Source organism: Bubalus bubalis, chromosome 24 (genome assembly GCF_019923935.1).
Source record: "Bubalus bubalis isolate 160015118507 breed Murrah chromosome 24, NDDB_SH_1, whole genome shotgun sequence".
Classification (NCBI taxonomy): domain Eukaryota; kingdom Metazoa; phylum Chordata; class Mammalia; order Artiodactyla; family Bovidae; genus Bubalus; species Bubalus bubalis.
The window spans coordinates 6,070,010-6,208,452 of record NC_059180.1 but is presented as its reverse complement, the minus strand read 5'-3'; the positions used below and the strand labels follow the sequence as shown (position 1 = coordinate 6,208,452).

The following is a 138,443-nucleotide window of genomic DNA, read 5'->3' as shown; positions in this document are numbered from 1 at the left end:
TAAAGGCATATTCATTAATTCCAGGTTCAGATGCAAGTGACAGAAACCCAAAACAGTAGTTACAATTTTCTTTCTCACATAAAAGTCCAGGTCACTAGAGTGGCTCTGTTCCATGAAACGCTCAGCATCTCAGGTTCATTCCAGTCCTCACTCGGCCATGGCCAGATGTGGGCTTCATCCTCATGGTTCAGGATGGTAGCATCTGCCTCCCAGCCACCTGACAGATGGAGGAAGGGATGATGAAGAAGGAGCAAAGGGCATTTGACAGCTATTTCTTTAGGAATTTCTCAGAAGCTGCCAAGTAACACTTTTGCTTACATCGCACCGGTCAGAATTTGTTCACCTGGAAAATGTAGAAATAAAGACTTGATTTTGGATGATCTTGTGCCCAGCTAAACACTTTATTACTATGGAAAAACAGAAGACAGGTGTGTGGAATAAGTAGCAGTCCGGGTTACACAGTCTTGAACATTATTTGAGCATTCTTTTCCTGAAGCTCCTGGCAGAGGGTACAGCTGTCCTTCAGTGTCTGCAGGGGATTCATTCCAGAACCCTTCCTACCAAAAATCAATGATGCTCAAGTTCCTTATATAAAATGGCACAATATAGTTGGCCATATGTATCCATGTGTTCTGTTGCAGGTCTGTACTACTTAAAGTGAAGGCATAAGGCAAGAAAGAGGAGAAAAAAAAAGAAAGAGGAAGACTGGAGATCCACAAAAAGGATATCTAATACCAGGGACTCCCTGGTGTTGCTTAAAGGATGACAGCTGAGTTACAGTCCTAGATGGTAGCCAGCCCAGAGTAGAGAAGGTCAGAAGGTTCCAGGAGGGATTTCTTTAAGAAGATGACACTGACAGAAGACTTCATAATTTACTTTCACCTGACAGGCACAGCAATATACCTTTACTTCTATGACAGTCTACTCCATACGTTTGAATATAATGAGAAGACATTTATATATCAGAGGTTCAGTTAGGAATAAATACCTAGAAAACTAGGCAAATGAAAAGACAAAGGAATTATTAACTCAAAGGTAATTATTAACTCCAAGGAAAACATGTGGAAAAGTAATAATGTCATAACATAGGGTTCAATCGTGAATAGCATTTACATAGTTATAAAATTATAATCCTAGTCTTCCCTGATGGCTCAGTGGTAAACAATCTGCCTGTCAGTGCAGGAGACACAGGTTTGATCCCTAGGCTGGGAAGGTCCCACATGCTTCAGAGCAACTAAGCCTGTGTGCCACAAGTGCTGAGCCAGTGCTCCAGAGCCCGGAGCTGCAACTGCTGAAGCCTGCATGCCCCAGAGCTTGTGCTCCACAATAAGAGAAGTAAGAGGAGCCCACACACCTCAACTCGAGAGTAGCCCCACTTGCCACAACCGAAGAAAACCCTCGAAGCAATGAAGATCCAACACAGCCAAAGATGAGAAATAAAATTAAAAATAAATATAATCTCAAATATCTTTCTGACTAAAATCACAAATGTGTATTTGGAGGATGGTGACATAGTGTGTGTGTATGAGTGTGTGTGAGAGAGAGAGAGAGAGACTGGATAATGGAAGAGAGCTAGCTCTCATTGTCTAACGCTGGTAAGTCAAGAAATAATGGTTAAAACTAGAAAAATCAAAAATTTAAAATATATCCATATTATTTGAAAATGGAGATAAATATCAAATGCCAAAATAATCAGCTATAAGAACTGAAAAAGGAGCTTACTTCTGAAAGAGCTGGAGATGAAGAAGGGTTGAAAGGGATCTTCCATTTTTTACTAACAAGCCTTTGGAAGTATCTAACTATTTACATGCCAAACTTCATTAAACATTAAAACATGAATTTTTTAAAGAATAGGTAGTTAGATTCTCTTTCCTGGGCTCTTCAGGTGAGAAACGTGGCATCAGACAGTAGGAGACAAACACTGACAGGAATGGTAGACAGTGGCTGAGCCACACTCAGAACCTGGGATAGAACATCCACGGATGCCTCTTCCCAGAGTTCTCCTGGACTCCCGACTTCCTTAGGCTCCCATTTACATGAAGCCTGATCCCATTAGAGCCTCAGATCTGGGAGAGTTCGTCTCTCTCATCAATCTGTTTCCCTTATTTGAGCTTTGTTGAGTAAACTTCTATTTCTTGCAGTGAAAAAGTCCTGCTAAAATAGAGCTATGAGGGACTTCCCTGGCAGTCCAGTGGTTAAGACTCAGTGCTTCCAGTGCAGGGGGCGTGGGTTTGATCCCTGTTGGAGAAACTATGATCCCACATGCTGTGGGGCATATGGAAACATTAAAAAAAAAGAAAATAGAGATACGTGTTGCTTCCAAAACTCCTGCTCTTGCTCCACTTCATTTTGAAGGAGCAATTCCATTATACTTTATGACCTCCTAAGAACTTCACTGATGTGGCAGGTCCTTTTATTTCTGCAAAATTCCCCTCACACCCCATTACAGTCATGTCTCAGCAAGAGGACGAAGATACTTCCTATTTGGGAATTCCTTGGTGGTCCAGTGGTTAGGACTCTGCACTTTCACTGCATGAGGTTGCAGGTTCAATCCCTGGTGGAGGAACTAAAATACCTACAAGCTGTGAACCGCAGCCCCACTAAAAAAGGATACTTGCTACTCCCTAATGTCCAATGCAAATCAGGATGATACTGTATCATCAATGCAGCAGATTAAGGTGACATTCATGAAGGAATAAATTAGAGTAACCAAGCATCCCTGTTGGCCAGGGACCCAGGGGTTTCCTGGGATGCAGAACTTTCAGACAGTCCTGGACATATTTTGGTAAAGTGGACGAGGTGTCTGTGAAGATACCCTGCTATACCTGACACCAGAAGATAAATACCTTCTGCTGGTATGAATAAAGAGATAAAATATTTTTTTAATCATATACCAAGTACATACATAATTAAGCTTGAGATAACCCTCCATTATTTTTCAAGTCCTGTCAACCTTTGGTACCAGCCAGCCTGGAGAATGGAATGATGCCTTCCTTCAAGGTTCCCAAGGAAGCAGCCTTCCTCCAAGGTTCCCAAGCTCTAGGTCAATAACTGACTCAGGGCTGGTTACTGCCAGAGGGCATGTGACTGTGTACTGTGCTGGCTTGACTTACGTCTTTGTTCATTAAACTAAGGATTTATTTTGCTGTGCAAATCAAGCAGAACCGGGACCTGCCCATCTGTCCTGTTCCTGCCAACACCTCATGCAGAAGCCAAAACCTCAGCTCATGTCTTAGGCCATTTCTTGCACCAAAAGGACCACACCTACTTGGCTTTTGCTTTTCTGTGGCCACAGCTAGGGGTGATATTCAAAATATTTAGCAGCTGGTTACCACATGGCCACCAGCCAATTAGAATAGACACTGACTGTAGCAAGGAGACAGATTCCAGGAGGCCAACAGCTGTGCTAGGGGTTAACCATTTAGTTGCGGGATCAGAAGGAGGTCCAGGGCCTGGAGACAGGTAAATGGGGGCGGGGCACTAGGGGGCTCGAGGCAGCAATTTACAAACTGATGGAAAGCATTTCAGTCCTTTAACAACCAGTGTGGCCACAGCAGAAAGTCAGCCTGGCCTCAGCAAAGAATAGACAGGACAGTCCGTTCACTTTGCTTTTAATACCTGCCTCTCTTTGAGTCTGAGCGTCTAGGCTCCACCTTTCCCAGTGTTTATTAGTTGTCTCATTTTGGTTAACCACCCTCGCTCCAGGTTCCTGGCTGGGACAGCTCTCCCGGTGCCCCGCCCTGCCCATCCCCCCAGCGAAGAGGCTGTCCTAAGTAGTGTTTCATCAGTGGTGAATTTTTCTGATGATGAAGACGTCCTCTGATGAAGTGTGTGTGTTGGTGAGGCGGTGGATGTAGCCGTCAGCAGGTCATTGGTGACATACTGGCATTCCTTCTCCTTCGGTCTTGGTATTTTTTCACCTAGGATGATGTGCCAAGAGTCCTCAGGCTCTTCAGTGTCAGCTCAACAAAGTATAATCAGCCAATCCGTGAGCAGGAAGAGAAAGGAAAGGGGGGTAGGGGTGGAGATGAGGGAACAGAGATGGAGACAGAGAGGAAAAAAGGGAGGCAGGAGGGAGGAAGGGAGTGAAGTCAGAGTCTAGCCTTCTTTATTTGTTCCATCTTCCTTGATTGTGAACCCATGGAATCCAAGTCCACATAGACACTCCTACAACAACTCCCTAGAAAATATCTGCAATCCATTTTGCCTACGATTCCTCTTTTTCTCTGCTTGGATTTTGCACACCATCCTTGGTTTCACAGTATTTCCAAACTCCTGTGACCAGATGTTCCTCGTTATGAAGTGACTCATCACACTTGCTTGGCAATCGTGGTGAATGCAGCAGAAATTATTTGGAGGGGCCCAGGAGACTGGGGAGTTCCATCCCCTCATGATATGGCTATTCCAACCGCCAGGATTTCAGCCTTTGATAATCAAGACCTCAATTTTAACCATAGAAACCCAGCACAGTTGTGAACTTAGCAAACACTGTAATTTGGCAATTTACAGTGTCTTTTTTTCAATGTAAAATATTTCACAGGAAAATTTTGTTGATAACATATTTGAAAATATACAAAGAATACACATATGCATGATGCATAAAAATAAATGAGCACTGGTAAACCTGCTACTCAAGTGAAAAAATAAAATATGACCAATATTTGCTTTAGGGAGAATACAATAAAAATTTACCAAAATTTCCTTTTCAATGGTTTCTAATCACTGGCTAGTAGTAAAATGGTTCCTTGTTAACAGGGCCACTGAGTAGCCTTGAGTATTGTTACAGATTCTATCCAGGTACCCTGGGACTAAAATCTGTTCCTTCCTGATTCAAATCACCTAATGCTATGAAAAATGTCCCTACAGTCTTTATACTCCTTATTCCCTGAGAATGTCTCTCAGGCAGTGGTTCTCAAACTTCAGTGTACTTTAGGATCACTTGGGGAGATTTGAAAAAACCTGATGCCCTGGTCCTGCCCCCAGAGCAATGAAATCAGAAAATCTATGGATGCAACCCAGGTATCCATACTTTTTATTTCTTAGTTTTTGGTTGCACTGGGTCTTCGTTAGTGCCAGCAGGCTTTCTCTAGTTTTGTGGAGTGGGGATTACTCTTTTTGCAGTGCGGGCGCTTCTCATTGCTGTGGCCTCTCTTATTTTGGAGCACAGGTTCTAGGCACACCGGCTTCAGCAGTTTTGGCTCATGGGCCCTAGAACGTGGGCTTAGTAGTTGTAGCGTATGGGCTCACTTGCTCCATGGCATTTGAAATCTCCCAAGACCAGGGATCAAATGCATGTCACCAGCATTGGCAGGCGGATTCTTATCCATTGTACCACCAGGGATGTCCCACCCACAATTTTAAAAATACTTTAGGTGATTTAAAGTGCTCTAAAGGTATGGCAATAAAGTCCACCAAAGCTTTACTATCTTAAAAAAAAATTTTTTTAATTTGCACTGAGTCTTTGCGGCACTCAGGATCTTCAGTCTTTGTTGTGGCACGCAGAACCTTTTGGTTGTGGCATGTGAGATCTAGTTCCCTGACCAGAGATGGAACCTGGGCCCCCTGCATTAGGAGCTCAGAGTCTTCACTACTGGACCACAAGAGAAGTCATTAATGCTTTACTTTTAATGGATATAATATTAGAATACCAAGACTTCATGAACTGTTTTATTAATCCATGGACTTTGAACTTCCCAAATAGGGACGTAGAAATCATCTCCGTCTCTCTCTCCACTGTATTGCTACAGAAGAGCCCATACCTCTTCTGAGATTATGTTGCTTATAACTCTACTCCTAGAAATAAACTGTGTTTGTTAGGGTAGTTTGGTATTTTGTTTGCAAGAAATAGGGCTAACTTTGAAATTTTTAGGAAGAAAAGAGTGTGTGGGTATACTCTCGGGATATAGATGGTCTTGAACTGGAAGTCTACTCAGAATCTGAGGTTGGACTGGGGACAGTAAAACTACACACAGAGGAAACCCAGGTCAGTATGTCCTCACTGGTGAATTCTACCAATACAGAAAAGAAGATCAATACCAGTTATTCACAGGCTCTTCAAAAAAATAGAATAGGAGGGAATACTTTCATTCCATGAGACCAGTATTACCCTGATACTAAAGCCAGGAAAGGGACTTCCCTGGTAGTCCAATGGTTAAAAATCCACCTTTCAATGCAGGGGACTTGGGTTCAATCCCTGGCTGGGGAACTAAGATCCCACATGTCAGGACACAACTAAGCCTGCGTGCAACAACTACTGAGGTCGAACACCTCGACTAGAGAGCAGCCTATGTGCAACAACGAGCTATCTGCCGCACTTGAGACCTGGTACAGTCATAAATAAATAGATATTTAAAATAAATAAAACCAGGCAAAGACATCAAAGAAAACTATAGACCAATATGAACACGGACACAAAAATCATCAACAAAGTAGGAGCAAACTGAATCCAGAAACATATAAAAAGGATTATACAGCATGGCAAAGTGGGATTTATCTGTGGAAGGCTGGATCAGTTTAACATCCAAAAACCAATTAGTATAATACACTGTATCAGTAGGATAAAACCCCCAAACCATATGATCATCTCAATAGATGAAGAGAAAGCATTTGATAAAATCCAACACTCTTTCATGATAAAAACTCTAAACAAACTAGGAATGAAGGGACCTTCCCCAATCTGATAAAGGAAATCTGCAAAAACCTTACAGCTAGGATCATGCCTAATAGTGACAGACTGAATGCTTTCCCGTTAATGTTGGGAACAAGACAAAGATGGCCTGTCTTACCCCCTTTTGTTAAACATTATACTGGAGGTCTATCCAGAGCTATCGGGCAAGAAAGTGAAATACAAGTCATCTAGATTAGAAAGGAAGAAGTAAAACTATCTCTTTTCATAGATGGCATGATCTTGCATATCAACAGTCCTTAAGAATCCACTAAAAACCTATTAGAACTAATAAATGAGTTTGACAAGGTTGCAAGACACAAGACCAATAAACAGAAATCAATTGTATTGCTATACATTAGCAATGAACAATCTGAAAGCGAAATTAAGAAAATAACTCAATTTGCAACAGCATCAAAAATAACAAAATACTTCAGAATAAATTTTTAAAAAACAAATGTAAAATATATACTCTGAAACTTACAAAACATTGCTGAAAGAAATTTTAAAAAGAATGAAATAAGTAGAAAGGCATGGAAGACTTAATATTAGGATGGCAGTACTACCCAAATTGATCTTCAGATTCAATACAATCCCTATCAAAATTCCAGGTGACTTCTTTGCAGAATTTGACAACCTGATTCTAAAAATTCATATGGAAGCACTTTCCTGGTGGTCTAGTGATTAAGATTCCGAGCTTCCAATGCAGGGGTTTCAAGTTCTATCCCTGGTCAGGAAACTAAGATCTTGAGTGCCATGTGACACGGGCATAAATAAATAAATAAGTAAAATAAAATAAAATTCGTATGGAAATTCAAGGAACTCAGAAGAGCCAAAACAATGCAATATAGTACTAACATAAGAATTAGACATATAGTTCAATGAAATAGAATCAAAAGTCCAGCTATTTTTATGGTAAATTGATCTTGACAAGAAAATCATTTGGAGCCAAGAAAACTATATGGGGAAAGAATAGCCTTTTCAACAAACACTAATGGGACAACTGAATAACTACATGCAAAAGAATGAAGTTGGACTCCTAATTCATACCAAACACAAAAATTAATTTGAAATGATCCAAAGACCAAAATGTAAAAGCTAAAGCTATAAAACTCTTAGAAGAAAATATAGGCATAAATCTTTGTGACCTTATATTTGGCAAAGGTTTCTTAGATATGACACCACAAGCATAAATAACCAAAGAAAAAATAAACGAATTAGACTTCATCAAAATTAAAAACGTCTGTGTTTCAAAGAACATCATCAACAAGCAAAAAGACAACACACAGATTAGAAGGAAGGAATATTATTACAAATCATATATTTTACAAAGGATAAAAGAGCTGTATCTAGAACATATAAAGAACTATTACAATGCAATGTTAATAAGACAGATAACCTAATTAAAAATGGGCAAAGGGGGACTTCCCTGGTGGTCCAGTGGCTAAGACTCTGCAGTCCCAATGCAGAGGTTCAATCCCTGGTCAGGGAACTAGATCCCACATTCCGAAGCTAAGAGTTTGCATTTCGAAACCAATGATCCTGCGTGTCAAAACAAAGATCGAAGATCCCATGTGCCACAGTCAAATAAGTAAATAAATATTTCTTAAATGGGCAAAGGATCTGAAGATAGCTCTCCAGAGAAGATATAAAAATGGCCAATAAGCATATGAAAAGATGCTCAACATCATTAGTCATTCAGTTCAGTTCAGTCGCTCAGTCATGTCCGACTCTTTGCAACCCCATGAATCGCAGCACGCCAGGCCTCCCTGTCCATCACCAACTCCCGGAGTTCACTCAAACTCACATCCATCAAGTCGGTGATGCCATCCAGCCATCTCATCCTCTGTCGTCCCCTTCTCCTCCTGCCCCCAATCCCTCCCAGCATCAGAGTCTTTTCCAATGAGTCAACTCTTCGCATCAGGTGGCCAAAGTACTGGAGTTTCAGCTTTAGCATCATTCCTTCCAAAGAAATCCCAGGGCTGATCTCCTTCACAATGGACTGGTTGGATCTCCTTGCAGTCCAAGGGACTCTCAAAAGTCTTCTCCAACACCACAGTTCAAAAGCATCAATTCTTTGGCGCTCAGCCTTCTTCACAGTCCAACTCTCACATCCATACATGACCACAGGAAAAACCATAGCCTTGACTAGACGAACCTTTGTTGGCAAAGTAATGTCTCTGCTTTTCAATATGCTATCTAGGTTGGTCATAACTTTCCTTCCAAGGAGTAAGCGTCTTTTAATTTCATGGCTGCAGTCACCATCTGCAGTGATTTTCGAGCCCCAAAAATAAAGTCTGACACTGTTTCCACTGTTTCCCCATCTATTTCCCATGAAGTGATGGGACCAGATGCCATGATCTTCGTTTTCTGAATGTTGAGCTTTAAGCTAACTTTTTCACTCTCCACTTTCACTTTCATCAAGAGGCTTTTGAGTTCCTCTTCACTTTCTGCCATAAGGGTGGTGTCATCTGCATATCTGAGGTTATTGATATTTCTCCCGGCAATCTTGATTCCAGCTTGTGTTTCTTCCAGTCCAGCATTTCTCATGATGTACTCTGCATATAAATTAAATAAGCAGGGTGACAATATACAGCCTTGACGAACTCCTTTTCCTATTTGGAACCAGTCTGTTGTTCCATGTCCAGTTCTAACTGTTGCTTCCTGACCTGCATATAGGTTTCTCAAGAGGCAGGTCAGGTGGTCTGGTATTCCCATCTCTTTCAGAATTTTCCACAGTTTATTGTGATCCACACAGTCAAAGGCTTTGGTATAGTCAATAAAGCAGAAATAGGTGTTTTTCTGGAACTCTCTTGCTTTTTCCATGATCCAGCAGATGTTGGCAATTTGATCTCTGGTTCCTCTGCCTTTTCTAAAACCAGCTTGAACATCAGGAAGTTCACGGTTCACGTATTGCTGAACCCTGGCTTGGAGAATTTTGAGCATTACTTTACTAGCATGTGAGATGAGTGCAATTGTGCAGTAGTTTGAGCATTCTTTGGCATTGCCTTTCTTTGGGATTGGAATGAAAACTGACCTTTTCCAGTCCTGTAGGGAAATGCAATTTAAAACTGCAAACCAATGAGATACTATTTTATACCCAATAGGATGGCTATAGTAAAAAAAAAAAAAAAAAAGAAGAAGAAGAAGAAGCATTGGTGAGGATGTAGAGAAATTGGGACTCTCATGCACTGCTGATGGTAATGTAAAATGCTTTGTGAGAGTCTGGAGGTTAATCAAAGAGTTAGGACTCAACAATTCCACTTTTAGGTGTATACGAGTGATAATTGAAAATACATGTTCACACAAAAACTTGTACATGAATGTTTGTAGCAGATTTATGCATTAATAATCAAAAAGTGGAAACAATCCAGATGTCCATTAGCTGATGAATGGATAACAAAACATGGGACAGCCATACAATGAAATATTATTTGACAGTAAAAAGGAATGAAGTACTGATATATGGAAACCCTTGAAAACATTATTCTAAGTGAAAAAATCCAGACACAAAAAAGACTGATCTCATTTATACAATGTGTCAGAATAGACAAGTCAACAGAGAGAGAAAGTAAATTAGTGGCTGTGCAGGACTGGGAGGGGATGAGGGCATTGAGGAATGACAGATAAAGGATATGGGTCTCTTTGGGGGATTATAAAAATGTTCTAAAACAGGCTGTGGTGATGGTTGGTGAATACACTAAAAACCACTGAAATGTATACCTACAAAAATAAATAGAGCAAGGCTGCTTTCCTTTAGCAGTTGGAAACAATGTAACTGGAAGGCATCATGAAGATTTACAACCTGCCCTAGACAAGAGGCTGAGATGGGAAAGGCTGAGCTCTTTGTTGCTGTTCAGTTAACTAACTTGTGTAAGACTCTTTGTGACCCCATGGACTGCAGCACGCTGGGCTCCTTTGTCCTTCACTATCTCAGAGTTTGCTCAAATTCATGTCCATTGAGTCAGTGATGCTATCTAACCATCTCATCCTCTGCCCCTGCCTTCTCCTTTGGCCTTCAATCTTTCCCAGCATCAGTCTTTTCCAGTGAGCTGGGTCTTCATATCAGGTGGCCAAAGTACTGGAGCTTCAGCTTCAGCATCAGTCCTTCCAGTGAATAGTCAGGGTTGATTTCCTTTAGGATTGACTGGTTTGATCTTCTTGCAGTCCAAGGGACTCTCAAGAATCTTCTCCAACACCAGAATTTGAAAGCATCAGTTCTTTGGCACTCAGCCTTCTTTCTGATCCAACTCTCACAGATGTATATGACTACTGAAAAAAACCATAGCTTTCACTATACAGTTGAGGCAGTGGCAAGGGACATGCTACAGTCACGTGGTGATTTGATGAATTGGGGACTAAGAAAAAGGAAAGGTCCAACATGAATCTCCTCACACTTCCGCATTCGATTAGTTACCATGTCCTGTTGGCTCCTAACAGAGCTATCTCCCTGTTGTCTCTCTCTCCCCTGCAACAGACTGAATGTTGTGTCCCCACAATATTCACACATTGAAATCCTAAACCCCAGTGTGATGGGACTTGGAGACGGCCCTTGGGAAGTGAGCCCTTTAGGCAGAGCCCTCATGAATGTGATAGTTGCCTTATAAGGCAGACCCCAGGGACTTCCCAGGGTCCAGTGGCTAAGACTGCACTCCCAATGCAGGGGGCCCAAGTTTGATCCCTGGTCAGGGAACTAGATCCCACATGCCACAACTAAGAGTTTGCACGCTGCAGTTAAGACCCAGCACAGCCAAATAAATAAATAAAAATATTTTTAAGAGGCACAACCTAAAAGTTGAGAATTATGTATATGTATAAAGAGAAGGCTTCCCTGGTGGTTCAGGGGTGAAGAATCCGCCCTACAATGCAACAGACACTGGTTCGATCCCTGGCCTAGGAAGATCCCACATGCCTTGGTGCAACCAGGTCCATGCACCGTAACTACCGAGCCCATGTGCCTAGAGCCTGTGCTCCGCCACCAGTGAAGCCACCACAGTGAGAAGCCCGCACGCCACAAGGAGTAGCTCCCGCTCACCACAACTCGAGAAAGCCCGAGTGCAGCAACGAAGACCCACTACAGCCAGAAAATAAATAAATAAATCTTTTAAGAAAAGAGAGAGAGAGAGTGCGCGACCCCGGAGAGCTCCCTGCCCCTTCGGTGAGGATGCAGTGAGAAGACAGCAGTCTGCGAGTCGGGAAGCAGACCCTCACCTGACGCTGAATCTGCCAGCCCTTGACCTTGGGTTTCCAGTCTCCTGAAATGTGGTGGATAAACGTCTGTAGGCTATAAGCTCCCCTCGTCTATGGGATTCTGCTAAAAGAGACAGACTAAGACATCCCCCCCAGTACATCTTCTAAACCAGAGTTTCTTTCCTAAAACTCAGCTCTAATTGTATCACTTTCTCAAAATCTTTCAAGTAATCTGCACCCAGTTTATCTCACACAGCTCTCCCACAACCTCCCCTCCCCCACTGTGCACAAGTGCACACACACACACACACACACACACACGTCTTTCATTAGAACCACAGGGAACCACGTGACTTCTCTGATGTTGCTCCACTTCCCTCCTTCACTCACCGTGTTCCCTCAAGTAGGAATGTTCTTCTGCCTCCACATCTACAACAAGGGTTGAATTTTTTTCTGTTTCTCAAGGCCTGATTATAATTCCACCACCTTCTTGTCACCTTTCTTTTAAAAATTTTTTCATTTTACTCTCTTCTCTTGGAGCACACCATCTGGTAGAGGAGATAAATGAGACAATTGAGCTCTCTATTACCAGGTGATAAGACTCTGGCTGTGTACACCATGTCCTGGGAGGACAGGGAAGGAGGGCAGAAACCGTTCAGTTGGTTGAAAGACTGAAAATTCCACACTCGAGTTGACTTCCCAGTCCAAGGACTGAGGAGGCACTGATGTAATCCTAATGGATACCTTGTCACTGATTTACTGTTTTCTTAAGAGTAAGGGCTATGTTTTGTTCTTTTGAAGAATAGTTGATTTACAGTGCTGTGCCGCTTTCTGCTGTACAGCAAAGTGACTCAGTTACACACCTATATGCATTTTTTTTTTCCACGATGGTTTATCCCAAGATTGGACATAGTTCCCTGTGCTATACAGTAGGACCTTGTTTACCCCTTCTAAACGTAGTCGTTTGTATCCACCCCGGCCATCCCTCGCCCTCCCTCTTGGCAGCCACAAGTCTGTTCTTTATGTGAGTCTGTTTCTGTTTTATAGGTAGGTTCATTGGTGCCACATTTTAGATTCCACATGTAAGTGATATCATATGATACTGGTCTTTCTCTTTCTGACTTACTTCACTTGGAAGGATAATCTCTGTAAGGGCTGTGTTTTTAACTTCTGTACCGATAGCGTCTGGTAGGGGTCCTAGTCTACTGGGGACAGTAAGTCTTTACCGAAGGCTGAAAGAAGGAGAAGAGTTGTCTAACTCACCTCAGAGAGGGGGCAGGAAGTACTTCCTAGGAGAGGTAACACATGGGTTGGATCCTGGAATGTGGGTGGAGATGAGCCACTGAGGTTAGGGGAGGAAGGGGGCTCCCCAGAAGCATGACAACAGCTGCAGGTATGAGAAACCCATACCGTCGGGGAGTTGGAAGGAGCCCAGCAGCCCTGAACCAGAGCTAAACTGGCTTCAGATTTTCTGCAAGATTTTGAGAAAGAAAATGACACAATTAGATCTGAGTTTCGAGATGGAAACCATTGTGACTGTTTAGAAGATGGATTGAATGGGAGGTGGCCTGGTCTGTTCGTGTGGTTATTAATATAACAGAATATCTGGGACTGGGGAGGCTTATGAACAACAGACATTTATTTCTCACAGTTCTAGACCGGAGGTTTTGGGAGAGAAGTCAGAGAGAGCGCGCTGAGAGCTGAAAAGGGCCAGGTCACAAGGGCTGTGAGTGCCATGTCTTGTTGATGAATTTGATGCAAAAAACAGTGAGGAGCTGCTCAAGAGTTTTATGAGAGAAGTTTGGATGCCTGTGATGTTAAGGAGATAGAATCTAAAATCATCGATGCCAACTATTTGGATGACTCTCCCTTCTTAAAATTTAAATTCAATTTGGTTTTGAAAAATAGGCAGTGCAATCACACCACTTAAAATACAAAAGGTGCTGAGGCTATATTGCAAAAAGCATCTCATTTTCAGACTCTGGTCTCCAGCTTCGTCTCCACCTTTCTGCTCTGGGGGAAACCAAGCGCTCCAGTGTTCCCAGTGCCTTTGCAGGCCTAGGTCTGACTTGTAGCCCACTGCTTTCGCAACTGGCCTTTTGCAGTTAACAGTATATCTTGGAAATCATTCTATCTAGTATTCCATTGTATGGCTATTTCATAATTTGTTTACATTTTTCACAGGTGCAAATGTATTTGGGGAGCTGATTTTAGGGATCTCTCTTTAACACCAAAAGTTTTCACAGGTCCCCATGAAGAAGACTCGATATTACCAAAGACGTCCTGAATTCAGGAATACTTTAGGTGAATTTGTACTTTAGCATGTTATTAACTTGTTATTTAAATTTGAAACTGTGTAAATGATACATATCATTTATCCAGTCCATAGACAGTACTCAGTGTTCATATGGATCCAAATACCCACCCTATACTAATTGGGTGCTTCCCCCTGGGTCCCTGCCCCTCATTATAAGATTTAGTGTCTGAGTGGTCTGAGGAGGGCGGGAAGCAGAGGTGGGAATGCTGGATGGTGCCTGGGTTTCTGATGTCCTTCACTGGAATGATGATTCCAGGGGAGCAGCAGGTTTAGGAAAGAGACAGGCACATGGCTTGGGTGTGTTGAGTTTACCGTGTCTCTGGAACACGTGTGCTGTACTTTAAGCTCTATAGCATTGTACTGCTGTGTGTGTGTGCGTGCATGCACGCTCAGCTGCTCAGTTATGTTCAACTCTTTGTGACCCCCATGGACTGTAGGCCACCAGGCTTCTCTGTCCATGGAATTCTCCAGGCAGGAATACTGGAGTGGATAGCTATTCCCTTCTCTGGAGGATCTTCCAGACCAAGGGACTGGACCTGCGTCTCCTGTGTCTCCTGCATTGGTAAGTGGATTCTTCACTGCTGCGCCACCTGGGAAGCCCTATTGTACTACTATCCCACCCTAAGCCTTGAAATGTCCTAACCAAGCCTGAGGGATTTGCTAGGAGAGTGTTGAGGCCTTTGCAGGAGATCAGACAGCCTGGACCATTGCATCCAAGTTTGTTGAGCCCATTCTCAGAAGCCAGAGAAGGTCCAACTGCTCTGTCGTCCAGGGGATTAAATTATCTGATATCCAAGCAATTGCTAAATATCTTTTGAATGCTCCGTTGGTGCCAGGCCCTGTGTCAGAGCCTGTTATGGGGGTGTCCACAGCAAAATGTGTAATTATTATGTAACGCACAGTGGTTGTGGTGGTCCTAAAATATGTCCACATATTCTATGATTCTCCTTCCTCCAAAAAACAAAATCTAATTCCCCTCGCCTTTAACGTCTGCTAGGCTTAGGGACTTACTTCTGACAAACAGAATGTGATGGAGCGCTACTGTGTGACCTCTGAGGCTGGGTCATAAAGGACTCTGCGTTTCCACCTTGCTGTCTTTTGGATCACCTATGCTGGGGGAAGCCAGCTGCCCTATCCCGGCGCCACCCAAACAGCCTGCCGAGAGGCCCACACGGGGAGGATATGAGACCTCTGCCAAGAGCCAGCACCAACTCGTCTGCCATGGGCATGACCCACCTGGAAAAGGAATCCTCCACCCTCAGTCCAGCCAGCAAGTGGCTTCAGCCCTCCAAGCTTCCAGTCTTCCAGCTGAGGCCCCAAACATCGTGGGGCAGAGACAATCCATGTCCTCAGTTCCTGACCCGTAGACCTGGGAGATAAGAAGTTATCATTGTTGTTTCAAACCACTGTGTTTTGAGGTAATTTGTTAGAGCTCGTGCCGTGATGGCCGATGAACATAGAGCATTAAGAGAACACAGAGAATGGGGCATCAGCTCAGTGAGAGAGCTCAAAGAGGCTTTCTGAAGGAAAGGAGATTTACTGGGTCTTGGAGGGTGCATAAGAATTGTCTAGGATGATTGGAAGAGTATTCCAGGCATGGCAGACAGGACAGGTAAAGGCCACTGAGGCTTTAAAGAGCATGGAGTGTGGGAATGAGCTGCAGATATAACTTCCCCTTTCAAATAGGGTGCCAGACAGATGGACTTGATACCAGCTGTGCTCTAGAATAACTATATTTGTTACACGTTTCTTATTGGCAAATATACTTAGCATTCAATTGGGGGGTCTGACTTTTTAATCCATTGACCTTTCATAAAAAGAATTTCTGAAGTTCAATCTCAGAATACACACAGTTTGATATGATTTTTTATCTTCTTTTTTAAAATTGATTTTACTTTTTGGTTGCACCACGGGGAATATGGGATGTTAGTTCTCTGACTAGAGGTCGAACCTGTGTCCCCTGCATTGGAAACTCAGAGTCTTAACCATTGAATTGCCAGGGAAGTTCTGACATAATTTTTTTTTTTTAACCATTGGAATACTCCTTTTTCTCAAAAGTGGTTTCTGAACATAGATAGGCATCAGAAACATGTGGGAACTTAAAAAAAAAAAAATCAGATTTCTGGGCCTCAACCCAGAGCTGCTAAATCTTATCTGAGAAGGGTTCAAGATTTAATCCAAACTTCTCACTTTACAGATAAGAATAAAAGACACAAGGGACAGAGTTGAGACTCGAATGCTGGCTTTCTCATTTGGTTGTGATTTTTTTTTTAAATCTATTTATTTATGACCATAGTGGGTCTTCGTTGCTGTGCGGGCTCTTTTCTCTAGTTGTGGCGAGTGGGGGCTGCTCTTCTTGTTGCGGTGTGGCGGCCTCTCATTGCAGTGGCCCCTCTTGTTGCAGAGCACAGGCCCTAGGGCATGTGGTCTGTAATAGTTGGGGAACGTGGGCTCAGCAGGTTTGGCTCCCGGGAGCACTGGCTCAGTAGTTGTCATGCACAGGCTCACTTGCTCCACAGCATGTGGGATCTTCCCGGGGACTTTTTTCAGGCAAGATCACTGGAGTGGGTTTCCATTTCCTCCTCCAGGGGATATTCCTGACCCAGGGATCGAACCTGTATCTCCTGCGTTGGCAGGCAGATTCTTTACCGCTGGGCCAGCGGAGAAGCCTGGTTGTGATCTTGCTGCTATGGTCCTCTGCTGCCACCAGAGTTTTTTCTTTCTCAGCATCATGGCCAATCCCAGCTGTTTGATGATTAAATATTATGTGAACGTCAGAGGTTTAGCCCACGAGGTAGATCTTGATCTTCACATTCCACCTCTCCATGGTCCATGACAAAAAAAAAGAAATTAATATACTATCGCATTTTTATGTCTCTTACTTAAAAAATTTTTTTCCCCCGGTAAGCGGTTAGGACTCTGTGCTTCTACCCCATGGGTTTGACCACTGGCTGGGGGACTAAGATCCCACATGCTGTGTGGCACAGGCAAAAAAAAGAAAAAAAAGATTTTTATTTTTGTCCTAGTTTTTGCTCTTCCTTTCACCCACATACATTTTTTAAAAATGAGGGAGTTTCCTGGTGGTCCAGTGGTTAAGACTCCGAGCTCTCACGGTGGCGGACCCAGGTTCAATCCCTGATCTGGGCACTAAGATCCCACCAGCCTTGCATCATGGCCAAAAAAGAAATTGAGGTGTAATTCTTATGCCACAAAATTCACCATCTTGAAGTGTACAGTTGGGGGGTTTCTAGTATAACCGCATCAGTGGATTCGTACAACATGTGACCTTTTGGTGTCTGGTTCCTTTCACTTGGCACCATGGTTTCAAGGTTCGTCCCTGTTGTATGTGTCGGCAGTTCATTCTTATGGCTGAATACCATTTCACTGTACAGATAAATCACATTTTGTGTATCCACTCGTCTGCTAGTGAACATCTGAATAGTTGCCACTTTTTAACTATTATGAATAATGCTGCGATGAACATTCATATTATATTCATTTTGGTGTGGACATATGTTTATTTATTTTTATGTTTTATTGGCTTGGGGGAACCTTGTTCCCCAACCAGGGATCAAACCCTGGCCCTCCGCAGTGAAAGCACAGAGTCTTAACCACTGAACCATCAGGGAATTCCCTGGACATACGTCTATAATTCTCTTTGGCACATGCCTGTGAGTGGAATTGCTAGGTGATTTGGTAACTCAGTTGAACTTTTTGAGGAACTGTTACTGTTTTTCATAATCATGTATATTTTTACACTGAGGAAATAACACTTCTTTTTAAAAAAAATTGAAAGTCACTTACCCACAAGGGGGAAAATAATCAGAAATAATATCAGTCAGAAGGACCACAATTTAGAGACTAAGTATGAAGCTACATTGACATTTACCTCTTCTCCTTCCTGAAACACCACTGAAATGATAGTTTAAGTTTTTCTTTTAAGATATAAACCTTCGTGGATAAAGAGGACGAAAAGGAGAAAATGATAACAAGATGTTTTGAAGTTGAAAAGCTGATGGACCGTGGCAAGTGCCTCATAGCAGACCAAAGACAGCTAAGACCTAAGCTAGCAGTGGGGGATCTCAGTAGAAAGCTGGCTGGTGCCACAGATCCCAGAAAGGCTCAGATGTTAGAGAGACCAGGTATCCCTGAAAATGGTAGGCAGTGAAATGGGGTTGAACAAAGAGATCAGGCAACAGTTTATGAAAAATTTTGTACACCCATGTTCATAGCAGTGTTATTCACAAGTATTAGCAGTATTATTCCACCAAAAGGTGGAAGCAACCCAAATATCCATTGGCAGATAATACATAAACAAAATGTGGCACTTATAGCCAATGGAATATTTTCAGCCTTAAAAAGGAAGGAAATTATGACACCTGCTACAACATGGACATATCTTGAGGGCATTATGTTAAGGGAAATATACCAGCCACAAAAGGGCAGATACTGTGTGATTCCACTTCGCTGAGGTACTTCAAAGTCTCAAATGGAGATGGGAAGTAGGATGGTGGTTGGCGGGGGCTGGGGGAGGAGGAATCGGGAGTTTAACAGGGACAGAGTGTGAGTTTTGCAAGATGAAGGGTTCTGGAGATGGGTTGCACAATAGTGTGAATGGGTCTGACACTAGTGAACTGTATGCTGGTTAAGATGATGCATTTTATGTTAAGGGTATTTTACCACAGTTAAAATAAAGTTGATAAAGAAACAGATTCTTAGTTCCCCTTCCTCATCCTGAGCAAGAGGACTGTCCCTCACCAATCCAGGCTGAAGATGTGATGCTGACTGTCTGGAGAGGTATAGCAAGAGGAAGTCTGGGCCAGAGGGTGTAACACAGCTGAGGGTAGGGGGTTTACCAGGGCAAGGGAGACCTCCAGGAGGCCCTCTCCCTTCATGTGCCTGTTTTAGTGCTGGAAGCTAAGACCATGACTCCCACACCCCCACTGATGACTGGTGGAGTCCTCTCTGGATTCCGGGCTTTCCTGGGGGCTCAGATGGTTAAACAAAAATTTGCCTGCAATGGAGAAGACCTGAGTTCGCTCCCTGGGTCAGGAAGATCCCCTGGGGAAGGGAATGGCTACCCACTCTAATATTCTTAGTTGGAGAATTCCATGGACAGAGGAGCCTCTGACATGACTGAGTGACTAACACTTTCACTTTCTTTTTTTTCCTGGATTAACTGACTGGCTTAAGAGAAAGGTCTTTGGATACTGACATATAAACGGAGACCTAAGAGGTCATACCAACCTTTGACCATAAAAGACAGGATCCAAAGCAACAAAGAGAAAAAAAAAAATGACTTTGGGAGAGCATAGAAGCAGAAGAAAATCTTAGAGAAAAAAATTAATATTGTTAGTTGTTGGATAAATAAGATTGATATTTCATTCTTGAAATAAATACAAAAGACCATGTAAAAAGGACATTCAGAGAACCCCCTTTTTGGGGCTCTTAAAAATTAAAACTATGGTATTGAAAATGAATTGAAAATTCAGCAGAAATGTTGGAAAGTAAGTGAAAAAATATCTGTAGAACAAATGACAAGCGAAGTGAAAGTTGCTCAGCCATGTCCGACCCTTTGTAACCCCATGGACTATACAGTCCATGGAATTATCCAGGCCAGAAAACTGGAGTGGGTAGCCTTTCCCTTCTCCAGGGGATCTTCCCAACCCAGGGATCTAATCCAGGTCTCCCACATTGCAGGTAGATTCTTTACCAGCTGACCCACAAGGGAAGCCCTATGAATAACAAAGACACACACACAAAATAAGAAAATTCAAGGATCCATTTAGGAGACTGATCCAACATCAAAAAATTAGACAGGAAGAAAGTATCAAAATAAAACAAGCCTCTAGAAAAATTGACAGGATTGAAGAAACTAAATTTCTAAGTAGGAAGGCCCCAAGTGTGATTTGATACACTGAATTAAAATTAACTCATATGAAGACAAACAGTCTTGAAATTTCAAAATGCAGAAGCCACAGCTAAGATCCTGCCAGTTTATAGAAAGAAAACGAAATCAGGATGACTTCAGACTTTTCAACAACTTTATTGAAAACTAGAAGACAATAATAAAGCAATGACTTCAAAATTTGGAGGAGATATGCTTACATCAAATCATTATGTTGTACACCTAAAACTAACGCAATGTTGTATATCAGTTACAACACAATTTTTAAAAAAGAAGTCTTTCCATGGAAAAGCATGATATTAATATATCTTATTGAAAAGCTATTATTAAAAAAGACTGATTATGAAATTTTTAAAAATTCTGAGAAAAGATGGTTGCAAACCTAGAATTCTGTACTTCGCCAAACTATCAGTCCTGTTAGGGTAAAAGACGTTTTCAGGTATGCAGAGTTGTTGAAGTGCATGTGCTCAGTCATGTCTGATTCTGTGACCCCATGGACTATATCCACCAGGCTCTTCTGTCCATGGAATTCTCCAGGCCAGAATACTGGAGTGGGTTGTCATTTCCTTCTCCAGGGAATCTTCCCAACTCAGGGATCGAACCCACTGTGCCACCTGGGAAGCCTTCAGGTTTGTGAAGCTGCAGAAAACTTATCTTCCTGGCACACTTTCCCAGGAAGCTGTGGAGGAGAGGCTCCAATAAAAGGAGGAAATAATCCAGGGGAGAGGAAACACAGGGCTCAGGGACAGAAGGAGGGGAGGGAGGTGAAAGGTGTCCCAGCAGAAGCTGTGTCCCAGCCTACAGCAAGCCGCCTAGAGTGTGACTGACAGGCTACAGGACAGATGGCCCCAGTTGGATTAGGTGGATCCATTACCTTTGGGGATTGATTTTGTCATTGGTAGCTGGAAAACTAGACAAACAAAACCTTGTTAATTTGACAATTAACTCCAAGAAAGAAAATATAATCATAATCTTATCAATGGGCTCAGCCGTAAATAATATTTGTATAATAATAATGTTATAAACGGGGCTTCCCAAGTGGCTCAGACAGTAAAGAATCCGCCTGCAATGCAGAAAACCTGGGCTTGATCCCTGGATCAGGAAGATCCCCTGCAGAAGGGAATGGCAACCCCCTCCAGTATTCTTGCCTGGAGCCTGAGGGGCTATAGTCCATGGGGTCGCAAAGAGTCGGACATAACTGAGCCATTTACATAATGTTATAAACACTGAATTCTGCTCTGACCAAACATTAGGATATAATTTTTTTTAGGGAGAATAGGGGAAGGGGAAGAGTTGTGTGCGTGTGTGAATTGAGGCTTAAAGAATTAAATTCTCATTTTCTGTTTTAAGTACCTAAAACTGAACAAAATCAAGAAAAAGAGGCACAAGCATGCTGTTTAGGAACAGGAGGTACGTACCAGAAGGATCGACCAAAAGACTTGAAAATGACTGAATCTGAGATGCGGATTGAGAGTATAATGAGGTGGGATTGCTTTTCTTTCAGGATTAGTCTTCAAGTATTTGATTTTTAAAATGATGTCTATGTCTAACTTGATAAAAATAAAACATTAATTAAATTGAAGGCCAGGGGCAGGAGCAATGAAAGAGATTTAGATGAGGCCATAGAACATTTTGTCCCTTTGCATTTTAAATTAGGGACCGGGCATGTCAAACTATATAATGTGTGCAACTCATAATAAAAGATACAAAAAAAAAAAAGATACAGTTAGGATTTATATGGGACCAATTATAGAGCAAAGACGAGGAGAGACAGATGATGAGAGAGAGAGGGAGTGATAGAGAAATAAAGAAAGAATGGGAGGGAGAAAGAGAAATGAATGCTAAGACATGGAAAGACAGGGACACAGAAAGATACACCCTGATGCACATACACAAGCGAGACACGTGAAATGATACAACAGGAGGAAATCCACAAGTGCACTGCTGGAGTGTACACCCGACATGTGCACACACCCAAGTAAGGACAGAAACCCAAGTCTTCATAGTAACATCTCAAATTTGGACTAAATGGCACAGAACTGGATTATTTGGAGAAGGCAATGGCAACCCACTCCAGTACTCTTGCCTGGAAAAATCCTATGGATGGAGGAGCCTGGTGGACTGCCGTCTATGGAGTCACACAGAGTCCAACACAACTGAATCACCTTAGCAGCAGCAATTGGATTATTACCACTAAATATCACTTCCACCACCACCATGAAACTGACCCTCCTCTGCTTTCAAGACTCAGCTGAAGACTCTTCCTCTTAGGAGCCTTCCTGGCGACACCATTCTGGAGCCATTGTTCTGTCTCCTCAATTTCTAGAGAAAGAAAGTCTTGTCTTACCACTTATTTGGGGGGAAAAATTACAAATGGCCTGGTGACATTCTAACATATCTGTATTGAGCAATTGCTGCTTCACTTTTGAGGCTGTTTAGCTTTCCAGTGTTCATGTGTTGCTCTTCAACTTGGTTATAAGCATGTGGTGGACAGAGGAACCAAACCCCACTCACTGAGGAAACTGCCACCAGTCCAGCTCCCAGGAAGGCTTTGGATCTGAATTCCTTCTCTGCCATTTACTTGCTGTGTGACTTTGGGCAGGTTGCTTATCTCTGTGTCAGGGTCCTAAAGTAAAGTAGAAAGTAGTAAAGTCTGTAAAGTAAAACTGGTATAAGGTTGAATTATATGAAATTCCCAATTGTACCATATTTAACCAATAAAAATGGCAGTTGTACATGGTTCAACCCAATAAAACCACAGCTTCTTAGGTGGCATGCAGATTAAACATGGTGTTGACTTGCAAGCAAGCACCATCCTGCTGCAAGAAAAGTGGCCCTGGTAGTAAGCCACTCAGACCTCGGGGAGCAAAAGCAACAGCCTTGCTGTTGAGCCTTGGAATGCAGAGCAACCAAGTAGAAAGAGCAAGAGCCTGGCCCCTGATACCCTGGAGCCTCCAGATATGCTCTGGATTGCTTATGTCTAGATGCTTGTATGAGCAAGAAATAACCTCCCATTTCAGTAAAACCACTGTTGTTTGGGTTTGTTTTGAAGTAGTTAAAAAGACATCTTTATAAATAAAGGGCACGTGTGAGAGAGAAAGGATGCAGGTATTTCTGCCTCCTCAGACTGGATGTGATGCCGTGGAGCCAGGCAGCCTAAGACATGGCAGGTGGTTTGCGGGGAGGATAACAAGTGCAGGAAACTGACCTGTTCTCCTGGAGCCAGGAGAGAGGTTGGAAATACTAGTCTGGGAACCACATGTGCGTATATGATTATTATAACCTTCAAAAAGGTAAGATCATTCTGGAAGGACACATAAATGCAGAAAGAAAAGGAGTCTATTAGCCAAGTATATCATGAAATGCTGAGAATGCAAATGATCATGATAGTTAATGACCACTGCTGAAGCACTTCACTATGAGCCAGACAGGCTCTGAGCTAAATGCTTCAAGTGTGTCAGTTTAATCCTCAGCATAACCCCTTTGGTGGATATCATTAATCCAATTTTACTGAAGAGAAAACAGGCTTAGTGGATGACAGAGCTGGGATTTGAACCAAGGTCTGATCAACTTCAAAGTCTACATTTCTAATCTTTACTCCATAAATCTAAGCATAGTTTTTTTGGGGTTTTTTAAACTTATTTTTAATTGGAGGATAGTTTCTTTACAATGTTGTTTTGCTTTCTGCTGTACAACAACATGAATCAGCTATGAGAATACATATATCTCCTCCCTTTTGTGTCTCCCTCCCACCCCCATCCCCTAGTTTTTTTCCCCTTAACTTTTGGATGCAAAAAGTTATCCAAACTTGTCAAACTGTAGACTTGAAATGGGTATGTTTTGTTATATGTAAATTACACATCCATAAAACTGGTCTAAGGGCTTCCCTGGTGGCTCAGTGGTAAGGAATCCACCTGCCAATGCAGGAGACGCAGGTTCAGTCCCTGGTCCGGGAAGATCCCCTGCAGAAGGAAATGGCAACCTACTCCAGTATTCTTGCCTGGAAAATCCCATGGACAGAGGAGCCTGGTGGGCTATAGTCCATGGGGTTGCAAAGAGTTGGACACGACTTAGTGACTGAACAACAACAACAACAACTAAAAGATCTAAAAAAATAGAAATGTAATTTCAGAGCTTTCATTGTGCATGCATCAGGAGTCAATAACTAGTTGTTAACAGGACAGAATATAAACTTAAAATGTTAGCAAGTGATAAAGGTTAGAACTGAAGGAAGATTTTTTTAATTCCCCACCCCCACCCAGTCTACGTTAGAAATAAGGAGTCTTACTGTCACACTCAAAAAAATACAAAAACTGGTGGATGAAATAAAGCTGTTAGGTTTTACTATAGGAATCTCAAGGTACCATATTCTAAAGGTTAAGATACTCTAACTCAGGGCTGCTCAACTGCAAGACTCAAGACTTTGGAGTGCTATTGACATTTCAGACCAGAGGCTTCTTGCAGACCAGGTACTGGTGGGGGAGCTGTCCTGTGCCTTGTAGAATCCTTAGGCAGCCACTCTGGCCTCTACCTGCCAGATGCCAGGAGCAATTCCATTCTCAGTTGTGACAGCCAGTCACAGATATCCCCTCGGGGGGCAAAATCGCCCAGTTGAGAGCCATGCAGTTGGCACATCACTTGGTGGTGGAGTCTCCCCATGGGCCACAACATCACCAGGGGCAGGGACTCTTGTCCACTGGGCCCATCCCGGGTGCGGGCATCCCTAGCTCACTTTCTGGCCCCTTGAGCTCTTCACACTTACTCTCCTGGGAGGGATAGCAGTTTCCTCCTTGGCAGGATGCAGCTACTGCTGCACCCTGTCCATCCTCTCCCGGCATTGATCTGGTGGTTTGATGCCATTTCTTCATCTGCACCTCCAGGAGCGATGGCTGTCCCCTCTGCTGTCCCCTTGAACCCTCCCCCACTACACACACTGCAGAGCACATGTGGTCGCCCCTTCCAGGGTGAAAAGAGCCATGGTCTGCTGGTGGACGGGGCAATGCCCCTTCTCCCAAAGAGCCCCCTGTCCCCCACTTCAGAATAGCAATGGAAGGGAATTCTTCCATCCATCACTGGAAGGGTGGGCTTGGGGCAGGCCTCTTTCGAAGCAGTGATTGAGGGCGGCAAGGTTGGGTGGGCAGCCTCCTACTCTTTTCTTGGGAAGGAGGTAGATAATCCCCACCCTGACCCCAGAAGGGAATTCTAGAAATTGACTCTCCTTCCTACTCCGGGTGTATGGCTTTGCCTCGGTACAAAGTTCCTACTAGGAGCTGTCTTGTTTCTCTTGTCTTGGGACCTGCTAGGTGGGAAAAGTGAAAGTCGGTCAGTCATGTCCAACTCTTTGCAACTCCATGGACTATACAGTCTATGGAATTCTCTAGGCCAGAATACTGGAGTGAGTAGCCTTTCCCTTCTCCAGGGGATCTTCCCAACCCAGGGATCGAACCCAAGTCTTCCACATCACAGGCGGATTCTTTACCAACTGAGCTAGGTGGAAAAAGAAGAAAAATGAAGGAGAGGAGAACTTTTCCCCACAGACCTTGCCACTCACCCAGACCCCACCTCAAAATAAAGCAGGGCGGCATCCTCCAGTTTTCAGATTTCCTTATCTCTAAGAAGACCAACCATGACAATTTTATGACCCAAATGCAAGGATGCATTTTTTGGTTATTAAATGAGCTAAGTGATTTCAGATCTGAATGGGCAGTGAAATAAGTAATATATGTATATTTAAAATTTTCCCTCTGTTTCTAATTTTCCCGGACAGTCTCCCTCATGACTCTGAAATCTCTGGAATGTGTACATCTCGCCATTCCACCCATCCCTGGGCTTTAAGGCAGGAATGTCAAACACAATCAGCATAAGGTCACCACTTGGTCAGTGGAAATTTTTTGAAATGGTGGTGACACCATCTCTGGTGCCTCCAGCCTGCTATTTCTGGCTGCCAGCCATTTTTGGTGGCAAAAGACTGCCCTGGAATGGTGGCAGAGGCCAGTGGGTGGCCTGGATGAGTCCCCAGGCAACAGGTTCCTCACTTCATCCTGAGGGCAATTCAGAGATGGCAGAGGAGCAATGGAAGGTGGACCCTCCGGATGGGCTGCCCCTCTGAAGGTGCATCTATTGGGGCACCTGAGTAAGACTAGCAAGAGGCTCTAACTCTTTGTGCCTAAAACGATAGACGCGCCTCAAGGGAAAAACCCGGCATTAGGGAGTGTGAGTTATTGTGAGAGTCTCTTGGACTGCAAGGAGATCCAAGCAGTCCGTCCTAAAGGAAATCAGTCCTGAATATTCATTGGAAGGACTGATGCTGAAGCTGAAACTCCAATACTTTGGCCACCTGATGCAAACTGACTCCTTAGAAAAGACCCTGATGCTGGAAAAGATTGAAGGCAGGAGGAGAAGGGGACAACAGAGGATGAGATGGTTGGATGGTATCACTGACTCAATGGACATGAGTTTGAGTAAACTCCGGAAGCTGGTGATGGGCAGGGAGGCCTGGTGTGTGTGCTGCAGTCCATGGGGTCGCAAAGAGTCACACACGACTGAGCAACTGAACTGAACTGAACTGAAAAAAAAGACCAGAACCGCTCGCTCTCTATCATGTGAAGACAGAGTAGGAAGATGACTAGCTGGCTGCAAGTCAGTAAGAGGCCTCTCACCAGGAATGGACTCGGCCAGCACCTTCATCTTGGACTTCCCAGCCTCCACGCACGTCTGTTGTCTAAGCTATCCAGTCTATGGTGTTTTGTTATGGCAGCCCATGCTGACTAAGACACCAGAACACTTTGGGGCACAATTAGGGAAATGTACATATAGCCTGGATATTAGATAAGATAAAACCTATTGACATGAGGAAGTAGAGACCATTAACAGAGAATGGCAGCTTTCAAAACATCAAGTGCAAGATAATCTCGTTTTGTTAAAAAACATATATGCATAGGAAAAGTTCTGTAATGTTACACAGGAAGCTGTGAAATGGTAACCTCTGGGTGTTGGAAATACGGTGTTTATTTTTTCTTTTCAGTATTTGGGAACTTTCTACAATGCATATATATTGCTTTGTAAAAATAAAAGGTTATTTTTAATTAGACAGGGAGTGTGATCTGGGAGGGACTTCCTAGACTGTGTACTCAAAACACTCATTTTTTTTCAAAGGAGGAAAATTTTTGACTCATCACACTGACTTTTAAAAACACAACACTTTTTATTGTGGAAAATTTCAAAGAGACTCAAGCATAGACAAAACATTCTACCAGCCTCAACAATGATCAACTCATGCCCATGCTTGTTTCATCTACCGCCCCTCCCCCATACTTTCTCTTTTCCTTTTTATTTTGAAGCCAATTCCAGACCTCACATAATTTATCTCATTAATATTGCTGTATTGTCTCTTTAAGGACTCAAAAATACACAACCACAATACATTATCACACCTAAAAAAAAAAAAATCCTTAATATGATCAAATATCCAGCCAGTGGTCATAATCCCGATTGTCTCATAAATCCAAAAAATCAATTTTTAAAAGTTTATTTGATTGAATCAGATCCAAATAAGGTCCGTAAATTGCAATGGACATCTTTGTCTTTGAATCTCTGGGTTCTTTCTCCATCTCTGTATTTTTCCTGGAGGAAGATTTGTGGAAGAATCCAGGTGGTTTGCCCTGAGGTTTTTCCCACAGTCCAGATTTTGTTGATGGTATCCCCTGATATTCAATGCGTTCCCCTCTCCTCTGTATTTCCTGTAACTGGTAGTGGCATCTAGAGGCTTGATCATAGTCCTAGGTTCGATTTTGGAGGGGCAGAACACTTCATCGGTGGTGGTGCCTTCTTCCAACAGGACATAGAGAATGTCTGGTTGTCCCTTGTAATGTGATGTATGGTGTTAGTTGTTAAAACTCAATGCCTGGATCCATTCCTTCATGGTGATATTCCAATTCTACAATTCTATCTTCATTTATTAGCTGGAATAGTCCCCAAAAGAAAAACTCCTCTTCAGTGGCATCATGGAGGCAGACAGATGCTTGACTTTTCCCTTTACTAACAAGTTTTCAAAATAACCAAGTGACGCTCTGGCATCATCCACAGGTGAGCAATTTCTTGGTCATAACTCATGAATGAACTCATGAATTTAACCATATTCATCTTTCAATCTTTTGCAGTTCTTACCCTTCTTGCTGCTCAAATTATTCCATCCTTTGGCCACTGGGAATCTCTTCAGGTTTGCTCCTGAGTCTTTTTGACATGATCCTCATAATCTTTGATAGAAATCTCCCTTCAGAGCTGAAATATGATCTCAGTGGGCAAAACGGGTCATGAAAAATAAGGCAGGGTATTATTTGAGGCCTTATTTTTCCTCTCCCCTTTGGTTTGAAAGCACTGAAGGTCTCCCCCACTCAGCTCCTGTCTCCTTGACTCCAATGTTCCAGAGCCCTCTCACCTTTGACTGTGCTGCCCAAGAGTTCCCTGCTTTGCTGGCATTTCAAAAGTGGGAAGTCAGCATTGGAAGTGCCTTAGTAACCCCAGAAAGGGATGTAGAGTCCCAGGTGAGTTTGTTAACAGGTGTCATGTAGGCAGGTGGAGAAGGAAATGGCAACCCACTCCAACATTCTTGCCTGGAGAATTCCATGAATAGAAGAGCCTGGCAGTCCGTGGGGTCTCAAAGAGTTGGACACGCCGAATGACTAACACACACATGCAGGCAGGGTTGGGTCCAGGCTGACCTCGCAGGGGATAATCATTCCTCCAGCTGTTTTGTGAGGTTTATAATTCCAGTACACCCTGTTCTTTCAACTTCTAACCCTTTGCAGGTCTCTGATCTTGCAGAAGGGCTGTGTGCATGCTCAGTCATAGTGGACTTCACTCTTTGTGACCCCATGGACTATAGCCCACCAGGCCCCTCTGTCCATGGGATTCTCTGGGCAAGAATGCTGGAGTGGGTTGCCATTTCCTCCTCTAGAGAATCTTCCCAACCCAGGGATGGAACCCCGTCTTCCGCATCTTCTACATTGGCAGGCGGATTCTAGTAGCTGAGCCACCTGGGAAGCCCAGAGAGGCTGTGTAGCCCTGGCTCCAGTCAGCCTCAGCAGCCTGCCTTTGGCTGAGCCCCTCATACCCCGACTCTGTCCAGTCCTGCCTCTGACTCCAGGTTCTAGCCTCTTTATCATCTCCCTCATCTCCATCTCTATGTGTCTCTCTTCATCCTCAAAGGAGACCCTGTGCTCTCTTATTCAATCTCAACAGCCCTCTCTAATTGTTCCCATTCTATAGATGAGGAAAGTGGGAAACTTAGATGTTTGTGCTGACCTGGGGTTTGAGCCATATGTGCCAGCTCCACAGCCACTGACACCTCATGCCTGCTCTGCCTCTTGGCACTGAGCACTACTTACTTTTCTTTTTAAAAAATAGTATCTCTGATTTTGGAGTGAAGACATACACATAAAAATACAAGCAGTATAATGTTATTATTTTTTTGAAAGTAAAATTAAGATCCTTCTCTTCTCAGACCTCAAAATTATCACATCAACCATTTGGTATATTTCCTTCCAGACTTACATAAACATTTACAAATAAATGGTTTTTTAAAAATGTGCTTTCTTTGTACTTTTCTGCACATTGCTTTATTCACTTATTAATGTATTGGGAATGGCTTCTTGTGTTTAGAACATCTATATTTCCTGCAATCTATTTAACAGCATCAGTTTTCCATTGTTAGCAAAAATCATTTAGTCAGTGCCATACCGGTGAACTTTGGGGTTGTTTCCCATTTTTCATTATTTCAAACAATGCTGCAATTAGCACCTTTGTGCATTTAGCTTTGCACACTTGTGTAAGTATTTCCGTAGGATAAATTCCTGGAAATGGAATTTCTGAGTCAAAACCATGAACATTTAAAATTTTCACAAATATATTTAAACTGACCTTCAGAGTCTATATTAGTTTACATTTACACAATGAATGCCTGTTTTCTGCATACTTGCCAGACTGATGTTGTGAATCTTTTTCAGTTTTATCTGATAGGTGAACAGTGTTTTATTATTGTTTTATCTTGCATTACTTATTGTTAAGGTTGAACACATTTGTTGGTCATTCCTCTTTCTTGGGTGAATTGTCTGTTCACGTCCTTTGTTCACCTTTGTTGGTTTTTTTTTTTCTTTCTCTTATCAGCTCACAAATGTTTCTTATATATCATATCAATCTTTTTCATATGTGTTAGAAATAGTTTCCTAGTTTATGTTTGTAGTTTGACTGCCATATGAAAGTTTTAGCTGTAAATGAAATCAAACATACAAGCCTTTTGATTTATTTGTTACTTTTTTAAAAAAATTTTTATTGGAGTATAGTTAATTTACATGTTACTGGTCTTCATATCATTTTAGAAGGGCCTCCTCCCTCCCAAGGTTGTAAGAATGTTCACCCGCTTTTCCCTTTTAATAATTTGTTTTTACATTTAAGTCTTTTGATGTAATGAATGGAATAGAAATCCAGCTTCCCACACTCTCCCTGGACTAGTTAGTTGTTTTAAGAAACAATTCTCAAATAATCTTTTTCCCACCATTCAAGTGCTACCTTTACCAGATACATGCTAAATTCCGGTGTGCATTTCCTGCTCTTTCTGGCGTCTTCTGATAGATCGTGCCAGTCCTGTGCCAATCCCAGCTCACATGCTTTCAATATATGGTAGCCAGGTCCCTCCATTACTCATCTATTTCAGAAAGTTCACTGAACATTTTCATTTTTCTCATTATCATTCTGGATGAACTTTTGAACTGTTTTGTCAGGTTTCCCAAATTATCCTTTGGGGATTTAGAGACTGCATCAAATTTACTGACTTAGGGAAAACTTACATCTTTTACATTATGGTTTGGTAATAACTAGTAATAAGAACTAGTTATTACTCTGTAGAAATAGTTATTACTCTGTTTATTCAAGTCTTCCTTGGTTGAGTAACTCAAAAGACTTTAGTTTTATTGATTAATCGAATAGAGGTCCTATACTCTTATTAAAATTACTCTTAATATTTTATGATTCTAGTTGCTCTTATAAATGAGATAATTTCCTAACTAATTATTAAAAAACTATTGGAAATCCTGCCATTTTCGATAACATGGATGGATCTCGAAGGCCTGATGCTAAGTTAAATAAGAAAGACAGAGAAAGGCAAATACTGTATGCTCTCACTTATATGTAGAATCTGAAAAAAAAAAAAAAAAAAAAAAGAAAACCAAACTCATAGATACAGAGAATAGCTTGAGGGTTGCCAGAGGTGGGAGGGGGCAGTGGAGTAAAATGGGTGGAGGTAGTCAAAAGATACAAACTTCCAGTTATAAGATAATTGAGTCCTGGGGAGGGCATGCACCGCATGGTGACTATAGCTAACAAAACTATATTCTATGTTTGAAAGTTGTTAAGAGAGTAGATCTTAAGAGTTCTCATCACAAGGAAAAAAATTCTAACTGTGGTGATGGATGTCAACTAAACTTATCGGCAATGACCATTTCACAAAATACACATATATCAAATCATTATGTTGTACACCTACATTGTTATATGTCCATTATACAATTTTAAAAAATGTAAATAATTTAAAAGCTATTCCTTGCTCTTAACTCTATCTCTTGTCCACAATATCTCTTATAGAGCTCAGTCTTGGCCCTGAGTACCATCTTTATGTTGATGACTCCTAACATCCACACGTTTGTCGGCCCTCTCAAACCATTATTTTATCCCTAATTTGGTGTTTCCTAAATTTCAAATATTCTCACACCACTGTTATAATTTTTCATAATCTGAGTATCACCTGTACTATTATTTCTTTGCTTACTATTTTCTTTAAACCAACTCATTAAAAATATATTTAGCCTCATCTTGTGCATGCAGTAATCGACATGAATAACAAATAGTCTGATGTGCTGATTGTCATTTCTCTCAATATGCATGAAAAGAAATACAAAACTATTAAAGTTTTTCAAAATGTTCTTCATATCACTTAAAAGATATCTCTGGTATCATCCATTATATTTTTGAATCTCTGGTCTAGCTGGTAACAAACCTGAATATTTGCCGTTGTTTCAGAATCAACATTCTTCCCTCAAAGTACCTCTCATCACCTCTTTCCATGGGTCGTCAAGCTGACCATTTCCTCAGTCATCTGAGCGCCAACCTAGGGCTTCATGGATTCCCCCTGCAGCTCCTTCATCTCTAACCAGAGGATGTTTTCTTTCAGCTGCATCTTGCCATCTGTCCCTTGCCCTCCATTCTCTGAGACTCTCTTTGTAATCATCCTCCCTGGATTCCTTCTTGAGGACCAGCCTCTGGGGCTTTGAGGCCCCTCTTTCTGCACCAGCTTCATCAAGGTTGACTCACTGCCATCTGCATATTTAAACACAATTGCTGCCCCCACCCCAGCCCCGCAGACAGTCATGTTGTAAGCTTGGGACTTTCTCCCTGCTCATCCAAACCTTACCTGTACTTTTAGGTGCACTGTGCAGGAAGCCTTGTCAGAAGAGTCCAGCCCTCTCCCTCTCTTAGTCCTGGAGCATTGTCAGGAATCTCATACCCCTGAACAGACTACAAGCTGCTGGAGGGCAGACTTCAGTCAGAATGTTCCTGCTGCCTTGGCGCAGGGCCAGCACACATCAGATGCTCAGTGAATGTCTGCGGAGTCAGTGCACGGTGGCATTCCCAAAGACTTACCTCCAGCTGCACCTCTCCCGCTCACTTGCCATAACCCTCCCTGCACAACCTCCAGCTCCCACCAACCAGGGGCAAGAGGGAAAACAAAACAGGTGCAAAAAAAAAAAAAAAAAAAAAAAGGCGGAGCGCACTGAAATATAAGAAGCCACTTCTAGGATCGTTAGTCTTTTAATATATTATTTCTGAAAAGAAAGGAATTAAAAAAAAGTTCCTGACATCTCTTCTGGGTTTTTTTTTTTTTTTAATTTAAATAAATACCCTGCCCACCCCCACCCCCGCGAAAATTCCCCTCCTTCCCCATCATCCCGCCCATCCCTGGTGCTAGACTCTCACCCTGGAGCTAAATAAGATGCCCGGTTCAGAGCAGGCCAAGCTCACTACCCAATACTGACGACCGGTAAACACTGAATGAGCCCTCTGGCCCTCCCGACTCGACTCTCCACTCTTAGAGCCCCTCCCATCTGCGGCTCCACTGCTCTCCAGACCTATCTGTCCCTGGCTTGACAGGGAGTGGACGGGGCGGGGAGGGCACAGCGTGGATGGCGGGGCCTCTGGGCACTGGGGAGAACACCAACTTGGTTCCCTTCTTGCCCGTGATTCCCCACTCCTTGTTCAGGAGTGGATCAGACGGGCCCAGAACTGCCCACCAGACCGAAATAAACAACAAAATAATTACCACCTCCCCCACTCTCTAAGAGAGCCCCTTCTACCTCTCACTCTCTGTCCCTCGCTGACCCGCCCCCCCTTCCTCCCTGACCCTTCCCTCCTCCCCCATGCTGGCCTGGGGTGGGGAGGTCTACTTTGCTCAGAGGGGAGAGCAGCAGGAGGACCTCACTCCCAACTTCAAGCAACCCCTCCCTCACTTTTCTGGGGTTTGCGGCTTGGCACCCCAAGCCCGACGGGCCGGCCGACTCCTCGTCTCTGGGGGGCGGGGGTTAGGGTGGAGGGCAGCGGGGGCTTCTCCCCGGCTGCTCTCTCTCACCTGGTCCTTCAAGCGTCCCTCTTTCGAGGCCAGTCTCCGGGAGAGCCGGGCGCCCCGCCCGCCCCTGGGCCCCGGCCCCCCGCCCCTCTCAGATGGCCGTGTCCCAGAGGACCGTGTGCTGCCGGCGGCAGGGCGGCGTGCCGGACTTGCGGGGCTCGGGCCCGCGCCGCCAGCTGGGGAGGATAGGCATGCTCTCCTGCTTGCAGAGGCCCCGGTCGGGCCGGTGGCGCGCCTTGATCTCCTTGCACACGCAGCGCTTGCGCTCGATCACCTCCAGCAGCTTGCCGTCGCGCTCGCGGGCGGGCTGGGGCGGCAGGGGCAGCGGCAGCGGCAGCGGCAGCGGCAGCGCAGGCTGGGTCTGCACCCCCTCCTCCCGCCGCCGGCCCCCGACGGGGTGGGGTGGGGGAGGATGGAATGAGGGGGGTCAAGGACCTCAGAGTCACCAGGCCCCGACCCCGCCGCCGAGAACCAACCAAGATCAACGCGTCGCCCAGAAACGAGTCTTTTCTTGCCCCCAAGGCCTCTTGTCCTCTCCCCCTGTGCCCTGGTGCCAGGCAAGGCCTGTCCCTGCCAGGAAGGGCTTGCCTCTTAAAAACTGTCTTCCCAGTAGAACGAATCCTTCCACCGTGGGAACGTCTTTTTCCAAAGGCACCAAGGCCCACTGAGGCCAGTGGTGCCCAGCCTGGCTACGCAGGTTCACCCCCACCCCCTCGCTCTCCATCCATCCGTTCCTGTCGCCAGTGAGTCTGTGCCAAGGCCCCAGCCTGACCTCTCGCCTTTCTTCCCACACCAGGGTCTTCTTCCCTACCTGCTTCTTCACAAAGAAAAAGCCCAAACTGGTCTCCCTCCTCACCTGGCTCGGGGCATCCCTGGGCTGGCTGCAGGGCCGGGGGGTGTGGAGCGCGGCCTGCCGGACTCCGGAGGTGGAGGCGGAACGCCCCAGGCGGTAGCCTCCAGTGAAGTCTGAGGCAGAAGATTGAGGGGTGAGAAAGGAAGGGGGCGCCAGGTTCCCCTCCCCCAATGCCCTGAGGACAGGAGAGGCCCCTTCAGACTGACCCAAGCCTCATCTGAGGAGGGGATGGAGACCTGGTATTAGGAGGTAGGGCCCAGGACCGGGGCTCTGGGAGATTCCCCCAGCCCACCCCATCTGCGTTCGGGGGCAGACAGTGTCACCTCCGTTGCGGTGGCAGGCAGGGAAGGTCTGGCAGGGTATGGGCAGCGCTGTGCGGCCTCCTCCTCGGTCCCCTCCGTGGTGGATCCTGGCCAGCAGGCCCTCTGCCCCCTGGCTCCTCACCGGGATCCCTGATGCCAGAGGGCCTCTGTCCTCACGCTCCACCTTGCCTAGACCCTCAGCACTGCCATTCCAGGCCCGGGCACCATCCTCGATCTCTGCTGGGTAACAAGGAGAGCTCAGAAGCTGTACAATGGGAAGGGTCTTGCTGTCCCCCCAGCTACACGCACCACGGCCTGGCTGGACCAGGACAAAGAATTGCCCCGTTGCAGGTCACAGCTGGGAAGGGAGGGCCCCGACATCACACTTCACACACACACACAGGAGGGATGCCAACCCTGGCATCACCCCTGAGCTGAGAATTGTAGATATTTACTGCTGCCAAACCCTTTTCCCTGTTCAGAGGGGTCTCCCCTACCCCAGCTTTAACTTCAGAACCCCTCCAGCCCCCTACAGGGTCAGAATGATCTCTGAAGTGGAGAGCAGTGGGGGCTCTTCCCTAGGAGAGGGGAGAATCCCAAATTCTGAGCTGGGGGAATGTCAAGGGGGGCCTTGGGGGAAGGGCTGCATGTGAACTAAGCTCATCTGAGTAGGCCTGGCAGAGCATTGCGTTGCCAGGCAACGGTAGGGGCCTCCCTCTCCTCTCCCTCTTGTCTGGATGGGTTGCCATGGTAACAGCTGGGAGGCAGCTGTGTTTAGCTCCTCGTGTGCGCACACTCACAAACACACACACCCCTGCAGCCCAGTGGAGGGAGGGGTGGGGAGTAGAGCAGAGCAGGACAGGACTGGAGGAGACCAGATCCTGCCCCCTCCCCACTCCAGGTCTTCCTGCCCTGCCAGCGCACACACGGGGACCTCACCCCTTCAGTCTGCTGCATGCCCCCATCCCTCTGATCTCCCAGAAAAGTTCCCAGTTCAGGACAATGGGCTGTGGCTTCCAAGTAACCCCTTCAACACCTCCACCAGATCATCACAGACATCCCCCGGGCCTCCCTGTTCCCCCTCCTCACTCACTGTCCAGCTCTTTTGCCTTCCTCCCTCCATACAGGACCTTCCGCTGCAGAGCCCAGCCTGCCCCAAACGTCGAGGCGCCCATCTCTTCTTCCTCCTCTGGCGTCCCTGCACTAGCGATGACGTGGGCACAGGAGATGCTGGCGAAGGCCCCCCCGTCGGTCCCTTGCTCTTGCAGCTGGATCTTGACCATGGGGGACGGAGCTCCCATCCCACAGCCCTTATTCAGCACCCCCCCAGCCTTGAGGCTCTCATAGGCAGGGGGTCTCTTGAGCCCAGCTGCTGCAGCTGGGTAGGTCCAGAGAGGGGTCAGGGGGCCTGTGGTTGGATCCGGAAGGCTGTGTGGGGAGGCCAGGCAGGCGCGGTGGTGGAGAACCCCAGCTGCTGCACCCAGAGCCCCGCTGTGGGGGCTGGACTTCCCGGGCACAGGGGGCCTCGAGCTGGTGCACAGCATCCCATGGAGGACTGCGATTTCCTTCTCCGTCTTTGGCTCCCCAGCACCCAGGGGCGGGCCAGCTGGCAGGACGGAGTGCGTGGTCACCTTGACTGCTGAATACACCATGGTGTAAGACACGGCCTTGTCCTTGGGGGCGCCGGGGAGCAAGGCAGCTGGGGCAGGAGGGGCTGCTGGTGCCCCTGCCGCCTTGGGGCAGATCATGCTGTGGGAATTGGGGAGCTCCCGCTCCCCCCGGGGCTGGCCAGAGCCCTGGGGCGGCAATGGTGTTGAGTGGCTCCGGGCTCGGCCCGAGGGTCCCAGCAGCAGCAGGTTGGCAGCGGGAGGCGGAGGCGGTAGGGGAGGCGTCTCCCGCTCCCGGGCAGGCACTTGGGGAGCTGGGGTGGAGCCAGCTGGCTCCTTGGAGTGGCAGAGGACCGGTAGCCTCGAGACCCCGTCGCCGGGGGTTCGGGAAGCAGACTTGGCTTGGGGGAAGGCCAGGAGCGGAGGCCGGTGCTGGAGGAGGTTGGGGAAGGGCGGGGGAATTTCACATGGAGTGGTCTTGGTGGGCGTGCCATCCCTTCGGCTCGGGAGGGCTGAAGCTGGCCGGCGGTGGGTGTGGGGCTGAAGGGCGTGAGGCTGGTGTGGCGCGGAGGCTGCGGTCAGTGCAGGGGCCCCATTGGCCCGGCCTTCCCCGGCCTCCTCGGGCAGCGGGTACTTCATCTCCTCATAGATGGCCTCACTCTCGTCCGAGTCCGAGTCAGCGCCAACGGGAGGGGTCGGGCCCCCACCCCCCAGAGGGGGCCCCGTCAGGCCTCCTCCACTCCGCCCTCCTCCCTTGAAGACATCGCCCACCATCTCAATGTACACGGGCTCTTCTTCCTGGGCGCCTGCATCAGGGTCCCCGGCCACACAGGAGCCCCTGCTGAGGCGCTGAAGGGGCAGGTTCCCCCCTCGAGGGGAGGGGGCTGGGGGACAGGATTCATCGAAGGAGACCGACAGCTGGGTGTTGGGGCTTCGCCTGGGCTTCTGCGGAGGGACCTTCCGGCCGGACTCGCGGCCCTCGGGGGTTGGCTTCTGAGAGCCTGGGCAGGATGGGAAAGAGAATGAGACACCAGGTTCTCAGTCGGGAAAGGAAACGGGGAGACCCACTGTGGCCTCTTGACTCATCTGCAAGGACATTTCTGCCTCTTCATTTCCCCCAGCTTTCCTCAACTCACAGCGCCAGTGGGTTCCTTTCCTACCAGTTGGCCTTGGCACCTTCTAAAGAACTTTCCAGAGTCTGCAGCTCGCACCCTCAATTCTGCCCCCCACCCTCAAGGCCCTTCAAGACCACCCCTTTCCCATGAATGAACTTTTCAAGGAGCTTTTCCTGCCCTTGAATGGTTCATCTCAGGCCTTTCCAAAAAAGAACCCCCCACATTCCCTGTGAGAATGGAACCTTCCACTTCCTAGGTTCTTCCCTGAATGAACCCCGCCCGAAATGGATCTTCCCGGTTCCCCCTGGCGGGGATGGCACGCGGGGCGGGGCGGGGGTGGGGTGGGGTGGGGTCTCACCTGCTTTCTTGCTGGGGGGCGTCTCTGCCCCCGACCCCGCCATGCTAAGCTTGGTGCTGGGGTGCCTCCGGGGCTTGGCCGGGGGTCTTCGGGTGCCGCCGTCCTCAGTGAGGCCCCCGCTGCCCCCCCCAGGCCCGCCCCCCACACTGTCCATGCTGCCCACTGAGTGGCAGGACAGGGAGCGCGGGGCCATGGCGCTGCGGCAGGGGTGGGGGGTGTGCTCCTGGGAGGCGGGCATCGTCATGAAGCCCATCCTGAGGGAGCGGCGCAGCGAAGCGATGTCCCGCACGCGGACTCCCGGCCCTGGGCCAGCCCCGGGCCCCGCCGCGGGGCCTGCGGGAGCCACCTCCTTACTGGAGCTGGGGAGAGAAGACCCAGGGGGAGCAGGGGTCGGGCCTCAGGCCTGGGCCTTCCGCTCCTCTCCCACCTCAAGAGCGAGGAGGAGCAGTGGGCAACCCTGGGGCCTCCCAGGGAGGAAGGCAGGGGCCGGGGTGGGGATGGGGAGAGGTCTAATCCCGAGGCCTTGAGAGAGGGAAGGAGACTGGACAGGGATGAGAGAAGGGGTGAGCCCTGTGCAGGGGGGCGTCCCTGGAGCTGGCGGGCCCCAGCGTGGGCACCGCACATGTGGACGGCTCGCAGTCGGAGAGAAATGCCGGCTGGGGCAGCACAGCCCTGCATGGCACATGCACCTGCCCCCGACCTCTGCTCCTTCTCCCTCTGACACGGGCCCACGCCCAGCCTCTGGCCTCCCCTCATGTCCGGCTGCTGCTGCGGCCTCCACTCCCACACCACACGGGTGCCTCCTTTCCCAGGCCCAGACTGTACTGCCCGCTGCATCATCGGAGAGCCTCCCCCGGCTGATCTCTTTTTCCTCCCTGCCTCTCTCTCTCTCTCTTTCTTTCCCTCTCCCTCCGTTGTCATCCTCTGTTACCCTCCCAGGCTCACCCCAGTTCCCTTTCACTGTCCCTGAGCTTCTGTGTGAGTGAAAGAGGGGGCGGCTGGCGGGGAAGAGGGGCGAGCGGCTGTGGGGTGGGCTCTCATTAGAGCCCTGTCTACTAACCCTTCATTAGGGAGAGATCACTGCAGTGATAGCTCTGATTAATCTAATTAACAACAAGAATTAAACTCCACAGTTTCGAGGGGAGAGAAGGGAGCAAGGAGGTGGCTCTGACTCAGGCTCCAAGAGGCTGTGCCATCAATGGGAGTGAAGAAGAGAAGGGAGCAAGACAGGAGAGGCCGGCGCCAGGTCCCTGGGGGGACAAGGGGAGGGGGCGAGCAGTGTGTGTGGGGGGTGTCAGTTCCAAGCCCTGGCTCTTCTGCAGGGCCCAGCCTGCATGTCCCCCACCACACACACACACACACACACACACACACACACAATCCTGTCACTGGGAAGGGGCCAAGTGGATTGTCTCTGGTGCCCCTCAAATGACTCCATCCTGGACCATGAGGGCAGCAGGGCCTGCCCCTTCCAAGGTCAGGTGACAGGGGAACCAAGAGCCAGCCCCACACTGTCAGAGAGGAGATTACAGGCCAGAGGTGATCAGGAGGGAGTGACCTGGGCCTCTGGGGATTGGGAAGAGCCAACAGGGGGCCCCTGAGCCAGAAGCCCCCTCAGAGGCCAGGGCAGGGGCTGGAGCCAGGAGCCATGAGCAGGACAGAGACAGGGCGTGTGCAATTCCAGCAATTCTGTACTGAGCACAGACTCTGAGATCAGACTGATGACCAGGCTGCTGGGCTCAGGAAGGGCAGAGAGGGATGTGGCCCGGCTGGGTTGGGGTGGGAGAGAGCGGACGTGGGACAGAAGAGGGGGCACTCTGGGGCTGCAGCCTTACCTCCTCTTGGCCTCCTCTTCCTTGTGCTGCCTCCACTCCAGCTTGGTTTTTCGGTAGAGGAGGTTCATGTCGTGGGGCAGGAGGTGGGGGCTGGGGGGCCCTGCTCAGTGCCACCAGGCCCGGGGGGCGACCCTCCCTGGGTCCCGGATCCACTTGGTGGAGAGGGGAAAGGAAAAAAAGAAATATGTGGGGTGGGTCAGGGCCAAGAATGAATGAGAGAGAGAGAAAGGAGCAGAGATGTGACTCGGGTCCTCAGAGAGAGGAAAACAGATGCAGGCACAGAAAACCCAACTCCGCCTCCAGGACCCACAGACAGACAGACATGTATACAGTCACACACCCTGACAAAGGTGTCAGAGCCACAAAAACACACTCCGGAGTGATCAGACTGATACAGCTCCCTATCCTGTAAATCCAGCCTGATCCACCACACAGGCAGGCCCCACAGACCTACAGCAGCCCTGCAGGCACACACACACATTCAGACACGCAAACCACCGGGTCACGGCCCCATCTCTACGAACAGAAGACCAGACACACAAACTGACATAGGTAAACACAACTTAGAACAGCCAGACACAGAGACATAAACACCCCGACACACCCACAGCACACACAGACCTCCAGACACACACAGATCGGCTACACCGAACTGGACGTACCTATAGACAAGGAGTTATGCCGGGGCCTACTTGGCTACACTGCACCCGGCTGGGGAAGGGGGAGACAGTCAGACTCCCTACCCCTTCTTGGGACCTGAGTCTGGGGGGTGGGGGGTTGTCATGGGGGTAGGGCGGGGACGCTGGAGAAAGGGTGGGGGCACTCTGAGTTGGGCACCTACAAGACCACCCATCCATGTCTCTCCATTCCCTGCCGACCCCCTCGCCAGACCTGTGCCTGGGCCCGGGCTTCTATCCACCCCTATTCCTGTACCGTGGCCCCTCAGCGGCCGTCCCCGCCTCCCTCGCTAATGGCCCAAATCATCTTCCTCCTCCAGGATCTGGGAGGCTCCCGGCTTCCTTCTCCCAGTCTCCGCCCCTCCCTCTCACCCGGGGGTCTCCAGTCTGGCCCCGTAGCTGCCTTCGGAGCGGCGGCCTCCATACCTGCTCCGGTTTCCCTTCCCCCAAACACACTCTCCTCTGCGCCTTCAGCCTCGCCTCTCCTCCTGGGCGCCCCTCCTCACTGCTGTCCTCTCCCTCCCCTGTCTGTTCCAAACCTGGTCAGCTTCATCCCCCTCTCCATCCGAAGGCCCCAGGTTCCCGGGCACCCCTCCCCTTCCCCTTGTCCTGCTACCCTGGGTTTCTCCGTCTCTCGCCCCGCCACTCCTCCCTTGTCCCCCCATCCCACCTCCCTGCACCAAGCCTCCCCAATTTCTACATCACCGTACCTGGCCTGCCGGGCGCCGGCCCCCCCATGCCGGGCTCCGCCCGGAGCTGGAGGAGGGAGGAGGAGAGACAGAGACCGGGGGGAGCCGAACAGGGCCCTGCCGCAGAGACAGCCCCGCCTCCGGGTCCGCCCCCAGACCCGCCCCCGGCCCCAAACCCACCCTTCCACACCCTCCAAGGACAGAGTGGGAGCGGCGGGGCCGCGCTGTGCCGCTAGGCTGGGGTGGGGGGCATGGAGCCAGCAGAACCCGCGGGGGGCACTTGGAGATTTGGGGGACCCGGAGCCAGCGCGCCCCCGCTTTGGGGCGTCCGCTCCTCGCCGCCCCTCGCCCCTGCCCAGCCGGGCCGCGCTGGGTTCGGTGTCCAAGGCCCCGGCGGAGCAATCGGGGGTGCGGGGTGCCGCGCGCAGCGGCGCCCCCCAGCGGCGGCCCGGGGCCTGCACACACGCGCGTATCCCGTGCGCCTGGCGCTCTCCGGGTGCGCACCCCGCGTCCGGCCGGGGCGAGGCTGCGGCTGCGGGGCCCGGAGTGCAGTGAGGCGGCGAGGCCGGCAGGTGGGGCCGGTTTCCGGGCGGAGGGGCTCTGAGAGTCGGCAGCCGGGCCATCCGCGTCTTTGTCCAGCAGGGGGCGTGCTCCCTTGTCCGCGCCGCGTCTTCCAGCCGCCCCGCCAGGTACAGGGAGGGCAGCGAGGCTGTTTCGCTGGGTGCTCATCGCCTTATCCCTGCAGCTTCCCAGGAGTCCAGACCTTGTTTCACCGCCTGGGCTAACGTCTTCTGCCCATCCGCCCCCATGGCCCAAGTCATCCTCCCAGTAACCTTTGATTCCACCAAATCATGAATACAACTTTGTAAGTCGTAAATTGCCCCCACATTTAATAGAAGGCATTATAAATGCCCCTGGGAGAGTTAACACATCAAAATACGTAACTATGGTTTCATATTTACACACTTTGGTGTGAATAAACTTTTATCTATTCACTCAACAAACATTTCCACAAAGACCATCAATGTCCCTGGGACTGTAGACACGGAGGAGCCTAAGTTGATGCCAAGTGTCTGAGTTGGTGGGAAGGGGAGGATTCAAAGATAAGTTTGAATAGTTTGTAGCTAGTCATCGCAGAAGGAAGGAGGCTCTGGGGGCGGAGCCGCGGGGCTGTGTTGTGAATTTTGCCAGAGGGGAGAGAGTGGGGTGAGGGGTTGTGTGGGAGGCTGTTTCCTGGACCTCACCACTTGGGAGGCCTCGGGATCTGGCTGTGGTAGCCGTTGTTGCCATGAAGAGAGAGAGAGAGGAGTGCAGATGCATGTTAACAAAGAGATGAAGAAGAAATACATAAACTGGGGGGAAGGGGTTTTGTTTTGTTTTTGCTTAAAGGGTGGTTAAAATTTTCCATGAGCTAACCTGAGGAAGGAAGGACGGGTCAGCTAGTCTCAATGGCGTCAAATGCTAGGCCTTGGGCAAGTAACCCAAGCCTCAGTTTCCTCAGCTTAGACACTGGAGCTCAAAACCCACCCCATGTCTGCCCTGGGCTGTTTTGAGAATCCATGAGCTAATTATGTGAAATGGACAAATATGAAGAATTTTAATATGCTTGGAAAGAGTTCCATATGACCAACCTGGGAGTGGCAGCAGATGTGGTCATTAAACCCTGCTTTTGCTGAAACAGTTCCCTTCAGAATGTTGCCAAGCAGATGAAAGTGAAAGTGTTGGTGGCTCAGTCTCGTCAAGCCCACAGTAGGCACTTAATGAGTGTGTGTGGATTCTCCATGGTGAGCAGGGGATGGGAAGGGTGAGAGGAGGGGGTGGGAAAGGGTCAGGGTTTGTGGCCAGCCAGGTTCCTCCTCCAGGCGGGCACATCTGTATGGGTGCTCATGTGTGAACAGCGGTTGGTAGAGAAAATGCAAGTCAGCACCTTCCTTAGCGCGTCTTCGTGGTTTCTCCCTATCTAGGGAGCCAGACAAGGACACACCGGAGTGAGAAGTGACCCTGCGCCATCACTGACAGCCTTTTTGAACCTCCTGGGTCTCCATTTCCACATCTCACAAGAGGAAGAGTGCGATGTTTGGGGTTTGATTCAAATACTCCAGCACAATATCACGAAAGATTTTGAGGGTATAGATGAAACAAGTTCGGCTGTGAGCTGAGAATTGTCGAAACTGCATCTCGGGTCCTTTAGGAGTTCCTTTTATCGTTCTCTCTACGTAGGGGCATGTTTGAAAATTGCCACAAAGATCCACTTGAAAAAATAAGAGCAGGGGAGAAAAACGGTATCTCCCTCGTTCGGTTACTGTGAAAGCCAGCGAAGATATGACAATAGCAGCACCAGAACCATTTACTGGGCGCTGATGGGGTGGCAGGCACCCGGCGGAACCCTGGTTGAGTTCCTCCCCACGCCTCCGCGCGTCCGTAGGCCAATGGCAGCAAGTGCCTACGAGTAAGGGAATCCCTAGCCTCCCCGCAGACTCCTCCCCCTTTCTCTCCGCCCTCCGCGGCCCCTCCCTCCGAGGAAGCGCTGGGCTGCGGCCCAGCAGGTGTGGGGTTAAGGCAGCCTGTCCCGGGGCCCCCGCAGCAGCAGCGGCGGCAGCGGCAGCCGCACCAGCAGTGGCGGTGGCAGACCTGGCCCCGGGCCAGCTGGCCGGGAGCCCCAGGAGCGAGAGAGGGCGGAGGAAGGGGAGGAAGAGGGGAAGGAGGAGGAGGAGAGGAGCAGTCAGCAGGCCCGAGGAGGCAGGACTTCCTGGTGTGGGGGTTGTCAACAGCCCAGAAAGAAAAAGACCGAGAGGAGCGGAGAGGGACCCATCGGTGCCACGCGGGAGGAGACTTGGGAGGGCCCGTCGCCGCGACGACCACCGAGGCGGCAGCACCTGCGGGATCGGGGGGAGGGGGCTGAGCCGCCCCCCTCTCGCTTCAGTCCGCCGAGCCTGGGGACCTCAGAGGCCGCGCCTGAGCTCCGCCAAGGAGGCGGGAGTTCCTTCTTTTCTGGACAGCAAACTTTCCGCGGAGATGCCTTGCGGGGCGAGGTGCGGCCCCCGAAGAGAACCCGACAGCCTCTGATCGCTGCCTGCGCGCCCCCCCCACCCCCACCCCGCGCTGCTGGGGCCAAGGAGGCCCTGGGGAAGGGACAGTCCCACACGTTAGGCGGCCGGGACCCCCGGCCCAGCTCGGTGGCCGCCGTCGAGAGGTAGGGCTCTAGGCTGGGAGGGGCACCGGGGCAGAGCCTGCCCGGGGGATAGGGGAGCTGGGGTGCGGGGGGTTGGGGTGTGGTGCTGGGGGAGCGCTCGGAGGCCCAGCACAGGCCCCCCCGAGGCCTGGCTGTGCTGAGGAGCAGCTTCACCCCTGTTCACCCAGACCTGGGAGCCCTTGCTCTTGCAACAACTTGGGTTCGCACGAGTTTGAATCCCAGGGAGAAATGCCCAACTTTGGGTCTGAGCTACCTCTTCCTGCTCTCTGCTCCCGCCAGGATCTGCTCGGGTTCTCTGTCATTTCTGTTCCCTCTGCTCGGGTCTCTGTCATTTCTGTCTTTGTCTTTGGGTGTCTGGCGGTTTCCCCTTCCTCCCCCATTCTGCTCCCCAGAGAGGAAGCCCCAGAGGTGGCCTGCCCACTGCTTTCTCACACACACACACACTCTCTCTCTCTCTCTCTCTCTCCCTCTCCTTCTCTTTCTAGTTTGCAAACTCAGCTCTGGAGTTCAGCAACGACAGCAGCAGGAAAAACCTGCCCCTGCCCCCCCACTCCCGCAGCCTCCCCTGCCCTGTTCTCCCTTCACCAGCCAGGCACCCCCCAGTTCCCAGAAGGCCCTCCTGCCATGTCGGACCCAGACATCCGCAGGGGCCCTGATGTCCCCGCCATGTGGCCCCCCTGCTCCAGGGGTGCCTGAGCCCCTTGAAGAGCCACCACCAACCCCCTGCCCACCTTGGCCCAGTCCTGAGCCCCAGAGACCATGAGTGGGGGCAAGAAGAAGAGTAGTTTCCAAATCACCAGCGTCACCTTGGACTACGAGGGCCCGGGGAGCCCAGGGGGTTCAGATGCCCCTGCCCTGCCGGCCCCCCCTGGGCCACCGGCCCCAACCGGGCCATCAGCCCCAGCCCCCACTGGGCTACCAGCCCCAGCCCCCACCGGGCCCCCACCCCGCCTGCCCAATGGGGAGCCCAACCCCGAGCCAGGGGGCAAGAGCACCCCCCGGAACGGCTCCCCGCCGCCTGGGGCCCCCGCCTCCCGTTTCCGGGTGGTGAAGCTGCCCCAAGGCCTGGGAGAGCCTTATCGCCGAGGCCGTTGGACATGTGTGGATGTTTACGAGAGAGACCTGGAGCCCCCTAGCTTCAGCCGGCTCCTGGAGGGTATTCGAGGGGCCTCAGGGGGCAACGGGGGCAGATCTTTGGATTCCAGGTTGGAGCTGGCCAGCTTGGGCCTGGGCACCCCTACCCCACAGCCAGGCCTGTCTCAGGTCCCCACCTCCTGGCTCCGCCCGCCCCCCACCTCCCCTGGACCTCAGGCCCGCTCCTTCACTGGGGGACTGGGCCAGCTGGCAGTGCCCGGCAAGGCCAAGGTGGAGACACCCCCACTGTCGGCCTCCCCACCCCAGCAGCGCCCCCCAGAGCCCGGGACTGGGGATAGCGCGGGCCCTTCCCGGGCTGCCACACCCCTGCCCACCTTGAGGGTAGAAGCAGAGGCAGGAGGTTCCGCAGTGTCGGCAGCGACGGGGACCCCTCCACTGTCCCGTGTGAAGGATGGAGCCCTGCGGCTGAGAATGGAGTTGGTTGCTCCAGAGGAGATGGGACAGGTAAGAGCTGGGTTCCAGGGTTTGGGCAGACACCCAAGGGGCGGTGCTTGGCCCCCACTTCTATACTGACCTTCTATACTGACCTCTGCCTGCTCCCCAGTCACCAGTCTGTCAGATCAGACTGCCCGTCTTTTTTCTTCCTGCCATCTCACTTGGAAGCCCATTCCTGCTCCTTACGTGGCCCTGTTTTCTCTCTTAGGCTCCCTCTTCCCCACTTTCTGTCCTTTCTTTCTCTTTGGCCTTCCGTGTGTTGCCTTTGACCTGAGTGTCCATCTCCATGTAGCCCAGTTCCGTCTGTCGTGGAGATGTGGCCTCCTCACTTTGGCCTTCACCTTCTGTCTTGGTCTCACTTCTTCAGGCTTTGAGGGTGGAGACCCCAGGCAGTGCTGGGGTAGTTGGGCCTCTGGAAGCTGCTGAGGTTGGGGGACAAGAGAAAAAGTAGGCACTCTGCTGTAAATCTCTCCTCTGCAGTCCCCTCTCCAGTTGAGGAAGGGGATCTTCTTTCTTTTCACTAGCCACCCTCCCAGCCCCATCTCTAGCTTCATCCCAAGACATTGAAGAATTGGGTGGGGGTGAGGGAACCTGTTACAAGGATGGGACTTGGGCTGGTTTATCCTTTCTACCCCCAGTTGTCTGAGCCTCTCCAAGATCAATCACTGGGGGTGGCCACCGTGGAGCAGGAGAGAGGTGGGAGACGGCCAAGAAAGGGCTCAATCCTTTGCTCCAGAAGAGGAACAAGTCTGGGCTGGGAGGCAGGATGCCTGGGTCCTTGTGGGTGGAGGGGGTGGGCAGCCGGGGGCGGGAGGGGGGGGGGGCTGTTGGATGCATCTGTCCTGAAGGAGAAAATAACACCTTGGACGCAAGGCAGGGAGTGTGAGGATGAGAACTTTTCCCCTTCCTGGCCTTGGGCACAAACCACAGTGTAAAAATAACCTGCGACTGTGTGTCTGGGCCTTGTCAGGACCAGTCAGGACCGGCTCCCCCACCCCCTCCTGGCCTCAAATGCACATCTCTCATGCCGCCCCCCCACTTTTCTTGAGTTCTTTCATTCAGTTCCTACCCCAGGGGAGAAGATGTGTGTCCTTTACTGGTCCCTCTCCCCACACGCTTCCAAAGCAAGCCCCCTTTGCCCCTAGCCTCGGCTCTCTCTAACCTTGAGCCCTGCCTGAGCGTCCCCTGGGCCTGCCCCTCTCCCCTCTGTGCCCCCAGCTCCCTTTCCTTCCCCCACGCCCTGATCTCTTCCTGCGTGCAGATATCCATGCTGTTGTTTCCCTGCCCCCAAGTCTGTCTCCATCTCCACTCCCCCAGGCCTCTTCTCCCTGGGTTGCTTCTAACAGGGGCCTGAAGGAGGGCTGGGGGCACCACCTGGGTCCCCTTCCTCGTGTTTAGTGCCGCCAACCACCTTGGACTCTCTGTTCTTGACTTTTCCGAGAAGCCGGGGCCTCCTGGGGCCTCACAGAGGCGTCTTGTTCCTGTGGCCCCCGCCCTTTTGCAGCCACCTCTAGCGCCTGTTGGGCTGTGTGGGTCCACGCCCAGGCTCCACCTCCATCCGTCTCCGCAATTTCTCCCCCCACCAGCCCCCGAGCGCCAAGCTTAGGAGCAGAACTTCACCTGAGTCCCTAGAAGTTTGAGAGGAGAGACTAAAATGGGCAGAGGGGGGGTGAGCGGGGAGAAGGCGGAGGACCAGTTTCTGAGGATTCATTCATTCTACAAATAGCTATTGAACAAACTATAAGCTCTGCCCTCTGGAGCTTACCTTCCAGCAGCAGAGAGGCAAAAATAATTTTATTTCAGATAACAGTAGGGACTATAAAAAAAAAAATAGAACAGTTTAGTGGAACTCACAAGTCAAAGGATGCAGAAATGCCCCTCTGAGGAACTGACATTTGAGTCGCCTTAAGAAGTCAGGTGACAGAAGGCACACTCTCTGACTAGCCTCTGATTAGGGGTCCTGGCTTAGGTGGGCGAAGGGTACTGGTGGGCAGACCAGAGCCCCTCTGTGATACCCCATGAGCCACTTTTTGGAAGCCAGTCAACCCAGTCCTCAGGATAGTCCCTGTTTCCCTTGCCTCTAGTACCTGCCCAGTGCCTTCCCCAGAGCCAGGGGAAAGGAGGTCTATGGGGGAAGGACTCCTGTGTCCTCAGAAGACAGAGGGGGTGTGTGGGGAGAGCTGGGGCGGGAGGAAGACCACTAGGCAAGTTGTAACGTGGCTGGATCCTTTCTCTTGCTCAATGTGACGGTTCCTACCTGTCTGTCTCCAGGTGCCCCCAGTCGACTCTCGCCCCAGCTCCCCAGCCCTCTACTTCTTCCCCGATGCCAGTCTGGTTCACAAGTCTCCAGACCCCTTTGGAACAGTGGCTGCCCAGAGCCTCAACTTCGCCCGCTCCATGCTGGCCATCAGTGGCCACCTGGACAGCGATGATGATAGGTAGGTGGGCTCCGGCTCCCCCCACACCCAGCACCTGGGATAACCGCAGGGAAACTGCCTGGTAGGTGTCCTTCCCCCCAGCTTGAACTTGGAAAGGACTTCTTAAACAGAGAAGCCCGGCCTGGGCATGAAACTGGGCAAAGCTGATTTGAGACCTACTCCCCTCTCTGTGGAGAGAGCTGGGTGGGACTCTCTGGCTTAAGACTGTCAAATTGTAGACTTTTTTTTTGAGTTTGAAGGGAGTCATTGTTGTCAAATTCCAGAGCTCTTGCAGATTTAGCGATCATCTGGCCAACCCTAAGAATTTACTGGCAACTGTGCAGGAGACCAGAATGGGGAGTTGGTCTCCTCCCCATTCCCCCGCTCCCTCCCAAGGGCAGTGGGACTCCTGACTGTAGAGGTGACATCCTCGGACTCCATGCAGACTACTTTAGGGTCCCAGGACCTCTGGTACCAAGAAAGCAGGTCCCTAAGTTTCTCTTCTCTGCACTAGGGTCACCCTGGGCTCTGAGCCCTTCCCAGAGGCCAAGGCCAAGCCCGAGCCATGGAGAGGCTGGCTGTCGGTCACAGGGAAGGCACAGAAGAGCAGGATCTGCTGGGGTTTACCCTTCAGGAGAGAGTGTCCTGTTCATGGCACGGTGGGCAGAACTTCCTGTTCTGAGGGCCAGGTTTCAACATAGGAATGTCAGCAAACCAAAAGGGGAGGGACAAAATGGCGAGTCAGATGGTCAAGCGACTGCCTTCTGGCTGTGGACTGACAGGAGCCCAGGAAAGGGGCCAGGGAGTCGCCACTTTCATTTTGGAGGAGGAGTGGGACTTCCTGTTTGAAGCCCTTGCGGGGAGGGACTTCCTGTTTGGAGGCCACCAAGGGGCAGGGCATTGTGGGTGCCAGGGGACTTGTTCCAGAGGGGAGTCTGTCCTTCCTGTCTTGCACTCAAGTGGTGCCCCCCTCCCCTCGAATCAGGGACTGAGTGTTTGAGGTGGGGCAGAGAGGAAAGAGAAGGGGTGATAGCCAATGGGACGGAGGGGTGAGGGGCCTGCTGGGGGCACTGGAGAATGAGGGACAGAGCAGGGGTGGGTCGGGCCACCTCTGGGTTCCCTCCTCTAGGGAATGAGTGAGGTGCGAGGTCGGCCAGGAGAGTCACCTGCCCTCATGGCTGCTATTCTCAGCGATTCCCACCCGCTCCCACTCCCACTCCCACTTGGGAGGCTTGCTGGCATGGAGGGCTCCCTTCCCTCCTCCACCTCTGTTGATTTCAGAGGCCAGCCTCCTACTTTCTCTTAGCAAGTTCTGCTTCCAGAAGCCTCCTGAGCTCTATTCTTTTGGGCTGTTCCTCCCTCCCTTCCTCCCACTGTCCCACCCCCTCAAACACCCCAGTCTGACCGGTCTGCCTCCCAGCCTCCACTTTACCCTGCTGAGCTCCAAGCCTCTGGGGCTCAGGCCCAGCCCAGCCCCTCCTGCTCCACCCTGCTGGGCCAGCGGGTTTGGGTTGGGCTACCTCCTTGGCCCCCTGGAATGGGGTGTGTAGCCCCCACCTCATTTCTCTGGTGTGCCTGGAGCTGGCAGAACAGGGTATATGAGTGGCATGGGGCCTCCCTTTTGATTAGGGAGAGTGGGCTGGCATATTAAGTGTCTGAATCCCAGGTGGGGAGTTGGGGGTGCCTGACCATTCTAGAAATCTGGGGATGGGAGAACAGAGGGTGCATGGTGAAATCAAACTGTTCACATGCTCCTGGGTTGCAAGAACCTTTCTGCCCCAACAGGGCCTGGAGGCTGAAAAGTACTTGAATAAATGGATGGATGGATGGATGAGGGGATAGGTGGATGGTTGGGTAGATGGCCAGCATGGGGGATCCAAGTATTACAAGGAATAAATTCTAGGAACTCAGGAAATAAATGGTGCGTTTGTTTATCTAGTGCTTCCTTGGGGTCAGATGCTACTTCTTATCTCACATAATTCTAAGAGCAACTCCATGATCCCTCTTTCTAGATGAAGAAAACTGAGACTCCAAGGACGGAGGTTTTAGAAACTTGTCCAAAGTCACCCCGCTAGTAAGTGGCAGGCCTGCTGTTGGAGCCTGGGTCGGCCCCCAAAGCCACTTTCTCTCCACTCTCCTACTGAAATGCCTGTGTCCCAAGAGGAGAGGCGGAGACAGCCATCTCTGGGATGCCCTTTCTCTCCAGGATAGAGGCAGAGACAGCTCTCCCAATCCAGGCGAGGAGCCATCCTCCGCTCCCTGGCCTGGCCCCACCCCAGGGGCACCACAGATCTGGGAGGGAGTATAGACAGGGCAGCCGGATGCCACTTGGTTGACCTCTGGCCCAGCCCCTCGGGGCTCCTCAAAACGCGGTGAGGAAGCAGGGCTGGCCCTTGTCTTCAGCATCGGAAACCCCCCCACTCTCCTAGGTGTCCAGTTGCTTCCTCCGATCCTCATTTTGAGGCTGTTTCGTTTGACCTTCAAAAAGAAGGACTAGCCTCTACTGCTATCCTTGTCCCAGGACCTGAGTCCTGCAGGGCCAGAGTCCCCTGTTATGTACTGCACAACTCCAGGGGGCACCACTCACACTTGAAGTCATGACCGTTTTCGAGAAGATGGCGATAAGTGTTTTGAAGGATTTTATTCTGACTCACACAAAGTTGCTTTGGGGGCTTGTGGTGAAGGCTGATCCCATTCAGTCAACTTCAAGCTTCCCACTCCAGACCCTGATCAGGAATTCCAGCACAGTGCCAGCGGTCCCTCACTCGGGGGTTCTCAAAGGGAGGACTTGGGTTGCCAGAGTCCTGGTCCCTTGAAATGCTAATGTTAGAAAGTGCCAGTGGAAAGTGCTGTCAAAACCTCTCCAGCGCTAGACAAACAAACAGGAGATAATCATCTATCAGCCAACAAATGTTTATTGTTGTATTTTTCCTTTATTTCTGGCAAGAAGGAACAACTTACTTGGCATCTTTACTGAGCCTCCGCCAGGCAAGGCCAGTTTTCCTACTCCTGCGGATCTGCCCCTCTTTGGTCTCTGTGTACTGCTGAGGGTGGGGGTTCTTTGGTGGCTCCGTCTCCACCCAGGTGTCTTGGTTTGAAACACCTTGAAAACTGCTTAGATGCTCCAGCCGGCTGGCCCTTCCTCTGCTCTTAATCTTGTCCTCTCCCCGCCAACCCCGAGTGTCCCAGATGTCCTTCCCCTACCTCACCCTATCCTGCCCTCGCAGGCCTGGTCACCCTGTTGGTTACTCCACCTGTCAGCGGCTTCCGCACCCAGACCTTGGATGGGAAATGGAAAATTCCCAGTGCCCTCGTGCTCTCTTCCTGGCTGCAGGGCCCCATGCAAGGGTCACCTTGGGTTGAGTGCTAATTCCCCCCATGGGGAAGCAAGTTGGAACTGACAACCAGGAGAGAGGGCTTGACAAGGGAGCACAAGGGCGAGGCATTCAGCATGTGGGGGTATTGGGGCCACCTTTCCCTGAGAGGGGCGAAGCTGGGGGCCAGAGGTCAGGATCGGGGCTCCTGCGGTACTGGGGTGGGAGGTGGGTATGGGTGGAGGGCTGAGGCGGCTGAGGCAGAAGCTGACAGGGTGGGTGGTGAGCCACGGGGTAAGGAGAGGGAGCCTTTGAGGAGAGGACAGGGCGCAAAGGACAGTGCAGGCCCTGGGCCATGGAGAGACCAGCTTGGGGGAGAGCCAGATTCTGGGACCCAGAGCCTGGCCCTGGGGACCATTGAGCCAGGCTTGAGTCGACCTCTGGTGGCCACTTAGTAAACTGCAGCCAGACCTGCTCTCCCCTCCCCGCCATCAGCTCCCAGGAATCTTCAAAGCACCTGCACCTCTTCCCCAGGATCCCACCTCCAGCCTCCCCTTCCCACCTCTTCTTAAGTTCTCGCTCCCTCTGAGATCCCAGATACCAGACCCGGGTTCCGGGTTCCATAGGCTGGTACTTGTCTTTCAGGCTTTTTCTGTTGCTGTGGTAACCTTTCCCATTCCTCCTCACCCTCACTGTAGGAGGTGTGGGGCACCCTCTGGCTGGGCCCCAGGGGCCACCCCTGATGCGGCCTTCGTGCTTCAGGGAGATGCTTCTAGTCCAAGGGAGACCACATGCACATCGGAGACGCCCCCCCACCCCATCACCTCCACTCTCTTTCTCACCTCCCAGCCGAGAGCAGCTGAGGCCTTGAGGGAGGCCAGTGTTCACCCGGAGGGGGCAGGATGGGGTCAGAGGTGGGAAGAGGCCTCCCAGGGCCAGGCTCCCCCTTCACAGCTCTCCCTGACCCAGGCTTCTGGCCCCGCAGCCCCTCCCCCGACTCGGCCCACCAGCTGACTGTCCTCAGTCGGCCCCCTCCCCTCTGTGCTGGGATTGGTGCCAGGGTAAGAAGGGGACACTGGCGCTGACCGTGTCTGGGAATTCCCGCCCACCATGGAGCGGGCGGGAGGGGGTCCCCGTGTCCCTGAGGAGCCAATAGCAGCCAGGCTTTGCCCTGGGGGATGGTGTATATCTATCACGCCAGCACCCCCTAGGCACTGTCTCCCTTCTGCCTGCCTGGCACCAGCCAGACTCTGCTCTGCCCGGGGGGCTTTGAGCCCCCCAGGCGGTCCTTCTGCTGCAGCCCTCTCCCTCTGGGGAGGCCTGAGGACCCTTTCTCCTTGGGCATGGCCCAGCCAGGGGTGTCTGTCAAGTCCCTGGTATCCTCCTATGAGACCCGAGTGGTGGGGATGGCTCCAGCACCTCCCCGGAAAAGGGGCTGTGTCTCTTCTCCTTGCTCGCCTCGGGGAGCATCCCCCATCCGAGGGGCATCTGGACCCCCACCCCACCGGGGCCTAGGGGGGCCCGGGCAGCGGCCCTCACCCCGCCGGGGGATGGACAAAACCCTCCTGTCCCTGATTCTCTACTGTCACAGGTACAGGCAGGGGTCTGGGTGGGAGGCTGCGGCGAATAGGGCTCATGGAGGAGGCCAGAGCCCATGCCGAGGAAGCACCTGGAAGGCAGTGGGCTGGGCTGTCCAGACACCTGGCCTGGCACCCCTTCCTTCTCCTCACCTCTCATCTCCCTGTGTCTCTCCAGTGGCTCCGGAAGCCTGGTTGGCATTGACAACAAGATCGAACAAGCCATGGTAAGAGAAGCCATCTTGATCCCAGCAGGTCCCGGTCCGCGTGCTGATGCCCAGGCCCCAGCCCCGAAGCTCCATCCCCTCCGTTATTAGGGATATACTGACTCCCAGCTGCTCAACCTGCTCCCAGCTGGGTTCCCTTGGATCCGCCACCCGCTCTTGTCTCCACCTGAACCCTCAACATACACTGGTTCCTAGCCTGCTTCAGGCCCCCATCTCTGTCTTTGAGCCCTGACCTTGCCTCTGTCCAGCGTCCTTACCCACCCCCGTCCCTCACACCCTGCTCCTTCCCTGGCTGACTTCTTCTTCCCCAGCCCTCCCCCGTCATCTGGGAGCAGGGGCATCTCTTAACACCCACCTCCTCAAGGCACCGGGCAGGGGCTGAGGGTGGGGTGGTGGCCTGGGACCCCTGACACTTCTTTGCCTGTCCCTGGACCCCCCAGGACTTGGTGAAGTCCCACCTCATGTTTGCGGTCCGGGAGGAGGTGGAGGTGCTGAAGGAGCAGATCCGGGACCTGGCGGAGCGGAACGCGGCGCTGGAGCAGGAGAACGGGCTGCTGCGTGCCCTGGCCAGCCCCGAGCAGCTGGCGCAGCTGCCTTCCTCGGGGGCCCCCCGGCTTGGACCCCCAGCGCCCAATGGGCCCTCAGTCTGAGCCTCCCTTCCCTCACAATGTGCCTTTGGGGGGCCACCACAGCTGCTAGGCCTTGTGCCAGCTGCCTGCCCCCTCTTCCTATGCAGCTTTAATGCCCCCTGATCCCCGGGGATGGGAGTCGAAGGCTGAGAAGGGGCCTGGCCCCACCCTTCCTTGATGTCCCTGCAATGCCCGGGGACTGGGCTGGGGCATCCCTGCACATTGACGGAGGAAGGGGGGCATCGGGATGGGACATTGGACAGAGCCCCCCTCCTCCCTTCCCAGCCGTCAGTGTTCTGGGACCCCCTGCGATAGATGGCTCGGGGGAGTTGGAGGCTCCCTGGCAGCCGCCCCCACCTTGTTCCCTGGAGCGCGCCCCCTGTTCTTCTGCCAGGAGAGGGAGGACGGACAGTGTATCTGGAAGTTCTGGGATTCAGGTTGTTATTGAAATAATAATGATAATTAAAAAATCCGAAGAAACTTGAATCTGGAGGTTGGCATCTTGTTGCTTGGCGCCCAGATAGGGGACCAGCACCACCAGTTTCCACTTGTGGGAGAAAAACTGAGGCTGTGGGCTCCTCTAAAGCTCTTGCCCGGGCCGGGGGGGGTGTGGGGGGGGAGGTGGCTCAGCGTGGGAGATGTGGGAGGAAAAGGGAGCCCACGGCCTGGGTCCTGGGAAGGGGCAGGCCAGGCAAGGCAGAGGGAGTGGGGAAGGGGGGGGCATCGGCCCACGTGCTGGTGGGGGACAGGGGAACAATGGGGCCTTTGGTGATTGTGCAGGATCCCCCCCCCCCCCCACCCAGCTTCCCAGCGTGTCCCCTCTGCGGGCTGGATCCGGGTGGCTGCTTGGGGGCGGGGCGGGGGGCCCTGAATGGGCCCCTTGTCTCAACGCTGGGTGTGGGCCAGGCTCCCCGGGCACACTATGCCCTCGCCAGGCCTGGCCAGCCTCCGTGGCCTCCACCCCCAGCTGGCTGACGCTAGGCCCCTGCGGGTGAGCAGGCCCCTCCCTGACAGCCTCAGCTCCCGTCCCAGGCGGAAGAGGCAGGTGGGGAGAAGGACCCCATCTAGTGGAGAGGCAGGGAAGCAGCAGCCGCCACTCGGGAGGGCCCCGGCCTGAACTCGCGGGGACCTACTGAGCGCGGGATCCTGGAGGCTGACTTGGGGTTTGGACTCCCTGCCCTGTGGCTCCCTAGATTTATGACTTCGGCAGACTCTCCTGGTTTCCCCGAATCTCAGCTTCCTCCTGGGTGAAATGGCCCTGACAAGAATGCCTACCTGAAGGGCAGCTGGGAGGGGTTACATGGCTCATACATGGGAAATGCCCTAGGAGCACCAGGGATGTGTTCACTAACTGTGAGTTTCCCTTCCTTGGATTTGGGGGAAAGAAGGTCGAGGGCACAGGGATTGGCTCTGGGGGTCCTGGAAGGGCCTCGGGGGTTGGGGTCAGGGCCAGGCAGACTCTCACAATGGTCTAGAACTCTCTCGCCCTCTGGGTTCTCATCCACTTTTGTCTCCTCTCCCTGTCTCAGGGAGGGGAGGAAGGACCTAGGATTACTCACTGTAGGGATCTTTCCTCCTGGATTCCTATTTCTTTCTTCACTGCTGTGCCTGAAGTTCCCCAGAGACCCCTTAGGTGGCGGCCACTGGCCTGCAGCCTCTCCCCTCCCCGTCCCCACTGAATTAAATGCTATTTCTGCCCCCTTCTTGGGGCTCGTGTAAGCGGGAGAAATGGCAGTGGTTATTAAGTTCTTCCGATGGATTTGGCAAAAGATTAGCCGCTGGGTAAGTTTCAGAGCCCCTTTCTCCCGACATGCTGGGGTGGGGGATGCTGGTCAGTGACCTCCAGGTCACAGAAACCCCCCACTCCCTCACTTGGCCTCCTGCCCCTCCTGGCCTCCGGTGGCCAGACAAGCCGGGGAGGGAGGAGGTGAGGGATGGGACAGCTGGCGGGGAGGCCAGGACACAGCTGCCCCTTCTCTGGGCCTTCCCTTCACCTGACAGTTTTCTCTTGCTCTGCCTCCTCTCTTCTGTCCCTCCTCTCCCTGTCTCGGTTCGTAGGTTTTCTTCTGGAAACACAAAGCTAAGTCAGTCATCATGGATCATACTGACTCCAAGAAAAATGAGTTGAAGGTGGAGAAGGCTTTCAAGGTGTCTGAGACTTTCAAGTTGGTTGAACCCCCCAAGGAGGCTAAGGTCTCCAAGATGGATGTGTCCCCTAAGGTGGTTGACCCCTGCCTGTTAGCCAAGACCACCATGGATGGGGCTGCGGTGGAGGCGGGTCGCCGTCGGAGATCACTGTTGCAGCTGCCCCAGGCGGCCGTCAAGTCCGTCTCCACGCTCATGGCCTCCGCCCTGCAGTCTGGCTGGCAGATGTGCAGCTGGAAGGTCAGCACTATGTCCCCTTTGTCCCCAGCAGCCCCTCCTTCCCCTCCCAGATTCCCCTTGCTCATTCATGCCGGTGGGAATGTAAAATGGTGTGGCCACACCGGAAAAACAGTTTGGTCACTTCTTATCAGACTAAACATGCAATTATCATATGGCCTGGTGATTGTACTCTTGGGCATTTATCCCAGATAAATGAAAATTTATGTTCACACAAAAATCTGTACATGATGTTCATAGCAGCTTGATTCATAATAGCCCCAAACAACCCACATGTCCTTCAAAGAATGAGTGGTTAAACTTCGCTATATCCATACTCTGGAATGCTGCTCAGCCATGAAAAGGAACAATATTGATACATACAACAACTTGGATGGCTCTCAAGGGAATTATGCTGAGTGAAAACAGCAAATCCAAAAGTTTATATATATATATATATATATATTATGATCCCACTTACATTATATACCATTCCAGAAATAACAGAATTAGACAAATGGTGACCCGATTAGTGGTTTAGTGGTTTCCAGGGGCTGTGCTACAGAGAGAGAGTTGGGGGAGGTGGATTGGTTATAAAAGGGCAACATGAGGAATCCTTGTGCGGATGGAAATCTCCTGTATCTTCAGTATGGTCATTGGATACCTGAGCCTGCACAGAGGATATAAAATTGGGTAGAATCCAACACACAAATGAGTGCCAGTAGAACCAGGGAAATATGAGAAAAATGCAGATCGGTGGATTGTATTGATGTCAATATCCTATGAACTAAAGATCTGAAAGATTTTACTACTGAGGGAAAATAAAGGGAAAATCTTTACAAAAGATTTTACTATTGTAAACAGAATAAGGAATTCATTTCTCACAAGTGCATGGGAGTCTACAATTATCTCAAAGTCAAAATTTTAGTTTAAAAAGGGAAATGTCTAGCTCACTACCAAGTCAGTTTATTTTGGTTTTGAATAATGTATTACTACATTAATAATAATTTTTAAAAGTTCACCTTGGGAATTCACTGGCATCCCAGTGGTTAGGACTCGGAGCTCTCACTGCTGAAAACTGGGTTCAGTCCCTGATTGGGGAACTAAGATCCCATAGGCTGCTCAGCGCAGTCAAAAAATAAAATAAAAGTTCACCCAGCGCCCTGTGGAGGGAAGTCAGAAGGGGCCAGGAGCAGAGAGGCAGGAAGACCCACTGGAGGTGCTGCAGTTCAGGTCAGCAGGGAAGAATGTTCTGGATGGGGAGGGAGGCATCAGGTAGAACAAACTAATGGGTTGGAGGGATATTTAAGAGGTAGAACTGTTGTGCCAGGTGCTTGATTGGGTGGTGGTGAGGGGAGAGGGACAGACAGAGGTCAAAGCAGGCTGGAGCCATTCACTGGGAGCAGAGCCGACTGAGGGAAGAGAGTGGCGAGTTTAGGGCGTTGGGACAGGATAAGTTGAGGTGTCAAAGTACATCTTCAGGGACATGTCTAGGGGGCAGTGGGAAATACAGGCCTGAGTTCAGGAGAGAGCTTTGGGTTGGAGACTGTCCTTCATTTCTCCCTGGAACTCTAGTGGGGACTCAAAGGTAGGTCAGACATGGTCCCTGGCTTCCAAGAATTTGCATGCTGGTATTGAAAACAGATGAGTCCACAGAACAAATCGTGTATAATACGTGGTGTAACAGGGCAAACCCGAGAGTAGAGACAGCCCCAGAAGGCTTTCTGGAGGAGGCGGTACCCAAGCTGTTGCCGGACAGAAGAGATGGTATTAAACAAGCCTTGCTGTTTATCTGCAGGTGTTTTCACCAGCAGGTTCTCCCTAGACCACGCTGTTCACCTGTGCTCATCTTCTCTCTTTCACAGTCATCTGTGAGTTCTACCTCAGTTGCCTCCCAGATGAAGACCTGGTCCCCCCTGGAGTCGCGAGAGGCTGCGATGCTGCGGGAAGTGTACCTGGTGCTTTGGGCCATCCGGAAGCAGCTGCGGCAGCTGGCCCGCCGGCAGGAGAGACGGCGCCGGCGCCACCTCCGGGCCCACATGGGCCCCCAGCCCGACCCAGCTCAGGGTCTGAAACAGGATGCCCGGAGTCCCCTCTAGGGGGAACCCCACATCCTCAGAAAGCCCCCACCTCACTCTTAGGTAAGGTTGATGGGAGAGGTTAGAGCAGCAGGCCAGGAATTGTGAGTGAGGAGAAGTTGTCACACTGTCACCTCCCATCAAGACCTGAAGGCCTGGCTGGGGGGGGTCCCACATACGCTCCCCTTCATTCCTTTTATTCAATTTGTAAAAAGAATTATCAAAATGTTGGGAAATAATATCAGATATTTCCGAGTAGATGTAGTGTGTTTGTGGGTGGCCAGAGGCCACGAGGGGAACCTGGGTGGGATATGAGAGGGCGGCCTGAGGCTCCAACCTGGACACGTGTGGGAGTCATCTCTGGACCTGCTGGGGGGTTGCGGTGTGGCGGTGGAGGGGGGTCTGGCCCTGGGTCCACACGCTTCTCAGGGCCGAAGGCCTTTGGGGACTCTGTCCCGCCTGTCACGGTACCAGGTATCGGCACCGGTTCATTGAGGATACGCTGGGAACCGGGTGCTGAGCCCGCGCTCTCCCTGGAAATCCTGCAAGACTGACTGTTGCAGATGCTACGGGGCTTGTCCAAGGCCCCTCGCTGAACGAGACCGCGCTGGAATCTCCGCCTCCGCAGCCAGCCCACTGCTCTGCCTCTCCGGCCCTCCTGGGCCGGGCCCCAGCGAGGGTCAGGGTCCCGCACTTGACAGCCGCGGACACGCATCAGGGCCGGCGGCCACCCCCTGACCCCGCTCCCGCCAAGAGCTACCGAAAACTACATCTCCCAGGGTTCCCGGGGGCGAGGTGGGGCCGCCGCTGGGAGAGGGCCCGGCCCGGGCCCGCGGGGTCGCGGGCGGAGGGCTAAGCTGGATGTCCACCTGGCTCCTCGGGACCAGCGGCGGGAGGAGTCCGCGGCGATCTGACGCGAGGTTGAGGCGCGGGAGGCCACGCGAGCGAGGGGAGGCCGTGGAGGCCCAAGTCCCCTCTCCCTCCTTAGCTTGCCCTCTTGCCCGGCCACGCGAGGGCGCAGAGGTGGCTCCCCTAGTTAAAGCAGCGCATTTTGCAAGGCGGCAAAATTCAGGGATGCTTCCTTGGTGGCTCAGACGGTAAAGAATCCGCCTGCAATGCGGGAGACCCGGGTTCGATCCCTGGGTTGGGAAGATTCCCCCTGGAGGAGGGCATGGCAACCCACTCCAGTGCTCTTGCCTGGAGAATCCCCATGGACAGAGGAGCCTGGTGGGCTGAACTCCATGGGGTCGCAGAGAGTCGGATGCGACTGAGCCACTAAGCACAGAGTCCCCAGGCCTTGGAGGTCGAGGAAGGAGCAAGGGTTGGCGACCGCGACCAAGCCTAGGGGGCAGCAGAGGCCCGAGGAGCGGGGGAGGGACGGCTGTGAGGCAGCGTCTGGCTCAGCCGGAGGTTAGCTGTGAGTAGGAGGCGGCGGGCGTGAGCAAAGCTGGGAGCCGGAGAGGAGTCCCAGGAACGGTCTTCTGGAAGCACCGAATTCAGTAAAAAAGTCAGCAAACTCCTCTTGCCCGCTCCCCACCCCCGGCAGCTCTGGCAAAGTTGGGCTCCTTGGCGGGGGACTGGGTGGCCTTTCCCCAAAGTCGGGAGCAACCCCGGGCTGCCCTGCCCTGTGTCCTGCAGCGCTGCTACCCTGAGCCTGTTAGCTGTGCACCACACCCCAACGTTTACAGCCCTGATAATGCCAGCCACCCCTTATTAAACACCCACTGTGACTATTTTTATGTCTTGTTCTAAGTAATTCTCACAAATGGCTGTTATGATGACATATTATCACTTCTATTTTTTAGAGAGGGAAACTGAGGGACAGAAAGGTCATGTTTAAGGTCGTGTCGCTTTCCTTCATCAAACGAATGAGTCTAGCTCACAGAGGACATGTTACATGCAAGTTACACACAGGTACATGTTACACAGCAGGTGTTGCATGTGTGACTGCCGTCACCTCTCCAGGAATGAGTCCTGAGTTTAGCCTGAAGCCAGGCAGGGACTCAAAACACTAATACATAGTGGCTCAGTTCTGGGGCTCTCATCACATCTCCACTATGTGCCAGGAACTGTTCTGGGGTGGAGCAAGGCATGGTGGGTCTGGGTCCCAGGAAGCCTGGAGGTTTAATGGGTCCCGGGGCTCTGGAGTAGTCCCTCACTGTCTGAGGTCCAAAATTTGCCCTCCCCCCCCCACCAAATCCTTAGAAATGAGCTCCTCCTCCTATTGAGGATCTAAGGTTTCAGGGATGGGAGGGGAGGATGAAGGACTGTTGCTCCTGAGGATCACTGGTAAATAGCCTTGCAAGTACCTACAGGCCCCGGAGCCAACGGGCTTGTGGCTGTCGGAAGGAATGCTGCTCCCATTCTTCTGTCTTTAGAATGGGAGGGGAGGGAAGGAAGAAGGTGAGTTCAGCCAGCAGCCAAGGGAACTGCTGGCACCTCCCACCGTCTCTCCCTCTCCAGACTTGATGGAGTCCTGTCTGGACTTGGCCAAATGGAGGCAGGAGACTTAAGGGAGAGAAGGAGGTGGGATGGAGGGGGAAAGTCCATGGAACTGACTTTTCCTTGATGTCTCAGTGCACTCAGGCGGCCTCCTTCCTCCCCACTCCAAGTAATCCAGTCCAGAACCATGGGGAAGGCCCATGTTGGGATGTGAGGAAGAAGTCCTCAACTCGAGGGAAGGCATACAGGATCTCCTGGGGTGGAGATTTGTCTTGGGGGTGGGGGGTGGGATTCCTACCCACTCAGCCCTTTCCTGTGGAGAACAGTGGGTAGCAGTGTGACCCCTGGAGAAATCTACCTCTTGGTGAGAGTCTTGAGCAAAAATCTCACGTTGGTCAAAGAAAAGAAAGAAGAAAATGGGACTTCCCTGTGGTCCAGTGGTTAAGACTCCGAGCTTCTGTTGCAAGGGGTGTGGGTTCAGTCCCTGGTTGGGGAGCTAAGATCCTGCGTGCTGTGTGGCATGGCCACAAAAAGAAAAATCCCACCTTGGACACCTTGCCTTCTTGTCCCCATCAGACCCCAGGCATTTCACCTTCCCCCAGGCTGTTAGACTCCATGAGGCAGCAGTGGTAGGGCTATGGATGGCCCCAGTGGGGACCATCTATATGGACCACCCCATATAGATGGGGACCATCTATATTCAAAACCCTATAAGATTGATTTGATGGCATCATTGACTCCATGGACACGAGTTTGAGCAAATTCCGGGAGACAGTGAAGGGCAGGGTAGCCTGGCATGCTGCAGTCAATGGGGTCGCAAAGAGTCAGCCACGTCTGAGTGAGTGAACTACAACCCATCCTATTAGAGAGGGGGCTCCTAGAAGTGTGGGGAGCAAAGGAGAGTGCTGGTCCCAGATACCCCTGCTCTATTCCCACTTCTGCCCCATCTCCCCTCCTCCCTTCACCCTCAGACTTCCTGAAAATGTTGGATCTTTTCTTTCCTGGGATCCCCCTATAATCTACTCATTACACAGCAAAACATGTCACTCCCCTACTTAAATTCTCCAATGGCTTCCCATCACCCTTGGGAAGAAGCCCAAACTGTCCCCTTTGTTTACAATGCCCTTCTCTCAAATCCTGGCCTGGTGGGTTCCTTACACCTCTGGACTTGGTACAGATGTGGCTATATCTTCGTGGACTCTTTCCCTGACCACACCCAATCTAGAAATCAGGAGAGAGCCGCTGTCAAGGTCGTCTTCTAACTCTCACCATGATTTTGTTTTTTCACGGTACTTATCAGTATCTGAAATTATCGTATTGATTTGTTTACCAGGGTACTAGGGTGGCAGCGGGGGAATGCGGTAGTTCAGAGCATGGGAAGTGGTTTACATGAACACTTCCCGGATGTGCAACCTTGAGTAAGTTGGTTAACTTCCCTGAGCCTCACTTTCCTCATTTGTGAAGTGGGCATGGCAATAGCGCTGTTGTTGTAGGTCTGTCACAGGGTCAGGGAGATGACCGGCACGCCACAAGGGCTCAATAAATGTCACCTGCTATTATGATGCATTGGCTACGATCTACAGTTTATGATTATTGTCTCCGTGGCCTAAAACAGGGATGGATGAACCCGAAAGTAGATCTTCACCTAGAGCGAGGGAAGCACTTTGCAAACAGCCCTCTGGTGGAGGGAGCACCACTTTTGGAAGTGACAAAGAATGCCCTGTGCAGTGAGTAGCAGGAAGAGCACTTGAGCAAGAGTCAAGAGACCTTGGTCCTGGGACCTCCCTGATGGTCCAGCAGTTAAGACGTCATACTCTCAATGCAGGAGGCCCAGTTCTATTCCTGGTTAGGGAACTAGATCCTGCATGCCCCAACTAAGAGTTCGCAGGCCCCAGTGAAGAACCTGCTTTCCGCAGCCAAGACCTTTGCTGTTCAGTTGCTCAGTCGTGTCTGACTCTCTGGGACCCCATGGACTGCAGCATGCCAGGCTTCCCTGTGCTTCACTATCTCCCAGAGTTTGCTCAAACTCATGTCCATTGAGTTGATGATGCTATCCAACCATCTCATCCCCTGTTGCCCCATGGTGCAGCCAAATAAATTAATTTAGAAAAAAAGAGAGAGACCTTGGTCCTGGTCTCAGTATTGCTGCCACTTTGCTATGGGACTCTACTGAGTCCCTCTACCTTCTTGGGCCTCAGGCTCTTGAAATAGAATGATGGGTTGAACTGAGTCATTGTTCAGCTCCCTGCCAGCTTCCAGGGGGTCCCTTTATCCACTGTAAACTCTTCAGAGTTGGCGACACGTGGTGCCTTCAACTCCCTCAGCTGTGCTTCCTAACAGTTCAAAGTTCAACGGGGAGAGTTGACAGTAAAATATTCTCGGCTTAAGCCTTTGAACCCAGAGACAGAGCCTCAGCCCTGGACCTCAGATCTTCTTTCCACCCCTGTCCTTCCCTCCCCTTCAGCCTCGCTCATTTATGTATTCGAGCCCCAAGGCAGGGAGGAAAGCCAGCCCTGCCTGAGCCACACCATGGGCTGGGAACAGGCATGAAGGCCTTGGCCTGAGACGGGCAGGCAGGCTGTGTGTGCAGCTGTAGGTACACACGAGCATGTGCCCGTGCATACTGTGGGTCTCTGTAGTTATATTTTAACTTGTTCTCGTTCTCCTCTCATGAGTGGCAGGACTTCGATTCACTAGAGGAGAAGGTAATAGGATGGCAGGGCTGGCATTCTCTAACCTCTACCCGAGGGAAGAAGTCACCAGTCAAATGAGATGTTAGTCTCTAGGACTGTCGTGGGGCTAGCTTCTTTGGTCTGCCCGCCCCCCAACTATGCCCATGATCCACCAGGACTTGAGGGGGGAGGGGGAGGGGAGGGGTCACCTCTGGGACCCAGAGGGCTGGAGCTTTTGCACGGGGCCAGGAGGGCAGCAGGCCTGGGAGCAGGTGTTCCTGGTGATGGCTTCATGCTGAATCACTTTGCCAGTGCTCTCCACTCCTTCCTGGAGCTGCCTTTCTGCTTACTGGGTCAGTCCAGGGGACTGGGTAGGCGGCTGGGACGATCTCCAAGTTGGGGGCTGTCCCCTTCCTGCCTCCATCTTCTTTGTTTCAGAAGTTGAGCCCCCACACCCCACACCTGTCTCACCTGGGATGCTGTGTCTATCTCCCCGTTAAAGTTCAGGCTTGGCCTTCTGCCTGTCTCCCTTTCCCTCAGTGCCTCCTGGAGCAGGTGGCTGTAAAGGGGAAGGTTTCGGAAGGCGGGGCTTGGTCTTTTCCTGTTGAGGGAGGAGTCTGTGCCTTGTGTAACGACGTGTGGCCTGAGCGGGGCTTGCCCTAGCTGGGCAAGGTTGGTTCCCTGGGTGCAGGGAAGTCTACACCTCTCTTCTCTGATTTCTCTCCTCTAAGTTGAAGACCCACTTGCTTTTCCTTTACTGTTTATATGCCCTGACAATTGTTCCACTGGGTTGTGGGTCTTTGCTAGAGACCTGCAGAGTTTGAGTCTGTATTCTGGAACCAGACTGCTGGGTTTTGAATCCTGGCTCTGCCACTTACTAGCTCTATGGCCTTGGGCAAGTTGCTTAACCTGTTTGTGCCTTAGTTGCCTCACCTATAAAATTAAGATGATATGGGAAGAATTTTTTTTTTTTAGAATGAGAATTTTTAAAAATATTTATTTATTTGGCCGTGCTGGGTCTTAGTTGCAGCATGTGGGATCTTTTAGTTTTCTTCTGATCTGTATGCCTTTTATTTCCTTATCTTGCCATTTTACGCTAAGACTTTCAGTATAACATTGAAGCAGGGTGGTGAGAGCAGACATCTTGCCTTTTCCTTTCGTAGGGGCCAGGTGCTCAGTTTGTCATCATTAAATATGATGTTGCTGCTGCTGCTGCTGCTAAGTCGCTTCAGTCGTGTCCGACTCTGTGTGACCCCATAGATGGCAGCCCACCAGGCTCCCCCGTCCCTGAGATTCTCAAGGCAAGAACACTGGAGTGGGTTGCCATTTCCTTCTCCAATGCATGAAAGTGAAAAGTGAAAGTGAAGTTGCTCAGCCGTGTCCGACTCTTAGCGACCCCATGGACTATAGCTTTTTTGCAGATGTCTTTGATCAGCTTGAAGGAGTTGATTTTTACTCCTAGGTGGCTGGAAGTTTTGTCATGGTAGATGTTTTGTCAAGGTTTTTCTGCATCTATTTATATCATTAAGTGATTTTCTTTCTTCAGCCTTTTAGTGTGGCAAATTACATTAATTGATTTTTGAACCACTCTTGCTTTCACAGAATAAACCCCACTTGATTGAGGGGCATTATGTTTATTGCTGGATTTGACTTGCTAATATTTAGTTGAGGATTTTTTTTAATAAGTAATGGTCTGGGTCCTTTTTTTTTTTAATAATTTTATTTGTTTACTTTATTTTTGGCTGTGATGGGTCTTTGTTGCTGAGGGAGCTTTTCTCTAGTTGCGCACAGCAGGGGCTACTCTCTAGTTGCGAGGGCCAGCTTCTCATTGCGGTGGCTTTTCTTGTTGCAGAGCAGGGGCTCTAGGGTATGCGGGCTTCAGTAGTTGGGGTGTGCGTGCGTGCTAAGTCATTTCAGTTGTGTCTGACTCTGTGTGACCCTGTGGACTGCAACCTGCCAGACTCCTCTGTCCATGGGATTCTCCAGGCAAGAATACTGGACTGGGTTGCCATTCCCTTCTCCAGGAGATCTTCCTGACCCAGGGATTGAATCCGCGTCTCTTACGTCTTCTGCATGGGCAGGCGGGTTCTTTACCGCTTAGCCACCAGGAAAGCCATAGTTAGGGCACGTGGGCTCATTAGTTGTGGCTCGCAGGCTCCAGAGCACAGGCTTGGGATCTTTTTTTTTCTTTTTAGTTGCAGCATGCCAACTCTTAGTTGTGGAGTGCAGGATCTAGCACCCAGACTAGGAATCAAACCTGGGCCCCTGCCTTGGGAGTGCAGAGTCTTAGCCACTGGACCACCAGGGAAATCCGTAATGTGAGAATTTAATGAATTAATGCACCAAAAATAAAACAGAACAGTCTTTGCTACATATTATATGTTGTATACATGTTTGGTTTTATTATTATTTATCTGGAAACTTTATATGTGAGGGACATCAGCCCTTTATGATATGAGTTGCACATATTTTAACACAGTCCTCCATTTTTGTTTTTACTTTTTATTTTGAAATAATCTGGACTGATATGCAATCGTCAAAAATAATGGAACTCTTGTATACCCTTCATCCAGTTCCCCCCAGTGGTAACATCTTGCACGACTATAGTACAGTATCACCACCAAGAAACTGACATTAATGCAATCCGCTGACTTTTTTTTCAGGTCCCATCTTTTTAAGAATTTTTCACAGTTTGTTGTGATCCACACAGTCAAAGGCTTTAGTGCAGTCAATGAAACAGAAGTATATGTTTTTCTGGAATTTCCTTGCTTTCTTTATGATCTCTGTGATCTATGCCATCTCCTGCAATATATATATATACATACATATATATCTGTAATACTTTATATGTAATATATATATATATAATACTTTGTTGGAGATGTCATTTGCAAATATAATCTCCCAGTCTGTAGCTGTCATTTCATGGGCAATATTTGTTATTTCTTGCTTTTTGATTATAGCCATTCCAACAGGGGTGAGGTTATTTTTTTTTTTTTAACAATGCAGATATATATTTTTTTAAGTTTATGGGGTTAGAGATTTTAGTGTAACTCAGAGCATATCATCACTCCATTTAAGATCTTCTCAAGGCATCCTGTAGCATTTAGGATGAAATCCAAACTTCAGTGTCTGGCCAAGGCGCCTGCCCTCCTGCCTGGCCTCAACTCTCCAGGTGTCCCTTGCGGTCATTTCCGCTGTGCTTGGCTAGTCTCAGTTTATTTCCTCTTGCAAATGCTGACTGTTCTGCTTTGAAAGTGGTTCCGCCACATTCTTCACTCGCTTGCTCTCATTTCTTCTTCAGATTTCCTGTCTACCTCAGAGAGAGGTAGCTTCCCTGAATCCCCGCCATCCCCCCCACCCCCATCCCCTGGGCTTTGTTCAGGGCCATGTACCAGGGCTCATCTGGGTGCGCGAGGCAATAATGTTTGGGGGAGGGAAGGAAGACTCAGGCGGGAAGGACATCCCCACTGCGTCCTAGCCTGCCCACCCAGTGAATTCAGACTCCCACCCTCCCGGGTCCTGTCTCTGGCTTCTCAACTGTACTCCCTTTCCAGGCTGTGCTCCCCTCCCCAAGGGAATGGTTATGACCCAGGAGCCAGTGAGGAGAAGCAGAAAGCTGGGGGCTTCGAGGAAGAGACAGAGGAGAATGAGCAGTGTCCTGAGCGAGCTGCTGACCCCCGATCTCTGACCCACTCCATAGAAGTGGGGGTTAGGGTGTGACAAGGGAGAAACCCAGGTCTGATGTAGACGGGAGTAGGAAGTCTGGAAGGGACTCCTCATCCCTAACAGCCCACCTAGATTTGTTATTTTCCTCACCACCCCACCTTTCACCTGAGGCCCCACTGAGATGTGCTGCTCACCTCTCTACCCTGTCAGCAGCTGTGACTTGACCTCTGTGTCCTTGCCCCCAAGGACAGGCTTCCTCAGGGGGCTTGCCTGGGCAAAATCTTCAGGCAGCACTGACCAGGTGCCCGAGCACCTGTGTGGCACCACCTCTCCTTTCTCCTCTGCGGACCCAGTGGCCCTGCCTCTCTCCTGCCCTTCCTGCAGCACCCAAATGTCCTTCCTTTTCCTAGACCCTGAAGGTCATCCAGGAGACCCTGGAGCCAATCAGAGAGAAGTCAGGGGAACTTCCTCTCCAAAGTGAGGGGCAGTGTAGGAAGGAGGGGTCAGGTGAAAGTTGCTCAGTCATGTCTGACTCTTTTCGACTACATGGACTATAGCCCGCCAGGCTCCTCTGTCCATGAATTTCTCAGGCAAGAATACTGGAGTGGGTTGCCATTCCGTTCTCCAGGAAATCCTCCCAACTGAGGGATCAAACCCATGTCTCCTGCATTGCAGGCGGATTCTTTACCGTCTGAGGTCAGGACCGCATGAGGAATGGGCTTCTCTAGTCTCTCTTTATGAACTCTCTGGGAAGAAAAGCTGGTACCCAGCAGAGTACTGGTTCCCAGAAAAGCCAGTACCCTGAACTCAAGCCAGTGTGGGAGGGGGGCTACAAACCGCCTCCCACACCCCACATCCTGCACCTCTCAGGCTCCAGAGAGTGCCTGGTTGACGTCTAGAGACAGAACAAGCCCCTGAGAAGGGATAACTAGCAGTGCACGGGAGGCCTGGCTAGTCGAGACTTTGGATTCAGAAAGACCTGGTTCTGAACCTGCCCTTCCTATCTATGTGACCTTGAGCAACTGAGTTAACTTGTCTCAGTCTCACTTTCCTTATCCTGAGAATATGGTAAATATTTATTTCACACAGCTGCATGAATGTGAAGTGCCTTGCACAAGGGCTTGGTACCCAGTGAATCAACAACAGGTGGAAACTCTTCTCCAGAATGTATCATTAAAGAAGTGGTACTCGAGTGTGGTCCTAGACCAGCAACCTCAGCATCCCCAGGGAAAGGTAGAAATGCAAACTCTCAGACCCTACACTCCAGACCTCTGGAAATCAGAAACCCTGAGGGTAGGGCCCAGCAACCTGTTTTAACAAGCCTGCTGAAGTTTGAGAACTCCTGCCATTTGAATGGGAATGTCAACATTCAGATTCTGAAGCCTAGGAGACATCAGAACCACCTGGAAGCTTGTTAAAAGTTCACATTCCTGGCCTCAAAGCCAAGGGTTAAGGTGGGACCTGGGAATCTATATTTTAACCTGAGATGAGTTTGATGGGGGACCTTGCACCAGAGGCCACCCTGAGGGAATATCACGGAAAGCGGTTCGGGACATAGCTGGCTCCAGCCTGCGGAGCTGAGGGCTCCCCACGGGTAGAGAAGGGGGATTTCTAGCTGGAGAAGGGAGGAATCTGGACTTTACCCCGAAGTCACTGTGGAATGGGGAGGAGGAGTGTCCAATGAGGGAAGGTCGTGCCCTATGTGGACACCTGCCCAACTCTGACGTCACCCTAAGAGAGGGCGACGCTCCGTCCGAAAGGGGCGTGGCTCTGGGAGGCGGGGTCTCTCCCGCCTCCGCCCAGGGTCTGGTCGGACGTGCCTCCTCGTTCGGTGGGTGTGGGTGGGAAGAGGCCTGGCCAGAGGGAACCCAGCGCTGGGTGGGGGCCTTGCGGGGGTGGGGGAAGAAGGGGGCGACAGAGCGGCGGCGGTGGAGGCGGAGCGCACTGGACGGCTGGCCACCCCGCGGTCCTGAGCTCCAGGAGGCGCTGCGGTGCGCGGACGCCGTTATCCCCGCGGCGCCACCATCGCCCTCTGGCCGCGCCTTCCTGGGCCTCTGGATTGAGTTCCCTGCCTCCTGGCAGGGATGGCGGCGGGGGTGGGGTTTCATGGCGGTGTCCGCGAACAGGAAGGCCTACCTTCGTGAACCCCTGAGCCTGGACCGAGGGCCTGTCTGCCCCCCAACCCCAACCGCCAGCCCCGACGGCCTTAGCCGATGGAGGATTATGGAGGAGCCCCTACCCCGTACCCTTAAATACTCAGGCTCAGCCATGGTGACACGGGCCACTGGCGACACAGGTTTTACAGGACAGTTAATTTCTACTTAAAACAGTTCCTCAACAAGCTAGTGAAACCATGTCCGTGGATCCAGGAACAGTCGGCCTCTCTCCTGCCTCTTGTCAGCTCTCCGTGTCCGGTTACTATTGCCAGGTTCACCACCATTGAGGCACTTGTCAAGCGAGCTTTGCGTCGCTTTATTTAATCCTAAGGGAACGTCAACTCGCCCTAGAAGCATCCTCCCCATTTTCCAAATCAGTAAGTGGTGGCTTAGAGGGGTTCAGTAGCTCCTGCATGTTTCCAGTTAGTGACACTGGAGGGGAAGCAGGTCTGCCAGGCGAGTGCCCTTATCACAGACCACTGCTTTCACCACCTCTCTGAGCTTCCTCCTCCATCCCTCACGGTCACCCCTTGCCACTGTGCAGGTTGTATGCTGCACAACTCCACAGTCCACCAATATGTAGAACCTTTAGAGCAGTAAAGAGCTTTGAGGAAGGGACACGGTTTTCTCATTTGCACAAAGCAGGCTTCGGGGCTGGCCTGCTGTCCCTGCAGCCATCACCCCACGTTTCTTCTTCCTCTCCCTGGCACAGAACTTGTTGCTGGCGGAGGATCGGACCTCTTCCACTCCTTAAGCTCTCATTGCACCCAATTTATGCTGCTAGGGCTTTCATTCCTGCCAAGGAGCAGCGGATCTTCAACATCCAGTGTGCCCAAGACCTGCCACTTCTGAGCTGTATCAGGACACCTGCTGCTTCCTGCTGTGTCTGATAGACCTGGCTGGTGTGGGCATGCGCTCTCTACCCGGTTAGCCTGAGCTGCTGCTGCTGGGAGTGAGGTTGGAGGGGGCTGGATGGGGAGGCCACCATGGGGGAAGAGGGTGCATGCTGGAGTCCTGGGGAGAGTGGGAATCCTGGGTAGGAGAGAGGAAGGGGCTGGCTGCAAGAGATGCCAAGGAGAGGGGACTAGCCCCAGAGTGGTGGCAAAGGACTGAAATCAGGGGTGTGTGTATGATATTGGGGGATATTGTCTGAAACAGAAGCTGCCCAGAGATAAACTAGTATAGTCTTCACCATCCCCCCACCCCCCATTTTACAGATGAGACTTAAGCCCAGAGAGGAGAAAGGGGGTGTTGCTGGGCTGGGGGGTGGTGGGATTCTCTGACCTCTGGCCCCAGGCCCAGTCCTTTATGGGATGTGAGTCCTTCCTACTCCTCTCCCTGTCCCCCAGGAGCAGACTTTGGACCTGGGACTGTGGAGGTGGTCTGAGTGCTGTGGTCACAGCACACTGGTCACTGGCGTCAAAGGCCTCTTTCTTCACAAGTTCACTTCCTGCTGGACTACCCAGTCCCTGCCTGCAGCCCCCTCTATGCCTTCAGCCAGGAACCAACCCAGCCTCAACCCTTTGTTGCCAAAGTAAACAGTGTTTCTTCAGTCTGGGGTGCCAGCAGGAAATGTACTGGGCGTTGAGGGGTTTTCTCAGGTTGAAGGACTGGCACTGTGTGTGTGGGGGGGGAATAACCTGTGGGGAGGGGGCTGGGTCCTGATTCCTAGGGCTGTCTAGCAGTTTAGGTTTTAGGAAACCTAAATGCTAAGGCCTCTGTTTCTTGAGTACCCTTCTGGGTTGCATGACAACGTGACATTTGTTGAGTATGATTGGTGACCAGCTAGGTGGTCATACTCAAAACGTTAAGATCTTGGGGGCCTCTGGATGGGCATGGCTAGACATAACCTTCCCTATCAACCTCTGCACACAGCATGCCTACCCATGGCCACCTCTCCATCTGTACTGTCATGGCTCCTGCTTCCTTCTCCCCACAGAGGCACCCACAGTTATTCCTCTGTGATCCCAGTACCAGGCTTCCCTCCCCAGTGCCTCCAAAGATCCTCCTGTCTCCCACCACCTAGGCTTTCTCCTGCCTTGGGCCTGGTTTTCCTTGGCAATGCTCTGGGGCCTGGAGAAGCCCTCAAAGGAAGGATGATCCTTCATGGCCAAATCTTTCCCACCATAGAGCCTCCAATCCTAGCCCCCTAGGAATGGAGATGCTCTAAGGTGTGGATGAGATCCTGGCGGATGGTGGTCTGAGCCTGAGGTGCAGCCCAGACCTTTTCTTCAGCTGTATTAGTTTTCCAGGGCTGTAGTAACAAATTGCCACCAACTTGGTGACCTGCAACAACAGAAATTCATCCTGTCAATGTTCTGAGCACATTTAAGGTAGGCTAGGCTAAGCTATGATGGTCAGTAGCTTAGGTTTAATATATGCATTTTTGACATATTTATCTCAACATAACCCCCTTATAAGTGGAGGAAGATCTGCAGTAGAGGGAATGGGCATAATTTCTTTTTCCTGACTTTAGCTGGAAATCCTTTTAGTTTCCCCCTATTGAGATCCTTGAAAACTTTTGTAAAATACGGGTAACTATCCATTCTATCTGATCTTCCACAGCATTTCTTGGGAAGACAATGAATGGGAAAACAAATGAAAAAATGGTACACAAACATTTCTGTTGACCGTTAACCCATTTTGGGAGAGCCTCAAAAGTCTTGAACGCAAACTACTTTTACCCAAGAAGAAACAGAGGCTCAGAGAACTGAAAGGGTCTGCCTCAGAGAACATGAGGGAAGGAGGTGAGAGCTCCCATCTTCTGCCCCGCAGTCCAGAGGTCCAGGGTAAATCCCCCGAGCCTTTTTTTAAAAAATGGTACTCAACATAGATCTTTATTTTTTATATAGGTGAATATTTTTTAAAATTATTTATTTTAATTGGAGGCTAATTACTTTACAATATTGTAGTGGTTTTTGCCATACATTGACATGAATCATGAGTGTACATGTGTTCCCCATCCTGAACCCTCCTCCCACCTCCCTCCCCATCCCATCCCTCAGGGTCATCTCAGTGCACCAGCCCTAAGCGCCCTGTCTCATGCACCGAACCTGAACTGACAATCTATTTCACATATGGTAATATACATGTTTCAATGCTATTCTCTCAAATCACCCCACCCTCGCCTTCTCCCACAGAGTCCAAAAGTCTGTTTTTATATCTGTCTCTTTCGCTTTCTCGCATATAGGGTCATCGTTATCATCTGTCTAAATTCCATGCTGCTAAGTTGCTTCAGTCGTGTCTGACTCTGTGCGACCCCATCGACGGAAGCCCACCAGGCTCCCCCGGCCCTGGAATTCTCCAGGCAAGAACACTGGAGTGGGTTGCCATTTTCTTCTCCAATGCATGAAAGTGAAAAGTGAAAAAGAAGTCGCTCAGTCATGTCCGACTCTTAGCGACCCCATGGACTACAGCCTACCAGGCTCCTCCATCCATGTGATTTTCCAGGCAAGAGTACTGGAGTGGGGTGCCATTGCCTTCTCCGCTAACTTCCATATATATGTGTTAATATACTGTACTGGTGTTTTTCTTTCTGACTTACTTCGCTCTGTATAATAAGCTCCAGTTTCATCCACTTCATTAGAACTGATTCAAATGCATTCTTTTTAATAGCTGAGTAATATTCCATTGTGTTTATGTACCACTGCTTGCTTATCCATTCGTCTGCTGATGGACATCTAGGTTGCTTCCATGTTCTGGCTATTGTAAACAGTGCTGCGATGAACATTGGGGTATACGTGTTCTTTCAATTTATAGATGAATATTTTAGCGGACTTTCGAAAAGGAAAAAGTCACAAAGGGCCATTCACCCAGGCCACCACCTAGGAAGGACCCTGGCTGGAGTCAGCGAGCCACGACCTCACTCACACTGGGTCTGGTCAGAGTAGGGAGGCGATGGAACACCCGGAGATGCCGTGGAGGCACGGAGTAGGAAGGTCCAGTGCAAGGGCGCTTGGCCATTAATTAAAGATGTCCCACTTAGTGCTCTGAGAAGGAGGACTGACACAGTCCGGATTCGAGCAGAAGTCAGGTGGTGACGACTGGACAGGGGGAGGAGGTTGTAGCGCGTTTCAAAATGGAAATGGTCCTAAAGAGGACCCGTAGGGCTTCCGCGGGTTTGCGCTCTAAAACCCTGGCCTGGGGGGCGGGGTGAGGTGGTGTAGGCGGAAGCCCTTCGAGAGGCGAGGGAGGAGACAACGGAAATGACGCTTAGGCGCACCAATAGGGCGGGCCAGGAGTTGGTCTCCCCGCCCCCTTAGGTGGGGGCTGACGGTTTCCGGTAGCGGCGTCTGAGAGGGTGGGGGAGAAGAGGTGGCGGTTCCGTGACCCTTAGCCCCCAGCGACCCCGCACCCCTACAGACGCCGGAAGATGATGGTCTATAACGGGTCACAGCTGGAGTCGGTGGAAGGGGGAGAGGCCGTGGCGGTCCCAGGGCCACCCCCAGAACCCCGCGCTCCCGAGCCTGGAGCCCCGGTGCCGGAGCCCGGCCTGGACCTGAGCCTGAGCCTGAGCCCACGGACCGAGAGTCCCGGACGCGGACGGCCCAACTGCAGCCCGGGACGGCGGAAGGGGCGGGCGGACCGGCGGGGCGGGGCCCGCAAGGGGCGGCAGGTGAGCTGGGGAAAGCTTGGCCGCCAGGTCGCTGACGACCCCCCGGCTCACCCCTTCACCGCCCCGTTCTCTGCTCCCAGGTCCGCTTCCTCCTGGCGCCGCCTTCCCCGGTCCGGTCCGAGCCGCCGCCGGCCGCCGCCTCATCGAGCGAGAAGCCCGAGGCGCCACAGGACTTGGGGGCGCCGGTGCAGCAGAGTAGCCTGGCCCTGAGCCTCGAGCTGCAGGCCGCGAGGGCCGCAGCCGGGGGCCAGTTCGATGCCGCGAAGGCCGTGGAAGAACAGCTGAGAAAGTCATTCCAGACCCGCTGCGGCCTGGAGGAGAGCGTGACCGAGGGTGAGGGGGGCAGGCGGCCGGCCGGGCGCGGGAGCGGGGGTGTGCGGCGCCGCTCACCTCCGCCCCTCCTGCGGTCTCAGGGCTGAACGTGCCGCGCTCCAAGCGGCTCTTCCGAGATCTGGTGAGTCTGCAGGTGCCGGAGGAACAGGTTCTGAACGCCGCGCTGAGGGAGAAACTGGCGCTCCTGCCGCCGCAGGCCCGAGCCCCACCTCCAAAGGTGAGGCACTTGGGCTGTCTCCCCTACCACCCCCCCACTCCCTGCCCCGAAAGGCCAGGGATTCAGTTCCCCTTCCCGAGTACAACCTTGTTTGTGCTCCAACAGGAGCCACCTGGCCCAGGGCCAGACATGACCATATTGTGTGATCCGGAAACATTATTTTATGAATCTCCACACCTGACCCTGGAAGGTCTGCCCCCGCTCCGGCTTCAACTCCGGCCCCGCCCTTCAGAAGATACCTTCCTTATGCATCGGACACTGAGGCGATGGGAAGCGTAGACCGGGGCGGGGGGGGGGGGGGGGGGGGCGGGGCTCCCTGGATTGCTAGTTCGTATTTTTTGGTGTTTAAACTATTTATCAGAATAAAGTGGTTTTGCTAATAAATGGGACTCTCTTTGGGAGCCTTAACATGGGGTCAAGACTCAGGTTGGAAGCTGTCAGAAAGTCGTTTTGGCCCCCTTTTAAAGAAACTTGGTAGTGATGAGAAGAAGAGCAGGCAGGTTCTTGCTAAGTCGTGTCCGACTTTGGTCCTAAAAGTGCCTTCCCCTGGTTCCACCTTCAACTCCATGGTTAACTCTTCCAAAGTCAGCCTGTGCCCAAAGCTTCCACAAAACAAATTTTGTCAGTGGGTTTTTTGGGGGAAGGTAGATGGCTTCTTCAAAATTCACATTATATTCCCTTTTCGTGGCTTAGGGTTTTCTCTATACTCATGTGTAAATAGCAACCCACTCCAGTTGCCTTGCCCGAAAAATCTCAAGGACAGAGGAGCCTGGGGGGCTAGTCTGTAGGGTAGCAAAGAGTGGGACACAACTGAACACATGTAGAGAGGGCTCACTGGCATTCAACAGTCTTCCCAACCACTGAAAAAAAAACCTGTTCTCTTCCTTAAGACTGTAGTTTGGGCAGAGAGGAAGCACAGGTTCTGCCAAGAGCCACTATCTCTGTTCCCTCAAACTACAGTGTGCCAAACACAGGTGTGGGGGCCGCTGCCCTAAACATCAAGTTTATTGTGCTGTTCTCACATTCTGAACCCAACCACCTCTCCCAGTGGGGGACAGCAGAGGGAAGGATTTTCACAGTACCTGCATGCCTCCCCACCGACGTCCCCCTCTTAATCCTCAGCCCATGTATCCGTGGTCTGTTGAAACGCAGCTCAGGACAAGGGCCGAGGAGAAATGAGTCTCTCTCCTTGGGAGAACAGGAGGAAGAGGCCAGAGAACTTGATACCCCCCACCTCCCATGCCCTAGGAGAACAGAGGGCAGCAAACAGTCCATGCCATCCAGCCCAGTGGGCTGAGGGAGAGGAAGATGATGGTTCCAGCACAGCTGGGCTTGCTGCTTAGGTGCCAGAGGTGTAGGGAAGAGGCTGGGGCTGCAACACAGGAAAAGCTTTCTCTGCAGATCCAGGAGAGGAAACTATTTTTGGAGCCAGAAAGGAAAGACCTTAAGATACTTTCCTCTCCCCCTAGGTCCTTTGGAGCAGCAGGCAGCTTCTTCACACTTTCTGTTCAGGGGGCCACTTAGTGGCTGGGGGACTGGGCCTTGTGGAACAGGTACACAGGACGCTGGAAACCTGAGGGAAGAGTGTGCACTCAGTAGGGGCTGGCAGGGCCTCCAGACCCCAACACTGGTCTGCACCCTGCACCGGCACCGGCCTCCTTTCCTCCCCGGACAAAAGAAGCCAGCCTTACCTCTGGAGGTGTTGTTGGGTGTGGCCACGAGCTCATAGCTGGAGAAGCCCACCTCTGGGGATGTCAGGTAGGAACTGAACTGCTCTGGCTTCAGCTGAATTCGAAAGTAGTTCTTGTAGATTCTTTCCTAGGGAGAAAGGTAAGGGATCACTTCAGCTTATTGCCTTCTTGGCTGGTGAAGGCAGGCCCACCCAGAGGGGCCTTTTCACCTTCTTCAAAAAGTCTCTCTGCTTCCTTGAGGTCTTCTTTGCCTCAACTAAAGGAAAGACTGCCCCAGTTTCTACAGAAACCCCCACTCACTGTGAGAGTCTTTCTCCGGCCGTAGGAAGACCAAGGCTGGGGCTCCAGGACTAGGATGCCCCCAGGACGTAGGTGCCGATAAATCCGGCGAAACATGCGCTTCAGCCCCTCGTCTCCCCAGTTGAGATGCACCCACTTGGTGAGGCTGAGGCAGAGCACCACATCATACTCGGGTTTCTGGGCCTCCACCAGCTCGTCTCGATCCAGCACATAGTTACCCTGAGGGTGAGAATCGGGGGTGAGGACAACAGAGGTGAAAAAGAACCATCGCCCCATCTCAACCCACTGCGCAGCCTCACTTGAGTCCTTAGCCAGGCTTCCCTGACACTCCTCAAAACAACTCCCAAATGGTGCCTGCCCTCTTTGAGTCTCATTTTCTTGCTCTGTATTGGTGTTAAGCCAATCAAACATAGAGCTTGAGTAATTTTAAATTAAGCAAATTATCCACAAGGCAATCAAAGCTAAGTTCAAATTGCAGAGAAAGAATGCTGGGGTTCTCCAAGGATCCTGTCCAGTACTTATTCCCCACAGGCATTTAAGGTGAGAGATTCAATGTTCTGCAGAGGGGCCCAACTCAGGTTGAAAGGGAGACCTGTGGGTTCCTTCCCTAGGTTGGACTGTCAAAGTTTCAGGCCTATTCCTTTTTTCCAGAGAAATGAAGACCTCCATCTCTCAGGAAACCTAGATGATTAGCTCATTACCACCCCTCTGCAAAGTCCATTCTTCTGGGTGTAACTGAACACACTGCCAACTATTCCTGTAGGTGGACTAACTGAAGTATTGGGGACCGATGTGCAGTCAGGGGACAGATACTTAAGACTTGGTACTCTCCTGCACGGTTCCCCATCCCACCATCTAGGGTCAGTGTGGTGATGATCTAAGACCAAGTCGCTTGGGTTCCTGGCCACCCACAATCAACTGTGTGGGTAACGCAAATGAGGTCCCTATCAAAGGGCAGAACATAATTAGCCAGCCACTAGCCTAATCCTCCTCCCCATCCCAAGACATGGAATGTCTGACACCCATCCCTTCAGGCACCTACAGAAGCCTGGAAGACAAGTTTTCATCTGGACCACATCCCCCAGTGAGTATGAGCAGCAGCCTCCAAAGGAAAGTGGATGGATCTAGATTACAATACTGTCCAGGAGCAGAGCAAAAGCAAGCTGCCCCTATCCTGGGGCTTGTCATGAGCAAGGACTCCAGGTACAGCCCCTGCCTTTCCAGGTTATATGAGGGCAGATACAACCAAAATGGAATCAATTGCAGACTCAGACCATTCTCTTGAGGACCTGCCTTCTCTAGGGAGGGGTGCATGCACAGGAACCCTCTGGGTCATAACCCTCCTGGCCGTGTTCTCATTCACTCTCATCTTCATGCCTGACCCCTATCCCAGGAGCCTGGGGACCCTCTTACCGTGACGAAGACAACGTTGTTGGGGAAGACCGCTGTGTCGGCTCCATCCAAGGGCACTTGGGGTGCAGCGATGGGACCACGGCTAGCTGTCAGCGAGGCTGGGAAGTAGCTCCTTTTTCGGATGGCTGTGGCCCCTTCCTCACTCTCTGCTCCTGGGTTCCCCTCAGAAGTCTGGGGTGGCAGACGCAGCTCTTCAGACAGGTAGTGTCGGATGTTCTGGCGGGCTGAGTGGATGAGCTGGGCATCGATATCCAGGCCCACCATGCGGGATGGGCCCCACTTACAGGCAATGCTCAAGGTCAGGTGGCCCACATTGCAGCCCAGATCGAGGACGTCCCGACCCCGAAACCACTCAGGCTTCAATACCCGAAGGCGCCCATCCTCACAAGAAGGATTGCGGTACCCATAGTACTTGCAGTAATTCCCATACTGGAACTTGCACTGTTGCTTTTTGAAGGTTGCAGCAGGTAGTGGCTGGAGGTGGTGGCGGCCCCCCCCACTCCCTCGGCCTTTTTCCTTGGAACCCTGGCCTCCACCCCGAGCCCCTGCCTCTGACTTGCTGGAAGTCCTGCGTCGTTTTCGATGTCGAGAGGAGGAAGACGGGGTTGCAGAGGTAACTGAGGCAGCTGGAGGGGCTGAAAGGGAGCCTGAGGGACCCTGGAGGGCAGATGGAAGGGGAGACACGACCTCATCCCTGCAGTTGATGGCTGTGTTGAGTTCATAGGGTTGGGGGGCGTCCCGGTTCTGGCCCCCTTGCTGCTGCGTGGTGCCCTCCCCGTGGAGTGAGGAAGTGAGGGGGGTTGTGGGCAGCGCGGAGTGGCTATCATTCCCTCCCGTTGCCTGCTGCTGCTGGTGGTGGTGCTGTCCCCGGTGTCTATGCCGCTTCCGACCAGTCTTGAGTGGCGAAGCAAGGACAACTTGGGCCTCATCAGTGCACGTATTGAGACTGAGAGGGTCTGTAATATCTTTGGGGATGAGGATCTCCACTGGATCTCGCCCCTTGGCCGGAAGCGGGGATGACTTAGGGGTCTCCGCATTGAGTGCACGGCTCACTTCCTCATCCAGGAGACTATTCAGGTTCAGGGGATCAAAGATATTGCCCCCCAGGAGGAAGTTGGAGGGTAAGACAGAGTCACAGTCCGAATTAACCCGCCTGCGTCTCTTGAAGGCCGGATGTTTGAAGCCTCCACCACCTCCCCCTACATGACAGCTATTTCTCCTCTTGCCCCCACCTCCCCCTGGGGGCCGGTGGGGCTGATAGCCATTCCGGGGTCGAGGAGGAGCAGGGGGGCCCAGTTCTGTTCCGCCTCCTCCCCGTCGCTCCTCCCCCACGTCCGGGGGAGCGGCTCGCCCGTGCGGATCCGACAAGCAGGCCTCCCCGTGTGACTGCGCCTGGGGGCCGCCCCCTCGTTGCTGCTGCTGCGACTGACCGCCTCGAGGGGTGGATGCAGCCCCGGGGCTCTCCTTGCCGGCCCCAGAGGCCGGGGATCCCGCCGAGTGAGCGCGCGGGCCCGGCGCACGCTGCGTCCCGCCGCGGAGCTCCCCGGAGGCGGCCTCTCGGTGCGGTTGCACCGTGGGGCCGCCCCCTCCGCCCGACTCATCTTTGAGCGGCGGCGGTGGGGCCGGCACCAGAAACGGCTCCTTCTCCGCCGCCATCTCGATCATTTCCTCCCCTTATTCCGTTCCAGTCGAGGGCAACCAGGGGGGCACCGGGGGCTTAACCCCCCTTCCTAGACCACGCTCCCTTCCCCCCCTCCTCCCCCGAGTGCGCGCGCAGTGCTGCTCGTCTCCCTTGGTCTCGTGCCCAAGCGCCTCCCCGGAAAGCTCGCCCCACTCGCCCGCGAGACCAAAACAAGATGCCCGCGAGACCCGAACAACTCGAGGACTCAACCACGCGTGCGCCGACCCCTTTCTCCTCTACCACTACCGCTCCGGCGCGAGCGCGCACGGCTGGGGCGCGTTCCTCTCTCCCCAGAATCACGCATGCGCACTCTGCCACCACCCTGATTGCGCGCGCATCGGAGTACGAGCCAACTTAACGGCTCCGGGAGTTTAAATATAGCCCTTCTCAGCCCGCCCCCCACCCCCAGAAGCCCACCACCCCAAACTGACACCCTACTTCCCTTCGCAGCTATGTCCGTCCCTACTGATATCCTTTTGTCTCTGCCGCGCGATCCCACCCACCGTAGGCGGGGGACGGGGAGCTGGTGTGAAAAGGTCTCCTTGACACCCGACCCTTGTTCCTGAGGAATGAGTCTCAGCGGTCTCCGCCCGGCTCTAAACCCAGCAACCTCCCCACCCCGCCTCCTTCCTCCCCCTAGCGGGCAGCGCCTGCGCACACCCTTTTGGGCTTGCGCGGGTAGATGCAGCACGTGCTGGAGATGACGCCCCGCCCTCCGTGCTAGGGGCGGGGACTGTTACGTTACTTCCTCGGGTTTGGAACACGCAACATGCGTCAGCACGATTCGGAGGGGCGTGGCTAATGGGCGTGGCGGTCCTTATAAATTATTCATTACCCGGTTGCCCCCCAGTGCCCACCTATTTAGAAAGGCTTCCGAGGGAGCGTAGGGGTGCACCTAAAAAGGAGAGGAGGGGAAGGAGCGGAGCATACTGACCGTCTTCCTACGAACTGTTCTCAGTATAACACGATAGATCATTTTAACTCATCCCCCCCTGGAAAATAGTCTCTGCTGAACTGGAAAAAGAAAAAAGAAGCACTAAAACAGGCGATGTTGTCTTAACTTCCTCTTCCCCCTAAATGGCCGCGTCGTTCTCTCGCTCCTCTGCCGTCCCCCCGATCGCGATCACCTGGGGACACCACGCCCTCCTCTCCGCCTCCACACCCACCTCCCTAACACCAACGCCTCCGCCCACCACCCGACGCCTGCGCACGAGCCCCCCCAGCCCGTGGACAGCTATCCGACGCCCACTACAGCTGCCAATAGCAGTACACCCAGCACCGCCGCCCCCCCTTCCCCCACTCCGCACACAGGCTTTCCCGAGCACACGCTGAGGCTCCGGGCCTCCTTATATAAAAACGAATGTGGGCGGGGAAGAGATTTCGGTCCGCTTTGGGGGCTCCCTGCCTTAGCCTATGGGGAGGAAGCTACTGGACGGCCTTTCCACTGGGTGTTTGGTGGCTTGATATCCTTGCCAACAGCGCTTGGGGTGTGGGTCCTGTGGCTGAGAAAAAGGTGGAAGAGGCGAGAATGCGGTTAAGGATAGATCTCAAATAAAATATCAAAATAAGGGGATGAAGGATACTAAGAAGAATGCGAATGAGAGCACGAAAAAAGGCAGTCTGGGGCAGAGAGAGAAGTCAGTAAAAGGAAGATGTGCATCTTGAAACATCAGGCGCTACGGCTGCCACCTAAAAAAAAAAGCGAGGCCAACGGGGATTATGGGATTTGTAGTTTTACAGGATACTCGGTTGGAAGATGGCGGCAATAACTGCTGCGCAAACGCAGAAACGACCTCCAACTGCGCATGCGCGTTAGCCCTGCGAGCACGCCGCCGGAGGAGGTGGAGCTTGTGAGTGGCCTCGCGCCTATCCTTGGTGGCGGGAAAACTGGTTGGAGGTTCGCGCGGCTGGTGGAATCGCTGCAATAACTCTGTCTGCTCCTCACCCTTAGATCCTCTACGCACCAGAAGGTAGTTGGTGTTTTTCCGCTTGCACCTGAAGGTTCTAGGCTTGGCCAGTCTTGGCACCTGTCGCCTGAGGAAAAGTTTTCTCCTCAGGGTGATGGCTAGCTCTTATCCCTCTCCTCCGAATCTCTAACCGCAGACTTGCTCCTAAGAGAAAACCAAAACTAACTCAGTATTATGGTGCGCAGTGTCGAGCTGAGCGAGAATGAGGATCCTGGTGTCTCCGTGGGTTGGGGGTGGGAATGGGGAGGGCGAGCTGAGGGGAAATTGTCTCATGGCGGGTTTGTTGACGGTGAGGAGAGGTTAGAGAGCCACTGTTCTACCCTTAGAGGAGGCATGGACTTCTGGCTCTGTGGTACCTCCGGTCTGAATTGCTGTGCTTTTAAGAGAAAATTGGTGAGGAAAGGGAAAAATGTGGGTGTCTCCAAGTTCTTCCCTCTGGTTTTAAAAGTGAGAAAAGTGAGATTAGGCCTTTTATTGTTCCGAACCTTGGCACTCTGTGAGGGGAAATGGTGCAGTGGTCTGGGAGTTCATGGGCATGGCCCCTTGGAAAGCAACACAAAATGGCTAGTTTGAGGTTGGCATTATTCCGGGCACCTGTGGAAGCTTCTCAGCGGTTAGATAGAAAGGGTCTGAACCAAGATCAGGGTACTAAAGAGTCTGTCTTGGTGATAATTGGCCATGTCTCTCTGCTTCCTTGCACTCCCTGAACTTTAAGCTTTTAGTCACCATTAATTTGAAGATTCCTTAAAAAGTTTTACTTAAAGTAGTTATGACAGTAAATGTCTTGTTTCATTGATAAGTCGTGTCAGACTCTTTTGCAACCCCATGAACTGTAGTCTGCCAGGCTCCTCTGCCCATAGGATTTCCCCGGCAAGGATTTTGGAGTGGGTTGCCATTGCCATTTCCAGGGGATCTTTCCGACCCAGGGATCAACTCACCTCACCTGCATTGGCAGGTGGGTTCTTTACCACTGAGCCACCGGGGAAGCCCCAGATGTCTTGTTAGGCAGCCTAGTATGGGTAATAAGGGTAGCTGGGATCAGTTTTTTCCTTCTGTCTTGTTAAAAGTTTAGAATCATGCTTGCTGAGCGCACATGAGAGAAGGAAGGAGAAGGAAGGAAGAAAGAACAAATTTACTGATGGAGGCATGAAAATGAGCAGGAATCTACATACCATTAGACATTAAGACAAGAAGAAATCAAACTCTAGCTTAAAGGAGAGTTAAAATATAGTCTTTATCTTATTATTTATTTTTTTGAGAGTTATATTTCATTTGGTGGACATACTGAGGAACTCAAGCCCGGGAGGCAGCATCTCAAGTAACTCTGAGAAAAGTGCTTCCTCTGAAAATATAATCTTTATTTATTTTACAGTATATATATTTACTTGTTTGATCATTGTCTAACTACTCCCATTAGAATGTCAGCTCAGTGAGAATAGAAACTTGATCTTTCTTTTTCTCTGCTCAAAATGTAGTTTTTAAATACAATTTTTTGAGGCTCACAGAGTCTGTGTTAGAGGGCAATTCTAAAGGGTTTATTTTTGTTCTCTTAGACCAAGGATTCCAGGGACAATATAAAGAGGGAGTAATTGGATACTTGGGAGAAATTTGTGAACACATTCCAAGTGAGAGGAGGAGGATTAAGGCTTTTTGAAAAATATTGACAAGACTGAATTAAGTTATTTAGCTAAATCAGTTCTCAAATGTTTTGGTCTCAGAATCCCTTTATTTTTAAATTAAATTTACTTATTTATTTTTGTCTGTTCTGGATCTTCATTGCTGCACAGGCTTTTCCCTAGTAGTGGTGAGCAGGAGCTACTCTCTAGTGTGTGGGCTTCTCACCGCGATGGCTTCTCTTGTTGTGGAGCACCGGCTCTAGAGCAGAGGCTCAATAGTTGTGGCGCAAATGCTTAGTTGCTCTTCAGCGTTTGGGAACTTCCAGGATCAAAGATTGAACCTTAGTCTCCTGCATTGGCAGGCAGATTCTTTACCACTGAGCCACCAGGAAAGCCCTGGAATCCTTTTTAAAATTTTTTTTTAAGTTATGTTTTAAAAGGTTTTTTTGGTTATTGTTTGCCTGCACAGGGTCTTTGTTTCTGCACATGGGCTTTCTCGAGTTGGGGCAGCAGGAGCTACTCTCCAGTTGCGGTGCATGTGCTTCTTGTGTTGCAGAACGTGGGCTCTAGGGCACATGGGCTTCAGTAGTTGTGGCTTTTGGACTCTAGAGCATGTGCTCAGTAGCTGTGGATATACAACTAATCTGTGGGCTTAGTTGTCCCACGGCATGTGGGATCTTCCCTGACCAGAGATCAATCCTGTGTCCACTACATTGGCAGGCAGATTCTTAACCACTGGACCTCTAGGGAAGTCCTCTGAGAATCCTTTTATACTCTTAAAAATTTTTAAGAACTCCAAAGATTGGTTTATATCTCTTTACCTGTGCATTGATACTTAAGTATTAGAAATTAAACTGAGAAAAATTAATCTATTTATTAATTTTAAAATGATGATAATAAACCATTTACATTATGTTAATGTAGATAACACTTAAATGAAAATATAGTTTCCTAAGTGAAAGAAAATTTAATATGAAGAATGGTGTTATTTTACATTTCTGCACATCTCTCATGTCTGGCTTAATAGAAAACAGCTGGATTTTCATCTGTTTCTGAATTCAATGTGTTGTGATATCTTGTTTTGGTTGAAGAATATGAGAAAACCTAACACAGATAAGCAGTTGGAGATCTGCTAAGCTAGGTGATTTCATCTTCTAATCAGTATGATGATTTTTGGTGTTCCAAATGAAAGAAAACTATCTTTTGGAACACCTCATTCACCTTCCCTTGGGTCCCTTTATTACTTCTGAGTTATTTACCTCTTCTTATTCACCTTTCTTTCTTATGTCAGTTGAGGAGTTAGGATCTGGTTATGGAAGTTCTTTTACTTTGACATTTAAAGCTTTATTGGATTTTTCCCCCAATGTTTTTCATCTAAGGTAAGAAAAGAGAAACTAAAATCTCAAATGTTATTCCTGGGTTTAGAGCCCCAAGTCATTTCATAGCTGACCAGGTAAAAGTTGGTGGTATCTTGTATATTTATTAACTATCTTTAAAATTGTCTCTCTCTGAAGTGGATTTCAGTATTCGTTATTATGGAAAAAAATACTTAATCTGAAACAGAGGAGCAGAGATTTATCAGACAGTGACTTCCAAACTTTCCCTTCTCTTTTTATCAGGATAGAGATTTTCTTTAAAAGTAATGTTCTTCATCACAACCTTACTCTGCATGCATGCTCAGTTGTGTCTGACTCTTTGGGACCCTATGGACTGTAGCCTGGCAGGCTTCTCAGTCTATGGAATTATCAGGGCAAGAACACTAGAGTGGGTTGCCATTTTCTTCTCCAGGGGATCTTCCTGATCCAGGGATCGAACCCACATCTCCTTTATCGCCTGCATTGCAGGCAGATTCTTTACTGTTTGAGCCATAAGGGAAGCTTATACATTTACTACATCTTATTAACTTAACAATGATCCACAATTTTATTTAGTTGGTTGGGGCTTCAGTAACACACTTTGGCCTAGAGAGGTCAGTATAGGCTTAGATAATGATTTAAATTTAACTCTTGGAAAAATTTTGCCTCTTTAGGTTGATCAAAATACTCTTTTTTAAATTTTATTTTAAAAATAGAATTTAAAAATCACTTTGAAATGGCAGTCTATGTATAAAAAACAAGAGTTACACAAGAGGCTACAGTAGAGAGCTCATTTCCACTCTCAGCGACCTGTTTCCACTCAACTGAGACATTTTTGTCAATTTCTTGTGTATTCTTCCAGAGATGGTTAAAGGATACTCAAACATATTGTATAGATGAAAATTTAAAAAAAAATCAAATTTTGTCATCTCAAGTACACTAATTTCATTTTGCTTTCCTCGTTCAGTATAGTTTTGTAATTCTGATTATCTTCATAGGGACTTCTCATGGTCATTTTTGGAATTTTAGAGTCTGGGAGAAGATATGTTTGTCATTTATTATTATTATTATTCCCTTTGTGGCCTAATTTTATACAGTTTGTAGCTTCTATTTACGGTTATCGTAAAGAAGGAGACCAGTTTGCTGTAGTGATTCTCCCCCAATTTCCTACTTGCTTTTTCTTCGATTGTCAAATAAGTTTGGGAGTTGGTGAAACGTTAAGATGGAAACCATGATAAAATGTGCTCCTTAAATTGGGCTTTGCTGGTGGCTCAAATGGTAAAGAATCTGCCTGCAATGCGGAGAACCAGGTTCGATCCCTGGATTGGGAAGATTCCCCTGGAGAAGGGCATGGCAACCCACCCCAGGGTTCTTGCCTGGAGAATTTCATGGACAGAGGCGACTGATGGGCTATGGTCCATGGGGTCACAAAGAGTCGGACACAACTGAGCAACTAACACACACTAGACAAGTATAAACAAAAAGGAATTATTGCAAACCAGCACATATCAATTATTTGCATTTATGGAATTAAGGAACAGAAAAATACCAAAAAAATTTAAAAAGACTTTATATTCAGCCATGCTGTGGCCACACTAGGTCAAGTCCCCAGTAACTTTTGAATTCATCTTGGAATCTGGAGAGTGGAATTCTACACCTTGAACAACTGAGTGTTTAAGTTGGCCATTTGAGGGTCATAAAATTTTCAGCCCCTTTAGAGAGAAAAATGTACGAACCCAGAGATCCATTTTATGCGACTTTTGGATCTCTCTCTTTTTTATTATTACTTATTCATTTTCTTTGTTTCTTTGTCTTTGTTGTTGCTCAGACTTTTCTCTAGTTGCAATGAGCGGGGGCTACTCTCCAGTTGTGGTGCACAGGCTTCTCATTGTAGCGGCTTCTCTTGTTGCAGCACAGGCTCAAGGTGTGGGGGCTTCAGTTGCAGCACATGGGCGCAGCAGTGGCAGCTCCCGTGCTCTGGAGCACAGGCACAGTAGTCCTGGCACATGGGCTTAATTGCTGCATGGCGTGTGGGATCTTCCCAGATAAGGGGTTAAACTGATTTCTCCTGCATTGGCAGGCAGATTCTTTACCACTGGCCACCTTGGAAACCTCTTGGATCTCTTTATAGTGGGAGATAGCAGAGTTAAAGGATTGAGTTTCAGGTCGAAGGCCGTCAAAGTACTCAAAACCAACAGCCAGAAATCATATCACTGAGAAGAATAGACATGTTATTAGAATTTAGAAGTCAAAGACCTGGATTCATCTTACTCTACCGTGTGTTAACACTGAGGTTTTGGTAGACCACAGCTGTGTAGAAATAACATCAGTAGTGGAAAGTGAAGACTGGAAAATGTATAAGTTCTTGGAACATTATAAGATGAGTCTTGGCACCGTGCCGGGTCACAAATGACATACAGCTAGAGATAGTAACCTCTTCAGCCTTTGGTGTGGCTGGAGGCCTTCTTCTCCCATCCCTTAGTTGTCTATGGCTGTGAGCAGCCTGGTCTTTTTACCCTAAAGTACCTAGAAATATTTTCTGTCTTTTAGTGTATGCTTTACATGTGTGCTGTGATGTTAAAACGGGTGTGAAGCACTGAACTACTGAACTAGACTACTGGGATGTAGTGTAGCACAGTTCATGACGCAAACCAGACAGATTCTAATCCTGATTTTACCATTTATCAGCTACTTAATATCTCTGACTCCCTCTCAGTGTCAATTTCCCCAAGTGTAAAATGGCATCAATCTCATAGATTTATTGGGAGAATTAAATGAGATGACATATTCAAAGATTATAGTCAGTGCCCAATAAGTATATTTATTATTAGTCACAATTTTGGTAGCAGTAATGAAACATACTGATGTTGTATAGAATATATCTGAGTAGATAGCTACAGATAAACTATGGATATGGAATGAATATGCTAGATTCTTATTACTAGCTTCTCTGGAGACCTCTGTGTTCAGTCACTAAGTTGTGTTTGACTTTTTGTGATCCCATGGACTGCAGCATGCCAGGCCTCCCTGTCCTTCACTATCTCCCTGAGTTTGGTCAAATTCATGTCCATTGAGTTGGTGATGCTATCCAAATATCTCATCCTCTGCTACCTCTTCTCCTTTTGCCTTCAACTTTCCCAGCATCAGTCTTTTCCAGTGAGTTGGCTCTTCACATCAAGTGGCCAAAGTATTGGAGCTTCAGCATCAGTCCTTCCAATGAATATTCAGGGTGGATTTCCTTTGGGATTGACTGGTTTGATCTTGCTGTCCTAGGGACTCTCAAGAGTCTTCTCCAACACCGCGGTTCAGAAACATCTGCTGGTTACTAAATATTTCTGAGCCATGAATAAAAATTATTAATATAAGAATCTAGCACACTGGGAAATTTATTGGACTAGAAGATCTATGTAAAAGGAAGATAATACATTATAGTGATGTTAAAAGGGGGTTCTCTATGCATAGGGATGTCTGAAATAGGTAAGTGAATCTACAGTGTATTTGTTTAGAGTATTTAGAAGAACCTTGTGAAAGGTTATTGCTCTGAAGAAAAATCTCACTGTTTAACTCCAGGAAGGTCTATACCCTAATGCCGCTACTCTACTACTACTTTTACTTTTGGCTGTTAAAAACACATCTTGTTTCAATATGAGTCACCAAATGGGGTTGCTTATGCTAAGCCCCCTATCACTAAACCAAGACAATTTAATTACAGTTTTGGTTCTCTCAGAAATGGAATCTTAAACCAGTTTGTCAGGAATTGCCTGATCGGCACTAGTTGGGTAAATCTGCCTGATAGACCCTTAAAGGAAAGTAACCTTGTATAACCAATTTGCCTTTTTCTTTTTCTTTCTTTCCTTTTTTGCCTAGTATTACATCTGTGTTCCTTATCTCTTCTCCCTGTAAAAGTGTTTAATTTTGTATAGCTCCTTGGAGCTCCTATCCATCTGATAGATTCAATGCTGCCCAATTCATGAGTTGTTGAATAAAGCCAAAAAGATCCTCAAAATTTACTCAGTTGAATTTTGTGTGTGTGTGTGTGTGTTAACAAATCACTACCACTATCATTTCCACCTACTTATAAGTGCCTACCTCATGTTGGACATAGTTCTAAACACTTAAAACACTAAGGATTGTTGCTAATCTTTAAAACAACCTTTATTATACTCCAGCATTTAATTGGCACTGCCCAGGAGTAGGATTGTAGTCAATAAGGCAGAAAATGTAGGTTAGGCATCCCAGGCAAAGGATGGGGTTGCTTATGCTAAGCCTCCTATCACTAAACCAAGACAGTTTAATTACAGTTTTGGCTCTCTCAGAAATGGAATCTTAAACCAGTCAGGAATTGCCTGATCAGCACTAGTTGGGTAAATCTGCCTGCTGCTGCTGCTAAGTCACTTCAGTCGTGTCCAACTCTGTGCGACCCCATAGACGGCAGCCCACCAGGCTCCCCCGTCCCTGGGATTCTCCAGGCAAGAACACTGGAGTGGGTTGCCATTTCCTTCTCCAATGCAGGAAAGTGAAAAGTGAAAGTGAAGTCGCTCAGTCTTGTCCGACTCTAAATCTGCCTGATAGACCCTTAAGGGTCTATCACCCTGAACCCAAGAAGGCAAGAGGAGAGAGTTTAAAATCATGTTGGATCAGTACTGTATACATATATATATATATATATATATATATATATATTTAACTGAATCACTTTGCTGTGTAGCAGAAATTAACATTATAAATCAACTATGCTTCAATAAAATAAATTTTGTTCATCAGAGCGTAACAGTTCATTTCTTTTTCAGCAGAGGCATAAAGAAAGTGTAGCTTCTGAGCTGAATGATGCCAACCCTGGAGAGTAAAGAAAGTGAGTCAAGAGTTATTTTCCTCTTCTTTCTCAGTCTTAGGTCATCTGGACACCTTTCCTACCAAAGGGAAGCTCAGTTCATATGTATTTCATGTTCACTTTGTTAAAGTTACTGCTTTTCTAGGCACTTTGAGTAAATATATTTGACTCAGAACAGTCTTACTCAAGAAATGTATGAACTTGTAGGGAGAGAAGATCCATTTAAAGATTTATAAATAACTTTGAATATGGTAAATGCCACAGGATAGATACAAAATATTATGGAAGCTCCGAATAAAGGTACATTTCTTATGCCTGGGAGGATCAGTACAATTTTCATTGCATCCTTTGTAGATTTTGACTAGTTTTTAAAAATTTTCCTCTAATTTCCCATAACACTTTGTGCAAAATTTTTAAAAAGCAAATTTAAAAAATTTCATATTTGAATATTTCTGTTTTCCTCATACTTGTATTTATCACTTTTGAATTATTCAGTGGTTCCTAAACCTGGAAGTGCATCTGAGTTAGCTGGATAGCCTTATAAAATTACAGATTCTTGGGTCTCACTTCAGACTACTTCGTCACAATCTTAGGGCAGGCGTGAGAAGGTGGGGGCCTGGGGAAGTTTGGTAAGGAGAGGCCTAGGAATCTGAATTTGTTAAAAGTCTCTCCAGATAATTCTGATATTGTCAGTCAGTGGGCAGTGTTTGGCAATTTCTGTGTTAGATTCCATGTTTCACAAATTACATTTGATGACAAAATTTCTTTCAGAATGTGGGAAGGGACCAAAAAATACCTTTGCCCCGCCTGCACAAAAATTGCATAGCCTGATGTCCTATAACCTTAACTCATCAAAGGAGGAGATCCTGGAGATCAGTTCCCCACAGGCAGAGGTAAGGCCAAGCCTGCTAAAGGCCGGGTTAGAGAAGAAGAAGAAGAAAACAACCACAGAGAATGGTCCAGGCAATGGCCAGGAGATACAAGGAAAGGCTCAAGACAGCAAGAACGCAAAGAAAGAAAAGGTAAAAATCAAAAGGATGGCTGTAGTGGGATAGCTTCTCGTCATCCAGCCTGGGCAAACAGGATCTTTCCATTTCAGAAGACATTTAAATATTTATAACATAAATTTGAATGTAGGAAATACCACAGGGGAGATTCATCCTGTAGTTTCAGTTTTTTTTTTCTTGTGTGGGGGTGTATTTTCTTCTCAAAGAGGTAAAAAATGTTTTAATGAAAGCATCTAGCAGGGAATACTGGGCAGGTAGGGGCTGAGATGGGATGTAGGTGAGAGTAGAAGTAGAGACTTTATCAGTGTTTTCCTTTTCTTTGATTTCTTATTCCCAGGCGATCTGTGATAGAATTTATGGCATCTTTAGATTGACTTCATGCTCTCAGTTTTGTGAACTTGCTACCTCATCCAAAGAAGGTTTTCTCCTTCCTAGAGAGGAGGAATGGGGAAAGATGAACAGTTTTTTTCCCCTACCTGTCTCTCTGCAGGAAAAATCAACTCTTACCAATGCAGAATTTGAGGAGATTGTACAGATTGTGCTACAGAAGTCCTTCCAGGAGTGCTTGGGTATGGCTTTTAGTGAAAGATAAGAGTTTCAGTTAGGCAAAGAAATTATCTGAAGGGTGGAGTAAGTTAATAGCATCTCTCCTTCTCTCCATCTTTCTACATAAGGAAATATTAGATGAGACTTCGAAATGGTTTTAAATACTCATCTTTTATCAATAGGACTATAGCTAAACCATCTTAGAAGGTATAGACTTTTAGAAAATTAGATTACCTTGACTTCAGAATATAAATATAGCTTCATCTAGATTTTTAAATGTAATTTAAATTTTTTATATGTTTACAATTTTCATAGAAAAGATAAATTATTTTTCCCAGATTTGAAGACCTTAGTTTCCATTTCTTATATATTTCTATTTGCAATACTGTTTTAACATCTGCTCAGGAATTTGATTTTTAGAATAAGAAACTCTGTAGTATAGGCCCTGAAGCCTTTCTCCGTAAGGTATTGAGGCTAAGGGCAGTGGTTTGATACTTTTAGCTTTTCTCAGGTATACTTCCACTTCTAGAGAAAGCTTGAGGGACAAATGATATAAAAGATAATACCTAAAATTTCTGTTATGTACACAAAATTAGCATTACCTGACTATCCTAGAATAGGTGAATCCATCTGGAAAAGCTTTCAGAAAGATACAGATTTGTGGTTTTTCCCGAGAATTAAAAAACTTGAAAGTTCTATGGTATGGCAAAAGTCTAAAGGTAAGTTCATTCAGGCAACTGATGGGAGATATGTTAATGAAAGGTTACAGTTTGCAAATAATGGAGTAGTTATTTTCTTTGGTTGCTTCTCTGCTTATAGTATTTTCTTTTGGGAGGATGGAATCTAGCCTTGATTTTTCAGAGACTTCCTGTACCCAGCCTACAAGATGTACCCAATTAGACAAGGAACCAGGAATTGCTTCTTCTAATACTTCTGATAATAATAATGCTGATGGGTAAGTTTATCCCAGTGCGGTGAGTTGGTCACAGGGTAGACTTAATACTGATAAATGATTATCCATCTATCTGTCTTTCTATCTAGATGTTTTTCATATCTTGGTAGATTTCTCTCATCTCAGGAAAGATACTTGAACTGGGAAAATAGGCCAGTAAATGGATAAAATGACCCCAGGAGGCCATGGAGAACTTGCAAGTCTTCTGTCCTCCTAACTTTTACCCTTGGGTTTTTTCAAAAGAGGGGTACTACAAATTGCCCTTTTCTATCTTTTAATTAAAAATCTTATTTGCAGAGACAGAGTAGTGGTACCTCCTATTCTAGAGATTTCAGCCTCTCAGGAAGATGGAATAATCCCTGAGATAAAGATATCTAAGCCAGGCCAGCCAGATTCTGCATCCTCTGAGAAGAAATTCAATAAACTCTCCTTAAGCAAAAAAAAGAAGGAAGCTCGTAAGTATAATCCGATATACTTTGACATCTGGCTCAAGTACTTATTCCATGAAATTAGGGAATGGGACAGTGGGCATACTGAGAATTTTCAGCCCAAGACTTAAAACTAATGAACTGTGATTCTTCTTCCTTCTTTTACTGTCTACAAATATTCTCTTCATCTCCTAACCCTATGATGTTTTTCTTTTATCTTCCCAGAAGATGAGAAAATGGAGAAAGACCAAAGTGGACATGAGCACAGACAGGATGACCAACAGAAGAAAACTATTCAGGATCATTCACAGAACAGGGACCAACAAAAAGGAGAAGGAAATGGTTTTGGTAAGTTCAACCGTGGTTTGACAAACCTACTTGGAACTTGAAAATTGGAGGTGGAGGAGAAGGGTAACGACCAGTTAGGATGTTAGAGCAAATTCTCCAAAGACTATAGTTTATCTCACACAGCTACTTGGTAAGAGGATATAGTGCTGAGGAAGAGAGAGAGCTATTTCATTCATTCAGTTATGCAGTCATATAATCCATAGTTGTTGGAGGAAGTTTATTTTTTGGCAGTGCTTGTGGGTTGAACTGTGATTGTAGTGAATGTGTAGGCCTCTTACTATCAGTGAACCACTCTTCCTGTTTTTTTTTTACAGTTGCCAAGGAGAGATGGGTACTCCTGGAGTAGGTAGTAGAAAGGGAGTATCCAGTAAATAAAATTTGCTTTAAGTTCTGTGAAGGGAAGGAAGACAATGTCCTGAGAGGAAATGGTGGAGATCTAATTAAGATAGGCTCAGTCAGAGAATGCATTTGGAAGGAAATAACATTTACGCTGAAAACTGTAGCAAGAGTAGAAGTTAGCCAACTAAAGTATGTGGAGAAAGTTTTAGATAAGGTGAAGTTTGGCTTACTCTGGATACCAAAAGAAACCTGGTATAACTGGAATTCAGAGAGCAAGGGAAGCAAGGCTGCAGAGTGGCTCTAGATAAATGGAACTGTTAACAGCCACGCGTTCCGGAAAACAGCCTCAGAAGGACAGGGCAGATAATGGAGTGCAGTTTATTACACGGGCGGGTCCAAGGCAGAGTCTCCCCTTAGCCAAGGACCCCGACCAGCTTTTGTGAAAACTTTATATACGCTAAGTGTACCTGCCCAAACCCACCTCCCTAAATTCCCTGAAACTGGTCTGAACAAAGGAAAAGAGGATACAATCAAAGTTAACCCTGATTCATATGCCTTAGGCCTAGGTAGTTAACACTGGACAATTATCAATAGGCCTGTGGTCATACCCCAGTAAACATAATAGAATGTATGATTCTATTCAGTTCCACAGTTAATTAGGGTATTCTTTTAGGCGAGGGAGAGTCTAGGTATGAGCCCTGGGGCTCTTCCTTCCAGGAGCCTGGTTTTCCAGTTGGTATGTTGTTTTCCGTAGATACTGGGCATAGAGCTCAAAAGTCCACAGTCCGGCCCAAGATGGAGTCCTGTTTCAAGATGGAGCCTGTTCTGTCTGTTTCCTCCTTCATAGAGAGGTAGCAGTGGCTAGCTCAAAGACCATGTTACAAAGTGAGAATTTCATCTTAAGTATAGTGGGAAGCCCCTGGTGGGTTTTAACCAGAGAAGTGACATCCTCAAATTGATGTTTTAAACAGATCCTTTTGGTGATTAATTGGAGAATGGAGTATAAGAAGCCAGGAGTAGACCAGTTAAGAAGTTAGTGCTAGGATTAAATATTTTGGTGGCTTGGATTAAGATGATGAAGGAGACGAAAAGCAAATGGTTTTACGATATGTTTTGGAGATAGGGTTGTCAGAACTTGGTGACGAATTGAATATTGGAAAGTGAGAGAGAAGAGGGTTTGAGCAGTTGTGTGAAAGGAGCGGGTGAACAGCAGTTCTATAGGATGAGATCAAGAATCTGGGTTTGGACTTATTGGGTTTGAGATTGTTGTGAGACCTCCAAATAGAGATGTCAAAGAGCAAGGTGGCTATAGGAACTGGGAGCTCAGAACAGAGGCCACTGGCATACATCTCTGTGTTGTCAGGTATGAAAATGGGTTTCAAACAGAGGATATGGGTGAGCTGACCTCAGGAGAAAGTGCAGCATGGGAGTGAAGACCCATGATTAGGCTTTGGGACTCCAATTTAGAGATTGGACAGAGAATGAGGTGAACCCAATTTGGATACTGAGGAGGGAGTTACCAGAAAAATGGGAGGGGAGGCGGGAAAAGGGAGAATGAGGGATCACAGAACCCAAGGAAGCTGGTGTTTCAAAAATTAGTGGTCAACTGAAATGCTCTTTACCTGTGTGTCTATGACATCAGCCTTCATTAACACAGAGCCACATCTGAACTTCAGTTTTCTAACACATCTTCTTTGCTTTCTAAGTTGTTGGAAAGGAAACTTTAAGGAACTGTATGTCTTTAAAACTGTCATAGAAATTTCATCCTAAACCATAAATATCTAGTTTTATAGCATTAGGATGATTTTTTACCCACTCATTTCCTCATGAATATTTATATTTTTACAACCACCATTTATTTTCTTGATCTCTGTTCTCTTTTATGGTCCCTGGCCCTTTCTCCCACTCTCTTTTCTAGCTTGCCAGGTTACCTCTGTAAACATCTACAACTGTCAGTGGCAACTGTCATTTCAAACTAATACATCATTCCCAACCAGTACTTAATTATTCAAAACAACTGAGAAAGTGATCCATAATATGAGATATTTTGAAAGGACCTAAATGTAAGTCATCTACTTTGCTGAGGGATGATTTTGGTGGGATGGAGGGCATCCCTTACATTTCAGCATTTAAGGTAAACTGACAAGTGGGAGAGTGAACTTACTAGAGAAACATTGGTTGGTGTCGTTAACTGAATATATGGTGTACCTGGTCAGTGATTTTCTCTAGCAAAGCTCAGTTGAATGAGTGTAGGCACAGAAAAAGAGTGGGTTCATTCAGAATTGTGTTTGCCAGCTGAGTGGGGGGAAGGACAGAGAGAAAGGGAGTTGATGATGTCTGCAAGAGAATCTAAGGAAATCAAATGTGCGTAACTACAGAGTGAAGAAAAGAGGTTGCTACCAGTTGAGAGGAAGGTGGGGCCAGTGGATTGGAGATCTAGATAAAGTGAAAGTTGCCATGAGTTCTTGGAGCAAGGTGGAAGGATGGGGCAGTTTTATCAGAGAAGAGTTTAGATAAGTGATTCAGGGGAGTGTGCAGTCCCTGCAGATGACTGGGGGGGCCATGCAGGATGGGAGTGGGTTCCTGAGGTGAAGGGGCTACTGAGGTGGCATGGAGTCTCAAGAAGGTATGGGGTGCTTGTACCTTACCCTTGTGGATATATGGTAATCTTTGAGGGCAGGAGGCAGAGAGAAGAAAAAGACTGAACCAGATAGCAGCATTGTCATTGCAAGGGAGATGAGAGGGCAGTGTAATCTCATGGCCTGGACCTTAAGGGAGGGAGTATTTTTATAAAATGGAGGATAGTAATGGTCTGCAAGTGTCAGTGGGCGGAAAGGGTGATACTGGCCCCACTTTCTGGCCTGGGGGATGTGAGAAGAACAGCTTCTGCTTAGAGGGCTGCATGGGTCAGGTGGGGTTGGGTTGGGGCAGCATCACCAGATTTCTGCATCACCAGATTTCAAAAAGGACGCAGAGGTTCAGAGAACAGGTTGAAGATATGTGCATTTTAGTTACTCTTGCCTGGAATTCCAAAGAATATTAATTTCATTTTCATTTCCAAATAATATCGTGGAAGAGTTTGGGAGGGAGAAAGGGCTGTGTGGAGCTTTGGGTCAACCTAGAAGATGTGGGGTAGAGAAAGGTGGGGATGAGAGTTTGGAATGTAATGGATAAAAACAATGTTTGGCCTTTGAGCAGGGCCTGAAGTAAATAGTTGACTGAGAAACGATAGGCTTAAACCTGTCTTTTGGTGAGGGGTGAACTCAGAGCTCTTGGTCCCAAAGGCCGCAACTTGGTGATTTGGTGACAGGTTAATTCAAATAGGACAGGTTAGTTCAAATAGGAACTCTGGATGCTGTGCACAAAAGAGATGCTGGTTAGTCCTTCAGAAGAACTTTTCTTGTTTTTTAATTATTTTTTTATTGAAGGATAATTGTTTTACAGAATTTTGCTGTTTCCTGTCAAACCTCAACATGAATCATCCATCAGATCAGATCAGATCAGTCGCTCAGTCGTGTCTGACTCTTTGCAACCCCATGAATCGCAGCATGCCAGGCCTCCCTGTCCATCACCAACTCACGGAGTTCACTCAGACTCACATCCATCGAGTCAATGATGCCATCCAGCCATCTCATCCTCTGTCATCCCCTTCTCCTCCTGCCCCCAGTCCCTCCCAGCATCAGAGTCTTTTCCAATGAGTCCACTCTTTGCATGAGGTGGCCAAAGTACTGGAGTTTCAGCTTTAGCATCATTCCTTCCAAAGAAATCCCAGGGCTGATCTCCTTCACAATGGACTGGTTGGATCTCCTTGCAGTCCAAGGGACTCTCAAGAGTCTTCTCCAACACCACAGTTCAAAAGCATCAATTCTTTGGCGCTCAGCCTTCTTCACAGTCCAACTCTCACATCCATACATGACCACAGGAAAAACCATAGCCTTGACTAGACGAACCTTTGTTGGCAAAGTAATGTCTCTGCTTTTGAATATGCTATCTAGGTTGGTCATAACTTTCCTTCCAAGGAGTAAGCGTCTTTTAATTTCATGGTTGCAGTCACCATCTGCAGTGATTTTGGAGCCCAGAAAAATAAAGTCTGACACTGTTTCCACTGTTTTCCCATCTATTTCCTATGAAGTGGTGGGACCGGATGCCATGATCTTCGTTTTCTGAATGTTGAGCTTTAAGCCAACTTTTTCACTCTCCACTTTCACTTTCATCAAGAGGCTTTTGAGTTCCTCTTCACTTTCTGCCATAAGGTATACATATATCCCCACCCTTTTAAAACTCCCTCCAATCTCCCTCCCCATCCCACCCATCTAGGTTGATACAGAGCCCCTGTTTGAGTTTCCTGAGCCATACAGCAAATTCCCATTGACTATCTATTTTATATATGGTAATGTAAGTTTCCATGTTACTCTTTCCATACATCTCACCCTCTCCTCCCCTCTCCCCATGTCCATAAATCTATTCTGTATGTCTGTTTCTCCATTGTTGCCCTGTAAATAAATTCTTCAGTACCATTTTTCTAAAAAATATGGAACACTTCACGAATTTGCGTATCATCCTTGCACAGGGGCCATGCTAATCTTCTCTGTATCGTTCCAATTTTAGTCTATGTGCTGCCAAAGCGAGCACAGTCCTTCAGGAGAACTTTTTAGTAGTGACATGCCAGCCAGGAAATGAGGCAGTAGCCAAAAAGATGCCAGGCAGCCTTTTAAAGAAATGTCAATACAGGAAACACTCCTTTCTGCCCTAGGGGAGAAGAGATGATAGCATGGTTCAGCAGAAAGACTGAGATGTGAGACCTGGGGGTTCCAAGTTCAGCTTTGCCACCAATTTAGACTGATCTTTAGCAGTCAGTTATCTCCTCCGAGCTTTTGGTTTTACTGTTTATAAGTCAGGGCTTGAACAAGTTGATCTCTAGGGCTATGTGATTCTTGCAGAGGTGGTGGTGGCAGGGAGTATATTAATTTTAATTAAATTGAAGAAGGAAGAACGTATTTTTGAGTCTTCTTATTTCAGGTTTCTTTGCTGTGACAGGTCAATGTCTAGTCTGGGTCCAGTGTTCCTCCCCAAACTGTGAGAAATGGAGGCGGCTACGTGGGAACATTGACCCCTCAGTCCTCCCAGATAATTGGTCCTGTGACCAGAACACAGGTAAAATGGAAATTTCTTTTCAGTTTTTATGTTCCTTTCTTTCTTTCCCTGCTTTCATCCTTTAGATTAAATATGACAAAAATATAGTTATAACTCCAGGGGTCCTTGTAGTTAGCGTTTGGGGAGAGGCGGGGATCTTGATGTATTTTCAAAATGAGTTTGGCATAAAGGGATAGAGGAAGACACTCTGAAAAGTAGGGGGGTCCTGGAATCTAAACAATTGTTCTGAGTAAATTCCATCTTCCTCTGCATTGGTTTGACCCTGTTAGTCTGACTAGACTTTTGGTATTGGGTTGGTATGGGATATATGAGGAAAAGCCAGTGAGAAAGATTCAGTGGCTTAGAATTCTAGAATGTTTGAAACTACTTAAAAAAGATTATGAAGATCTAGTCCTGCCCAGCTATTTTACAGATAAGAAAACAGAATATTGGAGAAATTATCTTCATGATGTTACACAGATGGAAGCAGGGTCAGACATGTGTAGGTGGAAGTTTGGGATCTCTTTCTACAGAACATAACTCCTGCTTCTTCTAGCTCTAGCTGCATTTCCTTCATGAGCCTTTATTCATCCTCCAGGCCCGTCTCCCAGGTGTCCTTTTGGTCCTACCTGCTGCATATAACAATTTCTTCTTGACCTCGCCTCTGCCCTCATCCAGATTTTCACCTCATGAGGCCCTTTCTTTCCCTGCACTCCTCCTCTCTTTTGGCAGACTTGCAGTATAATCGCTGTGATATCCCTGAGGAGACCTGGACTGGTCATGAAAGTGATGTGGCCTATGCCTCCTACATCCCAGGATCCATCATCTGGGCCAAGCAATACGGCTACCCCTGGTAGGGTGCCATGGTAGAGTCAGAGCATCCTTCATAAACTTGAGAGTGGTAGCTTCAGGCAGAGAGGGAAGAAAATGAAAGGGATTTATAATGGAAATGTTACCTGCCTTAGAAAGAGCATGGGTGAGGGAGAATATAAAGTAATAATCTTGGAGGCTTTGAAAGAGTGATTACTAGAGATTTCATGGTGGACATGGTATGTCCCTGGGGAAAAGGGTCAGCCAGTTCTACCCTGAATGGGTAGAAAGAGATGAGTGGCTCTAAGATATTTTTTTGGACATTAGGAAAGGAGAGATATACAAAGTAAAGAGAAAAGGGAAGGGTGGAAGAGTTTCTTCCTTGGAGATGTCCCAAGTCAAAAGATTTTTGTTCTCAGGGTTGCCAGGAGGCCTAGAAGATTAGATATTTTTTAGTAGGAAGATTCTGAGCTTCTTTGTACATTGATGGAAGTTACCTCAGTCATTTGGTAGTGACCACTGTGGAGGGATGACAGAGGGGTCTATTTGGGGGATCCTTTATTTGCAAAACGTACTGCCCTTTTGTGTGCTAAGTCACTTCAGTTGTGTCCCGACTCTTTGCAACCCTATGGACTGTAGCCCTCTGTCCATGGGATTCTCCAGGCAAGAATGCTGGAGTAGGTTGCCATGCCCTCCTCCAGGGGATCTTCCCAACCCAGGGATCGAACCCAGGTCTCCTGCATTGCAGGTGGATTCTTTACCATCTAAGACACAAGGGAAGCCCAGTGCCCTTTTATGTACATGTATATTGATGAGTTTGTGTTCTGTTCATATAACCCCTTCTCTTCCATCCCCTACACCCATCTGTCTTCTCCAGGTGGCCAGGCATGGTAGAACCTGATCCTGACCTGGGGGAATATTTTCTTTTTGCTTCTCATCTTGATTCCCTGCCGGTGAGTTTTCCTGGTTCAGGGTGGGTAGGTGCTCAGGGCAAAGTAATGAACAAATCCATCCTAATAGATGTACAGAGATAGAAATACAGACATAGCCAGCAGACACAAACAGAAACAAATTCTTAGCTAGAGTGACAAATGGATATACAAACAAACAAATATCTAATTGAATATTTATTAATTACTAGGACATTTGTGGTTTTGACACATAGGCTTTGGTTGGGATATCTGAGGTCAGGATGGAAGAACAATGGAATGAGGTGGGATAGGTGGGACAGACTTAAAGGAATAGACAAGGCCCAGCCCTTCCTTTCTTGTGAATTCTCAGCTCTTCTCCTGCCTTTTCCTGGCTAGCGGGTCAGAGCAAGAAGGACAAGAGGCTATAACAAAGCTATCTTTTATTATAGTCCAAGTACCATGTGACATTTTTTGGAGAAACAGTCTCTCGTGCTTGGATCCCAGTCAACATGCTAAAGAACTTCCAGGAGCTGACCCTGGAGCTAAGTGGAGTGGTGAGTAACCTTCAGGGGTCAGTTGTGATATAGGGAACTTGAGAAACAAAATCTTCCCTTTATTAAATGTGACTTTTCCTGGAGAAAGCTGGGCCAGGAGGAAGTCGCATGTCTGACCAAGTATGCCAGGGTGAGGTTATTCATGAGGAACACTTTCTACCACGATTGCAGCAGGAAAATGATTTTTCTTAGTTTCATTCCCTGTCTGCAGATAGAGGGCCTTCATGAAGACCATGGTTTTCTGCAGGTTAGCCAAAGCAAGTGTGATAGAAATGAAGGCACAAATTAACTCAGGGTTTCTCAGTCTCAACACTATTGACATTTTGGGTCAGATAATTTTCTATTATGAGGGGCTGTCCTAGGCATTATAGGATATTTAGCAGCATCCATGGGCTCTCATGGCATCTAGCCAGTAGTAGCGCTCACCCTAGTTGTGACAACCAAAAAATTGTCTCTACACATTGTCAAATATCTTCTGGGAGAAAAATAAAGTCTCCCCCGGTTGAGAACCACTGAAGTAACTAAGTGATATTTCCTCCTGGAATTCTCCAGGCAAGAATACTGGAGTGGGTACCCATTCCCTTCTCCAGGGGATCTTCCCAGCCCAGGAATATAATCCAGGCCTCCCGCATTGCAGGCAGATTCTTTACAATCTGAGCCACCAGGGAAGCCCAAGAATACTGGAGTGTGTTGCCTATCCCTTCTCCAAGGGGTCTTTCTGACTCAGGAATTGAACCAGTGTCTCCTGCATTGAGGCAGATTCTTTACCAGCTGAGCTACCAGGGAAGCCCATAATCATTTTGGGCCTTACAAGTGAGGCCTAGGAGCTCAGGGACCTTAGATAATCAGGCCGTGAGTATTAAATCAAGCAGCGGGATATAAAGAAACTTGTGAGAAGCTTTAAAGTGCAGTCATCTGAACTCCTTTAATTTTGCCTCTACAAATTTCCATGGGCTTTACTTTGAAGAGGATGCCAAAATGTTGGTTGAAAATATTTCTAGAAATTTATGAAAGGTTTGTTTGGGTACAAGGGAGGACTGTGTTTCTGAGCTCAAAAGATTAAGAATAGGAGTATCATATCAATACCGGGAAGTAGAAATAAATGTAAAGATAATGTCTGGTGAGTAACAGTATGTTGGAGTCACTTCCCTAATGTTTATCACTGACTCTAATCTTCTTTCATTTCAGAGAAAGTGCAAAAATAAGGACTGCAGCCAGAAACTGTTGGTAGCCCTGATGATGGCTCAAAAGGCAGAGCAGATCAGTATTCAGGTGGGAAAGTTTAGATCACACACCTCCTTCTCTTTGGGACTTGGGACGCAAAACAAGTCATACAGTCCCTCCTGTAGAAAATTGGCTCTCCTTCCCTCTTACACAGTCTTAGTTCTAGAACTAGTCTTTTCTTCCCAGGCCAAGTTCCTTTGACTCTTTAAACTATCCATTCTTTTCCCTACCCTTGGACAAATGGAATTTTTTCTCTGTCCAAACAGATACAGTTTGTGGTAGAGGGAATCCCACCACCCTGTTTAACTTCAAGTCTCAGGTGTATGTACCTTATTCTGTGGAGTTAGTTTTACCCTCAAATCCTGCCTTTGGGTAGGGGGTGGAGAATAACAAACAGTTAGTTTCCTGTTCCCAGTTATTAACTGAATTATAAACAAACTGGAAAAAGAAGTTATAATAATATTGTATAATGTTATAATATACTATAGTAGTTAAGCTCTCCAAAAATTTAGATAAACCTAATGTGAAGTTTCAAGTGAAAACGGTGTGGAATATGAATACAAACTCTATAACTAGAAACCTTGAAGACAGGGGCAAAACTAGCCCCTGGGAGACTAGTGGATGATGCTTTTGTTTCTTGGCTCCCTCAGGAGCGGGTTAACTTGTTTGGTTTCTGGAGCCGATACAGTGGACCTGACAATGATGGGGAAGAAAAAGGTAGGATAAGTAGGAGGCTAAGGACCAGAGAGGGAGGGAAGGGATTCTTTCATGAGGGCAGCTGCTGAAGCTTTTGTTTTATATCCAGTGCCGTCAACCTAGTTCTGGATTCTATAATATGAGGCTTTACATAAATGCCGTTGAGCAAATGTCTGGGATGGATGGATGGACACATGGGTAGAGAGAGGAATGGAGAAAAAAGGGAGTAGGGAGGGAGGGTGCATGTTGACTAGTGATAGGACTTGGAAGAGGGTAGAACCATGATAATCTGACATCAGATTTTATGGAGAAGATATGACTTGGATATGAAAGACAGAGTTGGAAGATTGATTTTCTGGGATCAGCTCCACTAACTCATCACCTGTTTTGTTGGATAAATTATTTAGCCTTTCCTTCCTATTCCTGTTTTAGACTTAACGCTCTCTGGGACTAGCAGCTTAGATTCCTGCTTGGAGAAAGAAGAGGAAGAGCCAGAGTTGGAGGAAGATGAAGAGGAGGAACAAGATAAAGCAGTAAGATTGATCTTGGGGATTCCTTTGAGGAGATAGCTGTAGGGTATCTGGTTAGCATGGATTTGTATTTTCTAAGGAACTGTCTTGTCCCTACATCAGGGTAGCCCTGACGGGCTGGTTTTCTCTCTTAGGACTCTTCAGGGAAGAAGAGCCTCCTCTGTCCTCAGTTATTCTAATACCTCATATCTCTAGGAACTTATTTTTTGATGATAGTCTCATTTCCTACTGTAGTTCTTTGGTTCTTACTGGAGCAATTTTACAGAATAGCAGGTTGCCTCTCTTTACTTTCTTCCCTGTGTGGACACTTAGGATATTCATTATTTTATTTCCTTAGTCTCTCTTCAGGCATATGAAATGTGGATATTTTTCATCTTTAAAGACTTTTTAAGAGCAGTCTTCGGTTTACAGGAGAAGTGAGAGGAATGTACAGAGAGTTTCCATGTGCCTCCTGCCCCGATACATGTATAGCCTCCCCTGTTAGCAACAGCGTCCACCAGAGCGGTGCATTTGTTTGCAGTTGATGAACCTATTCAGTACATTGACACATCATAATCACGCAAAGTCCATCGTTTACATTAGGATTTCCTCCTGGTAGTGTATGTTCTATGGACTTGGACATGTATCCATCATTATGGTATCATATACTGGTACACAATAACTTGCTTGGATTTTGACTGAAGTTAGATCGATTCTGTAGATCAAACTGGGAATAATTAGCATCTGGAACTTCCTTAAGTACACCCATCATTTCTGTAGCATCCTACTCTATTAAATCACAATTATATGACTTCATTTATATTTTATTTTTCTCAGGATCCAACTTTGCTTAATCCCAAGCCAGCCAAAATTCAAACAAACAAACCCAAGACAAGAGGTAAGCAGGATAATTGGAAACGAGACATGTGTTCCTGTTAAGGCAGGGCAGAAGCAGAAAGTGCAAGGGGTCTGCAGGTAGCTGGGCCTTACTGACCTCTCGGCTCCAGAACCTGAGAAAATGGGTAAGACTCATGCTAATGTGGTCAGGGAATCTGTAGCTTCTCACTTCTGTGAGTTGAATTACAAAATCTTAGGTTAAAGGTGGAATGAATATTTTAAATTTTTAGCCAAGAAGGATGACTTCATGGAGAAGGCAGGTTTTGAGGTGAACTATAAAGAGAAGACCCAGGGAGAAAGAAAAGAAATATTTGGGGGAAAAGAAAGGAACCAGAAGGACTCACTAGATTGAAAATGAGCAGAAGACCCAGGGCAGAGACTAAATGTTTGGAGTTTGTGGACCCTAACCACACTGTCACTCAGAAATAAACCAATGTCCTTCAGGATTGGGGGTTGGGAGTGATGCCGGTGGAGCAGATGAACGAGATGGGACCCTGAAAAGGAGAACAACAAAGAGATCTCTGTTAAACGAACCTGCACCTCCACCTGTGCCTATAATGGGAAGGAAAAAAGGGCATGGAAATTCAGGACCTGAGCAGCCGGGTAAGACCCAGACTTGGGGACTGTGGGGAGTGAGGCTCACGTCTGCAGGTTTCCTGCTCTGATCATTCCTTAAAACTTCCACAGCTTTTCATTACTTTGGAAAAAAACAAAACAAAAAAACACACAAAAGTTTGGCCAAAAGGGCACCATCTAAATTGCAGAACACAACACACACTGTAGAAACATTTTATGGTTATTATTTGATTTTATTCAGGGACATGCAGGGATACAAGAATGGTAAGGAGGTGAGAAGTAACGTTTATTGATATTTTTGTGGGCTGGCTGGATAGATACTTCTATACTTGTTCCCTTTAGTTCTTTCAGTGTCTCTATCACTGGATATCTGCCATTTTAAAGATACGGAGACTGAGGTTCAAAGGGTTTAAAGTTTTCTCGAGGTCCATAGATCCAAGTCTTTCTGATCCCAAACCCCATTTTCTTTCTATAAAGAAAAGTCATCTTTTCCCAGAGATTGTTTTGGAAATAGAAGGTTTAGGAGTTGGACTTATACAAGGTGAGGACAGGTGACCCGATAAGACTCTCAGTTTTGTCACTTTTTCATTTAGACCCTAAGAAAAAATTTAAAGCTCCCCAAAGCAAGGCCCCAGTAAGCAGCCTATCTGAAGAAAAAGAAGCTAGACTAGTGCCAGAAGTCCTGACCCCACCAGCTCCTTGTGGGGCCTGTCGTGTTGTGGGGGAAGAAGGGCCTGAACCCCAGCATGCTGGAAGTGTGCCTTCTGACGATGGAGCCTCCAGTGACCTGGATCTGGACCAACTCATGGAAGATGGTGGAGAAGAGCTGGAGCAGAGGGAGGAGCCGCAGCACAGAGTTGACAGGGGGCAGCTCGCTGTGGCCTTCTGTGAGGAATAGCTGTGGACTTGTGCCTCTTTCCTGCTCTCACACTCCTTCTTGCATGAAGAGCCTCTCAGAGGATCCCCAAGAAGCTCATAAGTGTTGGGGTTGTTCACTGTCTGTGAGGTTACCTGGCTAAAGTCAGAGTTGTGCAGTTCTTGTTAATAAACCAGGTTACTGGTTTACTTGGTTTGGTTTGTCTCTAACTACTTGGTCTTTTTTGGCTTCTTCCTTTTCTCCTGCATGTCACTGGGCACATGGTGCCTTCTGGTGGGAGACCTGTCAGTATACGGATCTGGGAAGGCGATGACACCTGAGTCCTGGGAGAAGGACATCGAGAGGGCAGGTCTGGGTTTACAACCTGCCTCAGCCACTTACTAGCAATATGGCCTTGGGAAAAGCACTGTGACCATTCTGGTTCTTATCCTGTCTCAGATGGTGCATCCAGTGCCATATACGGTGATTGATGATGCTGAAATGAGGCCATGCGTGTAAAGCATGAACACATGACACATGCTAGTTATTATCCTAAGGAAAGTAGAAGGGTTAGATTAGGGGGACAGACCTTGGGTTCCAGATTGATTACCAGTGTTTGGGGATTTATTTATCTCTGGCCTGAGGCAGTCACTGAACAGAGTACTAGGGGAGGGATCTGGGTGTGAGCTAGCATTCATGGTTCATTTTTTTTTACTTCTGGAAATACAGAAGTTGAAGGTGACATCAGCTTTCTCCTTAGATGTGTTCAGGGAAATTGTACAGGTAGTTTTATTTTTGTGGTGAAAGGCTGGGAAGTTGAAGAGGGAATTGGAGCGGTGGCTGTGTGACTCTCGGGTCCTTGGTGGCCGTCAGCACCTGCCGGCTTCTGAGTGATCTGTGTGTGGCCGGGGTGATTGTGGGGAACTGAGATTCCTGTGTGCAGCTGACTTGAAGGAGGTCCTCACTCAGTCCTACTGCTTAGGTCTTTAAGACAGAGTATAGGGTCTCTTCCTGGGGGCCCCCATGGGGAGAGGGCAAGGGAGACACTGCTGTTGCTGGTGAGTTTAACTTAGAGAGAGCGAGGGAGGCGTAGAGGACTCCTCCGCTGCCACCACCATCATCCTGGGGGAGAAGGGAAAGGGCAGTGGGTGAGACAGTTGAAGGGCAAGAGTCCCATCTCAGAGCCACGATCCCACAGCTGATGCCCTGACTACACCGCAGTCCCTCTGTTCTTCCACCCCCTGCTTCTCCAGACTTCCCTCTCCTTTCAGGCCCTAATCAATGCTGCTTACCTTGGCATCCGGCTTGGGGTCTACATGTTGTCCTAGAAAAAATCAACATGTGCCAGGATCAGGTGACCAGGCAGCCAGGGTAGAGAAACGGGCAGGGGCTCCAGCAGTGAGGTCATCTCTAGGTCAGGACCAGGGTCTCAGGGGAGGGTGGGTGAGGCAGGGGAGAGAGGAGGATGCTGAGGGCACCTGTGTGGGGAGGGGGTGTGGGGAGGAGAAGGAAGACCCAGGTGAGAGCGGGAATGATGGCGGCAGGGCTTACCTTTATTCCCAATGTTCTCGTAATTCTCTTCCGTGTTTTTGAAGGACTCCCTGAGTGGGAACAGGAGGGCAGTGATGTGTCAGAGTCTGGGCAGAAAAGAGCTACCACCTGCCTTGGGCTGCTCCTCTCACTGGGGGCTCTGTGACCTGCCTGCACACTTGGAGATGAAGGCAGAGGTTTGAGGCTCAGACGGAGGCTGTCTGGACGGGGATGAGGGGCCGTTTGCAGTGTAGCTCCGTACCTGAGAGCTGACTGGGGTGGACTCTTGCAGAGAAGTGGGTTTATTGAGGGGAGCAGGGAGGAGAAGCAGGAGGGGGCGCCTGTTCTCTCTGCGGCAGCGCCTGGGTTCAAACTGGAGCGTGAGAACCAGGGAGCTTCTCTCTGGTCCCCTGGGAGACCCCCGAGGAGACACCATTGGGGAGGGGTCTCGGGAGGACACTGTCATGAGTCAGGAAGGCGAGAAAGGAGGGAAGGGCTGTGAGAAGGAAAAGCCTGGATGTGGCAGAGAGGATGAGAAAGGAAAGCAGTAGGTGGTGAGGAGGGTAAGAGGAAAGGAAGAGGAGCAGGGGCCAGAGGAGAGGGAGCCAGGCTGGGGCCACGAGGGAAGCCGCTCTGAGGAGAGACAGGGCGGAGCAGCCGGAGGCCCCGAGTCACAGGGCTAAGGACAGACTGGACGAGGAGCAAGAAAGGGGACAGTATGGAGGAGGTGGATGTCTTCTGGAGGGACGGCGTTCAAGGGGGAGACAAACCAGGAGAAACAGAGGGAAAGGCTGAGACCTGGGGATGGAAGGAGGAAAGGAGGGTGCCAGAGACAGACAAAGGATGTTCTGAGAGAGTCAGAGAAAGTGCTGGGCCACGGCTCTGACTGTTATCGGGAGCCTCAGGAAGTGAAGAGCCTGGCCTTTGGGGACTTGGGAGGATGTGGATGGAGGCCCAGGAGGGGAGGCCCGTGAAAGGCTCCCTGGTGCTGCGCTTGGGAGGAAACTTCTTGCTCATAAAATAGCACTGCCCCCCCCGCCCCCATACTGGAGGACAAGCACTCACCTGGCTGGGTTCCTGCCTTCAGTCTGCACACCTGTAGGAGGACCAACAGCGAGTCACTGTGCCATCCATGGAGGCCTGTCTCCCCGCCTCTCTGCCCCATCCCAGCTGAAACCTCCCTGGGAAGGGCTCAGGACTCAGAGCCGCCACCCTGTAGGCACCCTGAGGCTGCCCACACCTGTCCTGCCTTGTCTTCACCATCAGTCAGGAGAGCAGCTCTTCCCGCACCCAGAGCCCCGTCACCCTCTGAACAGGTTGGACTTATCCACCTCCCCCAACTCTAGTGACCTCAGGTCCACTCAGTAACATCCTGGACTTTTTTTTTCCATTGGGACTAAGAACTCTGACATAGTAAACACTAGTATCATTTTTATATTTCAAAATTCCTCCCAGCTCTCTTTGGTCATCATCCCTCTGTACCTGTGCATGACCTCACAGCACTCTTGTCCTGATGATTCACTCTCAGGTTACCCAAGCTGCCGCTGAGCCCTCTCCTCTCCACCTGTGCCCTCTCATGGGCTCCCTGACCCCCTGGGTCCCCCTGTGCTTCTGCCACACTAGCTGACACATCTCCAATCCTGGCTGTGCCCTGGGGCAGAGGATGCTATTTGTTTGCCCCATATCCATTCCCTTCTTCTTATTCAGTTACAGAACCTTGATTTTATTTGGAGTGTCAGGGTACCCCTCCCCCCTACAGGCAGATGTGAGACCTATGGTGAAACCTAGCTGATGATGTATTAATATAAGGGGAAGTTGTGGGTAGTATTTTTCAGTTCAGTTCAGTTGCTCAGTCATGTCCAACTCTTTGCGACCCCATGGACTGAAGCACACCAGGCTTCTCTGTCCATCACCAACTCTCGGACCCTACTTAAACTCATGTCCATCACGTCGGTGATGCCATCCAACCATCTCATCCTCTGTCCTCCCCTTCTCCTTCCACCTTCAATCTTTCCCAGCATCAGGGCCTTTTCCAGTGAGTCAGTTCTTTGCATCAGGTGGCCAAAGTATTGGCGTTTCAGCTTCAGCATCAGCCCTTCCAATGAATATTCAGGACTGATTTCCTTTAGGATGGCTCTCCTTGCAGTCCAAGGGACTCTCAAGAGTCTTCTCCAACACCACAGTTCAAAAGCATCAATTCTTCGGTGCTCAGCTTTCTTTATAGTCCAACTCTCACATCCATACATGACCACTGGAAAAACCATAGCTTTGAGTAGATGGACCTTTGTTGGTAAAGCAATGTCTCTGCTTTTTAATACGCTATCTAAGTTGGTCATAGGTAGTCTTCCAAGGAGCAAGTGTCTTAATTTCATGGCTGCAGGAATTTTAGGAAGACTCTTTAAAAGGACAGACAGCTGGAGCATAGTCTTTTTGTCTTTTCCTCCTACGTCCTGCTTCCTGTTTAGATTCACAAATCTGGCATCCTAACAGCTGTCTTGCACATAAAGCAACCTTCAGGATAGAAGCTAGTATCCACAACAGTGAGTAGACAGGTAGGAGACTCAGTGTCTTAGTATCCTCTGCTTTCTGCCTCCAGATCCTTTTAGATGGGAGGAAAAAAATCCACTCTTGTGTTACTTGCCCACTGTTATTTCTGTTCTCTGATGCTAGCAGCTGAACACAACTATTTTTTTTTGGCCATGGCACAACTTCCAGGATCTTACTCCCCCGACCAGGGATTGAACCCAGGCCCTAGGCAGTGAAAGCGCAGAGTCCTAACCACTGGACCACCAGGGAACATGGATTTTAATCAGTAATTTCTAAAGGTTGTAGTTGAATACTGCTGAAAAAAACCACAATCAAATACAATGATGCTCATACAGATTTATGGCTTCTCATCTGAATTGATCATCAAATACCATATTGCATTTTCTCAGTGACTACATCAAGTTTTTTTCTTTATCTCAAACCTTCATCCTTAGTCTCAGGACACAACCACTATGATTTTTGCTCTGCAGAATAAAATAATGATTTCAGAGTGACCCCAGCCTGGCCCCTCCACCAGACTGTGTATCTGCAAGGCCAAACTGAGGTGGCCACTTCTGCTTCACATTGTTTCTGGGGTTAGAGGCTCTGGGATGTGATTTCCAAGGTTGTCTTTTTTCATCTCCTGGCTCTACCACAGCCCTGAGCTACCTACGGTCCCTAGAATGCCTTCCTTCCCCTGGAAAGACAGTGACCTCTATACCACCCTCACCACCTGGCTAATTCTTCATTCTTTGATAGTTTTGCACTTCCTCTTTGATGTCTTCCTTGATTACCCTTCCTTCCTCCCAAACTACCACAGCTCTTTCCACACGAGGCCGTTAGCCCTTGAGGCAACTGCTCCCCTCATCCTCCCAGCCCCCAGATCCTTGAGAGCAGGGCCTGCGCTTTATTTACTTTTGCATTTCCAGTTACAAGCCAGGCTCTGGAAAATCGGTGTCCAACCAGTACTTGCTGAGTGGAGCCACCTTCCTGTCCCTTCTTTCTCTCTCCTGTTTCCCAGGGCAGGCCCTCCCTCCCCAGGAACCAAAAGGGAGACTGATGAGAAATGATTAAGTCAGGAGACAAGAACTGGAAAATCATCAGGTTTGTAGAGAGGGATTGGTCTTGAGCGGTGGGTCCCAAACTTGATGACACATAAATACCACCTGAGGAGGTAAAATGCAGATTCCCAAGCCCAGACCTCAGGCCCAGAAGGAATTTGCATTTTTACTGAGCAGCTCTGGTCATTCTGATGCAGGAAGGTTCTGAGAAACAGTTGGGAATCTTGGGGAAAGCTTGAGGGTCCTGGGTCACTTACTTTTTCTTCTCCTGCATCTAAGGCACACAATCAGCACCACAATTGCTGCCACAAGCGCAGCGCTGGCCAGTGCCAACCCAACTGCAGCTTCCGTACTCTGGAGCCAAGACCACGGGCTCTTTCCGCCCTCTGAGTTCCTAAGGCCAGCTGTAGCAGTGGCGGCAGCCGTGGTGCTGGGGTTCTGGGTGGTTGTCTTGCTGGCTGGGAAGAGAGGAGAAATATGCAAATTATTCACTGAAGGGCTGGAAGTATCTGGGTGAAAACTGTCTCATCTTGTTCCCTAGTTTGGGGAATGTGGAGAGTGGGGAGCAATTCTCTGAAGCTCTCCCACAGAGAGGGGAGTAACAAAGGGAGATTCTGGAAGCTCCAAATCTTCACTCTGTTTGAATCCTGACTCAACCACTGATCAGTGCTGTGATCTCAGAACCTCATTTCATTACTTACATATAGGAAGAAGTAAATCACAGGATCAAAACACAAATTTTTTTATTGTGGTAAAATACATGGAACACAAATTTACCATCTTAACCATATATAAGTGACATCAAGCCAATTCACATTAGCATGCAATCATCATCACCAGCCATCTTCCGAACTTCATCTGTCCAAACTGAAACTCTGTCCCCATTAAATATTGACCCCCATCCCCTCTTCCCCCAGATCCTGGCATTCACTGTTCTGCTTTCTGACCCTAAGTATTTGATTGCTCTTGGTACCTCAGAGAAGTGGATTCAAACAGTGTTTGTCATTTTACATGATTGTCTTAATAAGTGAGAAAACATCTGTAAAGCACCTAGTATTATTGGAAATATATTATTGTTACATGAATATATATTGAACTTTACTTACTACAGACATGCTACCTTTTTAGATGTTTAAGGGACCATTAGACCAGGAGCTGACTGTGGCTTAGACCATGAACTCCTTATTGCCAAATTCAGACTGAAATTGAAGAAAGTAGGGAAAACCACTAGACCATTCAGGTATGACCTAAATCAAATCCCTTATGATTATACAGTGGAAGTGAGAAATAGATTTAAGGGCCTAGATCTGATAGATAGAGTGCCTGATGAACTATGGAATGAGGTTCGTGACATTGTACAGGAGACAGGGATCAAGACCATCCCCATGGAAAAGAAATGCAAAAAGCAAAATGGCTGTCTGGGGAGGCCTTACAAATCGCTGTGAAAAGAAGAGAAGCGAAAAGCAAAGGAGAAAAGGAAAGATATAAACATCTGAATGCAGAGTTCCAAAGAATAGCAAGAAAAGATAAGAAAGCCTTCTTCAGTGATCAATGCAAACAAATAGAGGAAAACAACAGAATGGGAAAGACTAGAGATCTCTTCAATAAAATCAGAGATACCAAAGGAACATTTCATGCAAAGATGGGCTCAATAAAGGACAGAAATGGTATGGACCTAACAGAAGCAGAAGATATTAAGAAAAGGTGGCAAGAATACACAGAAGAACTGTACAAAAAAGATCTTCATGACCCAGATAATCACGATGGTGTGATCACTCACCTAGAGCCAGACATCCTGGAATGTGAAGTCAAGTGGGCCTTAGAAAGCATCACTATGAACAAAGCTAGTGGAGGTGATAGAATTCCAGTTGAACTATTCCAAATCCTGAAAGATGATGCTGTGAAAGTGCTGCACTCAATATGCCAGCACATTTCTAAAACTCAGCAGTGGCTACAGGACTGGAAAAGGTCAGTTTTCATTCCAATCCCAAAGAAAGGCAATGCCAAAGGATGCTCAAACTACCGCACAATTGCACTCATCTCACACGCTAGTAAAGTAATGCTCAAAATTCTCCAAGCCAGGCTTCAGCAATATGTGAACCGTGAAGTTCCAGATGTTCAAGCTGGTTTTAGAAAAGGCAGAGGAGCCAGAGATCAAATTGCCAACATCTGCTGGATCATGAAAAAAGCGAGAGAATTCCAGAAAAACATCTATTTCTGCTTTATTGACTATGCCAAAGCCTCTGACTGTGTGGATCACAATAAACTGTGGAAAATTCTGAAAGAGATGGGAATTCCAGACCACCTGATCTGCCTCTTGAGAAATCTGTATGCAGGTCAGGAAGCAACAGTTAGAACTGGACATGGAACAACAGACTGGTTCCAAATAGGAAAAGGAGTACATCAAGGCTGTATATTGCCACCCTGTTTGTTCAACTTATATGCAGAGTACATCATGAGAAACGCTGGACTGGAAGAAACATAAGCTGGAATCAAGATTGCCGGGAGAAATATCAATAACCTCAGATATGCAGATGACACCACCCTTATGGCAGAAAGTGAAGAGGAACTAAAAAGCCTCTTGATGAAAGTGAAAGTGGAGAGTGGAAAAGTTGCCTTAAAGCTCAACATTCAGAAAATGAAGATCATGGCATCCGGTCCCACCACTTCATGGGAAATAGATGGGGAAACAGTGGAAACAGTGTCAGACTTTATTTTTCTGTGCTCCAAAATCACTACAGATGGTGACTGCAGCCATGAAATTAAAAGACGCTTACTCCTTGGAAGGAAAGTTATGACCAACCTAGATAGCATATTCAAAAGCAGAGATATTACTTTGCCAACAAAGGTCCATCTAGTCAAGGCTATGGTTTTTCCTGTGGTCATGTATGGATGTGAGAGTTGGACTGTGAAGAAGGCTGAGCGCCGAAGAATTGATGCTTTTGAACTGCGGTGTTGGAGAAGACTCTTGAGAGTCCCTTGGACTGCAAGGAGATCCAACCAGTCCATTCTGAAGGAGATCAGCCCTGGGATTTCTTTGGAAGGAATGATGCTAAAGCTGAAGCTCCAGTACTTTGGCCACCTCATGCGAACAGTTGACTCATTGGAAAAGACTCTGATGCTGGGAGGGATTGGGGGCAGGAGGAGAAGGGGACGACAGAGGATGAGATGGCTGGATGGCATCACTGACTCGATGGACATGAGTCTGAGTGAACTCCGGGAGTTAGTGATGGACAGGGAGGCCTGGCATGCTGCAATTCATGGGGTTACAAAGAGTCGGACACAACTGAGCGACTGATCTGATCTGATCTGAAGGCACCATTAAAAAACTGGCATAATAGTAAGCCACATACAAAAAACCCAACTCCAGTAAAATCTTGTGTGGACTGAATTCTCTGTCCACTTAGTAGAAATTAGTAAAGTGTGAATCCTATTTCTCAATTGAGACAAAAAATTTAAATTCTTAGTCAAATAAATATATATAATGACATGCTATTTAGAAAATAAAAACAACAGCAATATATTTGTAAATTTTTAAAACTCCTGGAATATGACTAAAGCCAAATTCTAAGTTAAATTCATAGTATTAGATGCTATAATTATTTAAAATGGGATGAAAGTTTTTAAATGAATGAAATAGTCAATTTCCAAAGAAAAAAGTTACCAAACAGAGAGGAACTAGCTCTAAGGAAACTAAAAGTAATGAAAACCTACGTAGGAATAAATGTTTTTAGGAAACAGGACAGCAGAAAGAATCGTAAATGTAGAAAGTGGTTAGAGAAAAAAAAAAACACAAGAAAACAGACAAGACTCTTATAAATTGAACAACAACAAAGAGTATTGAAATCATGAGTGAGTGTATGCTCAATTTATGGGTTGATAATTCCAAAAACCTCTGAAATGGATTACTTTCTGAGACAATAATTTTTAAAAATGTATTTAAGAAATAGTAACCTTTAATGGATTAGACAAAGAAGAAGATTAGAACACTATTAAAGGACTATTTTTCATAAAGATTTAAAGTTCAGAAGGTTTAATGGAAAAATTCTTGTGAAAATTTAAGCAACAGATAACTCTCAGAAGATTCTAGGACAGAAAAATATGGAAAACGGTACAATTCTAATTCATTTCATAAAGTGATAACATAATCCTGATGCTAATATTCATAACTTTTAGAAATGTAGACTAAAAGAATAAAAGGCTATTTTTGTTTTAAACTGACCTGAGTCGGGGAAAATATCTAGTATTGACACAGCAGGAGTACGGGTTAGCACAACCTTAGGAAAGGTTTGGGTATATCTATCAGAATGTAAAATATCCGAGCGTGCCCTTAGACTCAGTGATTTCTGTGGTAGGAAATTATGCTATGGACGTACTGGTATAAGTATTCAAAGGCCTCTGTTTGAGGGTGTTCTCTGCAGCTTTATTTGTGATTTGGTAGCAACCTAAATGTCTTTAAATATGAGACTGATTAAGTGAGGTACAATCCATTGCTACAGTGGGAGACCATGCAGTCATTTAAAAAGAAAGGTGTGGATGTATATGTACTGAAGTGGAAAGATACTTGAGGTCCATGAAGTAAACAGCAAGCTGAAGATCGGGAGAGTATGCAGCTTGAGTCTCTTATGTTCCATCTCTGTATATCTGCATCTGTGTCTCTTATCTGTGGAGAGAGCATTTCTGCAGAAAGGGGTAGTAGCTGAGAGATAAAGCGGAGAGGAATGTGATGTTCATTTGATTCCCTTCTGTGCTGTTTGACTGTTTTTAAAACTATGTGCAAGTATGTATTACCAGTAATTTTATTTGTAAAATGTAACATCTATTTTTATATATGTTGTATAGGCACATAATTTAAAGAATCAACAAATTCCCCACAGGTTATAAAAACAGCACCCCCTCCTCACTCCTTTCCCACTCCGCAGAAGGAACTGTTTTTAGCACCTCTTGCTGTTTTTTGGCATTAACCTCACGTTTCTAAATCACAGGCTTATCTGGGAAGTGAGTGTAGAGAGAGGAGGTCCTGGGACTGAGCCCTGGGACCTCCTCTCTCCACACTGGGATAATCTCTCTGTGCTTTCACAGAGACACTCAGAAATAACGTCTCAGCAACTGTCTGGCCATCCCTCAGCCAGTCAAATAGACACAAAACTCTCTGTCTCCCCAGAGGTCACAGCTCCTTTCTAGGTCCCAGAACCTACTTCCTCCCCTGCTTCTTAGGCCTGTGGCTGGTCCCAGGGGTCTCACTGTCCCTGACTGGTTTTCCCACTCTGTGCCCCCCATCAAAACTCTCAGTTACCCTGTTGGAGCAGCTGCCTCCTACCGGGACTCTGACTTATGTCCCAGCGGCCTTCCTGTTCCATCTGAATAAAGCAGCACCCTAGCACCTCTAGCCACTGACTGTGCTTCATTTTCCTGCTTTTCTCTTTTCACCACCACCTGACACAGAATTAATTTGTTTTTTGTGTGTGATATTCTTTCTACACTCGAGTGTAAGTTGTTACACTCAACTGTTAAGTGTAAGTTGTACACTCAAGTGTAAGTTCCATTGTTAAGGGCATTTATGTTTTGTTCTGTATTGTCTTGACTGCTCTTTCCTCAGTGCCCAGCTTAGGACCTGACACATAGCAGGCACTCAGTCAGTATTTGCTATTGATTTGTTAAAGGATTAAACAAAATAATTTTCCCTTGGAAATTCACGACACTCAACCATTGCCTTTCAGTATCCTCTATTGCTATTGAGACAGCCAAGCCACTCTAATTCCTGACTCTCTTTATGTGGCCAGTTTCTTCCCTCCTTGGAAATGTATTGGATCTCCCTTTATCAGATATGCAGATGACACCACCTTATGGCAGATAGCAAACAAGAACTAAAGAGCCTCTTGATGAAAGTGAAAAAGGAGAGTGAAGAAGTTGGCTTAAAGCTCAACATTCAGAAAACTAAGATCATGGCATCAGGTCCCATCACTTCATGGCAAATAGATGGGGAAAGAGTGGAAACAGTGTCAGACTTTATTTTAGGGGCTCCAAAATCACTACAGATGGTGAGTGCAGCCATAAAATTAAAAGACGCTTACTCCTTGGAAGAAAAGTTATGACCAACCTAAACTGCATATCAAAAAGCAGAGACATTACCACAAAAACCATTTCCAACAAAGGTCCATCTAGTCAAGACTATGGTTTTTCTAGTAGTCATGTATGGATGTGAGAGTTGGACTATAAAGCTGAGCACCGAAGAACTGATGCTTTTGAACTGTGGCGTTGGAGAAGACTCTTGAGAGTTCCTTGGACTGCAAGGAGATCCAACCAGTCCATCCTAAAGGAAATCAGTCCTGAATATTCACTGGAAGGACTGATGCTGAAGCTGAAACTCCAGTACTTTGGCCACCTGATGTGAAGAACTGACTCATTTGAAAAGACCCTGATGCCGGGAAAGATTGAAGGTGGAAGGAGAAGGGGAGGACAGAGGATGAGATGGATGGCATCACTGACTCAGTGGACATGAGTTTGAGTAAGCTCCAGGAGTTGGTGATGGACAGGGAGGCCTGGTGTGCTGCAGTCCATGGGGTCGCAAAGAGTCGGACTTGACTGAGCGACTGAACTGAACTTATCCTTGGTGTTTTGAAATTTGTATGTTGCAGTACCCCAGGGTTGGTCTTTTTATTTTTACTCATGTTGCTAGGTTCTTTCATTCTGGAACATTTCTATAGTAGTTTTGTTGATATTTTCTTCCCCATGGCTGCCTTTTTTCTCTGTTTTTAAAACTGTTGTTCAGAGATTGGAACTCTTGGACCAATTCTCAATTTGTCTTATCCTACCTTATAATTCCTATATTATATTTATAAGGCTGCAATGACAAATTGGTGCAAACTGGGTGACTCTAAACAATAGAAGTTGACTTGCTCACAGTTCTGGAGGCCAGAAGGCAGAAATCAAGGTGTCAACCAGGCTGCATCACTCAGGAGGTTCTGTGTGTGGGGGTGGGGGGTCTGTTCCTTGCTTCTTTGGCGTCTAATGGCTGCTTCACCTCAGTCTCTGTGTCTGTGGTCACATTGCCTGCTCTTCCATCTGTGTCCAGTCTCCCACTGCCCCTCTCTTATAAGGACATGTTTATTAGAATCTAGAATCCACCCAGATAACCCCAGATAACCTCATCTCAAATTCCTCAACTGAATCACATCTGCAGCCATATAAGATATTATTCATTTGTTTGGGGGTCACTGTTCAAACCACTACAACAATATCCAAATCTTTGAATTTTCTTGAACTACAATATCCAAATCTTTCAGTTTTCTCCCACCTTTTAAGGTATTTCCATGAACTTCATCTTTAAGTCATATATTGAGTTTTCCATCTTTGCTAGTATACTTCTAATTTCTAAGATCTCTCTTTTTGTTTTGAAAGGTCCTTTGCAAAGCATTCTATTGTGTCATATACATGAAATTCTTTAACTTTATGAGGATGATGTTTCTTTGAAAATTTCAGTCTCCTTTCATTGTTTTGGATTCTTCCAGGTTCCCTTCCCCCTTGATTTTTCTGCTTTGTGCATCTCATGGGACAAGCATTCCTTAAATGTTTAGTTCAAAGCTTTGAAAAACAGACTCTCTACCTCAGGCATCCTGGGCACAGCTGAGGTGAGGGTATAGTCCTCATTGCAGGGGATTTGGTGCAAGGCCAAGACCCCAGCCACCCTGTCCCCTTGGCTCCCAACATGCATGAAGATGTGAGTGTGTTATAGCAGAAAGTGCATGTCAGATCACTTTACAGTGAGTAGGACAGTATGACTCACTCTACAGTGAGTAGAGTGATCTGTTAGATTTCTAGATCTTTGCAGGCCCATCAGATAGCTATTCCGGAGAAGAGTCTCCTGATTGCCCTTAGTGGGTGTGTGGTGTGGGAGTACCAGCCTGGCTGCCTGCGTCCTGCGAGGCCTCTACAAGGGTCAAGGTATTTCAGGTCTCATCAGTTCACCAAATCTCCGAATTTAAGAACTGAACCCTTGTTTCCAGGTGTGCCCCAGGGTACCCCCCAAGACTCCCTGTGGATTATTGTTTCTAGAACACATATATCCAGTCTTTTGCTGGGGTGAGGTGTGAGGGTGCAGAGGTGTCTCTGCTTCCTAAATACACTTCAGTTAGTCCTCTAGTTTCCAGGTCCCCTTCCACTCCCAGTTTCATGGGTACTGCTGCTGCTGCTAAGTTGCTTTAGTCATGTCCGACTCTGTGCGACCCAATAGACGGCAGCCCACCAGGCTCCACCGTCCCTGGGATTCTCCAGGCAAGAATACTGGAGTGGGTTGCCATTTCCTTCTCCAATGCATGAAAGTGAAAAGTGAAAGTGAAGTCACTCAGTCATGTCTGACTCTCAGCAACCCCACGGACTGCAGCCCACCAGGCTCCTCCGTCCATGGGATTTTCCAGGCAAGAGTACTGGAGTAGGGGGCCACTGCCTTCTATTCCTGACCCTTTAAGGGGTTTTGCAGTATAAATTGCCTTCCTTCTGGATGTCCCCACTGTTGACTTAGGGTTTAATTCCTCTGGTCTATTTCCCACTTCCAAAATTTTGTTTTTGTCCACCTAACTTGCAAATGTTTTTGTCCCTCTGGGTTTTTGTCTTAAAAAAATTCCCTTTGCTGTCATTTTAGTAGATTTTTGGAGGGAGTGGAGGTAAACATACGCATATAACCTAGCATCTTGGCCAGAATTTATGCATTACTTTTAGAGCAAAAATTATACTAAGTACACATTTTTTTACATATTGCACATTAATAATAAAAATAAAGAATATGAAAAGTCTTATGAGACACATGATCTTTGGAAGAACACTACAAAGGTTTACTTAGGGATATAAAATAGGACCTATTCCTCAACAAAAAGATTGTGCGTTATACTGATTTCAATTTCTGTCAGTTACTTTATAGACTTAATTCAATTCTGATTTAAAAAACCAACAGGAATGTTTTTCTAGAAACTTGGCAAACTTATTCTAACATTTGTGTGGAAGAATAGGCAGGCAACACTATTGAGGAAGAAGTAATGTGATTGTGATGGAAAAAGTCTTAACAGCCATTGAAACATGATAAAGTTATAATAACTAAAACAGTGTGCTACTAATATAACAAAATATAGGGACTTCCTTGGTGGTCCAATGGCTAGGACTGCGCTCCCAGTGCAGGGGGCCCAGGTTCCACCCCTGGTTGGGGAACTAGACTCTGCATGCCACAACTGCATCCCACACACAACGAAGATCCTGCATGCCACAACTAAGACCCGGCACAGCCAAATAAATGAATAGTTAAAAACAAGAAAACACTGACTAGTGAAACAGAATAGACAGACCAGAAATGGATGCTATTTTACAAAAGAACTTAAAAGCTAAGGCCTATTAATCAATGGAAAAAGGGGGAAATATTCAATAATAAGAAATAAAGATAAGAAATAAAACTGAGCACCTAAGAATTGATGCTTTTGAACTGTGGTTTTGGAGAAGACTCTTGAGAGTCCCTTGGACTGCAAGGAGACCAAACCAGTCAATCCTAAAGGAAATCAGTCCTGAATATTCATTGGAAGGACTGATGCTGAAGTTGAAACTCCAATACTTTGGCCACCTGATGTGAAGAACTGACTCCTTAGAAAAGACCCTGATGCTGGGAAAGATTGAAGGCAGGAGAAAAAGGGGACGACAGAGGATGAGATGGTTGGATGGCATCACCACCTCAACAGACATGAGTTTGAGCAAGCTCCGGGAGTTGGTGATGGACAGGGAAGCCTGGTGTGCTGCAGTCCATGGGGTTGCCAAAAGTCAGACACAACTGAGCAACTGGATTGAACTGGACTGATTCAATAACAAAGTGAGGACAATTGATTTATTTCTTGGTATAAGGATCAACTTAGTTCTTTATCTCACACCATTTACCAAGATAAATTCTCACTATATTGAAGAGCTTTGTTATGAAAAGGGATTCCCTGATAGCTCAGTTGGTAAAGAATCCACCTGTATAGGAGACACCAATTTGATTTCTGAGTTGGGAAGATCCCCTGGAGAAGGGATAGGCTACCGACTCCAGTTTTCTTGGACTTACCTTGTGGCTCAGCTGGTAAAGAATCTGCCTGCAGTATACCTGTGGTGGATTCATTTTGATATATGGCAAAACCAATACAATATTGTAAAGTTAAAAAAGAAAAAAAAAAAGAATCTGCCTGCAATATGGGACACCTGGGTTTGATCCCTGGTTTGGGTAGACCCCCTGGAGAAGGGAAAGTAAACCCACTCCAGTTCTGGCCTGGAGAATTCCATGGACTCTATAGTCTATGGGGTCGCAAAGAGTCGGAGACGACTGAGCGAATTTCTCTTTCACTTATTATGAAAAGTAATCAAATCTTACAAAAATTAGGGAAACTATTTTTTACCTCTAGTGAGATGTGGGGTTTGGGATTTAGAAATAAAAGAAAAACTACAAGTGAGAATATAATTAGATTTGGCTACATAAATAAAAGTACTATTTGTAAAAAAAAATTAATAAGCCAATCTCAAACTTATGAGTTATGTTTGCTATAGGTATTCCTCTGGTGTGATGTTTTTGCATGGTGGTACTTCACTTGGATTAAAAACATCTCTTTATTACTTCACTGTAAAAATGAGCATGACCATCCAGTTGATTGAACTAACTGAAAAAATTAATTTACTGATGAAAAAACTCATAGGAAATGTGGCTGAAACAGAGAAAGGAGAAAAAGAAGGAAGAATTAAGAAAGGAAGAAGAGGGATTTAAGGAGACCAAAGTCCCTCCAAGAAGGCCATTTAAGGGAATTTGGAGGAGGTGCAGGAAATATTAATCCAAAGCTGTCTTGCTTAATTCAAGTTGAGTCACATACTGCTTAGAAGCACCAGCACAAGTGATTGCAAAAAGCAAACAAACTTAATCAATTTTCAGTTTTCAAAAAATTATCTTCTGGTGACACACTTCCTTATTGCGTGTGCCTAGAAGAGAACCCCTCCTCCCTACCCTGGAGTCATACACTGTTCAAGTTCAGACACCCCACTGAGTGACAGATGCTACGCATCCATTATTAGGTTAAAAATATCAAAACAAGATGACAAGTCAGTAGGTGAGTCCAAGCAGCTCATGGTTAAGGGAGGCTCTGGGGTTAAACTGGGGTCAAACCCCACCCGCACCAGGAGTGACCTGGGGCAGGTGTTTGCTGTGCCAGCCTTGGTTCCCTTCCTGTGACTGGAGGACAGGAGCAGGACCGCTGTACTGGGGGTCGTGGGGAAGGTCAGCCAGGGCGATGCTGCCAAGGTGTCCCCCCCGGGATGCAGGGCACAGTCAGGGGGGCTGCCGGGACTGCTGCCTCGTCATGACCAGGACAGGGGCACGGTCAGGGTGGACCCGGGGACAGGGTGACTGGAACCACATGGGGGGATGGTGGTGGGGACAGAGGGAAGGAGGTAAAAGGGGTGGAAGGAGGGAGAAGGAGAAGGAAAGTGAGGAGAGATGAACCGAGGGAAGGATGGTTGAACTGATGTTCTGGGGTTCAGAGCAGAGAAGGAAGGGGAGATGGGAAAAGGTGATGGGGCACGGGGCCCCTCGGCACCTGCTGTGTGTGTGGGCTGAGCTCATGGCTGTGGGAGTACAGACATGGGGCAGCTGGGGCTCCACACAGGACTCAGGACAAAGGGGAGGAGCCACACCCCGAGGATGTCAAGTCACCTGGAGGACGTGGGGTGAGGGCAGGGGGCTGGGTGGAGCCCAGCTTGGAGCAGGAAAGGAGAACAGCTGGGAGCACAGAGGGTGTGGGGGCCTGGGGTGGGGGAGGGGCTGGATCTGGAGGGCAGAGAGGGGGATGGGCAAGGGAGGTGGTCCAGGGTTGGGGAGTAAGGTGAAAAGGGTAAAGTTGGCAGAGCCCTGGGGAGGAGAGGGGAGAAGGGAGAGGAGTTTGAGAGAAGAGTCAGAAGGAGGGGCCTAAGCCGCATCTAGGGCTGAGGCACCAGTGGCCTCCAAGAGCCTCAGGCAGGACAGCTGGACTCACTGTGGGTGATGGTGAGTTTGGTCCCATCGATGGACTGCCACCTCTGCTTGCCATCTCTCAGTGTGTCCAACCGCACCCGGCAGAAGTACACAGACTCGTCCTCCCTCCGCAGGTTTGAGATCCGGAGGGAGCCATTTTTCTCAGGCTCTGCCCAGTTCAGGAAGAGCCGGTTCTTGAAATTCTTATGGGTGAACAGAGGGGTTGTGTTGTAGATGAACTCCCCATGGAAGTGATTCCATCTCCAGGATATTCTCATGTTGGGATCCTTGGCTAATTCCCCGGAGTAAGAGAAGGAGAAGGGGATGAGGATGGAGCCACCCTCAGGGGCTGAGAGATCCCTTGGTTGCTTCATCTCATAGTGATGCTGTGAATTTCTTTGTGTCCTGTGACCTAGAGGTGGGAGGGAGAGACTCTGAAGCCACCAGGAGAGACACAGAAGGTGACCCCAGACCATCGGGCACCCTCACCTGCAGGGGGACGTGTGACGAGGTAGAACTGGCCCTCTGGCCTGCGTGATCCCCTCTCCAGGCTTGGGGCAGGCAGGAGGGTGAGGGGTTGGGGGACCCAGCACTGTGGGACCCGCCCTTTGTTTGTTGGGGGTGGGAGGCCTGGCCAGCTACCCCAGGGGACCCTTCTACACACACTCAGCCACAGCCCCTCCCCGGGGTCCCTGGCAGAGCAGGACACTGCCAGCCACTCACCAGCCTGCAGAGACGCCGGCAGCAGCAGCAGGGGCAGCAGCAGGGGCAGCCCCATGACCTTGCCCTCCTCCCGGGTGAGAAGACAGGCAGAGCCCTCAAGGCCAGACGGGAGGTCTTGGGGGGCCCCTGGAGGAGTCTCAGCACCAGCAGTGAGGACCAGGCTCCTTCAGAGGACAGAGGAGGGTGGGGGCCTTCCCCAAACCCGCCCACCCCGACAGTGACGGGCACTTCCTTTATCAACCTGGCTTCTTCTTTTCCTTTATTGCAAAAGGGCCTCCCTGTGGTCAGTGCAAAGGGAGCCATGATCTAGGGCTCCCCGCCCCCGTCTTCACGCTGAGGGGCTGGTTCTGACCTGCGCCAGCTGGGCCTCCTCCCCACTCAGCTCCTGCCTCCCCGCCCTCACATCTCCCTGGCAGTCAGCCTCTGTGTCTCTCCTTGTCTCTGCTTCTCTGAGTGTCTCTCCTCCCAGGGGAAGGGGCGGCAGCAGGACCAGCTGAGGCTCCTTCAGGGAGAGGTGGGGGCCGAGTCCCTGCCCAGCTGCAGCCCCACCGGGAGGAGCAGGGGGGAGCCGCTGGTGGTCAAGCTCAGCCCCCCTCAGACACGGGGGCGCCAGCCCGCTCTGGGCCCCTCTCCCTCCAGGCAGGGGCTCCCCTGCAGTGTCTCCCCCCTCAGTCTTCAGGCAGAACCAAGGCCCACCAGGCCCCTCCCACCCTGGTGCTCCCTGTGTGCCGTCTCACACCCCACTGAGGGGAGGAGGTGAGGGGGCTCAGCTTCCCACCTGCCCAGGGGGTGGACCTTCTGGAGGCCACGTCTCCACCCGCAGATGGAGGGCTGGATCTGCAGGGCCGTCTGTGCTCACTCTACAGGGAGGACCCTGGGGCTCAGACCCGCCCGGCCCCACGGCCAGGACTCTGAGAGTGGGACCAGCACTTGAGCTCCAGTCCTGCTGAGCCCACAGAGCCTTCTGCTCCCTCTGGACGCTTCCTCCTGGTCGCACCTCAGAATCTCTGCACTCTACCCTCTGAGTGCAGAGCTCTGGGAGTTGACTCCCAGGAGGCTGTCGTTAATAACACTCCTAGGGAATCTATCTGCAGCTGTGAGTCCCTGGCTCATCCAGGGCCTTCCTTGGACAAAGGGGAGGAAGGTCAGAGCAGTCATGGGTCATCCTGGTGACAGTCCCTGGGATCATCTCTGAGGGAGACACTGCCAGCCTGTGATTGGTGGTGGGTGGGGTGAGAGACTGGGGGCTGGGACCTATGGTGACTCCCAGGCCTGGCTGAGAATGAGGCTGTCTGAGCCTCCGCAGGCTGAATCAGCATTGGCTTACTGAATGGACCATGAGGGTGGAAGGACATGATTTCACCACAGGAAGGGGCCTCAGTTCTAGAGGTGGGAGTGAGCAGAACGACTTATTTTCTCCTGTTTAGTTTTTCGCCCAGTCCTAATAGTTTTCTTCCATGCTTCTCCCATGGCCAGCCAAGCAGCCCCTGCCCTCCCTCTATGTCTGCTTTTCTTACCCCTCCTCCCAGGCCTGAGAAGAAAGGTTCTACATTTTCATGGAATCCTCTTATCTGAGTCAGGCCCTACATCTGTTTTCTCTTTTTCAGCCTTACAGCATTCTGTGGTGGATGTATCCTTGTCTCCATCTCACCCAGGGGAAACCGAGGCACAAAATCATATCATAGAGTTCTTTGGGCTGTGAAAGGTGCTTGGATTGAACTGTAACAGTTGGAAATGTGTGCAGAGGAGGATGGGCCTGCTGGCTTCTTGGCAGTGCCTTCAGAGAGTACCTGTGCGGGGTGATCCCTGGGTCCCATTTTGGCCTCACCCCACTAGCTTGGGACTTGGAATGTCTCTTGCTTGCCTGGCTTTCAGAGGAGGCAGCTGCATCCTATCAGGGGGCTCCACTGCCTACTCTGTTCGACAGCACGGAACTTTTACAAAAGAGGCTCAGGGTAGCTTTGCAGAGCACTGACAGGTGCCCTTAGGCCCTGTTGCTTCCACATCAAGTCTCCCTAGATGCAAGTTGAACATCTTACATAGTGTTCGGGCTCTTAGACCCCAGTTGGGCCCCCATGAGTTGAGGATTTGGGATGTGTGGTTTCTGCTCGGTGATGGCGTGTGGTCATTCTCCTTTCCCCTCACAGGAAATCCAGGGCCTGGGATTCTGCCTGGCACTATGGCTCTACTCCCAGAGGAGGAGGAGGAGGAGGAGGAGAAGGGCCTTGTGGGAGGAGAAGGGCCTGGAGCTGTGTGATTTAAACATGAGCAGGACCTAAATACAGCCCTTTAGCCCAGTGGGTGGCCCTGAGGGAGAGGCCAGAAGCTGTGGGATCCGCAGCAGGGACAGGGGAGGGCTATGAGCGGTGGACCACAGCATGAGACCCACTGCCTCAGGTCTTCCTCACTTTCTCCCAAGCTTCCGTCCTCCTTTCCCCATTGACCATGTCCATCACTGCCCCACTCATTCCCCCTTCATGGCACCTCCTGTTTCCCCCCAAGGTTAGGGAGTAGGCAAAGCCATCTGTTCTCACTACCTCCATTCATTGTGCTGGAAGGTTCTAGTTCATGCAATAAAGTAAGGAACAAAGTTGTTCTAACTGTATTTTTTTAGATTCTCTATTTTTCTGTTTGGCATACATTCATCACAAGGTCAGTTTTGCTAACTGTATTTTATTTTTGTGTTTTTGATGCTCTTACAGCTGGGGCCTCATGGACCAGGGAATTACTGCTAATTCTTAAGAGATACCATAGAGATTCCTGGGAGCGTGCTTTCATTATACAAACTAACCACTCCAGAGCTCATATTCTAAACCACCTCCCTTCTCTAACTCTCATACACCAAGGTAGTATTTCCCCTGCCTTAAATCAATTCATAGCCAGGTACCAGGCACCTATAACCCAAAGCCAACCAGAATCATTCCAACTACCCGATCCCAAACTGTTTATCTCTCCTGCATTGCTTTTCCCACAGAAAGCATAATAAAGACTGTGTTTTCTTTATCTTCATTCTTGTTTCTGCCTCTTGAATGACTATGGTGCTTCCCCACCTATAATGGCTGGTGTACCTTATAGCATTAACCTCTGTGAATTATCACTCATTCCTCTCTGTAAATTAAAATCCTGCAGGTACAATAATTGAGACAACACAGATTGGAAGGGAAGAAGTAAAAACTGTCTTTATTCACATTTATTCACATTTATGACTGAGTTGTTTATGTAGACGATTCAGTGGGATCCACAAAAAAGCTACCAGAGCCATTAGTGAATTAAGCAAGGTTGCAGAATACAAGATCAATACAGAAGAATCAAATGTATTTGTATATATTAACAACAAAGAATTAGAACCTGAAATAAGAACAGTGCCATCTATAATATCAGTGGTATAAAATATGTAGGGATAAATATGACAGAAAATGTGCAAGATCTGAACATAAACTATAAAATATTGCTGAAAAAGATGAATAGGTGGATACTTCTTACATGTGAAGACAGTACTATTAAGAAGACTCAGTACTATTAAGATGTCAGTTCTCCTCCCAATAATAAGCAGATTTAACACAATTTCAATCAAAATCCCAGTAGGTATTTTTTTTTTTAGAAATTGACAAGTCATTTCTAAAATTCCTATCGAAATTCAAATTACCTAAAAAAGCTACAAAAAACCCTGCAATTGAAAAATGTTGGCGGATTTACCCTGACTTTCAGACTTCTTATAAAGGTATCGTAATCAAGTCATTTTCACAACAAGGAAGACAAAAAAATCCACAGAACAGAACAGAGAGGAAAGAAAGAGACTAGCAATTTATAGTCAATTAATTTTCAACAAAGATGAAACGGCAATTCAGTGAAGAAAAGGTAGTCTTTTAAACAAATGGTACTGGAACAATTTGACTTTTATTAATATATTTTAAAAACCCTTTAGTCCATACCTTGCACTATATAAAAAAATGAACTCAATGAATCATAGGCATAAATGAGTCCTAAAATTATATAACTCAAGGAAAAACATAGAAAAGCTTTGCGATCTTGGATTAGGCAAAGATTTCTTAGATTCAACACCAAAAGCATGAAACATAAAAGAAGATATTTAAAAATCGGAGTTCATAAAAATTAACAACTTCTGTTCTTCAAAAGATACTATCAAGGAAATGAAGGACAAGATACAGACAAGAAATACTTGCAGGTCATGTAAATGACAATGGACTTGTATACAGAATGTACAATGAACTCTCAAAATTTAACAGGAAAACAAAATTCCAATTAAAAACATGAGCTAAGGATGTGAGTAGATACTTCTTTAAAGAATATATGTAGGTAACAAATAAGCAAATGAGAGGATGTATAACATCATTTGTCACTAGGGAAGTGCAAGTGGAAACCACAGTGAGATATCAACATTCATCTATTAAATGGCTAACAATAATAAACGAACCATAGTAACTGCTGGCAAGGACATGGAGCAACCAGCACATTCATACACAGCTGGTGGGAATGTGAAATGGTATGACTACTTGGCCATGCCTTAAAAAGTTGAAGAAACATCTACCGTATGACCTAGACATACTCCTCACAGGTACCACAGTGTTGACTGGCAGCGTCAACCCAGTGGGAAATGCCAATTTTCAGGCCGCAGCCTGACCTGCTGAAGTTTGAGAACCACTGCCCCGGGGCAAGGACGCTGGGAACTTGCCTTGTGTGTTACCTCCGCTTTTCACAGCAATCCTGTGAGATAAAGCAATTTGATTCCCATCTGACAGAGGAACAGACTGAGGCTCAGAAGGGTCACCTCATAGGCTCTCGTTCCCTCCAGGACTGGACTTGGACCACACTCAGGTCTGTCTGCCTTGTGAACGTGGCTCTTACCCAGATTGCCCCTCCCCCACCAAGCACCCCAGTTAACCTCCCTTACTTCCCCTTCCTCCCACAGCCCAGACTAGAGGGGGTCATCATTGTACTCCATTCAGCTGGCCACTTCTCAGGGTCTGGGGAAACAAAGGCAGGAGGGATGTGAGCGTGGCCCCTGAGGCGAGGCAGGGCACACGAGGCACAGAAAGATGACGAGGGGTTCTCGTACTCTCTCCCACGGACTGTCCGCAGGCCTCTGCTGACATCAGCACCCTTTATTTCCTCTTGTTTTCCCGGGGGAAGGGGCCCAGAGAAGGTTGTCCTGCCCTTGTTGGGTGCAGGCGTGCAGTGAGCCCTCCAGGACCTAGAGTCCAGCTGGGAAGGGAAGACCCACAGCATGAAACAAGCAGAGGGAGACCCAGGCCCCACAAAGTTAACGTTGAAACAGGCAGGAATGGCATCTCCCACTTATGCTGGGAGGCTTGTACTCACATTGACTGTGTTTTCTCATTCACTGTGTTCCTGAGGCTCTGACATCTGGGGCCTCAGTGACCAGGGAGAGACTGTCCCTGCCAGGGCTGCCAGTTCTTAGAAGAGCAGTGGACGTGCCCAGGCGCTCACCTGTCAAATACAAACCAACCAGTCCAGAGCCCATGCTCCCCACCACTTCCTCCCTTTGGCTCTTAGGCTCCGCGAGGCCCATATTCTTCTGCCTTATTCACTCCAGGGCCAAGTACCAGGTTACCAGTGAGAGTCCCTAATCCCCAGAGCCTGCAGACATTGTTCAAACCAGACAATCCTAAATCCCCCTGCTCTCCCTTGCCTGTCTTTCTCAAAGGACCTACAGCAAAGGCTCCTGCCCATGATTCCCCCTTCCTCTCTCTGCTTCCTGACTGATCCTGGTGCTTCCATGCATCGAGTGATGGGCATCTCATTTTTAAGGAGTTGTGAATGTAAACTGCTTCCTTCATAACAGTTATTTGTGTGCTTGTCTTAGCATACCTGATTAAAACAAATCCGGGTTTTATTTTAAAATATAAAAATATTTTATATTAGTATTTTAATAATATCAATGTAAATTCTAAAATTATACAACTGAAGAAAAAAAAAAACAGGAGAAAATCTTTGTGACCTTGGGTTAGCCAAAGATTTCTTATATTCAGTGCCAAAAGTATGATGCATAAAAGAAAATACTTAAAAGTTAGAGTTCATCAAAATGAACAACTTCTCTTAACTCTCCCAGCAACCCCAGGAGGTAGGCAGGGTCTATTTTGATCCTCATTTTGTGCGGGAAGAAACTTGGGCCCCAAGTGAGACTATGAGATTCAACCGAAGTCACATTGCATGTGAATGTTGGTGGTGGCGTTGGGTCTGAACCCGGAGCCCATGCTCCCGACCACTTCCTCATGCAGTGACAAAGATCAGCAGCCCTCTGGCCGCATTAACAACCAATGCTTCCCTTTTCTGTATTGTCTTCCTGCTACACACAGAGATGCTTGAGGATCTAATGGGACAGTGCCTCAGGGGGCTTTGGGTCCTTGTCACCCAGCACAGGGTGGGGTAGTTGGTGCTGACCTAAAGTTTATGGAAAGAAGGAGAGATCTTGAAAGGATGGGTATCGGTGTGATGATCCATGTAGCTATCCAGGCCACGTGCAGAGCCCTCTGTGTCATCCTGTCCTCACTGGGCCCCTCCAAGGGAGGTACTCTTACTGCCCCACTTTGCAGATGAGAAACCAGAAGCTCAGAGGAGGGAAGTCCTCTGCCCCACAGTTGGCTCCAGAGCCTGCATCTGCAGTTCCTGCCTCTGCCACGTTCACAAGGTTCATCTTTGTGTGACTAGGTTTCCTCACGTCACTAGGATGCGCTTCAGCTCCTGATCCACCTGACAGATGCTGATCGGGCTTCCAGGAGATGCGAGCAGAGGGCAAAGAACTGGGGAGTGAAGGCTGACCCCTGACCTGCCGAGCTTCTGGGCTGGGGGAAGTGAAGGACAACCACACGAGTGGGACAGGGGATTGTTGTCTGCACTTCCCCTCAGAGCAGCGTGCTGGTGAGTGTTCACCAAACAATTTTCAGAGGTGTCCTGATTGGTAGGCTTTTACAGTTTCCATGTGTAAATACTCCCACAGAGTCAAGTTAACTATTGTGTGGACTGACTGTGTCCCCCCCTCACCCCAAATTCATATGTTGAACCCCTAACCCCCCAGTGTGTATTTGGAAATGAGGGCCCTAAAGAAATACTGGAGGTTGAATAAGGTCATGAAGAGGGGGGCCCTGTCCCAGTATGATCAGTGTCCTCATCAGAAGTGAGCCCAGAGCAGCCCCTACACTCAGAGGCCATGTGAACACATGGCAAGAAGGCGGCCGCCTGCACACCAATGGGAAGAGGCCTCAGAGTGAGACCTGCCTTGTGAGCATTGGAATCTTGGGGTCCCACCCTCCAGAACTGTAGAAATCAATGTCTCGTTTTTAGCCACCCTGTCTGTGGTATGTTGCCCTGGCAGCCTAAGCAGGTAATACAGCCACCAACGGGAAGTCACTGAATGTGAGTCGGGAAGCAATGTGCGGTATGTGCCACGTGCAGCCTTCCCACCAAGCAGGTACAGTAAGTAGCACAGCAACCTCGAAAGCATAGAGAGTAGTGGAATATGATGAAGTAAGTAGGCAGGGATGAGCGTCCCTCATTTTTAATATGATTTATTTAATTGTAGGGCTTCCCAGGTGGCGCTAGTGGTAAAGAACCTGCCTGCCAAAGCAGGAGACTTAAGAGACATGGGTTTGATCCCTGGGTCGGGAAGATCTCCTGGAGGAGGGCATGGCAACCCACTCCAGTATTCTTGCCTGGAGAATCTCATGGACAGAGGAGCCTGGTGGGCTACAGTCCATGGGGTCACACAGAGTAGGACATGACTGAAGTGACTTAGGACATGCTCACATTTAAGTTCATATTTTTTTCTTGATTAAGATTTTTAATATGTAAAATATACCTAACATAAAATGTACCATTTTCACCAAGTGGCATTAAGCTATTGTTGTACAGGTACTATTTAATTTTTAATAAGGCTGTATTTAACCACTGGCTTGCAACATTCCCCCAAATTTAACAATCAGCTCCAGCACATCCCTGTCTACGTGGTCTCCCCACCAATCTTCAGGTTGGTCTGCAAATTTAGGATAAAAAGCCATGAAATGTCCTTATTTATGTGCATTTCAAAGAATTCAAATTTATGATGAATTATGATTGACATAAAAATCCTCCTTTTTCTTCCTCTTCTCCCTTTCTTCCTCCGTCTCTCCCACCCTCTCCTTCTTTCTTTATAATATCTTTTTAGTAAACACTCATTCTGAACAGCTGAGTGAGAGTTGCTTAAAAGGACTGAATTGAAAAAAAAAAAAAAAAAAAAAGGACTGAATTGGCAAATGGATCTCAGTCAAGGTCCTGAACCCCAGATACAGTTCATCTCAACCCACAAAATGTCATGTTATAAGGAGTACGTCAAGGCTGTGTATTGTCACCCTGCTTATTTAACTTATATGCAGAGTACATCATGAGAAAAACTGGGCTGGAAGAAGCACAAGCTGGAATCAAGATTGCTGGGAGAAATATCAATAACCTCAGATATGCAGATGACACCACCCTTATGGCAGAAAGTGAAGAGGAACTAAAAAGCCTCTTGATGAAAGTGAAAGAGGAGAGTGAAAAAGTTGGCTTAAAGCTCAACATTCAGAAAACGAAGATCATGGCATCTGGTCCCATCACTTCATGGCAAATAGATGGGGAAACAGTGTTGGAAACAGTGTCAGACTTTATTTTTCTGGGCTCCAAAATCACTGCAGATGGTGACTGCATCCATGAAATTAAAAGACACTTACTCCTTGGAAGGAAAGTTATGACCAACCTAGATAGCATATTCAAAAGCAGAGACATTACTTTGCCAACAAAGGTCCGTCTAGTCAAGGCTATGGTTTTTCCAGTAGTCATGTATGGATGTGAGAGTTGGACTGTGAAGAAAGCTGAGTGCCAAAGAACTGATGCTTTTGAACTGTGGTGTTGGAGAAGACTCTTGAGAGTCCCTTGGACTGCAAGGAGATCCAACCAGTCCATTCTAAAGGAGATCGGTCCTGGGTGTTCTTTGGAAGCAATGATGCTAAAGCTGAAACTCCAGTACTTTGGCCACCTCATGCGAACAGTTGACTCATTGGAAAAGACTCTGATGCTGGGAGGGATTAGGGCAGGAGGAGAAGGGGATGACAGAGGATGAGATGGCTGGATGGCATCACTGACTAGATGGATGTGAGTTTGAGTGAACTCTGGGAGTTGGTGATGGACAGGGAGGCCTGGCGTGCTGCAATTCATGGGGTTGCAAGCAGTCAGACATGACTGATCGACTGAACTGAACTGAACTGATTGCATGTCGCTGGCCCCTCATATTTATCTGTTTTTTGGTTTAAGACAACAGAAATTTGTTCTGTCACAATTCTGGAGGTCAGAATCCACAGTCACAAGGCTAGCAGTGCCATACGCCTCCCAACAGCACATGGGAGGAGGATGCTTCCCAGCCTCTTCCAGCTGCTGGTTCTTCCAGCGTCCTTAGCATTCCTTGGCTTGTCGATGCATCGCTTCAATCTCTATCTCCCACATCTCTTTTTGAAATTATTATTATTATTTGACTGCTCTGTGTCTCTGTTGGGGTGCACAGGTTCTTCCTTGCTGCATGAGGGCTTTTTCTGGTTGCAGCGAGCAGGGGCTGCTCTCTAATTGCGGTGCACAGGCTTCTCATGGCACTGGCTTCTTTGGACTCGAAGGTGCTCGGGTTTCAGTTGCTGCTGTCCTCGGTCTCTAGAGCGCGGGCTAAGTATTTGTGGCACTCAGGCTTAGTTCTCTCACGCCTGGTAGGCTCTTCCCAGACCAGGGATAGAACCCATGTCTCCTGCATTGGCAGGAGGATTCTTAACCAATGGACTACCAGGGAAGTCCCCATGTCTACTCTTGAGTGTTACGACTGGGCTTCATTGCATTCCTGGTTCACAAAACTGGATCAATGGCTCTAGCGTGATCCTCTGAAGGGCAAATCAAAATTGTGAGGAAAATAGTTAACCCTGAACTGCAGACAACACAGGCATGTGAAAGCTGAGGAGACCGGGGAGCAGGGATGGAGTTTGCTTCTGCAGAGACGAGTGAGTGAGGGCAGCAAATCCAAGGACCAAGGGAGAGAAAGGCCTCTCCGAAGCCCAGGGATGATGTCTGAACGTTGGGAGAGACCCATGAAGTAGCGCCCCCCACACCCAGCTCTCCCTCCTCCCCCTCAGGACTGCAGGTCCTGAGCAGACTCGCTGGGCTGGCCGTGGGCCACCTCCCTGTCTCTCAGCGCTCGCTGGTGGCTCAGTGGTAAAGAAGCCGCCTGACTATGCAGGAGACGCAAGTTTGATCCCTGAGTCAGGAAGATCCCCAGGAGAAGGAAATAGCAGCCCACTCCACTATTCTTGCCTGGGAAATCCCTTGGACAGAGGAGCCTGGCGGGCTACCATCCATGGGGTTGCAGAAGAGTCGGACACAAGTTAACAACTAAACAATAACACCCTGCCCACCCCTTCTTCTCTAAGCATCCCTTTCTTCAGCTGTCTTTCAACTGCCTTCATCTGAGAGAGCCACCTGGTTCCAGCCAGGACACCCCCGACTTCATGACAGAGTCTGAATTCACCGTTGGCCAGTGTGTGGTAGATAGAGAGAGAGGTGCTCGCGATTTTTGTCTTATTTATTGCTGAAAACCCCCGCTGCATGAGAGCACAATGTAGACTGGAAAATGTAGGCAGGAAGGAAAGGGCTCTGGAGTCTACTAAAGAATTGGTGGCTGTATTTCTTCATTCTTGGACCTGGAGTGCACGGGGTAAGGTAAACCCATCCGGCTGTGTGACAGACAGCCCAAGATGCCGGTGGCGGAGCACAGCGGGTGCTCTGTCCTGGGTCCTGTAATGTTCCAGTGTGGGTGCTCCTGGTCACAGGCTTGCAGGGTGTCTCTGCTCCCATCAGTGATTCAGGGAGCCAGGCTCCTTCGGTCTCACCTTCTCTGGTTCCTTCGTGTCCTCTCTGTTCACCTGGCAAATGGGAGACAGAGCTTGGAGGGCTGCTCGAGGGGGTCTGACACCACTTCCTGTGGAGGTTACATACTTCACTTCCTTCCGCACTGCATCAGCCAGGGGTCAGTTGCCTGAACCTAATCTGTGTGTAGAGAGGCTGGGAAATGTGTTTAGATGTGGGAACAGGATTAGAGTGAGGCAGGCGGAGCACTCACCCCAGACTGAGGGTTTCAGGGGATGCCAAAGAACTCAGTGGGCTTTGTCTTACTGATGCTTGCTTCCATTAAAGCCAGGGCGTCAAATTATAATAAATTCTGGTTTTGGTATAAATAGAAACTTTAAACTTAAAATAATCTGAGTTTTAATAGACCTTTTCAATTTTTCAATATCTTTTGAACTCTTCAGTATTCTTGTAAAAGTTATGCATTAAATATAGATGATGGACTTCCCTGACTGCTCTGTGGTTAAGACTCCCCGCTTGCACTGCAGGGGGTGCAAGTGTGATCCCTGGTTGGGGAACCAAGATGCCACCTGCCATGTGGTGTGTCCAAGACAATATTTTTTTAAAGCACGTGAAAGCGTGTACCTCGAGGCCCACACTCCTGTGTGTCTGGTAGGAAAGGGAGCTAGACCTTAAGGAACACGTAAGAGTCTCTGCCAAACCCCATACTGTGTTCTCATCCTTTACCTATTTCATCTTTCTCCTTTTTTCTTTTTTGGCCTTGACAAACAGCAGGTGGGATCTTAGTTCCCTGTCCAGGGATCAAACCCTATGCATTGGAAGCTCAAAGTCTTAACCACTGGACTGTCAGGGAGATTCCTCATCTTTCTTGTTTGATCACAAATGCCTTTAACTCAGGCCACTTTCCTCTGCATACACACTCATTGTGTGCAAGGTTTTGGTGACATGTTGTCCTTCTTATTGCTTCCTAAGAGGTATGTTATTTCCCTTTTTTTCTTTTTAATCCAAGAGTTATTTAAGAATGTATCACTTCATTTCCCAGCTTCCCTGGTGGCTCAGCAGTAGAGAATGCTGAGAAGAGAATGTAAGAAGCTCAGTGAACTCCAGACAGGAACAACCCAAAGAAAACCATGTCCAGACACATCATAATCAAACCAGAGAAGACTAAAGATAGAGGGGGAAATCCTGCCAGAGAATCACAAAGCACCACACACAGGGGACAGTGTGTGGCAGGTGAGAAATGCTCACCTGCCAAGGCGGGAGATACAAGAGACATGGGTTTGATCCCTGAGTCGGGAGGATCTCCTGGAGAGGGCATGGCAACCCACTCCAGTATTCTTGCCTGGAAAATCCCATGGACAGAGGAGCCTGGCGGGCTACAGTCCATGGAGTAGCAAAAGAGTCAGACGTAACTTGGTGACTAAACAACAACTCTTCATTTCCAGTATATGTAGTTAAGAGTTTTTGGTCCCATTAAAAAAAATCAGCCTCATGTACAGTGTATGGTTCTATGGTGTTGGTATACTACATTATTAAGTTTTAATACTTGTGGTAAAATATACACAACATAAAATTTTACATTTTAACCCTTTTTTAGGGTACAACTCACTGGCATTCTCACACTCACAATGTTGTACCCCTACCTCCTTACGAGTTTTCCATTACGCCCGACAGAAACTTCCTTCTTTTGCATGTAGATATCCAGCTCTCCCAGCACCATTTATTAAAGAAAACTTGTGTAGTACTTTTAGTGGTTGCTCCAGGATAATAATATGTGTACTTAATTTTTGTGTGTGATAATATGTGTACTTAAGAGAAAACCACCTCTTCTATTCACCTGGATAATTACCATTTCTGTTGCCCGACCTGCAACCCTGAAGCAGTAAGTTTTCTTGGGGTTTCATTTCTCTTCCCTGTGAAGAACTTCCTGTAGCATCTCTTTTTGAGCAGGTTTGCTGGCCATGAGTCCGCTCAGTTTTTCTCTATTTGAGAACACCTATTTCATCTTCATTACTGAAGGATGTTTTTGCTGGAGGTAGAATCTGGGTTGACAGTGCTTGTCATTCAGCACTTTGAACATGCAATTCTGCTGTCTTCTGTCCTCTGGGGTTTCTGATGAGAAATCTGCGGTCATTTGAATCACCGTCCCCCGTGTGTGGTGCTTTGTGATTCTCTGGCAAGACTTCCCTCTCTATCTTTAGTCTTCTCTGGTTTGATTATGTGTATGGACATGGTTTTCTTTGGGTTGTTCCTATCTGGAGTTCACTGATCTTCTTACATCTTTAAAATGATCTCTTTCAAACATTTGAGAAGTTTGCAGCCATTGGTTGTTCAAATGTTTTCTTCTGCATTGATCCCTTTCTCCTCTGCTTCCAGAATTCCACATTCCCTCAGACTTTACTTCTTCCTGTTACTTTTATTTTTCCTGGAAATGGCTTTATTTTGCTAGTGTCCTTGAAAACAATTTATCCGGGTACATGATTCTAGGTGGACATTGGTTTTTTTTTTAACACCTCAGAGATGACATTGCACTGTCTTTTGGGTTTCATAGGCAGCTGGTTCATTCTGTACATACTGATTTTTCATTTTGCCTGCTAAGGCAATGGCACCCCACTCCAGTACTCCTGCCTGGAAAATCCCATGGATGGAGGAGCCTGGTGGGCTGCAGTCCATGGGGTCGCTAAGAGTAGGACACGACTGAGCAACTTCCCTTTCACTTTTCACTTTCATGCATTGGAGAAGGAAATGGCAACCCACTCCAGTGTTCTCGCCTGGAGAATCCCAGGGACGGGGGAGCCTGGTGGGCTGCCGTCTATGGGGTCGCACAGAGTCAGACACGACTGAAGAGACTTAGCAGCAGCAACATCTCCTTTGTCTTTAGTATTTTACAGTTAGACTAGAATGTTTCTGGTTGTGGAATTCCTTTTATTTATTTATTATACTTGGAAGTTACTGGCCTTCCTGAAAATTCATTGTCTCATCAAATACTATTTGTTTCCTACTTTCTCTATACTCTCTTTCTGAAGGCGTATTATTAGACACATCAGACTTAAAATTTTTTTACTGGAGTATAGTTGATTTACAATATTGTGTTAGTTTCTCATATACAGCAAAGTGAATCAGTTATACATAAACATATATCCACTCTTTTTTAGATTCTTTTCCCATATGTAGGCCATTGCAGACTATTGAGTAGAGTTACCTGCCCTGTACAGTAGGTAGACACATCACACCTTTTTACTATTTTATGTTTGACTCTTTTTCCTTCATGTTCTCCCTCTCTGTGCATCCAGGCTGCATTCTGACAATGTCTTTGGACCTATCTTAAACCAACCCACTAATTTTTATCTCTGGCTGTAATTAACTTGCTGTTTAACTTATCCTTTTGCTCTTTTATTTCAATTTTCATATTTTACATTTGTAGAGTTTCTATTTGTGTTTGCCCCCATCCCCCCCAAATCTGCCTGGTCACTTTTACATTATCTTCTTTCATCATATTTCTAATACTTTTTTATTTCTTTACACCTATTTGATTTACAAACAGGGTCAGATAATACTAATATCAGCAGTCTTTGAAGGCCTAGCTTTACAGTTGTTTCTGCAGGGTTTTTTTTCTGCTCACGATCACTTGTTTTGTTGTTTTTGATGGTTTTAACCTTGATATTACATCTTACTTGGAACTTAGTCCATGGGAATTCTCTGAGGCCTTGGAGTAAGTGCCTTCGTCCAGAGGTGATCTGTGTTTACATCTGTTGGGTATAGGTGTGCACCCTTTAGAGTCACTTTATTTATTTGTATTAATTTATTTAATGTGTTGATTATTTTTGGTTGTGCTGGGTCTCCATTGCTGCACGTGGGTGTCTTTAGATGCAGTGCGAGGGCTCCTCGTTGCAGTGGCTTCACTTGCTACGGAGCACAGGCTCTGGGGTACACAGGCTCAGTTGTTGCGGTGCATGGGCTTAGTTGCTCCACAACATATGGAATCTCCCCAGACCCGGGATCAAACACATGTCCCCTCTGTTGGCAGGTGGATTCTTAACCACTGGACCACCAGGGAAGTCCTCCAGAGTCACTTTAAGTGAAAAATTTGGCTTTGTATTTTTCAAGTCTCATAGGTATTGTGGATTCTGGCCTAAACCTTCTAGAGTGTGGGTGAGGATTAGGGATACTATGGAAGATTTTTTCATTCTTTTCTCTAAAGCTGTTGCTAAAGAATCCATCCCCACTTCCTCCCCTTTCAGGCAGATCTTTTTCTGTGTCTCACTGTCTGAGGGTCAGTGATTTAGAGGTCCCAGCTTTATGCAGAGGTCTCGTCTGATCTCCACCCTGCTCTGGCCCGGGCTTTGTCTGTCACCGGGGATTGGGAAATTGGTTAAAGCCCAGGCTTTAAAG

At 48.4% G+C, this 138,443-nt stretch overlaps 7 protein-coding genes, 1 long non-coding RNA gene and 1 other non-coding gene across 21 annotated transcripts; 5 read left to right on the top strand and 4 right to left on the bottom strand.

The window, feature by feature from the left end:
* Positions 1-33,050: 33,050 nt before the first annotated feature.
* On the bottom strand, positions 33,051-41,343 carry NYAP1 (neuronal tyrosine phosphorylated phosphoinositide-3-kinase adaptor 1). 3 transcript variants are annotated; one of them, XM_025275510.2, is made up of 7 exons: positions 41,209-41,343; positions 39,822-39,973; positions 37,987-38,345; positions 36,000-37,514; positions 34,928-35,146; positions 34,608-34,717; positions 33,051-34,112 (listed from the first exon to the last, which is right to left on the bottom strand). In XM_025275510.2, the coding sequence occupies exons 2-7, from the start codon at positions 39,887-39,889 to the stop codon at positions 33,843-33,845; spliced, it is 2,541 nt and encodes an 846-aa protein (XP_025131295.2). In that variant the 5' UTR covers positions 39,890-39,973; positions 41,209-41,343; the 3' UTR covers positions 33,051-33,842. The 3 variants fall into 3 exon arrangements, with proteins under 3 accessions (XP_025131295.2, XP_006046549.3, XP_025131296.2); XM_006046487.3 differs by having other exon boundaries at positions 34,928-35,143; XM_025275511.2 differs by lacking the exon at positions 41,209-41,343 and adding an exon at positions 40,484-41,158.
* A 2,346-nt stretch (positions 41,344-43,689) lies between these two features.
* On the top strand, positions 43,690-54,620 carry TSC22D4 (TSC22 domain family member 4). The gene is made up of 5 exons (XM_006046489.4): positions 43,690-44,380; positions 44,866-45,979; positions 48,242-48,408; positions 53,457-53,505; positions 53,946-54,620. The coding sequence occupies exons 2-5, from the start codon at positions 45,140-45,142 to the stop codon at positions 54,153-54,155; spliced, it is 1,266 nt and encodes a 421-aa protein (XP_006046551.2). The 5' UTR covers positions 43,690-44,380; positions 44,866-45,139; the 3' UTR covers positions 54,156-54,620.
* Positions 54,621-54,757: 137 nt separating this feature from the next.
* C24H7orf61 (chromosome 24 C7orf61 homolog) lies at positions 54,758-60,312 on the top strand. 2 transcript variants are annotated; one of them, XM_006046490.4, is made up of 3 exons: positions 54,758-55,487; positions 56,193-56,519; positions 58,361-60,312. In XM_006046490.4, exons 1-3 carry the CDS (start codon positions 55,446-55,448, stop codon positions 58,592-58,594), a joined length of 603 nt encoding a protein of 200 aa, XP_006046552.2. In that variant the 5' UTR covers positions 54,758-55,445; the 3' UTR covers positions 58,595-60,312. The 2 variants fall into 2 exon arrangements, with proteins under 2 accessions (XP_006046552.2, XP_006046553.2); XM_006046491.4 differs by having other exon boundaries at positions 54,758-55,916.
* An 8,806-nt stretch (positions 60,313-69,118) lies between these two features.
* On the top strand, positions 69,119-72,577 carry LOC102406855. 4 transcript variants are annotated; one of them, XR_006548379.1, is made up of 5 exons: positions 69,119-69,187; positions 70,297-70,469; positions 70,862-71,046; positions 72,078-72,259; positions 72,518-72,577. It is a non-coding gene; the product is annotated as an uncharacterized LOC102406855 (long non-coding RNA). The 4 variants fall into 4 exon arrangements; XR_006548381.1 differs by lacking the exon at positions 69,119-69,187 and adding an exon at positions 69,241-69,889; XR_006548380.1 differs by lacking the exon at positions 69,119-69,187 and having other exon boundaries at positions 69,243-70,438.
* Positions 72,578-73,781: 1,204 nt separating this feature from the next.
* On the top strand, positions 73,782-75,340 carry PPP1R35 (protein phosphatase 1 regulatory subunit 35). The gene is made up of 4 exons (XM_006046492.3): positions 73,782-74,127; positions 74,208-74,460; positions 74,541-74,677; positions 74,783-75,340. Exons 1-4 carry the CDS (start codon positions 73,885-73,887, stop codon positions 74,954-74,956), a joined length of 807 nt encoding a protein of 268 aa, XP_006046554.2. The 5' UTR covers positions 73,782-73,884; the 3' UTR covers positions 74,957-75,340.
* A 312-nt stretch (positions 75,341-75,652) lies between these two features.
* Positions 75,653-80,938, bottom strand: MEPCE (methylphosphate capping enzyme). The gene is made up of 4 exons (XM_006046493.3): positions 78,082-80,938; positions 76,669-76,887; positions 76,369-76,495; positions 75,653-76,250 (listed from the first exon to the last, which is right to left on the bottom strand). Exons 1-4 carry the CDS (start codon positions 79,744-79,746, stop codon positions 76,198-76,200), a joined length of 2,064 nt encoding a protein of 687 aa, XP_006046555.3. The 5' UTR covers positions 79,747-80,938; the 3' UTR covers positions 75,653-76,197.
* Positions 80,939-81,113: 175 nt separating this feature from the next.
* Positions 81,114-105,526, top strand: ZCWPW1 (zinc finger CW-type and PWWP domain containing 1). Of its 6 annotated transcripts, none has more exons than XM_044936278.2 (17): positions 81,114-81,612; positions 89,494-89,552; positions 90,303-90,553; positions 91,029-91,107; positions 91,904-92,039; positions 92,334-92,491; positions 92,690-92,812; positions 98,189-98,305; positions 99,017-99,137; positions 99,972-100,047; positions 100,455-100,559; positions 101,748-101,831; positions 102,434-102,500; positions 102,912-103,012; positions 103,826-103,886; positions 104,330-104,488; positions 105,055-105,526. In XM_044936278.2, the coding sequence occupies exons 2-17, from the start codon at positions 89,525-89,527 to the stop codon at positions 105,357-105,359; spliced, it is 1,971 nt and encodes a 656-aa protein (XP_044792213.2). In that variant the 5' UTR covers positions 81,114-81,612; positions 89,494-89,524; the 3' UTR covers positions 105,360-105,526. The 6 variants fall into 6 exon arrangements, with proteins under 6 accessions (XP_044792213.2, XP_044792211.2, XP_044792212.2 ...); XM_044936276.2 differs by having other exon boundaries at positions 89,491-89,552; XM_044936277.2 differs by having other exon boundaries at positions 81,114-81,732.
* On the bottom strand, positions 97,677-97,783 carry LOC112581905. Its single transcript, XR_003106580.1, has one exon. It is a non-coding gene; the product is annotated as a U6 spliceosomal RNA (small nuclear RNA).
* A 44-nt stretch (positions 105,527-105,570) lies between the features above and the next one.
* On the bottom strand, positions 105,571-123,394 carry PILRA (paired immunoglobin like type 2 receptor alpha). Of its 2 annotated transcripts, none has more exons than XM_044936280.2 (7): positions 123,162-123,394; positions 122,461-122,730; positions 110,692-110,892; positions 107,913-107,943; positions 106,869-106,918; positions 106,610-106,641; positions 105,571-106,439 (listed from the first exon to the last, which is right to left on the bottom strand). In XM_044936280.2, the coding sequence occupies exons 1-7, from the start codon at positions 123,214-123,216 to the stop codon at positions 106,296-106,298; spliced, it is 783 nt and encodes a 260-aa protein (XP_044792215.1). In that variant the 5' UTR covers positions 123,217-123,394; the 3' UTR covers positions 105,571-106,295. The 2 variants fall into 2 exon arrangements, with proteins under 2 accessions (XP_044792215.1, XP_025131150.2); XM_025275365.3 differs by having other exon boundaries at positions 122,461-122,850; positions 123,162-123,393.
* Between the last annotated feature and the right edge of the window lie 15,049 nt (positions 123,395-138,443).

What these genes read in the sequence shown, in the direction of transcription:
- NYAP1 (XM_025275510.2), bottom strand. Translation starts at nt 39,889, where the DNA reads ATGAACCTCCTCTACCGAAAAACCAAGCTGGAGTGGAGGCAGCACAAG. An exon ending in GAAGAGGAGGCCAAGAGGAG is followed by an intron (nt 38,346 to 39,821) that starts GTAAGGCTGCAG and finishes TTCTCTCCCCAG; the next exon opens with CTCCAGTAAGGAGGTGGCTC. An exon ending in GAAGGCAAAAGAGCTGGACA is followed by an intron (nt 35,147 to 35,999) that starts GTGAGTGAGGAG and finishes CTTGTTACCCAG; the next exon opens with CAGAGATCGAGGATGGTGCC.
- TSC22D4 (XM_006046489.4), top strand. Translation starts at nt 45,140, where the DNA reads ATGAGTGGGGGCAAGAAGAAGAGTAGTTTCCAAATCACCAGCGTCACC. An exon ending in CTGGACAGCGATGATGATAG is followed by an intron (nt 48,409 to 53,456) that starts GTAGGTGGGCTC and finishes GTGTCTCTCCAG; the next exon opens with TGGCTCCGGAAGCCTGGTTG. An exon ending in ACAAGATCGAACAAGCCATG is followed by an intron (nt 53,506 to 53,945) that starts GTAAGAGAAGCC and finishes TGGACCCCCCAG; the next exon opens with GACTTGGTGAAGTCCCACCT.
- C24H7orf61 (XM_006046491.4), top strand. Translation starts at nt 55,863, where the DNA reads ATGGCAGTGGTTATTAAGTTCTTCCGATGGATTTGGCAAAAGATTAGC. An exon ending in GGCAAAAGATTAGCCGCTGG is followed by an intron (nt 55,917 to 56,192) that starts GTAAGTTTCAGA and finishes CTCGGTTCGTAG; the next exon opens with GTTTTCTTCTGGAAACACAA. An exon ending in GGCAGATGTGCAGCTGGAAG is followed by an intron (nt 56,520 to 58,360) that starts GTCAGCACTATG and finishes TCTCTTTCACAG; the next exon opens with TCATCTGTGAGTTCTACCTC.
- PPP1R35 (XM_006046492.3), top strand. Translation starts at nt 73,885, where the DNA reads ATGATGGTCTATAACGGGTCACAGCTGGAGTCGGTGGAAGGGGGAGAG. An exon ending in GGAGGAGAGCGTGACCGAGG is followed by an intron (nt 74,461 to 74,540) that starts GTGAGGGGGGCA and finishes CTGCGGTCTCAG; the next exon opens with GGCTGAACGTGCCGCGCTCC. An exon ending in CCCGAGCCCCACCTCCAAAG is followed by an intron (nt 74,678 to 74,782) that starts GTGAGGCACTTG and finishes GTGCTCCAACAG; the next exon opens with GAGCCACCTGGCCCAGGGCC.
- MEPCE (XM_006046493.3), bottom strand. Translation starts at nt 79,746, where the DNA reads ATGATCGAGATGGCGGCGGAGAAGGAGCCGTTTCTGGTGCCGGCCCCA. An exon ending in GCCGGAGAAAGACTCTCACA is followed by an intron (nt 76,496 to 76,668) that starts GTGAGTGGGGGT and finishes CTTTCTCCCTAG; the next exon opens with GAAAGAATCTACAAGAACTA. An exon ending in ACCCAACAACACCTCCAGAG is followed by an intron (nt 76,251 to 76,368) that starts GTAAGGCTGGCT and finishes CTCTTCCCTCAG; the next exon opens with GTTTCCAGCGTCCTGTGTAC.
- ZCWPW1 (XM_044936278.2), top strand. Translation starts at nt 89,525, where the DNA reads ATGATGCCAACCCTGGAGAGTAAAGAAA. An exon ending in CAAAAAAAAGAAGGAAGCTC is followed by an intron (nt 92,492 to 92,689) that starts GTAAGTATAATC and finishes TTATCTTCCCAG; the next exon opens with AAGATGAGAAAATGGAGAAA. An exon ending in AGGAGAAGGAAATGGTTTTG is followed by an intron (nt 92,813 to 98,188) that starts GTAAGTTCAACC and finishes TTGCTGTGACAG; the next exon opens with GTCAATGTCTAGTCTGGGTC.
- PILRA (XM_025275365.3), bottom strand. Translation starts at nt 123,216, where the DNA reads ATGGGGCTGCCCCTGCTGCTGCCCCTGCTGCTGCTGCCGGCGTCTCTG. An exon ending in GCCGGCGTCTCTGCAGGCTG is followed by an intron (nt 122,851 to 123,161) that starts GTGAGTGGCTGG and finishes TCCCACCTCTAG; the next exon opens with GTCACAGGACACAAAGAAAT. An exon ending in CGAGAACATTGGGAATAAAG is followed by an intron (nt 106,642 to 106,868) that starts GTAAGCCCTGCC and finishes GATTTTTTCTAG; the next exon opens with GACAACATGTAGACCCCAAG.